The 118,011-nt window shown below is 36.9% G+C and overlaps 5 protein-coding genes and 1 long non-coding RNA gene across 10 annotated transcripts; 4 read left to right on the top strand and 2 right to left on the bottom strand.

Moving 5' to 3' along the window:
• Positions 1 to 5,404: 5,404 nt before the first annotated feature.
• Positions 5,405 to 65,164, top strand: LOC118266173 (gamma-soluble NSF attachment protein). 2 transcript variants are annotated; one of them, XM_035579600.2, is made up of 8 exons: positions 5,405 to 5,604; positions 11,416 to 11,483; positions 15,689 to 15,843; positions 32,191 to 32,346; positions 54,853 to 54,923; positions 55,521 to 55,668; positions 56,540 to 56,794; positions 60,001 to 65,164. In XM_035579600.2, exons 1-8 carry the CDS (start codon positions 5,552 to 5,554, stop codon positions 60,088 to 60,090), a joined length of 996 nt encoding a protein of 331 aa, XP_035435493.1. In that variant the 5' UTR covers positions 5,405 to 5,551; the 3' UTR covers positions 60,091 to 65,164. The 2 variants fall into 2 exon arrangements, with proteins under 2 accessions (XP_035435493.1, XP_050560218.1); XM_050704261.1 differs by lacking the exon at positions 11,416 to 11,483 and adding an exon at positions 13,738 to 13,805.
• Positions 41,312 to 49,943, top strand: LOC118265929 (uncharacterized). 4 transcript variants are annotated; one of them, XR_007707083.1, is made up of 5 exons: positions 41,312 to 42,165; positions 42,256 to 42,357; positions 42,587 to 42,934; positions 43,475 to 46,784; positions 49,915 to 49,943. XR_007707083.1 is itself a non-coding variant. In XM_050704245.1 (5 exons), exons 1-5 carry the CDS (start codon positions 42,118 to 42,120, stop codon positions 45,479 to 45,481), a joined length of 2,235 nt encoding a protein of 744 aa, XP_050560202.1. In that variant the 5' UTR covers positions 41,312 to 42,117; the 3' UTR covers positions 45,482 to 47,119. The 4 variants fall into 4 exon arrangements, 3 of the variants coding, with proteins under 3 accessions (XP_050560202.1, XP_050560203.1, XP_050560201.1); XM_050704245.1 differs by lacking the exon at positions 49,915 to 49,943 and having other exon boundaries at positions 43,475 to 44,014; positions 44,285 to 47,119; XM_050704246.1 differs by lacking the exon at positions 49,915 to 49,943 and having other exon boundaries at positions 43,475 to 43,744; positions 44,285 to 47,119.
• Positions 65,165 to 68,618: 3,454 nt separating the features above from the next.
• On the bottom strand, positions 68,619 to 78,752 carry LOC118262754 (uncharacterized). Its single transcript, XM_035574352.2, has 2 exons — positions 78,517 to 78,752; positions 68,619 to 73,307 (listed from the first exon to the last, which is right to left on the bottom strand). Exons 1-2 carry the CDS (start codon positions 78,647 to 78,649, stop codon positions 72,895 to 72,897), a joined length of 546 nt encoding a protein of 181 aa, XP_035430245.1. The 5' UTR covers positions 78,650 to 78,752; the 3' UTR covers positions 68,619 to 72,894.
• A 1,314-nt stretch (positions 78,753 to 80,066) lies between these two features.
• On the top strand, positions 80,067 to 83,562 carry LOC118264806 (potassium/sodium hyperpolarization-activated cyclic nucleotide-gated channel 1-like). Its single transcript, XM_035577459.2, has 4 exons — positions 80,067 to 80,484; positions 80,568 to 81,672; positions 81,897 to 82,070; positions 83,117 to 83,562. The coding sequence occupies exons 1-4, from the start codon at positions 80,225 to 80,227 to the stop codon at positions 83,237 to 83,239; spliced, it is 1,662 nt and encodes a 553-aa protein (XP_035433352.1). The 5' UTR covers positions 80,067 to 80,224; the 3' UTR covers positions 83,240 to 83,562.
• A 598-nt stretch (positions 83,563 to 84,160) lies between these two features.
• LOC118265373 (potassium/sodium hyperpolarization-activated cyclic nucleotide-gated channel 4-like) lies at positions 84,161 to 87,321 on the bottom strand. The gene is made up of 4 exons (XM_035578212.1): positions 87,019 to 87,321; positions 85,700 to 86,819; positions 85,261 to 85,434; positions 84,161 to 84,732 (listed from the first exon to the last, which is right to left on the bottom strand). Exons 1-4 carry the CDS (start codon positions 87,276 to 87,278, stop codon positions 84,535 to 84,537), a joined length of 1,752 nt encoding a protein of 583 aa, XP_035434105.1. The 5' UTR covers positions 87,279 to 87,321; the 3' UTR covers positions 84,161 to 84,534.
• A 9,814-nt stretch (positions 87,322 to 97,135) lies between these two features.
• LOC118266743 (uncharacterized) lies at positions 97,136 to 98,027 on the top strand. Its single transcript, XR_004782898.2, has 3 exons — positions 97,136 to 97,269; positions 97,494 to 97,710; positions 97,813 to 98,027. It is a non-coding gene; the product is annotated as an uncharacterized LOC118266743 (long non-coding RNA).
• The last annotated feature ends 19,984 nt before the right edge of the window (positions 98,028 to 118,011 follow it).

The raw sequence follows: 118,011 nt of genomic DNA on the forward strand, positions 1-118,011 counted from the left end.
ACTGACTATTGTAAAAATTAATCGCATAAAATCCGATAATAAATATCAAAGATTTTTAATGCCTTATTCACGGTGTAACAAAAAGAGGGTATACACTATACACATCAAGTGTACGGTTTCTACATAACATAACAAACGATACGGGAAGGGTTTTTTAAATTCATGTTTTCATAGAACGAAGTTTCTAATATTTTATTTTTTATTTTTCATGCGAATCAAAATTAGATAGATAGGTACTAGGCGATCAGATTTACAGATGAAATGTTTCGTAATTAGCGAGTGACCCCTGTAGTGTTGTGACACGTTTGTATGATTTATAAAATCAAGAACCATGCGACACCAAGTACCTATTTGGTACCAATATTTTTTACAACTTATTTTTAGCTGAAACTTTGTGTACAGATTCTACAGTGTATGGGTATTTTGTTACACGCTGTGTACCCGTACCTTCTAAATAAAAAATGCTAATCAAGCTCTGCCAGTGGGGTCAGTTAAAATTAATGTAATTATCAAATTATAAACAAACTCTTTGTGTTTTATACACGTGGGGAATTGTTAATGTAGAAAAAACTTAGAACCGAAAGTAAAGTAAAATGATTTACATAATTAATTAATTATAATGTCTAAAAGTATAAATAAATTGACAATAGAATTTAACTTACGTATCGATAATTATTATTATTTATTTCGCAATTCTTTAACTGTAAGGTCATCGCTTGTCCCGTGTTGTCGCGCGCGAGTTACACCTAAGGTCCATTAATCAATTGAGGTTTTATAGGGGTTTTTTATCCCCTCTACCCCTTGGTGATATGTGGTGAAGTTTTAGATTAACCCCCCCCCCCTCCCCCCCTCCACAAAACATCACGTATACATTTTTTTACTAAACAAAATACAAATATAAATTAATTCGGTTAATACTGAGGAAAACATAAATACACTTTTATGGAGTAAGTAACCCACCCAAAACATAAATGTGAAAGGATGCCAAGTTCGATAATATTGGAATGCTTCGCCTATAAAAGAAATGAGATCTAAATAAGTACCAAGTTCCATACACAGACCTCAGTTAAAAATGATATAACAAGTTGGCAAGTTTTCACACACTTTGTTATAAACCTACTAAACGCAATGAGTCAAGTATATAATTTTCTATTAAAACTTGCCAAGTTATATCATTTTTAACTGAGGTCTGTGTATGGAACTTGGTACTTATTTAGATCTCACTTCTTTTATAGGCGAAGCATTCCAATATTATCGAACTTGGCATCCTTTCACATTTATGTTTTGGGTGGGATTTCATTTATTTTTGTAAGGTTTATTCTCTTTTTTTCTTATTTTACTTTACTTTGACTAAATACAAACCTTCGTAACGAATTATAGGTCGGTACGACCATTGGAAGATATAGATAATTTTTTTGTTTTAGTTCCTTAGGGGTATGAATTTACACCTTCATTATTTTTAAAACCGACTCACACTTGGCCATTTTCAGATTTTTTCCTTTACCTTGACCTAAAGACCTACCTCCATGCCAAATTTCAAGTCAATACGACTATTGGAAGTGGTCTAGGTTTTTGATGAGTGAGTGAGTCAGTCAGTGAGTGTATAGTAAAAATAGCGATTTTCTGACGTCAATATCTCAAGATCTACAATAGGTACATTAATGAAATTTTGTATTTTAGATAAGTAAGTAGATCTCGATAGATACTAGAAATTTCATATGCGTAGATAAAATAGATTTTGAGTTATAGGTGGGTCGAACTTGGCCCGAAATGGTTCGTGTAATATAACCCACGGCCGGTGTGTCGGTTTTTTTGCTCGAACTTGGCGGACACACTGCCGTGTGTCTAGATCCATAAAAGTGTATAACGGGGTCTAGAGTTTTCTAGACCCCGTTTGAAAGTAAAAAAATCTAACGTGAGATTTGATTTCCCTCGTAATGTTTCGTGAATTTTTGTCGAACCCCTATCCTCCTATAACTAACTGATCTTCACGTGCGGACGTTCCCTAAGTATATTTTTGCCAGCCCTAGTCGACGGAGTAAAGTACTTTTTGCGCTTATTAACGCGTCTGCGGCGGATCTAAACATAAACGGCGCATGCCTGTCCGTCGGCTACTATAGTTATGATACTATTTGTAGTAATTTATCTAAATTTTTACAAAGAAAGTTTTAGATATTTTCTACTATATGGATAAGTACCTACGTATCTATACTATATATATATAATATTATAAAGTTGAAGAGTTTGTTTGTTTGTTTGTTTGAACGCGCTAATCTCCAGAACTATTGGTCCAATTTCAATAATTCTTTTTGTGTTGAATAGTGCATTTATCGAGGAAGGCTATAGGCTATAAAACATCACGCTATAACCAATAGGAGTCAAGCAGAGCGGGTGAAACCGCGCGGAAGTAGCTAGTTAGTAATACAAACAGTCTCGTGGTTGGGACGATTGAAGTATGTCGTAAGCATGACAGAAGTTTCTTAGTCGAATCAAAAAAAGTATAATTAAGATTTTTTGGATAATAAAAATCTCTGAAGTAGCACTAAGTTTGGAATGGCGTCTCGTGTGTGTTCTGTTACCTATAAGGGACACGTAAAATGAACTGGAAAAGTAAGTTTTACATTTAATTTTAAAGTTGGTATCTATTTATCTAAGTACCTACCCAGCTTCTGCTAAAACTGAGCAATAAAACGAGCTCGTTCTTCTCCATAGGAATCTACACTTCGAGCAAATAATTTTTACAAGCAAATAACTGCACTATAGGACTGACCGGCAGACAGACATTGTTAATATTACATATTACTTATATTTGCATTGACGGTCAAAAGTGCCTTCCTGGTCTATTTGAAATAAATAATTTTGACTTCGACTTTGCATAAAAAGTTTGAATAAGTAATTAAAGTTATACTTAATTACATTGTTTTTCAATACTGCAGAGTACGTAAATTGCTTGCCCGTACCAATAAATTTTGAGAGAACATTCAGTACTCTCCTAAACTTTTTTTTTCTTTTCAAACGTTGCCCCACACTAGGATTTTCTCCTGTGTCGTGGGTGCGTTTAAAAACATACAAGTTCACATACACATGACACCCAGACCCGAAACAACAATTTGTGGATCACATAAAGAGTTGCTCCGTGCGGGAATCGAACCCGCTACACGTTGCACGGCAGCCAGTTGCTCAGCCACCGCACCAACCGTGCAGTCTACTCTTTAGAGAACCGACACAAATGCCAATATTTGCTTCATTACATTAATATTATTTATTTTAAAAAGAAACATCAAATAATTTTGTTCTAAGTAACTTTAAATAATGAGATATGAGATGAGATAAGATAATTATGATAATGCATTATCACTAACAATAACGAGTATAGCAATAGGTAAGTACATTGATGTGCATATATTATATAGGTACATCGGTTTCGGTTTAAAGAAATTTATTTCTCATAAGAACATACAGTCCGCTTATAATGAGATACAAAGTAACAAAACATAAATACAGTAACAATACAAATTTCCTCCAGAGTATCAGCAGTTATAATGTACTTAAATGTTTCTTTAGCTTGTTTTTAAACATATTTACGTTATCACACTCTTTAATGTCGTCCGGCAATGCGTTGAACAGTTGTACTCCTTCAAATAATATAGTCTTTCTACCGTAATTAGTGCGTACGCTGATGACTTCAAGCTTGTTTTTATATCTATTTCTCAGGTTATGCGACATTGTTTTTTTCTTTAGTTGTATGTTAGTTTGTATTGAGTTAGAAGTTATGTTTTTAATAAGAATGCAGGTGTAATAAATGTATAGCTGTCTAATATTTAATAATTTAGTTTTTTCGTATACGGTCTTTGTTGGAGTAAGGTAATTATAATGGAACAAGGTTTTAATTATTTTGTTCTGTACTCTTTGTAGTGAATTTAGATTACTAACTGCTGCGGAACCCCATATCTCGACTAAATATTCTAAATGCGATTTGACTAACGAGTTATATATAGCAAACTGTATACCAAGTAAAGTGCGTACTTTACTTGGTATACAGTTTGCTACTTTCCGTAAGGCTCCCAATAATGATGTTAACTTACTCCTGAGATGGTCAATGTGTAGTTTCCAAGTTAGTTTCTCGTCTACCCTCAATCCAAGATATTTTTCATTAGTTGATCGTTTTATAATTTCATTGTTTATTTTAAGAGGCGAGAAGTCGGGTATACGTTTATTTTTAGTGGTAAAAATCATGAATGAGGTTTTTGATGTGTTAATTGTAAGAAGATTGTACTTTAACCACTCGTTTAACAAATCAAGGTCATATTGAGCGTTTATAATAATGTTATGAATTGATTTGTCAAAGTAAAACAAACAGGTGTCATCTGCGTATAGTGTTAGATGTCCTATTAACTACATACTTAATAATACAAAAAAAAAACTTAAAATGAACAATAAAATGCTACCAGAATTGTACCGCTGACGCAGTAGTTGGACAACTAGCGTGTTGCGGGTTCGAGACCTACATTAAATAATTTATGTGGTCCACAATTACAGGTTCCCGGACTCCAGGTCTAAATAAGGTGTACATGTAAAATTATTTTTATGTAAATTGTAATTTACATGTATAATTCCAATTTTCAATTTAAATACCTAATTAAAATAAATAACTTACAAGATATAGATTTACTTACAAACAAAATTACTCGCAAATAATAAAAAAAACGATAAATAAAATTAATTTAACCTATTGTATAATATGTTCAAGTCACTACTGCCACCCAGTGGTTGTAAAGCATAATATTTTATGACCTAATTTTATGATAGCGGCCAAACGTCGGCCCTTTTAACATTAAAAAAAAGTAACGTAACGCCATCTAGTGGTTGTAAAGCATTACTTGAACTTGGCTTGACACGCTGCTGTGTGATTAGGCATGTATCGCCATCTAGCGGTGTTCGGTGTAGTTCATAACTAGTTTTACGCACGGACCGCAAAAAGTTTTATGTATTTCATGTATTGTACACGCACGCGCACGTAACGTAATCTAGTTTAGGTTTACGAAATAATTTTATTTCATGTTACGTTAATGTAAACGGGTGAATAGAAATCGAGGTGTCTGCAGTTTACTTACTTATTCTTATTACTCTAAACTAACATGAATAATGTTTTAGGTGAATAAATCTTAGTAAAATTGTTCGATTGATGTTATTGTAAATCTTATCTATACCATTACTTACTGTAAAAATACATTATCCATGTTTTACAGATCATCCCGCCAAAACTAAAAAAAAAAATGGAAGTAAACGCGCGAAATCACAAATCTAGGTAGTAAAATTATGCTCGCAAACTGGCTACATTAGTTCTACTGTCATGAGTGTCATGTCTGCCATGTCAAACTAAACGTCATGTTGACGCAGAATTATTCATTCATTCATTGTCAAATAGTTAGCAAGATGGTAGCGTGAGTTTGCTGCATCTCTGCTCTTTATTGATTTTCCACTATCTGAGTGCATAATTCAACTTTTCAATTTAATTGCTTTGAAAAAAAATCCTTAAAGCTTCTCCACGATGTCTGTTAAAGTGTTCGAAGCCAGGGAGCACTGCAAGGCAGCCGAAAAATTGTAAGTATACAGTAATTAAGTTAATATTTTTAATGTTGTGGGTTCATCACTTTTAAATGTGCTCTTGTTTTGTAAATAATGTTAAAGATTTGTTATAGAATTTAGTGACTCGCACAGCTAAATCGTGAGCGATCCTCGTTATAAACTAATTGCTTGTTTAGCATTAGAAACTTACTTTGAAAACTGCATATAAGTCATTACTTTAAAATTGGTTTTTAATTATTTTGTTATCATGAAGACTAAATCAAATACACATGAATCCGTCTTCATTTTTATATTTTAGTTTTCCACATTCTCATTGGATCTTTCAGAAAGGTTTAATTGGAAGTTCTTTTTTCAAATAAATACTGTCCTACCATTTCTGAATAACAAAGCAGTAAAGTTGATTTTGAAAGAGAAAAAAAAATTTTCTCTCATAAATCTATAAAAATATGAAAATAAGTGCTTAGTTAGAGTGAAATTTATACTTTTCTAATTGGAATTTTATTATTATTAATCTATAAAAAAATTGTTCGACGAAAAAATAAGACATGGCGTTGTAATATGCTTTGACAAACAAAATATAAATTTTTAAAGTTAGTTGACTCGTTTTTGAAGTGTTTTTGTGAGTTCCAACAATTATGTCGTAAATACTACAGTTTTGTTTAATTTATCTTGCAAGTGTTATACATCAAAATAAACTAGAAGATTTGTGCTTTACGATGATGTACAAATATCACAGTTTTAGCTGATAAATCTAGTCTAATTTTAACTTCAAACGATTGTTGTTTCGAAAAAAATGAAGTGTTTATACATATTTTACATACTTTGCATTACAATAGTATATAAAATATCGAAATACATTTCGTAATAAGCAAAATAATACATTTTTCAAAGAGAAATATACTAAATTCATAATGTCAATGTGTTCCTCAGGTTTTTTGATGTGTAAAATTACGAGTAGTGTTTTCTTTCGATTTAATTACAATACTTAGAGTTAACCGAATATAATCATATATACATCAAAAGAAAGGGTAATGAGTCTAGTTTGTTGTAAAAATATTTTATTGATAAAATATGCAATAGTTGTGCCGTATATTCTAAAAAGGTAGAAATAATTCTGTTTTTTTTTTGTGTTTCATGTTTAACCCGTTTTATTGTATTTTAAAGATTAACTAAAGATTTTAAAATATCGTTAAGATTGATCAGTATTCTTCAATCTTTTTTTTGTATTCTTTTCTTTATTCTAGGCATTACGGTTCAGTAGCTATATAGGTTTTTTGTTACGACGAACTTGCGAGTCGCGCGCGGTTCGGATGCCGTGCGCGGCTGGACGTTAGAGTGGTTAGAATCTCTTTACATCAACCTTTATGTACATTTTTATTTTTTATCTGTTTTACATCACATAGGTAAGCAGTTCATGTGTGTCCGGCTTTTGTGTGTGTTTCCCATACATACTCACACACACATATAAGGAACATTTCACACTCATCTCATAGCCCGTTGGTACCCATAAGTATGTAAAGCAATCAAAAATATACAAAATCTACTAAAATTACAACTTGCAAGGTAGAATTGTACCATTTTATATCTATTTTCTCCCCTAATAGATAGTCTATTTTGATAATTTGTATGGATTAGTACGTAAAATAATAATTATTCATATTTTGGTACATTTCGTAGATAATAAAACACATTTAATGTGCTGAACTTATACACCGAATAAAGTAATTTGATCTTTAATTGATATGGTATAGAATACATTTTACATCATCATTCCTGTTCAGATGCATTACTCTGTGTTCTTTGTCATCATCATAGTCACGGTACATGTTTTATCATGTTTTACTGCATGTTTATTTGCTTTTAGTTCCAATTTTGTAGAATTAAGTAATTAGATTTAAAAGTATTATATGTATTACAGATTTTATTCATTGTATGGACTATGGAAGTAAATTCAAGTTGATAATTAATTTGCATTTTAACAGTTTAATAGAGAATTAGTACCTGAATCGAATATAATTTATTCTTCTATGTACATTGGATGCTTAATGTTCTGTAAAAGTGTAGGCAGTCAGTGTGGCTAAATAGGTTCTGGACCAAAGAGTAACTATTCAAGTACAATGCACTTTAGATAGTTATGTTACTGGTCAGATTGTAGCCAGTGTAAGAAAATAGATAATCTAATTACCTACTCTGTTTGATAGTAAATATTTGACAGATTTATTTTCTGTAGATCGTTACATCACATTACCCAATAAAATGTAGTAAATCGTGACATCCCACGATATTTGAAGTCAATGTATCGTCGAAAGTATGTAATTTTTAAGAAAATAAAAAAGATGTGTCTAATAACAATTTAGAATACTACCATATTATTAGATTGTAATGTAAACACCAGCAATTACTGTTTACCTTCACAGATGACTTATACAGTAGAAGGTTTCTTAAATAGCACTTATTTGTAATTAGCTTATGGTATGCAGTTTAAGGAGACTTTTACTACAAAGAATTGCAACCAAAATAATACTTTGCAATTAGTCATCCAGCCTTTAGGGTCTGGTAGACAGAAAAGAAAGGTCGTTTTTGAAAAGATAGATGAGGCGCTGGCTTCGCTCTTAGTTATACCCGTGGTAGACACTTAGCACATCAGCTGATGGTCTTGCGACCGATTGCCAAATTGATAAAAGAAAAAAAATTGTCATACATACATGCAAACTGATCACTGAAACCTCAAAATAGTTTGTCAGTCAGTTCATTAGTAAAGCTATGAATGCATTTACCAAAGAGCAATGAAATGAGTGACCAAGGAAGGAACTCCATTGTTACTCGTTTTGATCACATTTTTTTCCCGACTGCGCCAGAAGGAGGGTTATTTAATCTTTTATTTTAGGGGCTTTTGATCCCATAATCATGCCAAACTTAATGTAACTAAGTTAATAGTTACGTGATTATTTCTTCTTAGAATTTTATAAAGGTTACTGCCATATGAATCCCGTAGTCGTATGTATTTAGACTGCGATTCCAATAAATACCTACATAGGTATTTATACCTATAGAGGTATAATACGATTTTATGAATTTCGCTGAAATATCCTTAGGGGCCTATGGACCGCACAGCTCAGATCCTACACATTCCCCTCTGCGACTACTCAACCAATGAAGTAGAGAGATAAAAGGAATTATTTATCAAGACTTTTCCGCGTTTCGTCTAGTTATTAGTAAAAATATAGTTTACATAGTGCGAATATACCGTCAAATGGAAGGTAGTTACTTTTAGTTGTTATTTATTTTAAAATTCGGTGGTATTATATAGATGAGTTATAGTCTTTGAAACTGACGTTTCATTATTGCTCCGTATTATTAAAAATGCGATTTCCAGTCCGCGTATCTGTTTCTGTCTGTTATCGCTATGAATACAAAAACTGAACTTCATTTAACTACTGAACAGATTGTCATGCGATTTTCACTAGTAAGATTGACTTTTGTGAAAGGTGCGGGCGCCAAGCTAGTATAGATTATGTTTTTAGTATGATATAGCCAATTCAAAAATCACTTAATTAAGTTTTAAATTAACTGAAGATTTTAAAAAATAGCCTGGCATTTGTCTACCTTTTTTTTGATGACGTCATGTTTTTGCTAATGAAATGTATGCTAGCGTTAGATAGTGGATAGGTGGAATGTCATAAATATCAATGCACCCAATAATCAGCTATATTATTGCCTAAATGGCAGATGGGCATTTTACTCGAAAGATGTAGTTAACACTCGCTTATCGTCTGATTATAAATAATATGGCCTTAGCAGCAGCATATCAAATATTACTTTGTCCTACTGAGAAGAAGAGGTGTACATATCTAATGTAATGCTGACGTATACATATACATATATGTACCCTGCGTAATAGAGAATAAGCCCTTTCCAGATTTACGACTTTTATTGAGGGTTTCGCAAATTTAAAACTTCAAAATTACCCGACAATCGAACACGAAACCACCATAATGGCAGTTATATCATCAACTATTACACGATGATGCTATAGTTTATAGAATTTCACGAAGCTATTCTTCCCACTTTCCCAAATGGACAATACTAACAGTTTTTTTTTTTCATAAATAAAGTTAGCTTATACCCATGTTCGGTTCGCCCCGACAGGTGACGTCAATTGGAAAATTCTTTTATGAGTAAACCTATTATGTCTAATGGAAAATGTAACATAATCTTCAATAGGGTTGTTGACAACAAGTCAGATTCAATACTTTGTCTTTAATATCAGTGACTTCAAGGCTTTGTGACCTTTCCGTTTACAAAGGTATCTTTTATAAATCACATTAGTTGCTTCTCTCACTGAAGAGTTAAAGAGATCTTATAAACATGTTTTTGTTCATAGTCATCGTTCATCAGCCACAAGACGTCCACTGTTGAACATAGTTTTCCCCTAATGGCTTCCAGATCAGTCGGTTGGAAGGGACCTGATTCCAACTTCTTACTGCCCTGATTAGGTCGTCACTTGGTACCATGTCCTTTATTGTTAGTTACTTGAAAGAATTAGCAGGTTTGAAGGAGGCGTGTCTATTCTCTGCCAAACGGAGTCAATTCCCGCTGGCTAAAATTATTTTATCGCCAACGCTTAACTCGAGAAGCACGGGGAGGCAATAGCGGTCTCTCTCGATATATCGAAGGCCTTTGACAGGGTTTGGCACGACAGCCTTATCGGCAAGCTTCCTGCATATGGACTTCCCGCTGATCTGTGCAGATGGATTTATCCAGACTTCCTGAGGGATCGGTCAATTCGATAGTCATTGATGGCTGCTCGTCTACCAATTTGGCATCAACGCTCGGAGTCCCTCAGGCGTCAGTACTTTCAGCAAGGTTTGAAGTGCTAATAAAATTATTTTTTCTACAATTATGTTATCAGTTTTATCCAATTAGGGCAAGTCTATTGCCATAAAGGAAGCAAGTTCCAAGTTATAAATTAATCATATCTTCGCTCTTTTAAGCTGCGAACGGTAGACAGAAGTGCGCAAATAGGTACTATATTGAATAGTACTGACTTATACCAGTTATGTGAGTGAGTCCATCAGTGTTACAAGGGATGAGTTTATTGCCATGCACCAGTCGTTATTTCAGAATTTTATTGCGAAAAAAGGTCAATAGTATTTACCTGGGTTTATCCGAGATCCCATGTTCGGTAGTTAATTATACCTGCGATCACTCGACCAAAGAGACAGTAATTTCAATGAGAGTCGTAAAACTTTATCTGATTTAAAAATGCTTACCTACTATCTTAAACAGTACCTATTTGCCGTGGTCTATCATTTGTGACTTTGCTTTTAATGTATAGAAGCTCAAAGAATGCACAGCGAAGATTGGTTTTTCATCTATACCAATGGCGAATGTTTTATGTTGCTGCTATTTGTCTTGCGACGTTGAAATTATGCTATGTGTAGATAAAGTAGATATAATTGACCTGTATTTAGATTTTATTGTATTTTACTACATATTACTTCAACTCTTGTTTGTATGCGAAACGTGTAACAACAGAATAAGAGATAAAAATGAGAAACGTAATCTGTTGCCCATCTGTCCTCAAATCCTCAAATAACTCTGATGATGTGGGTGTCCACAGGCGGGATCGATTGGTTACCGTCAGACATGGGCATTAGATGATCTGTCTACACGTTTAAACAAAGTCAATCCATCTCCTGGCAAAGTTCTAATTACTTTTATTAATTCCTAAACGATGAATTAATTTGGCTTGCATACCATTAAGAGTTGAGATGTATCCTGTTTATAACTTCTTATAATAATTTGATGTTTATGTCCAAATAGCTTGAAGACCACCCTTCTCCGTTGGAAGCCGGATTACGATTCGGCAGCTGATGAATACAGCCAAGCAGGTATGTAAAATTATTATGGAGCGCTCTATAAATATCCAGTGTTTTGTGTTTCATCTGCTATTATAGAAGTCATTTTATCATCACCATTATCTCCCCTTACTTGATAGTCCTTTGATGTCACTTCTGATGACTGATGATCAGCCTACAGCAGTCTAAAGTCTCTATGCCTATTGGGCAAAGGCCTCTTCTGACACGGAAAATGAATGACCATTTATGACCAAGCTTGCTCAAAGCAGATAAGCGATTTCAAATGTATACTTTGGTACGAGTACTTGTCAGGTTTCGATTTGAACCTTCGGATGTATGTACTTAAGTAGGTAGGTAGATGTAATGCAATGATTGTAGTAATTGTTAATTAAAACAATACAGCCACTTCACGTAATAAAAATATGCTGTCGAATCTGGTTTAACCTCAGTGCCAATACTTATCTACCTCGTAGCAGTCCGTGATATAAATAACAACAAAATATACAAACATATTTGCGATATGAACGATGGATGGGATGAGTTCTATAACAAATTTGTTGTACTTCTTCGCTTGCAAGCAATACCTTTTTTAATATATTTCCGAGAAAAGGAATTTGCGAGGCGTGTCTTGCCCTGGTAAAGTTTTCGTTCCCTAAATTCCTCGTCCTTAGAGCAATTTTTGCAGGGAGACTACTACAGACTGTACATTTGAGCAGCCAATTTACCGGTGTGTAGGAATGCCAGTACTCTGTTGATTTAGTGTTTAGATAGTAACTTACTGATTGTACTCCCTACTCCGGGACGTAATGGTTATTTAAACTTTCCTTAGTAACGAGTTCCGAAAACAATTGCTAAGCACTGGCTTAAGTAATTATTCAATGATTTAGAGACGGCGGTTAGTCAACTTGGGTAAAAGTCATACTTTTCAGTCACATCACAGTCATACTTTATAAAAAGTTTATCCCCGCTGAAACTACTGACCGGATTTTAAAGAAATTTGGTATACAGGCAGGGTATGGCTGATTTGGGTGATACGATACTTTTCCCACGGGAAGGCCGTAGCCGCTGGCAGAAGCTAGTTTCCATAAAAACAACGTAGTGTTCTATACGCACCCATGCTACACGTCACGGCCATTAAATGTAACTCATCCTCTTCATATTAATATCATTTTCACATAACATTTAAGTTTTATCTCCTAAATCTGTTATGCAAAGTTCCAGATCAGTCGGTTGGAAGGGACCTGATTCCAACTTCTTACTGCCCTGATTAGGTCGTCACTTGGTACCATGTCCTTTATTGTTAGTTACTTGAAAGAATTAGCAGGTTTGAAGTGCTAATAAAATTATTTTTTCTACAATTATGTTATCAGTTTTATCCAATTAGGGCAAGTCTATTGCCATAAAGGAAGCAAGTTCCAAGTTATAAATTAATCATATCTTCGCTCTTTTAAGCTGCGAACGGTAGACAGAAGTGCGCAAATAGGTACTATATTGAATAGTACTGACTTATACCAGTTATGTGAGTGAGTCCATCAGTGTTACAAGGGATGAGTTTATTGCCATGCACCAGTCGTTATTTCAGAATTTTATTGCGAAAAAAGGTCAATAGTATTTACCTGGGTTTATCTGCGAGATACCCATGTTCGGTAGTTAATTATACCTGCGATCACTCGACCAAAGAGACAGTAATTTCAATGAGAGTCGTAAAACTTTATCTGATTTAAAAATGCTTACCTACTATCTTAAACAGTACCTATTTGCCGTGGTCTATCATTTGTGACTTTGCTTTTAATGTATAGAAGCTCAAAGAATGCACAGCGAAGATTGGCTTTTCATCTATACCAATGGCGAATGTTTTATGTTGCTGCTATTTGTCTTGCGACGTTGAAATTATGCTATGTGTAGATAAAGTAGATATAATTGACCTGTATTTAGATTTTATTGTATTTTACTACATATTACTTCAACTCTTGTTTGTATGCGAAACGTGTAACAACAGAATAAGAGATAAAAATGAGAAACGTAATCTGTTGCCCATCTGTCCTCAAATCCTCAAATAACTCTGATGATGTGGGTGTTCACAGGCGGGATCGATTGGTTACCGTCAGACATGGGCATTAGATGATCTGTCTACACGTTTAAACAAAGTCAATCCATCTCCTGGCAAAGTTCTAATTACTTTTATTAATTCCTAAATGATAAATTAATTTGGCTTGCATACCATTAAGAGTTGAGATGTATCCTGTTTATAACTTCTTATAATAATTTGATGTTTATGTCCAAATAGCTTGAAGACCACCCTTCTCCGTTGGAAGCCGGATTACGATTCGGCAGCTGATGAATACAGCCAAGCAGGTATGTAAAATTATTATGGAGCGCTCTATAAATATCCATTTTCCTTTTTTTTTCATTTTTCTTTCCATCCAAGTCATTTTATCATCACCATTATCTCCCCTTACTTGATAGTCCTCTGATGTCACTTCTGATGACTGATGATCAGCCTACAGCAGTCTAAAGTCTCTATGCCTATTGGGCAAAGGCCTCTTCTGACACGGAAAATGAATGACCATTTATGACCAAGCTTGCTCAAAGCAGATAAGCGATTTCAAATGTATACTTTGGTACTCGTACTTGTCAGGTTTCGATTTGAACCTTCGGATGTATGTACTTAAGTAGGTAGGTAGATGTAATGCAATGATTGTAGTAATTGTTAATTAAAACAATACAGCCACTTCACGTAATAAAAATATGCTGTCGAATCTGGTTTAACCTCAGTGCCAACACTTATCTACCTCGTAGCAGTCCGTGATATAAATAACAACAAAATATATATATTTGCGATATGAACGATAGATGGGATGAGTTCTATAACAAATTTGTTGTACTTCTTCGCTTGCAAGCAATACCTTTTTTAATATATTTCCGAGAAAAGGAATTTGCGAGGCGTGTCTTGCCCTGGTAAAGTTTTCGTTCCCTAAATTCCTCGTCCTTAGAGCAATTATTGGGGAAGCAGGAAGACTACTACAGACTGTACATTTGAGCAGCCAATTTACCGGTGTGTAGGAATGCCAGTACTCTGTTGATTTAGTGTTTAGATAGTAACTTACTGATTGTACTCCCTACTCCGAGACGTTTAATGGTTATTTAAACTGTTCCTTAGTAACGATTTTGTTCCGAAAACAATTGCTAAGCACTGGCTTAAGTAATTATTCAATGATTTAGAGTACGGCGGTTAGTCACACTTTACATATAAAAGTCATACTTTTCAGTCACATCACAGTCATACTTTATAAAAGTTTGGATGTTTATCCGTTAATCACGCTGAAACTACTGAACGGATTTAAATGAAATTTGGTATACAGGCAGGGTATGGCTGATTTGGGTGATAGGATACTTTTCCCACGGGAACGCGGCCGTAGCCGCTGGCAGAAGCTAGTTTCCTATAAAAACAACGTAGTGTTCTATACGCACCACATGCTACACGTCACTGCGGCCATCAAATCGAGAGCTAACTCATCCTCTTCATATTAATATCATTTTCACATAACATTTAACGTTTTATCTCATAAATCTGTTATGCAAAGTTCTACTTTATTCCCGTATACCCTTTTAAAAGGTTAGTCTATGAGAATAGATTTGTTTGAAATTTTTATTGCCTCGGCGAGAGCAGGTCAGGTCGGTCTAATGTAGATTCTGAATAAGTGGAAATGTTGTGACAAAAATAAAATAGATCAAAATATAAAGTTTTCTGAGGTTGCGCTTTTACTTGTATATCAAGAACGTTTGAAGGCCCCCAAATAAGTTTTATGTTCTATCTTTTACAGTACATTACTAAATATAGTATGTCAATAGGCTCACCGCCTATTACATGGGACTTATTACACAAATGGTGAAAAGTGGGTGTATATTGTACAGATGCATTACGTGTATTAATGTGCACCTCTGCATAAACAGTCGGGGATAAAAGGCGTGACGATATAAAAATAAAAAAGTAAGGTAGACCAAATGATTTTTTCTTAGGTTGTGCTTGTATTTAACACAAGCCCACGTTGTATTGAACTAAGATTTGAAGGCCTCCAAATAATTTTATGATCTAACTTCTATCCACATCTTCGTTAGTATTATACTAGTTTTAACCTATTACTTCAGGAAAATGAATATAAAATAATATCCACAAATAGAATAAATAAGTAAAAATTCAATAGATAGCAGTTTGCTGAAAGCCAGTTTTATTGCAGCCCAGTGCTACCGCATTGCTCGTGACGCAGCCAACTCCAAGGACTGCCATCTGAAAGCCTCAGAGTGTTACAAGAAGAACAACGCGTTCTTCCATGCTGCTAAGGCCCTGGAAAACGCTGTCCTCGTCTGCAAAGATACCGCAACTCCTCAGGAGGTAAGTCTTTTTATTGCATTCTTAATTTATACTATATGTCACCGGAAAATAGCGAGATTCGTAAGTTTATCAATTTACTAGGAATTTTATAAACTTTCGTAGGATTTTAAACGAGAGATAATATTTTACGTCCACATTTTCAAATATTTTGATGCATAGCCGGCCACACGGGCGCTGCGCCATCGCAGCGTTACTATGACGCAGTCTTCACGTCTTAAATACAAAAACGTAGACGTCGCACGAGTACAACCCCTCTCGCTTCTTCTTGGGGGCTGCTGTCCGTCATGTGTGCGTTGCGACGAGTGAACACCTTGGTTATTTGTATGTAAAACAACGCAAGGACAGCGCTGCGACGACGCGCCGTGTGGACTGGCTCTAAAATATTACAATTTATCTCCCGTTTAGAATCCTACGAAAGTTTATAAATATCTCAGTAAATTGATAAATAAACTATAATACTATACGATACACTTACGGATCTTGTTATTTTCCGGTGACATATACATCTAATAGTTTAAAGTCCAAAAGGAATATTTACTATGAGACATGTATGTATGTACTAGTTAGTAAAGGTAAATCGGTGTTTTACTAGCAGTACTACCTAACTATGTTCAATTCTAAAACTTATTTATTGAATTGACCATAGGTCGGTAACGTTCTTGTGACTCCTCTGTTGTTGCGGGTACCATCGGTATAGTTACCATCAGGTGATCCGTTTCCTCAAATCCAAAAAAAAAAAATCCCTATTTCATAAAAAAGTTAGATTGTATATTGTCTTGAAGTACTGTCATATACTTATGAAACTCAGATTGAAATCGGCGATAGATATAGGTATGGATTGTAATATTAATAAAAGGTGGGCCAGAAAGACGTATAATTTGAAAAGCTTTTGCTTTGATATGATATTCTTGCTCAAGTTTCGCGAATCGAATTAGTAGCTACGGAGTGTTTTGGTGGTGTGCAGCGGGAGTTTTATGTAAAAATAACTGATATTAGTTATATTCAGGAGTGAGAGAGTGAGAGTGTGAGAGTGAGAGAATGCGTTAACTGGACCATCGACAGAGACCATTTTATATGTTCGCACTCTTTGCAGCCTCCATTCATCCCCTCGTTTACATTCAAAAAGAGCGACTAGCCACCGACACAAAGGCAGTAGCACTCTCACTTCAATGACTTTTAGTCATTGGTGGCGATCCCCTAACTTGGTGATTTATTTATGCCAATCCTTAATCAAGAAAGAAGGTTTTTAAGTATTTTTTGCTTACGCACGTTGGGGGAACCATAGCCCAGGGGCCCCGTATAATTCACACGGCGGATACTAGCTACGCCCCTGAATTAACCTTAAAAAATGAAACCACGCCATACCTTGTGATAACGAGATCGAGAGTCGTACAGAAATCATACAAACAGCAACTCTACTCTCTTACTAGCTACACGTTTTGGTCTGGCTTTACCACTTCGCTTTTTTTTCTATAAACCTTATCTACTAACTAACTCTTTGTGTAATCCACAAATTGTTGTTTCGGCTATGAGTATTATGTGTATATGAAATTGTACGTTTGGTAACGCACTCACGATGCGGGGAGAAAATCTTGGTGTGGGACAGCGTTAAAACAAGAAAAACTAACAAACAATAATAAAATTTAACTCAAAATTCCTAGAGGGAACGCTTAGAGCGTTTAAATTTCTTTGCACGGTTATAAAATTTTACGAAAAAATTAAAATACGTCGATACTTGGCCCAATCTAGAAATCAAACCAGTCACTGGGCAAGCACCACAAATAAAAAAAAAAACATTAAAAAGTACAGTAAAATAACCGTCGGTTCTCAGTAGTACTACTGAGAACCGACGGTTATATGCTTTAGAAAATAAGTTGTGTCTTACGGCTCTGGGATCTTACTCTATTGCCAATCAGTCGCACTACTAAATGTAAAGTAAAATTCGTGAACATAATATGAGTCAATACAAAGTACTTTCAGTCGACAAGTATGCATAAAGAGATTCATCAATGTATAAATTAATTCAAAGAGGTATATCAGAATCGTATCAGTTTAGTGTCTATCGTCCTTGCGTACCTCATTAACATCAAGTTCTTAACAGCTCAATTCTTGACTGTAGAAAAGAATAAGCCATAATCTCTACGCTTGGACGGAGATCGCAGTTTAAAAGGTATAGCTTTAACAAAGAGCGCTTCTGCTCGGTTCCTGTTAAATATGCAGTCCCTTAGTACCGTCTTACTACATCCCCGGGACGAGCAAAGGTGATGATAAAATGTATTTTTTTTTATGGTATAAGCCAGTAAACGAGCAGACAGATTACCTGATGGTAAGTAATCGCCGCCATCCATGGACACCCGAAACACCAGAGGCGTTACAAGTGCGTTGCCGACATTTTAGGGGTAAGGTATTTAAGGGTTGTTGGGGAAATCGAAAGATTAGGAAGGAGGGTAATTGGGCATCCCGTAACCTCACTCACAAAAAGAAACAACGCAAGCGTTTTTTCATGTGGATTTTCTGTGAGACCGTGGTGTCACTCCGTTTGAGCCGGTCCATTCGTGCCGAAACATAACTCTCCCATACTTAAAACTAAACTTAATTAATATGTGTATTTTACTCTGTTCTACTCTGCTGTCACCACACGGCAATAAGGTACAATTTTATCAAACAGAGTAGTAAATACATACATCGATTTCGAACTCATTTTCCGAAGCGTAGGTCGACCATATTAGTTCTATTATTGACATTATGAAACGTAATAACGATACCTAGCAAATAAAGTAAAAAAGAATAATATAATTGATTCCCCGCCAACGAATTCATATGAAAAACTACCCTGGCGACATGAAGCAAGTAAGTCGCGTATAAATAGGACCATTAGCGGCGTTATTGACAATACACTCCTAACGAGAGAGCTTATTATCGAAGTTCAACGATTACTCAGATATCTTCAGTATGGTTCACTGAATTTCAATTTTATCTGCACTCTATACAAGCCCTTCGGAAATATTTTTAATGAGAGTATTATAAAATTCGTAGAAAATTTTCTTGAAAGGGTATTAAGCACTATAAGTACGGCCCACGCTGTCTGCGAGCTCCAATCCTTATCCTTACTAATATTATAAATGTGAGAGTAACTCTGTCTGTCTGTCTGTCTGTTTGTTACGCTTTCACGTCTAAACCAGTGAACCGATTTTGATGAAATTTGGTACAGAGAGAGAATAGACCCTGAGGAACAACATACTTTTTATTGTAAAAAATAGGGGAGATTGGGTAAAAAGGGGGGATAAATGTTGATATGGAAATTCGTCAATTTTTAATCTGTAACAGTGAAACTTTGTATTTAGATACTTTATGATAAACAAAAGAACATAGGCTAAAAAATACATTGTTAATTTCAATTAAGGTAGGTAGGAAGGAATATAACAACGAAACAATGTATTTTTTTATTGATAGGCAATATAATTTCCTATAAATTAAGGAATAATAATATAGATAACCTTGGCTACTTTTCATCATGATTATAAAATGATGAATCGGCGGTCGTGGTCTCTATGGAATACATATCTTTAAAAATGCTAACAGTAACATATTCTCAAGTAATTTAGATTTTACATGACATATTTATGGCAGCATTTTGAACACCAACCACTAACACAACCACGCGGACGAAGTCGCGGGCAAAAGCTAGTCATTTATAAAAGTTTGCATACCTATGCTATCGTTACCAAAACAACGAAATACTTATATAAAGGGAAATAATTTTCCCGTCCGTTTCCGCACGAGTACACAATATTTGTTTACTGATGCCGCGTCCTTACCGGGCGGTAATACAAGTACATAAAAACAAACGACGCGCGATTGTACAGTGTACATAAACAAAGACGAGATTGCATGTAGGGTTTTGAAGGTCAAATTGCACCCCTTCATTTAGGGTTTAATGAAAGGTGTCTGCGTTCGCCAGCGTCCAGCTGGCTCCCTCAGACCAAACCGGACCCTACCCCTTCACTGTATTTATTCGGCGGTCTGCTTTTGACGTAATTGAGTTGTTATTACAACACAGTACAGCGTTTCAATTAATTTCGCAGAGGATCAAAAGCGAGTGTTATTTTCATTTTATTTTCTCGTGTGGATGATTGAATTCTTTGACGGAAGGGTGAGTTTTGCAAATAAAATCCTGTGTTCAACGTCGAAACTATGTACAAAATACATGCGTGATATATGTAGTTTAATAACGTATGTATTGGACCCGTGCAGTTATCGATCGAGGCGCACGGCGCACCACCTAGGTAGGTGGTGCGCCGGCCGGGACCGTGTCTCCCAACAACAACCGTGATTTTACTAGACTACAATTTCAATATTTCGAGAGTTGTCTAAGTAATTGTTATTGATTTCGATCGCTTCACATCTACAGTACTCAACAATATATTGCTACACGTGTCTTCTAGCGTAAGTAATTATTTATAGAAGTTTTTCGTTTAGTGCCCACTTCGCCCATGTGCTCTTGAGACAGTCAAAAGTATTTCACCAAATTGTAGAAATATTTTGTTGCTCTTTACCTATTTTTCTGTGTATTTCTAGATAGTTGATTATTTTTGTTCGAGTGATGGCCCGCTTTCAATTGGATAGACTCCTGATAAGGGTGTTGATAGGCATTAGACATGTTACTTCTTCAATGCCAATAGTATAATTCCAGCGAGTGATAGACTTTTGTGTTGAAGCCGAGTAGAGAAGGAACGTATTAGAATAGAATACTAAAGAAAAATCATCAGAAGTAACGAGCGACAAAAATTCACACAGTTATTTAGGCAAAAGCAAACTTTATAATAGTTAACAAACAAAATTAATCTTGTTTGTAATTCTACTTTCATACCTTTTTTCAATACGAATGTTTAATGTTTATGCAAAATTGTTTTTACAAATGTTTTTCCTTTTACTAAAATAGCTTCGATTTTGATAAAACAAAGTATAAAATGGAATCCTGTTCGTCTGCCTCCCTTCCTCCCCGAGGGTGGTGTAGGCAGATAAGTACGGGGGTCGAGACCTGGGGACACTCAACTCTGAGTATTATTAATTAATTGGCTATGCATCAATGATACTCTATACTGCACAAGGCGACGTCGCGACGTCGGCGCGACACATGGCGTGTGTAGCGAACTATAATTATTTCCAATTTACTTGCTACTGAGCTAAAATGAACATGTATGACGTCAAGTTTTTAGGGTTACCAACTGTGCCCAACGGGTAAATACAGGAACCCTATTGTTAGGACTTCGCGGTTTATTTTGGGTCTACCTTTATTAGCAGAATTTTTTGGGTCATAATTTTTTTTTGCATGACAACGCACGGCAGAAACTTCATTTCGCAGAAAATCATTCGGTATACCATCATTTGCAATACATTAATAACGCATAATTTTGTAAGTCAGAATTATCTTTAGGCATAAATTGATACCCATAATAATTAAAAAGTAGAACCATCATATATCAGAAAGTTCACAAGTTAATCATCTTTTGGCATACTTTTTCATAACAATTGAAAGAGTCATCTGCAAGCATGCAAGCAAGCATGCATGCAGCATGCAAGCAAGCAAGCAAGCAGCATTCAAGCAAGCATTCAATATGCAGCATGCAAGCAAGCATGTTCTGTCACGGCTTCGGCGCTGCAGGGCTCCAGCGGTCCCACGCGCGCTAATCGTCGCAGACGGCTTTCGCTCACCACCGCAGCTTCAGCTTGATGGCCGGCTTCGCCGGCCAGCATCAGCGGCGGCGGTTCGGTCCTAGCCGGCTGCTCCTCAGCCCGTGGGCCGCCTCGCCCTTCCGCGCCTATGCAATTTTAAATTGCACTCTAGGGGTAGGGCAGACAAGACTACTTGCAGTCGGTTTTGCAGCGATTCGGTTCTGTCACGTCAACAATTTTAGTAGTACGACATATAGACTTTTAAGACAATATTTTAATTTAAGATTAAGAATATGTTTACACTTTATAAAAAACACAATAATTATGCCTAATAAAATTATTCTAAATGATATTCTACCATCTTCTTAATATGTCAAGTGAAATTATTCCAAATAATCGTCGTTCTGAATAAACGTTATGTGAAATGAAATTACACAAAATTAAGCTTTGCCAAAAGTAATTATACCAAATAAAATTCTGCCATCTTAAAAGTATGCCTTTGTAAATTCGTACATATAAACATTCGGCAAAACAATAATTATATTATATGACTTTTATGCCATATGTATATTCGTTTAAAGAAGATTCTGCCAAGTGTGTTATGCCAAACAAATTTCGGAGCATTAATATTCTAGCAGATAGAGGGAACCCGTTTATTTTCCTTAGGGCTTAGACAGGGGTGCTGGGTTTTATAAATTTTGCTCTCCAAAGTGGTACGAATGTCACCCCTCCTAACTATTCCGAAGCAAGTCTTTTCGATGCGTCGGTCACAATTCTAGACCTGAGATTACTTGAATTAGACGCAAATTATACTTTGTTCCAGACACAGTAATTTGCGGATTATAATTGTTACTTGAGTCAATTTAAACGCCCACATAATATAAAGTTACGCAATCCATCGGAATAATAACCCTTAGTAATATTTCATCTTTAATTTCGTGTTATAGGCTTAACGTTAAAAGCGAGGCCTCCCCACAAATCTGTGGTTTGGGCTTACGTCAGCAACGCGTCAATTTCAATAAACCCTACAGAACAAAGCTTGTTTCATTTGTTTACTCGAACTTTGTCCCGCGATAATCTACATTACATTTGTCCGTTTAAACAATCTCTTCTAAATTTTGAGGACATTTAACATTTTCAGTTTCACCAGCTTATAAGTGGCAGTACAAGTAAACGATTAGTTTAGGTACTACCTTACGGTATGTAGCTTTTAGTCAAGAGATGGTTTAGGGGTCGTTAATGATCATGGTCATGTGTGAATCAAATTGTGAGTTTTGAAAAACGAAAGTGTTCTTTCTTTACACATAGACATAGATAAGTTTTTAGCCAATTGTTAATGTTTTAGTATAAACGAAGAGGCGATCTGAATCGCCACTCAAAACTTGGCAGTCACACTTATGACCACTGGACAACTCTATAACGTAAACATAAAGTCTCGCGTTTTGATGTTGATAGGGGGATACATCTCATCTATCATAGCATGTTTATCTAGCTGTAAGCTATTGCCATTTACAATTGGTACAATTTCAAGGCCCTGCTGTGGTTACTGAGATTTTTATTTATAATTATTTAAGGACTTTGTCTTTACTAGGAAATTTTCGTTGAAAGTTTTTTTTGACGTGAGATCCGGCAGTTGCACTAGTGATCACTTGACCAATGAGGCAGTAAAACTTTTTTCTTCATAACATAATGATATTAGTTTGGGCAGACAAAGATGAAGATGAAGTGTGAGTGTAAGTAGACATGTGGATTAACACGAGCCGTAATGACTAAAGTTGCTAAAAGTATTGCCTGGCTCTTATACAACTACATAAGTTCAATTATTTACCGACATATGTATAGAAAGGGTGGTCGCGTTTTAGCAACATCATCAAAACGAGAAAGTTTCGTATGTCTGTTTTCTTTCCCCTCTGATATCTTGATATTGATATACGAATCTAAACATAAATGGAAGAGTAAAACACCCGTCCTCAGAGCGGAAAATAATCATACCGTAATAATTTGCGTCCAGACTATACCTCTTAGAGTAAGAGCCCAGCCCTGCCAGATATTACTTATTTTCTGAAAGACAAAACGCTACTCGGTATCACATACCGAGTAGCTTTTATATGTACCTTGAACGCCTGCGTACCAGCTAAGTTGGATAGATGGCCGATTCCCAGGTATCAGGTGAGGAAGGTTAGTAAAAATAAGACTAACTTAACTTATATTCTGACGTTTGATTTTTATATATGTTACTTATGCCCGAATACTCGAACGTCAGTTAAACATAGCCGTTAGTTAAGTCTAACTTTAAGATAAGCATTGCTCAAATATAAATGGGATACTGAAACGCTAGGTTAATTCAAATTAAGTTGTAGTTAGCTGAGCAGCCGTTAAATGTTTGCTTTATGGCCACATCGTGCACAAAAAGCATGTTCTCGGTTACAGAATAAATTACGTATTCGTTTCACGCAGCGTACTTTGATCATATAGCTAATTCAATAATAATAATATATGTAATAAGATTGAATTAATTTCACCGTAATGAATTTTATTACATTCATGTATATATTTTATTAATGTAAACTGTAAACTGTAGTTGACCCATCACATGACATTATAATAATTAGTGAGATATACCTAAACTTAGGTATTCATATTCCCATCAAATGTTTTACAACCATTATTTTACTTTTCTTTATTTTAGATGATGATACAGCCAACCACAGTGCAGTAAGCATTGTTTGTATACAATCACATGAGAAAACTGGTATCAAACTAAAAATGTTTAAAATTATAATTATTATAAAAATGATCAAAATTTTAAAATGTATAAAATCTTTACTAGATGGCAAAGAAGCTTCCGCTGCTGTTGGGTCTACAGACTAAACTAAAGGCCACAAAGATCAGCAAAATTTACTAGTAATAAACTGTTAGTAATTGTTACTGAATGGTTTATTTTTATTTTCTTTTATTAATGTTGTACAATATTATATTTCAGGGGAAAGACCTAAAGGAAATGGCAATGTGAAACAACAGTATTTCAAAATTGAGAAATGCAAAACTTGAAAATAAATACCTATTTGATAAACCTCAATAAAATGGCAATAAATAAATACAAACTAGAAGTGCAAATATTGAAATTATTGCCATTTTGTTGAGGTTTATCAAATATTTATTTTCAAGTTTTGCAATTCTCATATTTTAAACTATTTTTTATCTTCTTGTTATTGACTTCATTTTATTTCATTTAAGATATATAATAATATTTACATATAAAACACCCATAACCTGTCGCTAATATTAATATTAATAAAACTATTATAATTTGTTTTTAATTCTTTATTCATTTCTAACTACTTACCTTAAATTATTATGCCCTAAATTCTTTCAATGCCCTATACGCATTTCCAATCATAATTGAATTAATCTAATATGGGTGCAGTCCTAACTACTTGGCAAATTGATAAACAAAGATTTCATGCCGGCAATTTTGGCTGGTACTTTATGCACAATCCGGTGAACAGTTGGTTGTTCGACATGAAAGATATCTCCTATTACACGTTGGTAACTGCCTGTGGCGTAAAATCTTAACGTAATTAATATTTGGTCTATTGGCTGCAGAGCTCTGTTTCGCTTCGTAAAAGGCCTGATGCTGCTTCCAAGCTCCGAATCCAAATACAAAACTGTTTCTTTGGAAACACGGAAGCGTGCACGAAATTCCATATCATTATATTGTTCGAATGCATTTAATTTCACAACATTGTTTCGGGTTGGACGACTTTCATCATCGGAAAGTGAAGATAGCGACGATAAAGACATTTTAAGCACACAAATTCACTAGCAAAATTATAATTTTACAAAGCAAAATGACAGGATAACAAGCCTTCAAACTGTTTAGGAGCACGTCAGACCACCCTTACATTTGAGTGGACTTTGACATAAGTTTGACACATGCTCAACTTTAATTAACGTTTCAGTATTCCGTTTTTTCATTTAAGTGGGCTTTGAGCATTGCTTAATTTTAAGTAGGTCCTAAATAGATAACTAACCTTTGAGTATACCAAACTAGAATTTAACGGCGTGCTCAATGATTTAAGCAGCCGTTAAATATTTGAGAGACGATTGAGTATTCGGGCATTAGAGGACTATTTTTAAGCTATATTTGTTGAGCCAGACAAATCGTAAGGGCCAGACATAAAAATAATTCAGCCGATCATGAGCGCGAGGGTACCATACTAGCGTTTTGGAGCAAGTGAGACGTCTATGCCATTTCTATCTCTTAAATATATAGCCCGCCTTATTTTACTATGCGCTGTATCAGTGTTGCCACATCTACCAACTTTTAGGTAGATCTACCAAATTTGCCGTCAGTCTACTTATTTTGAAAAAATTGTAATGTGATTTTTATTTTCATAATGTTTTCTGTAAATATAATCTTAATACTTAGCACTTTTGGTACAATAGTTTTTCATTTTCATTCCAATAGGACAAAACATAAACTTGAAAAATATAATATTAATCTTATGATTAATATTAATCATATGATATATATATATATATATATATATATATATATATATATATATATATATATTATATATATCTTATGATTAATATTAATCTTATGATTAATACTAGCTTCCGCCCGCGAATCCGTCCGCGCGGATGTCGGTCTTCGCGTGGAAATTTTATTTCTACATTTTGAGTAACTCTGACAATGACATCTTATAAATATCTATTGGACCCAAATACGGCGAGGCCCATAATAATTAAGGAGATCCCTCTATTGAGCTACTGCTGTTGAGCAGAATAAAACTGAAAAATAAAGATTATTTTCTACGTATTTTTCTAGGATAAAAAGTAACCTATTTTATGCCCAGGATAATAAGGTATAATTATACCAAGTTTTATCGAAATCGAACCGTTAGTTTTCACGTGATGCCTGAACATATATAGACAGACAGACAAAAAAAAATTGATCACATATTTGGGTTTGGTTTCGATCCAGTAACACCCTCTGCTATTTATTTTTTCTATATTTTCAATGAACAGAATTGACCCTTCTACAGATTTATTATATGTATAGATGAATGAATGAATGAATGAATGAGAGTGTTATAAACGTAAGAGTAGACAAATATAATCAGAAAGCTCCGAACTGCTAAGCTATCGGGAGTTATACGTGTTATTGTAAGTCAACCATAAAAGATAGAAATTTGCTGTCGTGGAATATTTTTTAAACCAGTTTGAGGAGAACATTTCTGTCGTACATTATTTCTGTGTAGCTTTAACCATTAAGGCTGCACACAAAATGGAGTAAGTTCTCCTGTTTTCCCAACATTTCCCTTCACTGCTCTGCTCCTATTGATCGTAGCGTGATGAAAGTATCCTATTTTATGCCCAGGATAATAAGGTATAATTATACCAAGTTTCATCGAAATCAAACCGTTAGTTTTCACGTGATGCCTGAACATACAGACAGACAGACAGACAAAATTTTTTTTAATCACATATATGGGTTTGGTATCGATCCAGTAACACCCCCTGCTATTTATTTTTTCAATATTTTCAATAAATATTTGTATAACAATTATCAATAAATATTTGTTAGCAATTAATTTCATTAAATAAAAACTTGTTAACATTTTATTTTATAAAGGTCAGCAAAATATTTATTGATATTATTGTTTTTAATAATTAGACAATTATTAGTAATTTGTAATCAAAACATAATTTTATTATTTAATCGTCCTGGTCATCATCGAATCGTCATGCTCTATTATTCTTAAGTCATCATCCTCTTCGTTATCATTTTCGTGCCTGAATGCTTATTCTGTAAAAGCAGATAAATATATATTTTTTAAATAAGTTATAATGAAACAAATTCAATACTTTAAGTGAATGTAAAATACCTAAATCTTCCTGAAGTGATTCACTGACAAAACCTGGTAATTGGTCACCGTCAAACCACTGAAAATGGTATTGGTTTTCTACCAATTTCCAGCCATTGTTCTCAGGAGCGAAAATGCTTGGTTGTTTTTTATTAGCATTGTTCCATATACTTGAAATGTAATTAGCTCGGCGAAATTGTTGGAAAAGCTCACTTTTGAGGTGGTAGATTGCTAGCATCAAAGTTTTGCTTCATACGTGGTTTACGTGTCGATGTCATTGTCAACGTCAAACGTAAGAGTTTTTATTCGCTGGTGAGCTAAGTCAAAAGCCATACCACCTCATCCTCATCCAATAGCGTTGAAATATTTCTACTTGTAATTCATTTATTCATAAATACAATTATTTACATTTACGTATTCAAACATTATGAAAATAAAAATCACATTACATTTTTTTCAAATAAGTAGATTGACGGCAGATTTCGTAGATCTACCAAAAAATTGATAGATGTGCGCTAGTATCTGCTCGGCTGATTTTTTTTTTATGTCTGGGGGATGTCTGGCCCTTACGATTTGTCTGGCTCAAATATAGCTTAAAAATAGTCCTCTAAGTAACATATATAAAAATCAAACATCATTTTTTTAGGAGTTTTAAAGCGGCTGGTAGTAGTTATGGCCGACGGAAAGTGTCTGGCGGATATTATTTTCTAATGAATGTTTTATAAAGCTTATATAAAAATCAGCCATCAGAATTTAAGTTAAGTTAGTCTTATTTTTACTAACCTTTCTCACCTGATACCTGTAAATCGACCGTCTATCTAACTTAGCTGGTATGCAGGCGTTCAAGGTACACATAAAAGCTACTCGGTATCCCATGTTTCGTCTTTCAGAAAATAAGTAATGTCTGGCAGGGCTGGGCTCTTGGTCCTATACACAAATATGGAGTTATCAACATGCTCCCCGGCGTTGCCATAGCTACGGAGGACGCGCGCTAATTACGAGATATTTTCGTATATTTTGTTTTGTTGCTCATTATTGCAATCTGTTATGATATATTATACCGTTTGATCTTTCCGATTCTCAGTTTTGTCAATAGGTTCTCAATAGGTCTCAGGTTCTATTCCTGGATGGGTCAAAGTATTCTTGATTTTTTTGGTTATTCAAAAATTGTTAGCATCTAGTAAGTGTAGTTTACGGTCACAGGGCACATAGGGACTCATAACATGTCTGGTGAAAAATCCTCACTTTGTGTATTTTAACTTCTACTGTGTACTTCTTTAGGGGTTAAATAATTCTTCTTAATATTTTAGATACCTAGTATACTACCCTGAACTGTCTTTTCAAATTACAAATTTAACTTTAAAACAAAACCTTAATCTTATACGTTATGTAGGTTGCCTTGACGATGAACTTATTTTAATCACCTATTGATTTATGTCAACTCAATGTGGAGGAGTTATGCCCTTACAAAACTCATTAATAATGAATACATGTCTTTAACATTATACACAATTTGACGAGCTTTTCAGGACCGCCCACGTCCCTAGAAGGTGAAACAAAGGATTTGTGAAGGGGTGCCGTGGGCTCGTGGGGCCCCGATTAGGGGTTCACCTCGCAGACTGTTAGTGACCGAATTACACGTGCAATATTTATGTATGTTTGTACAAATGTGTCCTTTTTTATCCTTATTAAATAAATTGGAGGGTTTAATCACACAGTGATTATGTCACCCTCATAGGACCCTTAACAAAATATACACATTAACATAAAATAACTTAATATCTATTAACAAAAGTATTTTTAACTAATAAATACAATTTTCTAGCTTTATCTGATAATGGAAGAGACAAAACACTGTTATATTTACTTACATCATAATTTGATGTAGGAAATATTTGTTTTCTTTCAACTTCGCCCCGAACACATGATGTGTCCTGTTACGTGTGATTTCGCAATCATTATGGCGTATCAGTTACCATGCGTATTTTGCTACTAGACATCTAATTTTGAGGCTCTTCGCACAGAGTTTATGTATTTAGTAGCCAAATCTACCGATAAGTAGATTGGTTAAAAAAACACTGCTTTTTTAGGTTTATTTATGTTTTTCTCTTTTTAAATGATAGTACATATTACAAGGTTTCGCTTCTTGAGTGGGCCAAAACGTTTTTGGGATTTTGTTTTTGAAAAAAGGTTGGTATATGTGTGTGACACATTTAATATTGTTAGCTTCTACTAACCTACTCGTTCGTAGAATAAACGACATGATGTTTTATTACGTTACGTTGACGCTGTCTGTATAGGGAGGCCTTACTTTTATTACTAGAAACAATCTTATTTGAGACACGATTTTAGTGCGTTCAATCAACAGCCAGATAGTTCTCTGTTGTGTTATGGACTTTCTCTACAAAGGAAGGGTTTGCCAACATTTTAGAGATCGCAGTTGGAAGGTTTCAGTTCATCAGTATTGTGTAGTTGCTTAGTTAGCTCTTACTATACCGCGGGAAGACTGGTGTAGTAAAACAATGAATTCTACTCGCTTACCACAAGGCTGTGTGTCCAATACACCTGAGTAACTAGCCAATCCGTGTAACAACGACGATTCCCAAATTGTACATTATTATTTCAACAATGTTTTTATTTATTTGTGTCCAATTCTCACAAAATGTTGGTCGCTACTTAAATATTATTCTTATTGTTGCTGCTTGGAATTCGCTTGACTGATTTACAAACACAATAAAGCTAATGTAAGAGGGTTTCGAGTGTAACAATAATTTTATTTGTATGCTCGAGGGTGTAGGTCTTCCTATTTTGTTGTTGCGTTGACCTGCTGTTGCTACGGGCCAGTCCAATATGATGCTTTGTTTTTAAAGGTTTCTTTACAGGTGTATAATTTCGTTGTTACTTATATTTCAATGATTAATTCTGAAAAAATATTTAAGTCGTATATTTGTATTTTTACTAGTACCCAGTGTACCTAGTGTTTAATAGGGAAACAGAATCGGACGAGTGCTAAGCGTAGGGGTTCGCCCTACGCTTTAAATAAATACAAAATTGATTGAAATGGGGAGACAGTTAGTCTTCCCCCCGCTCGTCTACCCTTCACTCGCCGATACATTCGGCTGTAGGTATAGGGGTGTGGACCGCACGAATCCCCCGTTCTCCTCGCAAGCCCCGCGGACGCTCAGGACGCCGCGCGACGTCGGGCGTCGGTGTATGTATGTTTATACTTAGGAATCTAGATTGTGAATGACATGGTTTCCATTGTTCCATACTATCATGCGTTTTAAGTACTAAGTAAGGGTCGGTTAAACCGAAGTGGTTTTAAGCGTGTAACTTTATGAACTTTTAAAATTTTGTAGGTGCGGTGTTTTATGAGACTTATTTTAAAATAATAAACCGCTCTTGAGAAAAATCGTAATGCAGCTTAAGCTTTATACTAAATATCGGCAAATAAATTTAAATTAAATCTATGATACATTCACGGTTCACGGCACAAACGTTAACGTACTGATGTTGACATGAACAGTATGTTCACGCACGTCACGTCAATTTCGAGCGTTTGACGTGATACAATGTGAACAAAGGCAACTGCGTCCGTTCAACCGTGCTTGATATTACTCGGTTTGACTTGTTGATCACACAACCTTGTTCAAGAGTTTTAAGACTATTCCATGTATGGTTCCAACGTCTTACGACTTATGGATTTTGTATTTGAAGTCGTTCTAGAATAGTGAGTTATGGTCGACAAAAGTTTGTACACGTGCTTATCATATATTTTATCGTCAGATATACCTAGACCCTGCAAAGGCAGGCATATCTTACATCTAGACGCTAAGACATACCTCGTCTCAAAAAAATATGGCTTAAGGTAAACTAACAGACGCATCATAATATCACATCAAACACAGTGATAGTAAACAATTGCCACCCGCGAAACAGATTTTTGCCGGAGGAAGGGGGAAGGGGGATTGAACTTATGTACTTTCATTCGCCCTAGGTGGTAGTCTGATGCCCCTTGCACATGCGTAGATCGTAAATAAGGGTGAAAGGTGATATTGATTTACTGAATAATATAAAGAGATTGATTGTGAAGCGTCTCACGCGTGCGCGGTGTGCGGCGGCACAGTCTGGCTACGAGGGTAGACTGGGGATAGCGTTCGTCGCTGACGGACGCGTCGTTTGTGGCCTGCACTTAGTGCATTTATTTTAAAGTTTAAATTTTTTTATATCGATTTTTTACTTTTGTATTTCAGTTGCTATCCGTAAAAGTACTTATTATTTTATAAAGTTATTTCGTTCGTGAAGTGATTGTAAGTGTGGTCCGCCCTCGGTTACTGGTGGGATTAGTGTTCCTCTGCCTATTTTGGGAAAGAATGGGCGCTATGTGATGTGTTGTTTTATTTTGATACGCGTTACGATGTATTTAACTTAAATGTTTCGGTTTTCGTGTGAAAAGTGATTATAAAAACGACGTTATTTTACTAACTTATTCAAATATGCGTAGTTCCCCGATCTGCAAACAATGGCAGATGTCGCTACCGTCGCTTACATCCACAGCGACATCTACAGATTATATTTAAATAATGAAAACTTGTGTTCATTATAAATCAGCTTTCAAAGTATATAAATAAAGTTGTTTTTTTTATTAATGCTTTTGAACTATTCTTTTTTTTTTAAATTGGGGATCAATACTTTTTAACGTACGCGTATCCAATATAAAACTACAGTCCAATAGGTGTTTAAAGGTAGGGTCTAATTATAAAACTTTTTTTATTAATGTTCTTTTTCTTTTCAGCTGCATAAATTGGCGTTGGAGTCAGGGGAGTTGTACCAACAGCACGGTTCTGGCGACAGCGCTGCCTCCGTACTAGGGAAGACAGCTAAGATAATCGAGGAAGCGTCTCCTGAACTAGCTGTGGAGCTATTCCAAATGGCTGCCGACGCGTCTGCTGTAAGTACACTACTAAATTACTTAATACAGTTTTGTGTACCTACTGTTTGAAACGTGTGTGTGAGACCGAGTATTTGGAGTTTTACTTGCAGACTGCTCGTTCTAGAAACGTGTGTTCGATTTTTTTTACCCTTCGCGACTTTTTGCCGATTGCCTTTTGCCGCGACATATTTTTTTTTTAATAATTGCGTAATACATGTCTAGTTACCTATTAACATAACTATTGGCATCAAACATTTAGTCTAATCGGCCGAGCGACTGTCGATAATTCAAGTTAGAATATCACCTTCAGCGAATTTTTCCTGTCGGACGCCATTATAAGTTGGCTAAAACGGTAACATTTTGTCCGGGCCCTAAAATCTTTTTTGTTATTTGAAATAAGCGATCAGCCCCGAGACTATAAGCTGATAAGCTGAGTTATTATGGTTGGAAAAGAAGAACTTATTTCTTATTTTCTTATAATATCACACCAGTTCGTGCCCGCGATTTCGTCCGCGTGAAATAGAAACATGGATTTTTTTTATCGAAATGTGATGTTGCTTAGTAAAGATACAGTTTTCCAATGATAAAATGTTTTTTGAAGTCGGTCTCGTTGGTCGAGTGGTCGCAAGAGGTTTCTGCCTCGATTCCCGGGTTGGGCAAAGGATTACTGGGCTTTTTTCGGCTTTTCGAAAATTTCTCAGTGGTAGCACGGAGTCTGTAATTGTGGCTAGTATATGGCAATAGGCTCACCCCCTATTACCTACATGGGACTTATAACACAAATGGTGAAAAGTGGGTGTACATTGTATAGCGGCATTACGTGCCATAATGTGCACCTCTGCTTACCCCTTCGGGAATAAAAGGCGTGATGTTACGTTAAGTTAAATTAGTATAGAGATATTTGAGGGTTTTCATTCTGCCATGTTTTATTACTTATTTAAGGATTAACAATCAACTTGTGTTACCTTCGACGTTCGGCCGATTGTATACACACCAGTGCGTCAAATTATACCAATTTATCATTGTCTTTCAATACATTTTCTATCTTATTACAAAGCATTAGAGTTGAAAGTATAGTCGCACACTGTTACTAGAACGTGTAGTCTGTGCACAGGGCCGGATCTACGAATCGAGATAGACCCCGAGTGTATTCGGAAAGATTGCTAAATAATAATAATTATTGTAGTAGATTACGAAACTAAATATAGGGATAAATTTCTACGAATTTATTAATCGTAAAAAATTATGTTTCATATGTATACTTGTATGAATATACAAGTATACATATGAAACTTTCAGTACTTAAACTTACTTTCTGTCTAAAACAAAATACTGTTTCGGTACCGAACAACCTAATAAACTGCCTCGTAGGCCGAATGATTACTAGTGCGACTGTCGGGCAAAGAGTCTCGGGTTCGACCTCAGTAGTAGCACGGAGGCCTAATCACTACATAGTATAAAACAAAGTCGCTTTTTCTGTCATGTTGTATGTCCCTATGAACGCTTAAATCTTTAAAACTACGCAACGGATTTTGATGCGGTTTTTTTTAATAGATAGAGTAACTCATGAGGAAGGTTTTTATGTATAATACAGGTATAATATATCACCATTGCACCTATGCGAAGCTGGGGCGGGTCGCTATAAAGTATAATTTGACAATATATTGCAAACCAAGATGGAGTACCCTTTTATTCTGAAATGCAATTGATACATGTGTTGTATAGTGTGTGTGTCTGTCTATATGTAATATAGATCGAGCCAGGCATAGGTTTACTATCCTTCTTTATCGTTTAAAATGCATATTATAAGGGACGGGTCAGTCATTCCCTCCCCTAACTACGCTCCCTCTCCCTTCCCCCTCCCCCCTTAATTGGCTCGACGTTATTTGCTTTTGCTTTGAGGGCATGGCGATAGACAAAAATAAAATATACTCATTATAAATCGTGTTTTATTTTCCTAATTATAGAGTGACTGGTTATCATTTGATCCATAATGTGTAATCGTATGCAAAAGGGTACTTCCATCTTTTAGGTTTTTAGTCTCGTTGGTTTACGGTTGGCGGTGATTAATAATTAAGTTAGTTAAGACCTGCAAAGTTATTTTTTTCAGTGTTTAGTCGTAGCACAGAGTCTACATTGGGATAGGCTAAAGCTACCATACTATAACTGTCGTAAAGTGTGTGTTACATTGTCTCCGTGCCTTAATGCCTTTTGGGGATAATAAGGCGTGATGTTACTTTATATAGGGTGACTGGTAATTAGTGAACGATATTTAAACACGTGATTGTACTCATGATTACAAACAACTTTCCCAATGAAATTTTGTATACTCATTAGATTTAATTTTATCACAATAACAATTGTTAACAGTACATACTGGGTGTAAGGAAAACGCTCTCGAAGCCAAAAGACTTTTGCTTTATTATACGAACACAGTTTAATAACAATAACCATTCACCAAATGGTTAATGTATTAGTGATTTAGTATTTTTCAAAACCGCAATGTACAGCGTACAGAATTTAAGGTAAACGACATCGCACGCGCGCGCAATTTTCATACCTACCGTACCGCCCGCACGATCCAGCGGCGTGGCGGGCGGTACGGTGAAACACGCGCCTATTCATCCTATACGTAGGTATACGTTGAAGCGTATTGTTTACTGTAAAACACTTACCTAGCTAAATCCTTTGCGATCGAACAAGGTGGGGCTCGAATTGTGCCCCATTCATCTCGATGCAGAGGCGGGCTCGGCGATATGTTGCCGCATGAAGACGGGGCATCAGGCCTCGGCCTCGAATTTTGCGGGCAGCGGGGCGGCGGCGGCGCGGGAGCGGGAGCGGGGCGGCGGCGGCGGACCCGTTCTCGAAACTAGCGGGCAGATCGCGCGGCACTACAGCGGTGTAGTGTTGTGTTCGTGGTTGTGTTGTCGAGATATTTGTTTTTATTAGCGAACGAAATCTTTTTGATTCAAATTTATTCCTAACGCTCGATTTACTGTGGGCAAAAGAAGAAGACCTACTATAGGGCAAGGAAAATAAATGGCGAGTTTTATCGAAATTATGAAGAACAGAGACAAAATCCCGACAAATTCTACGACTACACTAGAATGAGTGTAGAAACTTTTGACTATATTCTTGAAACTATCAAGAGTGATTTCAGTTTTTGCTTTAGTCTTCAATATTCAGTTCGTTTTTTATTTCTTCCCATAATTGGTTAATTTTTCTTCTATTTTTATGCTTCACATCTTTGCTGTTCCGTATGGGTGTCCTCTCAAAGATTGCCGAAATCATTTGCTCTTGCACGTCCGAGGACATTTTGATACGTCACAAAAAAAAATGTAGGTACACAACACTATACTACAATGCAGACGCGCAACGCGGTCGGTCACCGCTTGACTGGAGTGCACCGCTCGTTGCCCGCTCCCGCGCCGCTCCCGCGCCGCTCCCGCGCCGCTGTTTTCGAAAACCGGTCCATTTGATTATACGCAAAAGATCCTGCCGCTGCCGCGCCGCCGCCGCCGCCGCCCCGCTGCCCGCAAAATTCGAGGCCGAGGCCTCAAAGTTGGGTCTTCATTAGAATGCTCACGTGACTGATTAAATACGTCTATTAGTCTTTGCCGCATTTCATCCGCACTAGAACACTCGCGGTCGAACACTCTTTCCTTAACGTACCTCCACAAAAAAAGTCTAAGAAGGGGGTTAGATCGGGCGAACGGGGTGGCCAAGCTTGTGGTCCTAGCCTGCCGATCCACCGGTCTTCCAACATCACCGAGAGACGCTCACGGACACTTCTCACTACGTGCGGCGGCGCACATCGTGCTGGAACCATGTATTTCGGTACTCTGCCAGCGACAACGAATCTAAAAAGGCGATTTTCTAAAACTCGTTGAAATGCTGCCGTTATTACACGAGAATCAGAAGGATGCCGCACGTTTGGATGTCTTTCTCGGTAAATCCTTAATGCAAGGGAAGCATTACCCCGAGCCTCGCCTAAACACATCAACATGTTGCCGTATTCACGAGCACTGTACACGTACGGTTGAGGCATTGTTAAACAACACGAACACAAACTTAACAATAACTAAAAAGAAACTTAACAATTAACTAACAATAACAACAAAACTGTAATTTTAATCTAAAAACGTAACCGGAACAAAATTACGCGCGTCTACGTAATTCGCAAGGAAATACTGACTTTAAAACTGTTGCACGGTTGCACAAGTACTAACAGTGTTGCCAGTTTATTTTTATGTAAATAATACTTACACGAAATAAAAAAACAAAAAATACCTTGTTGCGAGGTCTTGATTTTTACCTCATGACCTACTACTGATGAACTTGAGAAAAACTTTCTTAATAGTTAGTTGATTCATAAGAGTTTTTGCACACTAAAGAAATAAAGAAGAAACAAATGCAAATTTTAATACAAAAATTCAAATAAAAGTGGCAACATTGCTCGAACTTCCCCGAAAAGATCTACCCGGTGGCGGCGCGGTGTCGGCGCCATTCTTCTTGTTCAAAGATCAATAAATTGCTGTTTTATTCGTGGTTAATTACGTTTCTCAGTTATTTTATCTTTAATAAATTAATTAATAGAGAATCAAACTAAATGCATGAACGTGTGAAGGCCTCTTAGTAGTGAAGCAAAACGGACTAAATTGATACCTACTATCGCTACCTAACGGTACTTGACGTTAGGGATAAAACTATCTCAGTGTCACTTATACGGCATGTTGGTATGTTACTTAAAGTAAGCAAAATGTTTTGATTTGTAGTTCGTTTAGAAAGATGATTTAATGATTACATAATAATTAAATGATTGAATGATGATTAAATAATAAATCAGAATAGTGAAGTTAAAAAAGCTTAAAAACAAAAAACGAACTTACGTAAAATAATAAAACAAAATGTTAGCAGTGTAGGCATAATGCATGTTTAATCATTATTGTCACCTCTGTTTTATTTTAGGCGCGTCGGCTTGGCGCTTGACGTTTGCGTATGTAGTAGTGTAGGGCTTGCCCACGCACACATAGTCTGTTCCGCTGTGCCTACTACGTGCAACAAAGTATTGCGCGGTCGAGTTAGTTGACCCGTGGCTTCACAGCTGATTGAATTAATTTACATTGCGTTTTGAAAAATAATTACTGAATATGGTTTTTTTTATTGCGATTCTATTTCTTTGTATGTATCAAAGGCTAGTGACCTAAAAAAAACCGAAAAAAAGTTTAAAAAAATGGTTTTTTTTTTCGCGTTTTTTTTGGTGCCTTCGTATCAGTAATCACCAGTACTATCGCCTGTTTTTGTTTTCGGGAGCGTTTCCCTTACACCCAGTATACAGATTGGGTAGGACATAACATACATGGTGTATAAACACCATTCTACATTTTGATTGATAATTGTCTTATTATTACCTGAATTAGGCTTTACTTAACTGGTATTTTTATTTAGTAAACTGGCTCTTAGATCCGGTCCTGTTCGAACAAATCTCGGGAGGTGTTCCTTTATTAATGGTACACATTAAATTTGTGTTTTATTTTGTGACCGCTCCCTTAGTTTGAGGCTTGCTTTTTAAATATATATTATCTCTATATACGTATTTTTGAAATAATTTCTATAACTTTTTTAATTAATTAGTGTAATTTAATAAAAGTGAATAGCTCTGCTACCGAGGAGCTAGCATTCAAATAACACTACCGCCTCGTTGTGCAGCAGCCTAAAGTTTTTATATCGTAAATAAGTGAAATCTATGAAAAGTAAAGATTTCAAAATCATTTTAAAATCGGCTTATAAATTTCAAAACCTATTCTATACTGACAAACAAACAATCAAATCTTTTCTCTTTTATAATATGTATGTAGTAGCAGTATGGATATCAAAAACTTAATAGTAATTCACAAATACTTAAATAAAAATAGTTTATTTGGTCTCAGATGCATCGGGTTTTATTGTTTCCGTGTTTTTCAAACGATTTAATAATATAAAGTGTTTTTAAATTATACATGTATTGTAAGACGTAGTAAACTAATTAAACTACACAGTTTACTCACGCGAACTATTCGAAAATAGCTCTACCGATTTCGAATCATACCGGGACATATTCATGGGAGGCGTGTGAAAAGTGAAAATGAAATAATAATAAGTATTTTATGGATACATTTATATTGATGTGGTATTTTAGTGAAATAAATATACAGTTGAAGAAAAAACAGGAAGATTAATGCTATTTGGCAAACAATTTGATTTCTGGCAAGTGTATACATAGGTCTCAAAAAAAAAAAACAATATATTCTAGTAGTACAGTGTTCTCCGTAAATGACCTGCCCTACACGGATATTTTATTTAAATTTTACTATTTTTTACTTTGTTTGCATTTAAAATATTTATTTTTTGGAGTCTTTGTATATTACCTAACCACCAGGGGACCTCTACTACAATGTAAGTAAGTACAGGTTTATTTTTATTTAATTTAGAATTTATTTTTAATTTTGTAAGCTCATATAAAGTAGTGACTGCTGTAGACTTTGTACACAAAGTCGCGGGTTAGATTCGGGCAAAGTATTATTGGACTTTTTTCGGTAGTGGCACGGAGTCTGGTATTGTGCCCATTATATGGCAATAGGCTCACCCCCTATTACATGAGACTTATAACACAAATGGTGAAAAGTGGGTGTACATTGTATAGCGGCATTACGTGCCGTAATGTGCACCTCTGTCTCCCTCTACGGGGATAAAGATTGCGTCATATATTAAAAAAAAAACAACTTATGAAAGTGTGATTGTTTTTGGACATTTTATTGTATTGTAAAGTCGAATATTTTATTTTTGAGATAAGGCCGATTTTTTAATCAGCAGATAACTTTAATTCATCTAACTAGCGGACCCCGCGAACTTTGTTTCGCCTTGGATTTTGAACCTTGTTCCAACTATAACAAACCCAACAAAAGAAGAACTAACGAAATCGGCTCAGGTGTAAGAAATGTATCCGTTCCAATATCGGATCATCTTGAGCTTCTGGGCGTAACTCTATCGCCAACGCTAAACTTCGGCTCTTATATAGAGTCGAAGGCGCATCTGGCTGGTAGGAAGTTGGGTATCCTCTCGAGGGTGAGACGGTACTTCACACCGAAACAACTGCTGAGCCTGTACCAAGCGCAGGTTCGGTCATGTGTGGAGTACTGTTCTCACCTTTGGGACGGCTCGGCTAAATGCCAGCTGGGTGCGCTCGAACACATTGAAAGGCGTGCCAAGAAGCTCATCAATAATGATGCGCTTGTGGAGGCCCGGCTTCAAAGCCTTGAACACAGGCGCAAGGTCGCAAGCATTTCCGTTTTTTACCAGATGCATTTCGGAGAGTGTGCGGGGGAATTGCACAACTTGATTCCCTCTACTCCTTTTCATCATCAAACCACAAGACAATCGGCGAGGCGTCACCGTTTCATGGTGAATATCCCACCCACTCGCACGAAGCGCTTCGCTTCAAGCTTCCTTGTGCGAACTGCTAGGGAGTGGAACTCCTTGCCGGAGTCTGTGTTTCCTGATTGGTATAACCTGGGTGTCTTCAAAGCCCGAGTGAATAGGTTGCTTATGGGCAGACGTGCTCCACCGTAGGCAATTTATCTCACATTGTTGTTTCGTTATGACTATGAATTAAAAGTAGGATTACTAAAGGTGATATTGGTGATGACACTCCTTCCTTTCATAACTAAACACTCTATGATAGCATTGTAATAATATAAAGCACTTAATTTATTTATTTCTACCATTATAACTGCAATTAATCTAAACTGGTACCTAACCTAAATGTAATATTTTGTTCTTAGATTTATATAAAAACCGCAAGGTCTAAAGGCTTTTAATCATGTTTTTAGTTATCACTAATAGAGCAGCAATAGAATGCTACATTTGGCATGCCTGTACAATATATTTTTTGGTGGGGCAAAGCTCTATAGATATTGTGGCATTGTCATTTAAGTCTAACTGCCACATTCAGAGACATTTAATGGTTACTTAAACTATTACTTAGTAGTGATTTTGTTCCGAAAACATTTGCTAAGGACTGGGTCATGTAACCATTAAATGACTCTGAGTACGGCGCACACTGGGGTTTGCTATAAGGAAGCAATGCCCAAAATCACATTATCAAAATGTGGGTAATAGGAAAAAACTTGACGTATTATTATTGTTTGATAAATTTCACATCAGTTAAGGACGATATTATCAACACAAAGGTTATCTGTTTGCTTATATACTGCTGTAAAGTTCATTGTTTTTGCATTGTTGCTGCGTTTAAAAATGTTGAATACAGAATTTAAGTGATTGTTGCTACTGCCCTATTAAAGTTAACACAAAACTATAAAATGGCAAGTGGAGATCAAGGGCAGTACTAATAAAAATATGATTAAGATTGGACAAATTCGTTGTGTAACCTACCGTAATAATTGTTTACTTTTTACGAATAATTGTAGAAGCGAATTGGACGATATCTAAATTTCGCGCAATGTTCTTTTGAAACGAATCATTGTTTTAGGCACCCTAAACCTTCTTTATTAAGAAACTAAAAACAATACCAAAAGAACATTGCGCGAAATTTAGATATCGTCCAATTCGCTTCTACAATTATTCGTAAAAAGTAAACAATTATTACGGTAGGTTACACAACGAATTTGTCCAATCTTAATCATATTTTTATTAGTACTGCCCTTGATCTCCACTTGCCATTTTATAGTTTTGTGTTAACTTTAATAGGGCAGTAGCAACAATCACTTAAATTCTGTATTCAACATTTTTAAACGCAGCAACAATGCAAAAACAATGAACTTTACAGCAGTATATAAGCAAACAGATAACCTTTGTGTTGATAATATCGTCCTTAACTGATGTGAAATTTATCAAACAATAATAATACGTCAAGTTTTTTTCCTATTACCCACATTTTGAAAATGTGATTTTGGGCATTGCTTCCTTATAGCAAACCCCAGTGTGCGGCGGCGAGAGTTTTTGTATGGAAAAACTGTCAAAGATTCAAAATTATTCCCCCGTTTTTAAGTTATTAAAGTTATCTGACGGTGAAAAATCAGCCCACAAGTATAGCCAATTCTAATGAATTTGTAGAGCGGCGATGAATCAAACTAATACCGTAATCGGTACAAAGTGTCCATTGTAATTAGATTTTTTTTTAAATTGCTGTATTATTATTAACTAATCACTTCCACATGGTGTCAGCCGCTGCTCGGCTCCTATCTATGTATTACAGTGTTATGGTTTATAGTCTTCATCGATAAATGAACTATCCATCCAACAGAAAAATAATTATTAATTTGAAACCAGTAGTTCTCGGTTTACAGGGTGCAAACAAACCAGACACTTTATAATAATAGTACATATAGGTATTCATATTGACAGTGATATGCCTTACTGCATGGACTTCGAGTTTTGTGAACTTTATTGATGGTAAGTTCCTACACAGAGAGCGTGCAACAAATACCTGGTATTGTAAGTTGTTTTAGTAAGTAGCACCAACTTATCAATTGAATTTTATGAGATAACACATTGGGTAGCTTTCAACTGTTTGATGCATTGTCTATCAACATCAACACAGTACGGCATACAATATTTACGTCTTCGTTCCATTGCAGATCATGACCACTAATATACCTGCTCCTTTTTTAGGCGAGGCAGCATAGAAAACACCAACGCCATGTTATTGTTTTAAATGGATACTCGGATACTAACCCAGAACTGGTTTGGACATCCACCATAACTGCTAACTGGCAATGGTACGCAAACCATATGAACCGACTTAGGGGAACACACTGGCCACAAGTAACTTGGCGCGAGGTAAACAGTTTGTTAATAATCAATTATTTATAATGAACAACACATATAAATTAATATATATTACAATTTTATTATTTATTTTCTTTGTAGCACTGGACCCGAAATAATACAGAAGTTGTAAATAGAATCATTGCCGATATTCACAAGAACTGCTATGCTTGCAATAATCCAGCCTTCGGGATGACTATGAAGGTGCGCATTTTTTAAATTTTTTGTAATGTTGTTCTGCAGCTGTGAATAGCACACGTTTGAACATAGTAATTCCCGCTTTTGAACTTTGTTATTAACGTATGTAGGTAACTAGGTACATACTACATACCTACTTCTATGCTCATTAAGATATAGAGACGACTCGCATATTTGGAAACTTCATTTTGTCTACATACCAACAGTGGCTACCATCTTGTTACATTTGTCGTAGGTGGAGTTTCGAAACAGAAATAATGACAGGGCTCGGCCGGATCACTTACGGGCAGCGCCCGAAATAGTGAGAGCGCCCCGGCGACAACGAATACCAACAACGCCAACAGCGACGACGACGACGACCTCACAGCAAGCTGGTGAAATGATGAACCCTGTTCAGACTGTTAATAATGAACGTGCTTACGAGACAGGAGCCATAGATAGAAAAAATAAAAACGTAGGCAGAGATTTGGACCATAGGTTTAGGCTTGAAACACCACATAAATGTGGAAACATCCATCCAGAAAGGACTTACGCAAATGTACATTTGAATCCGTATACTCGACCAGGGTCCTCTCCCACCCAGGTAGAGGGGTCCCCAGACACCTCTTCCTGGGACGAAGAGGACCCCTCTACCTTGTATGAACCGGGCACGGGTGCTGCAACTTCGTATCCTCAGGCAGTACCCTCTTCGTACCGGGCAGTGGACCATGGACGAGGCCGAGGACAAGACCTTCTGAAGCGCCTCAAGTTGTGGCCTAATAATAATTCATCTACCACACATCCAGAAAAGACAATAGAGCTTACAGATGAAAATGTGACTCCATATACTCATTCGGGATCCTCTCCCACACAGGTAGAGGGGTCCACAGACACCTCTTCCTGGGACGAAGAGGACCCCTCTACCTTGTATGAACCGGGCACGGGTGCTGCAACTTCGTATCCTCAGGCAGTACCCTCTTCGTACCGGGGAGTGGACCATGGACGAGGCCGAGGACAAGACCTTCTGAAGCGCCTCAAGTTGTGGCCTAATAATAATTCATCTACCACACATCCAGAAAAGACAGTAGAGCTTACAGATGAAAATGTGACTCCATATACTCATTCGGGATCCTCTCCCACACAGGTAGAGGGGTCCCCAGACACCTCTTCCTGGGACGAAGAGGACCCCTCTACCTTGTATGAACCGGGCACGGGTGCTGCAACTTCGTATCCTCAGGCAGTACCCTCTTCGTACCGGGGAGTGGACCATGGACGAGGCCGAGGACAAGACCTTCTGAAGCGCCTCAAGTTGTGGCCTAATAATAATTCATCTACCACACATCCAGAAAAGACAATAGAGCTTACAGATGAAAATGTGACTCCATATACTCATTCGGGATCCTCTCCCACACAGGTAGAGGGGTCCACAGACACCTCTTCCTGGGACGAAGAGGACCCCTCTACCTTGTATGAACCGGGCACGGGTGCTGCAACTTCGTATCCTCAGGCAGTACCCTCTTCGTACCGGGGAGTGGACCATGGACGAGGCCGAGGACAAGACCTTCTGAAGCGCCTCAAGTTGTGGCCTAATAATTATTCATCTACCACACATCCAGAAAAGACAGTAGAGCTTACAGATGAAAATGTAACTCCATATACTCATTCGGGATCCTCTCCCACACAGGTAGAGGGGTCCACAGACACCTCTTCCTGGGACGAAGAGGACCCCTCTACCTTGTATGAACCGGGCACGGGTGCTGCAACTTCGTATCCTCAGGCAGTACCCTCTTCGTACCGGGGAGTGGACCATGGACGAGGCCGAGGACAAGACCTTCTGAAGCGCCTCAAGTTGTGGCCTAATAATTATTCATCTACCACACATCCAGAAAAGACAGTAGAGCTTACAGATGAAAATGTGACTCCATATACTCAATCGGGATCCTCTCCCACACAGGTAGAGGGGTCCACAGACACCTCTTCCTGGGACGAAGAGGACTCCTCTATTTGGGCCGCGCCGGGCACGAGCACTACGACTCCGCTTCCTCGTGTAGTACCCTCCTCGTACTGGGGAGTGGACAGGGGACGAGGCCGAGGACAAGACCTTCTAAATCGCGTTAGAAAATGGCGTTGTTCTTTTGGCACCTCTTCCTGGGACGAAGAAGACCCCTCTACCTGGGATGAGCCGGGCACGGGTGCTGCAACTCCGTATCCTCGAGCAGTACCCTCCTCGCGCTGGGAAGTGGAGCGGGGACGAGGCCGTGGACGAGACATTCTGAATCGTCTTAAAAGATTTGAAATGACAGAAGAGCTCACACCCGGAGATAACCATGTGACTCCGTCAGTATCCTCATCGTTCCAGACTAGGGATTTTAAGAACCTCCCTGCCCGGGACGAGCCGAATACGAGCGGTGTGATTTCAAGTCCGTGTCCAGTACCATCTTCGTCCCAGGCAGGGGGATCTGCGGTCACCCCTGCTCTGGAGAAGCCCAGTAACCGGCCAGGATCCTCTTCATCTCAGGCAGGGAATTTTGGGAACCTATCTGCCGAAGATCAACCCAGTACGGGCGGTGTAGCTCAGTATAATGGTCAAGCACCCTCCTCATCCCAGCTAAGGGTATTTTTGGACCCCTTAACTAGCGACGAGTCGAGCTCGAGCGACGAGACTCCGTGTACTAGTCCAGGACTCGCCTCGTCCAGGGAAGTGGTGCGAGACCGTGACCAAAGTACGATGAATGCGATTTCACTTAATCCTACAAGACCGGCGATTGACTACTGGGCCCCCTCTCGATGCGACGGAGTGGACGGCGCGATCGCTGAGACTCCATCTTCTATTCCGCCTTCTTTGGTCTGGAATGCGGAAAACGTTATGCGAACTATTGCTGCATTGAATACGGAATCACGTATTCTAGTTCGTGAAAGGGAGAACTTTGTTGAGAACCTCCAGAGTAGATTATCACAAAATTTGAACATTCAGTTTAATATGACGGAGATTTTGATAATTTTCGGAAACCCTGCAGATGAAAGGGTTTCAGAAATGTTGTATATGAGGCTACTAAAAGAGCAAATTCAGGACGCTTCGCCAGGTTCGGGAAGTCGAAGACGCAACTTCCGTGATGAATACAAGAAAAAAAAAAGGGGAGATAAATTCTGATTTAATCGTTGATCAGTTGAATCTGTCGAATTCCTCGCTAATCTCACACAAATATGATGTAAGATTTCTTTTAAAATATTCCAAAGATATATTCTTATACTTACAAGGAGTATCAAAATCTAATTCTGTTTAACACTGTGGCGTAGCGTGTCTTGGTAGGGTCTCGTATTAAATTTGTATGGGGGCCCCTATTTTTAGGGGTGTAAATTATACAATGACTTCTCCCGCTCCTTGGATGAGGCGAGAGGGAGTCAAACACTTACTAAATAAAAACAAGCCCGTTCCTACTCTTGCCTTGAACCGGAACCCCGGTAATAACCTGTTAGGTAGTTCGCAGCTCGGGATCGGGCATCAGCCCTACTGGGCCCCATCCGTGGTGATCTGATTCTTTGAGGCGTGTGGAACGCGACGAACCGTACGCGCGAGTTTGGTTCTGGTCGGGCGGCAAGCTACCCTTGCTCGCTGTCCGCAGACCCGCACTTACGGTGGCCGGAGATAGTCGCGCGATCCCCGACGTCTGGAGTGTACATAGTAGTAAAACCTATGTACATAGTGTACATAGGTTTGAGCATTAATCACCACGCTTGCTTAACTCCTTGTCTGTCGGTATATAAGACACAATAGAAAACACATTGTGTCTCGCGTAGATCTGCGTTCCGACAGACAACGGGTTAATGCGGGTTGCCGATTTTAAACTTATAATTATAAATTATAAGGCCAGGTTTTCTCACGACGTTTTCCTTCACCGTTAGTCGAGTCGTATTTCGACTCGACTAACGTAAACGTAATCTAACGTAATCTTAGAAAGTACATTATAACTAGAAAAACGTCACGTTGGTACTTTTGCCGTTGGTAAGTTTCGAACCCTTATACGTCTTAAACTCCCGCGCCGCCCGACATGTCATGCTGTGCCACGACTTAATTTTGTAATTAATAGGAAGGAATATTTTGCAAATACTATTGCATTTTAATATCTAATTAAATAAAAGTATGTAGTGACATTGAATTTGATGTCAAAACTAAATTTGAAGGAGCCAAAGGTCCAATCAAATTAATTTTGGAAAAGAAATTGTGATTTATTTTAAAAGATGTAATCTTGATGTATTTAAAAATTATACAGTATGGAGATCACTCATATGACTTAAATGAAACTACACAAGTAGTACTCGTCCACAGAAGCGTAATTCAACTAAATATTTCAACGCAAACTTTCAAACATAATAAATAATTCAATAAATCAAGTATTAAATTCTGTGTGAACAGCTCCATGTTCCTTGACCACAGAAGAGCTGTAATGTTGTAGGTTGTCTAGAAATGTTACGAGTACGAACACGCGGCGTGGCTTTTATAATGCCGTATTTGTAAAGAGTGTCCAAATTAGCCCAAAGAAAATAATGCTCTTTTGGCTTACCTACTGGACAGATGGTAGGCAAGATGATAACAATTAATATGTGGTTTAAATTAAGTCATAACAGGTTTCCCATACGATATATTATATAACCTATATAACGACCGTAGTGTTTAAGCTATTAATAAGATAATGTGATGATATTTAACCTGTGTGATTTTGACAACAAAAAAATATGAATGTATGTATTATTTAATAATTATTGTCATTATAATATTATAAGAAGTGTATTTTTGTTATTTTCTGTCACCCTTCATAAATGTACCTATAAACGCCCATGAGCTTAAAACTAAGGTATTTGCTATGCGATGGCTTTACTTCACACAATTTATAAGACCATACTTATATTTCACCCGACTCAAAATATGTGGCGTACAAGCATGGTAAACTGGCATTTGATAACAATATAACCACACCCCATTCCAATAAATATTAATAATCTTTAGATTATACTACAGATATAATTAGGATTAAATTAAAATGTATGTAGGTCACGCCTATTTTCATTATTTTTATTTTTATCTGTTGGTGATTCCGTTTTCAAACATAATTTCTTATACCTATCACACCCAGAACTAAAACAAAGAGTTGTTCCGAGTGGGAAATAAACCCGCGATACTTTGCACAGCAGTCGGTCACCCAATCACTGCCTCATACGCAATAGTTACCATTAAATAATTTTGCGATATACAATTTCCTATTTCTGTAAAACTTAGGATATTGCAATGTTCTAAAATTATTCTAGGTCTGTCTATTATGGTGAGATTTTTATTGTGTGCAAATAACGTGATAATAATTATAACAGTAGTTTAGTGAATTCACTCCACTGGGAATATGTACTTACGAAATGCTTAGTAAACCATAACTTAGTTTGGGGTCAACCTTCGCTTGTGGTGCATTACTAGCCATCAATAAACATCATCATATGATTATCAGTATCATCCTTATACCGTATACCATACTAGAAGTCTCGACGGTAGAAGATAACGACAATAAATCAGTCGGTAAGACGTTTCCATTTATAGATTTTCAACTAAAATAACAAAGGGATAAGATTTTTGTCAATCAAATTGACGACTTAGCGACAATTTGTTGTCGTTATCGATTTCGGGACTGTCCTGCAGCTAGACTCATGAACATACATATGTACTACATACACGTACATAGAAAGTCGAAAACAGTTTTTGGAGAATACAGGAGAGTTGGCGTCGGTGTTTCGTCGTACTCCAACGTGGCTGCAGTGTTAGAGATCTACAAAGGTAGGTTGATGGACTCTGGTACTTAACAGCTGACAATAGACTCTAAAATTGCAATTGGATCTCATAAGCATTGTCAGTGAACTACAGAGACATTGGTAGGAGAATCTAACATCATACAAATCATTTGTTTTTAAAGCTTATTTAACCTCTGAATCTTTTCGATTTCTGATTCTGACTGCTAACACAACTCTATTCCTCGTTGAAACATGTAGGACTGTATGTAGATACAATGCTACTGTGTTCAAGAGAGGCAGTGTTAAAAATACAAATAGTAAAGAATGAACAAATGTAAGTTGCAACTAAAAAGAAAACTTATACGGATAAGTTACTCAAGTTATCATTTTTCAAAATCACGTAGGTTTGAACCGACTACAGGATGGCTTACCAGGTAGAGGCGAGAGTGTAGTAGTGACCAAACGTCATCCTATTAAATACTGGCCCCTATTGATTGTAGCGTGATGTTTTATAATTTCCCTCGATAAATGGACTATTCAACACAAAAAATAATAGTTCAAATTCATGAAATGAGATTAGCGCGTTCAAACAAACAAACTCGCTTTAAAAACCGAGGGTTTTGAGAATTCGTAGCTTGGTACCTAGTACTGACACTGACAGACTGACTGATAGGTAAAATTAAAATGAAGAAACAAGTTGTCAAATTTCCTACCATACCTTCATATCTAATTTGTTAATATTAATTGAATGTTTTGAGTGACTCCCGGGGACAGAGTTATGGGTTTTACAGTCAGAGATTGAAAGATTTTTTAGGAAAGGGTAGATAATCATAACAGGCTTTACTGTAGATTGGCCAGTGCAGGTACCTTTAATAAAGGTAAAAAGTAAAAGAAAAAAAGAAATTTATAGTAGAATGAAACCTATTGGAAATGTAAGAGAATATGCTAAAAATGGAATAAAATAAAAATTCCACTCCATCCGAATTCGGGAAGTAGGGGGGAGGGAGGTTTTAAGAGTAAAAATCGGTTTATTGCAATTTTTGGCGAAACTACAAGTCCTACGACAAAAATATTAAATGGCAAAGTTGTAGGTAATAAAAAGATCTACAACTTTTGTATTTACACTTTTTTATATTACCTCAAATTTTTGTGAAAAATTAAAAAAACTATGATTTTTTATTGTTATCTTTGACAAAAATAGAAGTTTTGTTTACGAAATTTTACGCCTTTATATGTACCAAACACTGTAATTTTTTTGGAATAGAAAAAAAATATATTTTCTCCAGATATTGAATAAATATCGAAAAATTACCCCAATTTTCAATCGAAAATTCACGCGTCAAAATATCAGCTTTTTTTAAAAAATTCGGTGGGTTGTTTGTTCGTAGAAATCTCTACTTTTCGATAGTGTAAAAAAAATAAACTTCCCGAACTCGGATGGAGTGGAATTTTTATTTTTTTCCATTTTTAGCATATTCTCTTCCATTTCCAATAGGTTTCATTCTACTATAATTTTTTTTTTGTTTCATAACCTATCTGCACTGGCCTAAGAGAACGCTATTTATAGTGCTATTTGTAGGTAACAGTATCGAGATAAAGTATGGAGACCACTCATATGACTTAAATGAAACTACAAGTAGTACTCGTCCACAGAAGCATAATACAACTAAATATTTCAATGAAAACCGAAAATTAAAAAAAAAATTAGACTAAATAATAATTTCATTATTTAGTTTGAAATTTTTATTTTTAAATTCTATGTGGACAGCTAGCTCCATGTATGTTGACCACAGAAGAGCTGTAATGTTGTAGGTTGTCTAGGAATGTTACGGACATGACGCTGCTGTTGCACCTAATACCGTATTTATAACGAGTGTTCAAATTAGCTCAAAGAGAAAAAAAAACACTTTTTGCCCTATCTACTGGGCCTATTGTGCTCATTTTTCATGATAACAAATATGTGGTTTAAATTAAGTCATAAGAGGTTTCTCCATACGGTGTATACCATCATCATTATCGCAGAATCATGTCATCAACACTAATAAGGGTCATGATACTAACTCATTCATCGTAAGTAAATGAGTAACAGTTATTAAATTCACTAACAAACAGTCTCATCGCAACAGTCCTAACTACTAATACCATTATATGTGAAATATCTGAGACGATGTATGTTTTTTACTCTTTGATACAAAAACTACTGACCAGATCGGAATGAAAGGCACTGAGATTGATTATAGTCTGGATCACTTAGGCCTCTATTTATACAGCTAACAGACAGCTGAAGAAGAGGTTCGATTCCTTGGTCAAACAAAGTATTGGTTGTTTTTTGGTGTTTCCAATTTTTTTTCTTTAAGTATTATGTCGAGTGAATGGCAATAGAGACATCGCCTATTACACAGTACTCGTAGCATAAACACACGCTTATAGCGCTTCCCTTATCTGAACATAGGCTCACTGGTAAAAGGGTGGTGTGATGTGTGCATCATTCACCTCTGCTTACCCCTTCGAGAATTAACAGGCGTGGCAATGTAGTAATGAGATTTTTTATAAATATTTAGTGATCAATGAAAAGTGTTTTGAAAGATTGTAGTGAGTGAGGCTGTTTGCATTAATTAGTAAAGTGGACTAATTAGACAAAAGTTCTGAAGATATGAGAGAATGTGAGGATTGGGCATTATAATATGAGGATGAGGAATGAGGATATCGTGACTGAGTTGTCTTAAAGGTGGGCTGAGGAATTACACTTTTTAAAAAGTTAGCAGCCGCTTAACTTGATCTGGAGTCCTACTGTGGGCTTTTTACGTTAACGCGGTCAAAAGAAAACGTTACCGCATTTGCACTCTGATTGATTGGTTAATAGGAGCTAATCATTCAGAGAACGCCGGACGTCACAAACGTTTTGGTCGCGTTAACATAAAAAAACTCGCACTAGGGGCCTAGTGCGAGAACTAGGGGTCTAGAGCTTGCCGCGAATGAATGGAATATCTAGCAAAAATAATGGCGCCTTAGAATTCGTCTGATATTATGATTATGGAAAAATAGGGCAATCAGTGCGATAGTTATACTTCCAATTACCTACAAATCAGTATCGGTCACAAAACTACTGCAATCAATACACAAAAACATGGCAGTAATTGCTCGTCAGATGTAGTTATGGCTGTACAGACTAAAGCCGATCGATCACAGACCCTTCTCGAAGTTTCGAATCACAACATAGACTCGATAATGGAACCTAAATGTTGTTTCCATTAAGTTCAATTTACTTTGCAAAAAATTAATTCAAAGCATAGTGCACCCTATATCAAAAGCACTAACGCAGGTACAATATTGAATAAGAGCTTAAAACCTATCCCGTTATCGAACAAAGTGCAATCTGTAGTACATTAAATTTGAACCTTGCGCTGTTCATATAGAGCTTGAAATGTTCTGCATCGATGCATGTGATAAATGTCCTTCTGCTACCGGGAGTTGCGAATAACCAATAACGTTACGGTGCGGAGGGGAGTACTAAGATTACCAACCCCCTCTTCGTTTCCCCCTTAGTTTATTAATTTGTAGCTCGTATTTACAATGTACAGGGTGGGTTTTTCCTGGTATGAGTCATTTAAGCGCTCGGTGCGAAAACAGAACAAGATAAAAAATATTTTTTTAAATTTAACTCAGCTTTAACGAGAGATTTTTTGCTGTAATCCCGTGTTAAAAATACGTAGGTACCGATTAAAAGTATGCTAGGTAACAGTTTGGAATGTTCCCTCCAAATTCATCATGTCGAAATTTAATTAACTTTGTTAAATATTTGTCCTTATCAAGCTGGCTTTGTCGCTGTGATAGGTAGATTAGGCTGTTGAGATAGAAAAGGCGTTTAAAAACATCATGTTCGATGTATGCTACACAATCAAGGAAATTGCAGAAAGTATCTTGACATTTACGTATATCCTTTGAAATATATTTTAACTAACCTTTTCCAACGGGTTCGCCCGCGTTCCCGGTATACAACCTACCATAAGTGTTGTACCAGACTTTAATCTATCTTAGTACTAAATTCCATCCAAACTAGTATAGTAGTTTTTTCGTAAAAGAGTAAAAAACAAACACACATCCATCGATATATTCACACAAACTTTCGCATTTATAATATTACTTGAATTTTGAATTGGTCAGGTTTGGAAGAAGAGGCATGAAAGTGTGAAGAAGTATGTGAGTGGTGTTTCTTTGCCTGAAGAGGAGAGGCATGACATTTTTGGGGTGATTTTTACCCCCCTATCCTTTGTTTTACGTATTTAGGTAATTAAATATCAAGAGTGATATTGTTTGCCTTGCACATATCATATTCTATATAAATCTAGTAAAAACAGGTATCTAGTAATACAAATTTTGATAACAAAAGTACTAAATAATTCTATTTGCAAGTTATGAACAAACAATTACAATGCAAAATGTATTAAAAGGCAGGATACGCTTGTTTACCGGGCTGCATGGACGCATCGATGCAGGGGGTGTAGGGGGTAGGGGGTTTGGGAAGGTAAATAGGAATTGAGGAGCGCGGGGAGGGATGCACGGTAGCTGGCTTGGCCCCCGGGAATTCAGTAGCTGTTGAGCGTTGCACGGGCTGTACCGCGCGTTGTGCGTACGCGAATATAACAAAGAGGTGTAAAGTGCACATAGGTCTCGTCCGTATAGTGCATCAGCTAAGTGTAGGGACATGTGACTGGCAGTGCGAAGTGGCTTCGAAGCAGTGGAGATGAACACCGATGACGAGACGAGGAATCTAAAGCTGTGCCGCTGCCACATTAACAACATTAAAGATACGCGTTCATTATTTATTTCATTTCTCACCCTTGCATGTTTTAAAAGTGATACCTAAGTATTACTTTAGTGTACCTAGATTATTTTTCGTAGTAGTTTTACCGTAGTTCGTTTTTTACTTAATATATACCACGTTAGTAAAAATATGCGTTATCGTTTCAGTTGAATTTTGGGAGGTTTGTTTAGAACGTAACACATATTCGCCTCCATGGTTTCCAACGATAATATACCGAACGCCAATAAATCCTGATGAAGAATGAGATATCACAATTGGACTCCGTGAATAGGATCAGTGTACCAGGCAATCGGCAGACACATCATGGTTGTAATGATAGTGTATTAATAATGTTTTCCCGTAATCATACTATATTATCAAAAATGTAACTCGTAGCTGCAACTTCTATGTTAGGCTTTTATTCATTAGGTATAACACATATTTATCAATTTAGGTAGGAATAGATGAGCGTAGCTTGTTAAATTTAATGTTGTTCTTAATATGAGATAAAATTATTCAATCAATAACCAATTTATGTATCAGGACACATTTTGATGGATTTCTGTGTGTATTGGAGCCATTGTTCAATTACATTTTATTAGCTTATAATAGAAAATAAAAATGTTTACTCAAGAAATTAAAAAACGACAAAAAAGTTCGTTAAATATAAGTAATAATATAATAAAGGTTCAAGTTCTAATCAGTCAATCTGCTTTAGACTATATTATGTACTCGTAGTATCATAGCGACATATATTAGGCTAGTACTACACTCTTTCCTTTTGTTGCAGCTTTATATTTATGCCATGATATACATGAACATCCTATTCGTATATATACTTGCCCAACTTGTAAGAGCCCATGCAAGTATTGCTCAGATGTGTTGCTCCAATGTAAAGCCACAGATTGGGTGTTAAAGTCCTTGGATCGCTTGGATCTAAATCTAAACTAATATTTTAAAGAGGAGACAGATATATCTCTCTATTCATATGTAAAAGACAACGAAGTGTTGTTTCACATTGGTTTTTTGTCAGGTTGTGGTATTCTATGCCGTTCTCTAATATGATAGCGATTCCAATCAGCTAAGCTATTCTGTAACTGTCGATTCGAAGTTTCAAAGTCAGCTCGATCGTATTCTTGCCCGTCATTGGTTGAGATGATTCGCACAACCAATGACACGGCGGACCGCGATGGAGTTCTACTCGATCTTTTGAATTGAATCTTACAGAATAGCCTTGCTGATTCGGAATTCGGACACATTAGTTAATAAGATTCGTGTACTTAATAATAAAACCATTGATGTTTTAAACTTTTAACTTATATTGGTGTACTTGCAAATAAATTCATGTGTCGTTTAATCACTCCAAATTGACTTGATGATTGCCATCTCACAGTAGATTCTGTAACGAAATGTAGGTAATTGGAACAATGGAAAGGTATTAAAATGATCTTATGTGTCAGATGAAGGCAGGTGAAAGACGAAGACTAATCATCTATATTTATCCACCTGAAGACACTGAAGAGGATGGTAATAGTCCAGAGCTTATTCTTGGCCAATTACAAAGTTGTGTAATAAATCATTCCTAATCTTAATACACAAGGTAGTTGTAGTCACAATCCTTCATAGATCAGTAATAAATATTCGTATCCCTACTCCCCACTCCCGTGTGACTACACATGGTACGTGTTTGTGTGAAGGTATTTTAGACTTCAAACTTTAATAAAAATCAATTAATAAAGACCCTCTTTAGGTGTGAGTTTACATTTTTAACTTATAACGTCAATTTAGCACGCTCTGATTGTGGTTTGAAGAAGATTGTAAAAAAAAATCAATTTTTGAAATTAAAGATATTTTTTTGACTTGTATTTTATTTTCCGGTAAAGGTTTTGCAAAGGTAATGAGAAATAACATTAATTGGAAATATTAATTGTTATTTCTCTTTTTAGACGGAGAGCAGTCAGCATCAGGGTTCCGAGTACATCAGCAAGGCGTCCCGCATCCTCGTCAAACTGCAACGGTAACATTCATCATATTTTTTTAATTTTATTTACTTTCTTTGCCCCTCACTAGGGTTCTTTTCTTTGGATGCGTTTACCAATAAAATTTCATACACGCTCGGAGCAACAATTTGCCGATAACACCAAGAGAATTGCAGCCGACTGTCAAGCCAGTGCGACAACTGAGTAGTCAATCATTTTGCAACTCCTTTGAAGATAATTATGATGTTTCTTGCTTGTACTCTTTTTTACACTTTGGAGCGACTAGCTTTTGTCTTCAAACTTACCTTAGAATGCCTCACTATATCACAACAATAGCTTGTGTCAGTCAACTGCTGGACTATGGGTCTCTCTTCATAAGAGGAGTTTGCCATGATAGCCACGCTTGGCATTTGGTTTATCAGAGAGCTACTAGCTGGTCTCTGTTAACCGGAGTTCCTTAGTTGACGCTTGGGTCACCCGCGGGAAGAGTAAGTGTATTCTATTCTGACGTCACAACCCACAAGAAATAAATTCAGCAGATCACCTGATGGTAAGCAATGCACATGAACACTGACAACACTAGAGAAGTTGATGCTGGCTATTTAAGGATTTGAAGATTTTGGGATTGTTTTCAGCTATGACCAGGCGGTGGACAGTCTGCGGCGAGAGATCGGCTTCCACCAAGAGGCTGGAAATATGGGAGCTATTGGAAGACTCACCGTTGCTATTGTCCTCGTGCAGCTCGCCAGGGGAGATGCCGTCGCCGCAGAGAAGGCTTACAAGGTCAGTTACCAGCATAATTTAAAATCACTTGGTGAGTTTCAAGTGCATTGTCGGCCTATTGGGGATTCAAATTGAGGATTAGGAAGTTGGGGATAGAGGGGGTTAAGACTGGAATGGGGCAGTGAACGAGCAGACTGATCACCAGACTTCATGGTAAGCAATTACAATGCCGAGGGACTTACAAGTGCGTTGCCGACTTTTTGTAGATTAGACTTGATGATTGGATTAAGGATGGGGAGAAGGCAGGATTGGATTGGGGCGTCAAACAAGCAGACGGATCGATCCTGATAATAAGCAATCGACGTTGAGCGTGAACACAACACCACAGGAGCTACAAGTGTACTGTTGCTGGCTTTTTGGGGAATGGATATTTGAGGAAGGGGAGGATTGGGCCTCCAGTAATCTTATTCAGCATACACGGAAGCATTATTTCACGGCGGTCATAACAGTCGACTCTTAGAAGGGATATTATTGTTGTTAGTTGAGTGGTCGGACCTAAATTCTTTAGGTCTGGTTTTTATATGGAATAGAAAGGTGAACGAGCAGATGGATTACCTGATGGTAAGCAATCCTGGCCGCCTAAGGGCACCCACAACGTGGGGAGGTTGAACTGCGTTTCCTGCCTTCGTTAGGTTGGGGGGAGGAGTTGGGCCACCAGTATCTTTACTCACACGGCCCATTCCTGTCGAAGCATGACTCTCCCTTTTGTACAATACTACTGGTTTGGTTTAAGGATTCTTAATATTACCCTGGATTTCGGTTATGTTTGATTTATCCCTATAGATCTCCTCGTCATACTAATAACATTGAACAATGCCTACAATATTTTAAACCGGCTATTTCAAGATACTAATCTTCCATCATATCACAGGAATGGGGCAGCAACTGCGAGGTGGCTGAGATGCAGACCTTGGAACAGATACTCCAAGCCTATGATGAGGAGGACAGGGAGTCAGCGAAGCGTGCGCTGGCCAGCCCTTTCATCCGCAACATGGACGTGGAGTACGCCAGGCTGGCGGCCATGGTTCCACTGCCTGAAGCCATGGAGCCCGCCCCCAGGGCCACTGTCGTCGAGAACGCCGCCCCGTCTTATGTTAGCCCCAACGCGCACTCCACTACCACAGCGGTATGTTGATGAAAAAATGAAAGAAGAAAATAAAGAAAGGAGGAAAGAAGAAAGAGAGAAAGAAGAATGGAGAAAATATAATTCCTCTTTTTCGATCCGATTAAATGGTTCCGGATCCGGTTAGAAGGAAAATAGACAAATTTCATGAAAGAAAGGATAGAGGAATGGTTTAAATAAAGGAAAGATTCGACTTATCGAATGAAAGATGAAAAGAAAGAGGAAAGATTGAATGAATAAAAGAAAGAGTAAAGATTCAATGAATAGAACAGAATGAAACACGATTTTATAAATGACGAAGAATGCGTGATAAGATTAATGAATGTAAATGAAACTAGAGGTCCCGGGTTCGATTCTCGGGGCAAGTAAAGATTTTTTGCGTTCTTTTTGAATACTGTTCGATATAAGCTACTAAGGTCTGACAAAGGTCTGGAATTGTGACTGGAGTATGACAATAGGATCACTGGTTGTGAGCGCGTCTGGCTAATACGAAGTCTTACGTTCATTTGATTTTTTAAGGTGGCTATTTTAGATGATTTTTTTTTTGTTTTGGATGCATAATTTAGATACGAAACAATTCAACAATTTGTGAAATTATGTGTATTGTTTCGCGCGGAAATCGAACCCGTGACATGTTGCGCAGCAGTTGGCTGCCTAATAATGTTTCTTTGCAGTTTTGAGAATTAGTGAAGTTCATTGTCTCTTTTTGGGTAATCAACTCTTTTGGGTTTGATTACTAGAATTTAGAATTAGATACTGGATGTTTTTATGGTTAAGTTTGTTTTAAGGATATTTTGTGTGTATTGTGTGTGTGTGTGTGTGTGTGCAGTTAAAAATATTTTGAACTTTGTTTTGGTGATGTGTGACTTTTGTTAAGATTTTAAAGTGATGAATGGTAATTGTTAAAAAGACATAAGTTGTAGTCGTATTGAGTTACCTTTTTTTAAGTCATTTAACAGAAATAATAGTTAATGAATAAGGTGAATTATATATTACGATTTTTAATTTTGCATATAATTATATTTAAATACGGAACAATCAAAAAGTGTTTTGTGCGGGAAATCGAAGTTGTGCCACGGGAATTAAAGTCATGACACGGGAATCGAAGCCGCGACACATGGTGCTGGAGGTGTGGGCGCTGTGCAATAGCAGCGTGTTCTCTCCTCGCTTCGAGACGGTATCGAGGAGCGTGATGGGGCGATAGCTCCCCGGCAGCAGCGTGTTCTTCCCCTGTTTGGGCAGCATAATTACTCTGCCGAGCTTCCACTTGACCGGGAAGTGTCCGGTGCGGAGGATCCCGTTGTTAACCCCTGGTATACTGAAACAATGACCTAATCAAGATCGCAGGGAACTACTGGATACAAATTGTTTCCAACCAGTCTATCTGGAAGTCATTAAGGAAATCCTATGTTCAGCAATGGATGAATGTAAATCCATGCAAGACACGATATGTTTTTTATTATATCTCATATAATGGAATACAAGAAGTTAGTCGCACCAGCGTCGCGATTCCTCACGATAATTAATTCCGAAGGGCTTCATTGGGGATGCCGTCCGGACCGGGTGCCTTGCGTAGTGGGGCTCGGAGAGCCATACGCCGCACCAGGCCAGGGGAGAACACGATGGGGTCTTCCTCGGGGGGGATCGGCTGCTCCAGGTACCGTTCGACCTGTTCTTCGATGGCTGCTGTGTGTTGCACGTTGCGGGCTGGGTTGGGCTGGAATGTAGCCTCCAGGGAGTCGGCGAAGAGCTCTCCTCGGCACGGTAACTGATGGTTCCGTCGCCGGCCAAAAAGGGCCTGACTGAAGCCGGCTTCCCTGCGAGACTGCGGCAGTCAGTGCATAATAAAATACATACACTAAAATAAATAAACGTGACATATTAATAACTCTTTTTATTTTAAAAACACAAGTTCATATCATAATTTTATTATGCTTATATTTATAATATTGACTATAATAATGTTATAATGATTCTAAAAAATAATGTAGTTTACTATAAATACTTTATTAATGCTATTTTTAATCTGACATATTATTTATTATATTTAAATAAGTAAACTACAAATTAGTTACAGTAGAAATACTATTATTACAATAAAATTTATATAAAATATTTGTATTTTTAATTTTAACTGAACTAAATTCATGTATTTAATCTGAAATACTTTAAATAATAATATTTATCAAATTAAACAAATAAAATATTTAAAACTAAAATAAAATCATAATTCACTATAATCATAATAATTATATTATTTTTCAAAATAATTTAAATAATGAAATCAAAAACGAATTAAAAAATACGTAATTTTAATTATAATTTTACTTGAATAAACACAAAATCCTTAAATTTCTTCAAATCAAGAATACACAGAACCTCCCGCTCAGAAATGGTGCGCCACACCACCAAACTATTGCCACATTTAAGTTATATTGAAAATTATTTAATTAATACAATACTAACAATAATATTAAATTCGTTTTATATCAATTGCATCTAATTATCCAATTATATTCACACAAAATCTAATTAAGTATTATTTTTTCTAATCAGGGAATCGAACCTTACTAAGCAATCGAACAATAACTATGGGTAATGCAATTACATTTAAATATCTCATTTTTACTCATTAATACTTTTCCTAACCCAATAATCAAACCTGTAATGAGCACTGCAATCGCACTGTACGGAGCCATGGCTCAGTAGTTGCGCTTGCAATGAATTATTCGACCCGGGTTCGATTACCAAATCAGACAATAAAATATGGACATTTTACATGTATTTTATACCTCTGTCCTTAAGGAAATAATAGGCGCGATGTTATGATGTCATGTTGGCTGCATAACGTGTCGTGGGTTCGAATCACGCTCCGAACAAATTCTTGTTTGATTCAGACAACATTGTATCGTGTCTATAAAATTAAATGTTTGTAAAAAAACCTATGATACAGAAGAAAATCCAACATTTCTTTTTATTTCGTAAATAAGCTGTCATTTCACTAAATTAATTATTATGTTATCGGCTTACTCACGTATTGTTTTGACGAGGAACTCGACTAGTTTCAAGCCATGCTAGAGGCTCATATTCATGAGCAGCATTCCGCGACACACGACGCGGCGATTGTCGCGTTGCTACTGTCATTTCACTATTAATAAAATTTAAAAGTGAATTGATTTGTAAATAACATCATCCCTTCTATATTCCAGGAGGTGTGCCCAAAGGTTGAGGAGTCTCCCTACGCTCCGGTGACGTATGCTCCCAAGAAACCGGTTGAGGAGGAGGACGGTCTCTGCTAAGCTGCCATCGACCCTTCGTGTTCTGTTGCCTGCCTACCCAAGAAGATGGTGATAGCGTGATGATATTAAAATCTTAAGACAAAAAGCGGATTGTTACAACTTGGTTCATCGTTTTGTATCTCTGCCTACCCCGTGTGCGGGTATACGGCGTGATGATTATAATATAAAATGAATTGTTGAACGTATTGTTAAACGCAAATCCCGAGAACGGATGATTTTGTTAATTATTGTTTTTGTTGGGTTTTGTTAACCGGAGATGGTTCTTACGTTAGAATATAATTGTAAAGATGTGCAGAAATATTACCAAGGCGAAATAAAGTTCGCGGCGTCCGCTAGTGTAGAGTAAATTCGTCTGAATTGTTAGAACTAAAAATTAATAGTCTGTTTAGTCTAAATTCTGCCATTCTTTAGACTATAAAAATACGCAATTTTTACACAACATACATCAACAGCCTATTAGAGGTCACTGCTGATCAAAGGCCTCTTCTCAAACGAAGAAGGTTTGAACATTAATCACCACAATGCTCAATGCGGGTTAGAAATTAAAAGGCCAGGTTGATTCACGATGTTTTTCTTCACCGTTTGTCAGTGGTGTCTAAATAATCTTAGAAAGCACATATTATTCGGAAAATGTCACATTGGTACTTGCTGTTGGTAGGTTTCGAACCCCCATTTTCATGCATGAGGAGCAGATGTCTTTAACCTCCGGGCCATCACTTTCACACAATTTTATAAGATTGTATAATTATGGAAGCAACATAAAAAATATTTGATGCCGAAACATACTAATTAATAATCAAATAATATCATTGAACAAGATATATTTCACATTGGCCATCTCCTATACATAGCAAAAAATCGCGCTATCACCAGCATATATAGCTAACAACCGCTTTGTATGTTATTGTGAACTTGTAATTATTCGACGCTACTCACTATAGCACTTCACACAAGCACTGCAAATTCACACCATTGCACCACACACACATCTTCATGACAGGGCTGAACTTGGTCTATAAATAACTTCAATTACGCCCAAAAAGGCCACTTTTTTAAACCTATATCATCACTTTTAAACCCCAAAAAAGCTGTTGTTAGAAGCCTAATTATAGTTTCGATCGCCTTCGATCTTTAATCTTTTCCCTGTCCATAATATGTATTTATATAAAAAAAAAACTTGTGACTGAACCAATGCAATACGAACTGTACGTGGGTAAGTACAGTTTAATGAAATAAAAAGCAATGGAAAGCGGGAGCTTTAAACTAGGTTTAAAGTTTCGCTGTTTTGTTGAAAGGTTCGTAAAGTAATGAATCGAAGTATATATTGTTAAATATGTTAACTTTTGGAAATTTTAAACATGATGTTTTAATGTAAATGTGTTTGGGATCGCGTGGCCACAGTGTCAAAATGCACAACATCTTACTAGGAGACGTGGTTTCTTAAGGAACGCCTAAGTTCCAAATAACAACTGCGTAAGGCTTTGGCTCATAAGTAAAAGTCCATTTGGACAAAATAATACCTGGATTAAATCCACAATCCTCAGTAATATACTGTACTATACTGATATAAAGTACTGATAAAAACAGTTTTTACAGAGTATACCGATGTAAAGAAAAATAACTTAATACTGAACATCAAATTCAATTAATACATTGTTAATTCTCATTTTGATACTGTTTCCGCGTGATACAACCGAAATAATATAAATATAGAAATCGTTTGAATAAAATCAAATTGGCATTGAATCAAATAGTACACATTACAAGATAAGTAATTGCATTTTGAAAAGATCTTTAAAAAAGTATCGTTCGCGCTAATCAGGTGTATTTGATATTAACGACTAGATATTGGCGAGGTAAAAAAAAATACATACCGTAAGTTACAAAATACCTCTAAAATCCACGTAAATTGTACAAAAGCGCGAGCGTACAAGTAAATTGTAAAGAAACTGACAAAACTAACGTTAAATAAAAAAATTGTTATAAAAAATTAATAATAAATAAAATTAGTGATGAAAAGTTGTTACGAATTCTTCAAATTGCTTCGCTTCTTGCATTCTTATAGATATTTCGTCAATTGATACTTCGCAACGATGGTCTACACTTTTTTCTATTGAATAGGCAAATAGGCATTGTGTGACTCCAATATAAGTAAGTCATAATAATCTTAGTAGCTGGATCGTGTCTGTTATTTAATATCAACATATAATTAGTAAACATTCATAATTGTCGTGTATTAGTTTTACATACTAAACATTAAAAAAAACATTGCTGTTTTCTCGCGAAAGATAAGCTATTAAATATAAAAAAAATCTGTAATCTGTATGTCTAATACTTAACGTAATAATTATATCAAAACACTTACATATATAATAAATTATAATATATGAATAATCATTGTCTACAAAATAAGCAAAGCATTTAAAGTTGTTTGGGTAGAATTCGGATGTGTTTTCAAATACATAATAAGATTATTTAAATAAAGACATTGTTATGAAAAATCCTTGGGTGATATGATTATTTATTATATTTTCTAGCCAATTCATGAGAAGTTGCTTGTTGACGCAAAAAAATATGGTCACGACATTCAATTTCATTGTTTTGATAAAAGTATTTATTCTTTAGTAGGAGAAATCATAAAAGAAGTATAAATGCTGCTATATAAAGCTAATATATTAATAAATAAAATATCTCGTGTTATAAAGCTTTTCATTGTTACTTCAGTAATATAATTGAAACCGTAAATATTTTCAAGTATAATGTTACTGAAGTGAAATAAATATATAAAATATAATTAGACATAATAGCAGATAATTCCGTATTGTCGTATGTTTTCAGAATAAGTGAAATCAGTGTGAATAACGAATACTAATATTAGATACAAGACATAACAAATCGTACGTCATTTAAATATACTCGTGTTTTTTTTTTTAATGCGTTTGTGGAATATTTAATATAAATTCTTGATATATTATGATTTGACTGAAAATTCGTAATGAGTTAAAGCTTACATTAATTTATAATGAACGTTATTCTCAATTGCTATTAAGTCACATTTCGCTTGCACTTAGTTATTATTGATGTTTAATAATAAGCATTGCGTTGGTGTGCACTTGAAAGACAGTTTGTGAATGATTTTGATTGTGTTGCTTCTACATTTCAATGTCTATAAAGTCTTATGTGTAAGGTAATAAAACTGATTTTTGTGTGACAGCATATATGCGATGTAAAGTTATTACCTATACATATACAACGTACAGGTTGTTCATTGTTGTCTAGGCAAGTTAAAAGAAAGGTATCAAAAGCAGTCATAAATGATCAGTCATGAACATGAACAATCGAACAGCCTGTATTACTTCAAAAATACATAAATAATATATAATATTATAATAATGCATATATATTTTACTCGCGACAGTATATGTCCGTATTTCTTTTCGTTCTTACATAAGATAATATACTATTTCTTAAAATTTCCCTACATGTAGGCCTACCTATTCTATAAACCGACCGATTTTAAGGGATATATGTCTATAATAGATTAGCATTACTCTTGTATAAGAAATACATATTTTGTCAAAAATATTTGTATATCTGTCCACATGATTCTATATTCTCGTATGGTCAATGTTTTACTGTATTGTACAGTGGGTTCGGTACAGTTTATGAAGTAAAGTATCAGTCTAAGGTTTGGCCTTTTTTCTGGCAGAGGTAACTTTGTGCCCTTGCGTTGTATTACATGTATGTTTCACGTACACTGTACCCTACCACAACTTAGTGAGAAATCCCTTAAATTAGTCGTGTTAAGCAGTGCTCTTCTATCGCAAATTTTGTGTTATGTGTTCTATGTAACGCATAATAAAATATATTTTTGAATGCCCTATTGCTAAAGAAGCCGAGCGTTCAGATCGAGTAACCGTCAGTCAATTTCATCAACGCACACTAAATGTTTACGTAATTATATGGAAAAGTTATCTGTAATAGGAATGAATAGATTTGGGTCGGTATTTTGTAGTCTATGAACTTATTTGGACCCTTATTACCATTTATTGAGATGTCAAGAAATATAATGTTGAAATGTTGAAGTTTTTGATAGTTTACAAAAGTTGAACCTACAAAACGTTTTTTTTAAACTTCATTTTCGCATTTATTAGGTTAAGTCGCGTTACATAGGACACATACATACATGAATGCTTCTAATGATATATATATTTATATATAGTATAAGTATATAACTTATTGTTATATCAAATCAATGTAGTGAGATCTAGTGATGTAAGTGTTAGCGCGTCAACTAATAGTTATTTATGTAACTCTAGGTATTCCATTCAAGCTCAAGATCCGTAGTAACGTGCTTATATACTTATTAGATTTCCTATAAGTTTTATTTTAATGTTATTTTCACCATTGTATAGTTCCCTGAGTTTATTGTTATGTATAAAATGTATTTTGTTTCGTAATTTCAGTTAGTATTGTATTGATAGTAAAAATATTGTTGGAATGTATTGTTATTGAATGCACTGCCGATTAGAGACAACTGACTCAAAATTTTATGAAAAAAATTATAACCTATAAAATGTTGGTGTTTACAAAATTATATCGAAACAGTCTATGAATGTACTTAATTACCAGTCCTCGTCACTCCTAATCGGCAGTGTGTAGGATTAAGTCGTTTATTCACTTCGAAATTACGAGAGAAGCAATATTTAGGTACATTTTATACTCACTATGAGAATTTAGTACGTGGAGTAAAATTCAAACAGAAACGAATAATAAATTATGAATAATTAGTCAAGTGTTAATTAAGATTTGAAGACGGGGCTTCCACATATTGTCAGTGAGATGGGAAGTCTGGTAAATTAATGTTAAAATTATATATAATACGCACAATTTATATATATGGATGTTGCTTTTTAGACCTTATGGCTTTACCATACCGTCTATTTTACCGTGCCCATACGTTACAAATGAATGTTATTTCTCGTAATTTCGTAGGAAACGTCCAAAAGACAAGTTTTCTTATATTAAAGTAAGATTGTTTGGTATGAATTAAATAAATGTAAAATTTAATCGATTTTGATGCAGTTTTATTTACAAAATATACTATGGAAGTATTTTACAAAATCCTTATCATACAGGAATAGTATCTAATGCTCAAGGGGTACACAGAGCTCCATACAAACATGTGCCGTAACATTGTACCGTGGGGCTTCGGGGCGGCGTAAAATCATCCATTGATTTCTCCCGCCTTGGGTGAATAGAGGGTGTTAGACTCTTACTGACTAAAAACCACCCCGTTCCTACTACTGCTTTTGGAGCCCCGGTAACCCTAGATAGCTAGATGTTCCGCAGCTCCCGGGGCGTCAGAGTTAGTATATTGAAAGGTCCCGGGGCTTTTTCATATTTATTCCCTCTCTATAATGGTTCCTAGTCTTTATTCCCAAAAAGTACCTAGATCCCAATAGCCACCTACATTACTGGTGCCATTAATTAAAAATAAATTCATTATACTTATTAAAATAATCAACATCCAAATGAAAAATGTTTCTTAAGTAAAGATGCACCATGGCATAAGTATTTTGTTCAGCATTTTTTATTATACGTATTATAATGATACATACTCCTTACTACACGTAGGTAAAACTTGTAAATAAAACAAAACGGGCCTCTGTATTTATTTATTTTAGCGTAAAATTTCAGTTTCATATAGCCACCTAAACTAGGATTAAAGATTACATTCTTTTATTTTTACAATCACTAGACACTTAACTAAACTTCCTTACTACGAGATCCTGTACAACAAGACTTCAAATTGTTTCAACTTGGATTTACATGGAAGGAAGATAATGGCCTTCTCACTAGTCGAAGGAACATTCTGGAGTCGGTACTTATATCAGAAAAAGTCAGCGAGAAGTTCTCCCTGACCGACAATATTTATAGATTTTTATGAGATGAAGACGACAAGTTGTTTTACCGAATGGTAATATTCAACAAAAGATTAGTTAGATTCGTTGTTGGCTTTTCGGATTGAAGAGCAAAAAAGGACCTTTCGGACTGGCTTTAAAGTGTTTTCCCACCAGAGATGTGCTGTGTAGCTATGCTCCGAGGATACACGCATCCATAGTACACATAGCATCGTTGCACATAAAGCATATCTTAATTGAATCCGTTTCCACCAGTGCTAAGCTATGTGTACTAATGAAAACGATTGGTAGAAGCCAAACGCATCTACAGCACCGTAGCATAGAACATCTCCTGATGGAAAAGCATCCTTAAACTTGACTCATTCGGCGAAACACATCGCGTTTGTAAGTTCAATCTGCGCACTCATTATGGTCTTATAAAGTAGCTAACGAACTGTCCTTCAATGTAAATACTAAGTCAAAACAGTATTAAACCAATACAAAATATTAAGATGAGATTTTAGTAGCTTCTACAATAGAGAGATAAGGAATACCACAGCGCCGCTACTGTAAGTACAATAACTTTCTTTTTTTACTGAGTCTTAGGTATATGCTTCAAGAGTAAATTATAGTTTTTGATTTTGTGATCATGACTGGGCTAAGATCCTAATAGTCCAGTTAATTTAATAATGACTTGAAGTTAGGAAGAACTAAGTTTAATACACTCTACGTTACACTAGTGCCTCTAGTTATACAATGTAATAGGAAAAAGTTTTGACTAAATAGAAAAATACATACACCTTTTTAACATGTCACATATCCTACTGTGGCACCCCCTATTAATACATTACTCCTTTGCATCTAAGTTTATATTGCATAAACTACGTTCTGAATCTACGCATAATATACTAAACGTATATAACGTACGTATTATAACTATACACACTAAAAAGATTCGAGAATGAATACCATGATAAAAAAACTCTATAGATTGAAACCTTTAAATCTTTTATCATTTCTTTCCAACATACACAAAACATTGCAAAATAGAATTACAAATCGCAACTAAATGTAAAAAATATTATTAATTATTATTAACCAAATTAGTCAAAATAAGCCAATTTCAGTTTAAATCTAGATAATACACTAATTTCAGTATTATCACTATTCATTAATATCATTTATTATGCCATTGGAAAAATGTATTCTTTGTAAATCCCCATAATTATCAGCACACTACTGAGCTCCATCCTCAGTACCCTTAGTATGATTATACCTTACGTTTAAAGTAATCGAAACGAGAGCGCGTTCGGCGCTATGATTGGCCGGCTCGAATAAACCAACCAATCAGAGCGCCGAACACGCTCTCGTTTCGATTACTTTAAACTTAAAGCAAACTCGTACTAAGGGTACTGCTTTTTAGCCAACCATCTCCAGTCATACATATGAAGGTAATACTGGTAACTGGACGGTTTTATTTCGTTTGTGTTAGATTCATTGGTAAAGTGATTTTAATATACTAATAGCGGTTACACACCTTAAGATTTAATTGTGCATTAACCGTATAACGGTAAAACGGCGTGAATAGAATTCAAAGGGTGAATAAACAAAAGAATGGGGTGAATAGACGTTAGAACATTTTCATAACATTTATTCAATCCTCGAATTTTATTCATTACGATTTACGGTAGTGAATATGATTGTTAAAGTCGGACTGTACAGTTAAATCGTAAAATGTGTAGTCTATAAAGTAAGATTTTCGATTGAAGAATAACATTTTGCCTAATGATATAATAACATGAATAACGTATACAAAATTTCGTTTCATTAAATATTTACATAGTAGGAGCGTTGGTTGAAAAATAGTACGAATTCTATTTTATAATTAAAACAGTTTCAGTAAAGAAAAAATAAGTTTAACAATACGAAGCTCTTTCTAAGTGACAACTTTAAACGAGTCGTCTAGGTAGTTGTATAAAAAAAAGTAAACTGTACTAGGAAACATAGAATAAAAATAGAACTAATAATATAATAAGTTGATAAAAGTATCATTAACATCATCATCATCAGTTGATATTTGTATGAAACAGAATAATATTTAGGCCATGACTTTTAATTGATGAACATTTAACGAAGTAACGAAGTCAAATATAATTCATAGAAGAATCATCTGATATACCGTAAAACATGGCAACTTTACCATATTTTGGAACAAAAATCGAAATATATTTTTAACCATAAGACGCATAGAAACCAAAACTATATATTTAGAATTGTAGTCTATCTGGCTCACTTTACCGTAATCGTCATTATATACAAACGCTTACTTTAGCCGTAGTAAAGAAAAAACAACATGGGTAAAGATACCAAATTTTTGGCAACTTTACCTACGCGCCGTATTCATCGTGTATTGCATATTAAAGAGTTGTTGAGGTACAGAGGGCTTCATCTAGGACCTCTTCGTATTATAATGCAAACAATATGAGGAAATCTATAAAGATAACGGCTACACAGACAGTCGGGAAAGTTGCCACGGGTTTCATCGTAATTTACATACAAATAATTTGTTACGCTCGGGGTTGTCAAAAAATGAGAATTATTTTTATGACATGTATATTTAAAAAAAATATAAACCTTAAACCTAAAGTAAAAAAAAGCATAAATATCTGACATAAATATTGTTCCCTTTTAAACTAAATTAAGTTCTAAAATTTTAAGTATTTATGTTTAAAATTGTAAAAAAAGGCTACAAAATAATGTTTAATCTTTTGACTTTTTAATTTTTTGACTTCACTATCTTCATAGCTAATTTTAACATTACTTTCGTATACTTTTTATATTGTCTAACTCCGAGTTATCTGCGGTTTTGTTTCATGTGAGCCATTTTGGCTCTAAAACAAAAGGTATTATTAAATACATTATAACTTATCATCTAGGATATTCACTATTATGCTGGGAAATTTAGGTATTTGAAAATGGTTACATACACACAAACAAGAAAAAAACATTTATTGCCAACCCTAACTGTAGGTAAAGTTGCCACAAAGCAGGCCGTGGCAACTTTACCTAACCTGTGTCAACATTACCGAAGCGATTATTTATCAATAAATTAAAGAAAAAGCAATTGCTGACATTACAACAGTAATCCCAACTATATTATACATTCAAGATCAAAATTTCACTCACCTGTGACATATAATTAAGGCTCTGTGAGCACAATTTGGGAACTACTAACTTTTAGCACATTTTCACGCACTACACTGTGACGGCCATTACTGGCATAATAGCAGTCTTGCGTCTACGCAAAATATAGTAAATATTTCTTTTTAATGTCTAAAAAATACTACTATTACAAAACAGAATTCTAGTGGGTAGATTTTTAGATAAATGAGTTTATACTGAATACCTATAGTATGGTAAAGTTGCCAAGGGTCTGGTAAAGTTGCCATAGTTTACCGGTAATAAAATATAATTATCTTGATTAAAACTTAACTTAAGATGTTTAGCCATTTCTTCTTGAGGACATACTGCCACACTCAGAGTCATTTAATGATTACTTAAACTATTCTTTAGTAAGGATTTTGTATGGAAAACAATTGCTAAGGATTGGGTTAAGTAACCATTAAATGTCTCTGAGTGCGCGAGATAGTGTTGTAATGTTTATACCTTCTCCGTACGAGAAGTAGCCTTTATACCCATTTAACCTATTAGTTAGGTAACCTGACATACTGCCGTACTTAAAAGTCATTTAATGGTAACTTGACCCAGTTCTTAGCAATAGAACAAATTCGTTACCAATGAATAAGTTTAAGTAATAATTAAATGTCTAAGTACGGCAGTAAGGAATAGTTTTAATCATTAAATGTCTCTGAATACGGCAGAAAAACAGACAGATTGATTTATGTCTGATGGCACTATATTATGTCCCACTAAATGTACTAAATAATGTTGAAAGGTACATCAAAAACGATATACAGTAAAATCAACCCAAGAACTTGATATGTAAGTAAATTATTTAAAACAGATTGCTTCAGTACGGAGATAGTAACCATTGATAATTACTGCCAATTCTTATAAAAGATGTTGTTTTTTAATTTCTAGTTACTGTCTATGTAGTGAGGAAATACTATCTGGGCTGGATACCAAATTCTTGTGCATTTTTTCACCAGGATATAACAAGAACCGTAAGATTATAAATTTCCCAGAAAAAATATAAACTTAGGAAAATTTAAATTATATAAACTTCCTAGGATATGTAAAATAATTAAAAAATCTAGGAAACTTACATAGGATTCTAAATGTATCTCACAATTGGGTATTTACCACGAGACGTAACAAATCGATACATTTTAAAGAAATGTGCGTCGTAAAATAATAACATTCATCTCTCGTTTAGAATCCTACAGAAGTTTATATTTCCTAGCAATTTTATAAACTTATGGCTCTTGTTATTTTCACACATACATTAACTAACATGTCACAAACATCCATATATAATCCATAGCCAATTCAATCTATAATAATGTTAATTGTAAATAAGGAATTAATTAATAATTCTCGGAATATCAAACCAAATCTTAATTCTTGGCACTAGCAATAGACATTATAGTAATAATTTAGAAAATGAGCCTTATATGAACTTTTCATAAAATAGTGCAATGTCTAATAGTTAATAAGTAACTTAATATACAACACAAATCTTACAATTAAGGTATATAGTATACCTTCATTGTTTCAATGTATTATAAAATTTTAAATCATGAATCATCATAAACAAACTGTCTAGGAAAGGAGCTGATTTTTAAATTAAATGTAACACCTTTCTATATACTGTCAGCCACATAACATTACATAAACTTGAAACCAGAAGACATGTACCTATGTAGTATGTACATATTTTTATTTAGCCGTATATTAATTGTAGTCAAATATTAAAAATTACGCAGTCCGCTATAAAAGTGGTAGGTATGTACTTCATTAATAAATTCACAGGTTTTTAGTCAAAACACAATATTTAGAAATAGGAACTTTAAGATCTTGTGACAAAGTTCATTATTTATTGTTAGGGCCATACGAGTAATATTGAATATTAGTTAGTATGTACTGGTAAAAATTATGTGAGGCGTTTTGGGGTTTTAGGTTTAGCTGAATCTCACCGGAAGACTCGGTCTCGAGTAACTACGTATTATTTGAAAAATACTAATTAATTTCTAATAGTTAAGTACATAAACCGTCTATGGTATGTCCATGGAGACTTGGCGCCCAAGTCTAAGCGAGGTTGAGGTAGAAGATTGACATTCCATTTTATGGGCTGACAAAAATAGGATGGAAAAAAGCCTTTGATACTAAATGAGAATGAAAAGCGTTAAAGTAGCCTCACCTAATTGTTTGTCGTGCCTTTACTTTGAAATCAAGAAATACGCTTGAATGCTGAAACAGTACTCAATTTGAAGTTGTACTTAAATACTGCATAAAGTAGTTAGAAGATAGAAATATGTTAGAGAGCGTCCTATAATTGAGTGCCGTTTTAGTATTCACGTAAAATGTCATTCACTAGAATATTATTATATTTTTGTGATTATACAATAGGCGCATAGACGAGTCGGGGGCATCCGCCGTACTTGTGAGTGTCTTGCACATGAGAAGGGTAAAAATTGAACGCAATAGTGCGTGCGTAAAACATTGCTAGAGAAGCCCCCTCTCTAGCAATGTTTTTAAATAACCAATTTTTTTTTAGGAATAGTAAATTCTCCTTTCGCAATGGGCCTCAGTCAAGGCGACTATCTGTTATTGTTGAAATAATTTTAAATTTTGGCATTCCATATATTTTAGTTTTTTTGACAACATCAACTATGTAATAAAATAGAAGCAGTCTATGATTCTGTGGTACAAATGTGTAGTGTTTCTTATTTAAATTCCTTTAATTAATATTAAAGTCATCAGTTATAATGAATGCAATATTGACAATAATAATCCCGTTAAATAATTTTGTTTCTTAAATCCCTTCTTAAGCAGGCAGGCAATATCGGCCTCATCTAGCTTAGTTTTAAAATAAAACCTATGTAAAACTTTCCATCTGTAGCCTGTTTACAGAGATAAACATCGTTTTATTTAGTTTCATGTAGCATTAAAGAATGGATAGTAATTTTGACTAAATCTGAAGGAAGCATGGACAGGAACATAGAGTACACAATACCAATTGTCGTTTTCTAATACAATATACACACTACTACACCAAACATATATAATTTACTGGTACAAAGATGGGTTTCTGTCTTTAGATCTATATACTGCTATACCTACAGGTATGTACTGTGGTTGCTTCTCACATACTAACATTTAAATAGTTACTGGATTTTAGGGGCAAGCAGAGGTGCATATAACTAAAGTAACACATTTTATAACCAGTTAAACTATAAGTTCTATTAAATATGGAACAAATATATTATTAGACACTGGTTTGAATTCAAAATTCAACAATTTGATTATCGAATCTAAATACGAAAACTAAACGAACCAATATAAAAACTGGTTAAAACCAATTGAAAATCACCTGTGCTTAATGCATATAACATTTTTTTTTAAGGAATTACTAAAATAAAAGATGCATTCAACACAAAAACTGAATAATGCATAGAATACCTGTAGACACAAATGTGCTGTATACGTTATGCATTAAAAAGTTTTTTATATCCATTTCCAAGGAAATTTTATGCATGAGAACACGCTCCCCTCGGACAAGACACTCATAATTCAAACACTCGATGATAATTTTACCTTGAAACTTCACTCATATAAAACTGCGACAACTTCAATGGAATTTTCCCAAAGGAAATATTAGTTTGTGAGAAGTAATTTAAACCTAAATTAAGCTGCCTATACCTATACGTACATATAAAATCTATGATTGTAAAGTTTTGTGGCTGAACACCGAGTGAATGTACGGGGCCACCATCGGAGGAACGGCGGATGTGGACTCCGGAGGTTGTTCTTTCTCCTTGTTATTCTTAGTCTTCCTGAATTGGAAGCCGTTTTTCCTGAGGATCTTCCTCAACGTCTCTCGAGATCCTTTGAAGTTAATTTCTTCTTTTAATATCTGCAGAAGTTTGTTGATGGTTGGTACTTCTTTCTTGAATGCATAGAACTCATGGATTTTTCTGCGTATAACCTGGAGGTCGTATTCGTCTACTTCTATCTTGCCCTTGGTTCTGACGCGTTTCTTTGGAGTTTTCTTCAGCGTTTCAGGGTCCAGCAAGCCTTGCTCGACCAGCCTCGCCTCTTTCACGATGTTCAGGACTGTGCGTTCCGATACTCCTGAAATGATATAGCTTTTTGATTAGACAAGTTTATGTAACTAATTTGTTGTTTCTGCTATTTCCGCTACGACTAGTCAAAGGTGGCGTCTACAAGAGACTTTCTTAAGTACTGATGTCATTGATGCATTTTCGTGCAGTTTTCCTATGTCTTTTTAATGTTGTTTATCATCATCATCATCATCATCATCAGCCTATAGCAGTCCACTGCTGGACATAGGCCTCCCCAATTGTTCGCCACTTTGCTCTATCACTAGCGACTCGCATCCAGCTCCTGCCAGCCATCCTGCGCAGATCGTCACTCCACCTCGCCTGGGGGCGTCCTACACTACGTTTACCGAGACGCGGTCTCCACTCCAGGACTCGCTTACCCCAACGGTTGTCGGTCCTGCGGCTAATATGGCCGGCCCACTGCCACTTCAGCTTGCTGATCCGGTGGGCTATGTCGATCACCTTGGTTCTCTGCCGAATCACTTCGTTTCGAATGCGATTTCGGAGAGAGACACCGAGCATAGCCCTTTCCATAGCCCGCTGAGCGACTTTGAGTTTGTGGACCAGTCTAGCCGTAAGTGTCCACGTTTCGGCACCGTATGTCATTACGGGTAGGACGCACTGGTTAAAGACTTTCGTCTTTAGGCACTGTGGGATTGACGATGAGAAGACTCGACGGAGTTTTCCGAAAGCTGCCCAACCCAACTGAATTCTCCTATTCACCTCATCCTCAAAGTTGTTTCTACCTAACTGCAACGTTTGCCCGAGGTAGACATATTTCTGAACAACTTCGAGGACGGCTCCGTGAATCGCAATCGGTTCCGGTAGAACATGTTCATTGAACATGACCTTGGTTTTGTCCAAGTTCATCCGTAGGCCGATGCGTGCAGAGGAGTCAGCCAGGTCGTTCAGCATCCCTTGTAGGTCCTGCAGCGTTTCTGCCATTATGACGATATCATCTGCGAATCGCAAGTGAGAGATGTGTTCGCCATTGATATTGATGCCACGTCCTTTCCAGTGCAGCGTCTTGAACATATCCTCCATTGCATTAGTGAACAGTTTCGGGGATATGACGTCCCCTTGTCTCACTCCTCGATGCAATGGTATGAGACGTGTTTGCTGATTCTGTACTTGGACGGACATAGTGGCGACTTCGTAAAGACATGTCATCACTTGGATGTATCGCCAATCAACCTGGCATCGCTGCAAGGACTCCAGGACAGACCAGATTTCTATCGAGTCAAAGGCCTTCTCATAGTCCACAAATGCTAGGCACAGGGGCTGATTATACTCTTCGGTTTTCTGTATAATCTGCCGCACTGTGTGGATGTGGTCTATGGTGCCGTATCCGCTCCGAAATCCAGCCTGTTCCGGTGGTTGGAATTCGTCGAGTCTTCGCGCAAGACGGTTCGTGATCACTCTTGAGAACAGCTTATAGACGTGGCTTAGAAGCGAAATGGGTCGATAGTTCTTCAGAAGGCTTTTGTCCCCTTTCTTGAAGAACAAGACGACCACACTTCTGCTCCACGCCTCTGGAGTTCTCCTTCAAATAGGACAGCGTTAAAAAGCTTTGGAGCTCCCTCAGTACGGGTTTGCCTCCAGCCTTTAGCAACTCTGTGGTAACGCCGTCCTCTCCAGGGGCTTTTCCATTTTTAAGCTGCCCAAGAGCAATCTCGACTTCGCCAATGCTGACTTCTGGCAGGTCTTCAGTGAAATGGCGCGTTAATGTAGCTCTAGAGTCCTCATTTTCGGGATCAGGGCGAGATGCATGTGAAGCGTATAACCGGCTATAGAAGTCCTCTATTTCCGAAAGAACCGCCGGCTTAGAGGCAACAACTTCTCCAGTTGCTGTGGTCAGTTTCGTCAGGTGGCTTCTGCCGAGAGATTGTACGAACACCTTAGACCCCCGATTCTGCTCGATGGCTTTTTCAATAGAAGCGGTATTAGAGCACCGGAGGTCGTGCCGCACGCGTTTGTTGATCTCCCGGTTCAGTGCTCGTTTTCCTGACGAAGTGACGGGTGGGTTTTCACGTCGTTTCCTCATCAGCCCCAGGGTCTCCTCGGAAAGTTTAGACTTCCTGCCCTTACGTCGCATGTTACAGAATCTCGTACCTTCGTCCCTGAGGACTCGAACTACATTTTCTAGGTTCTGGTTAACGTCCGTTGTGGTTTCCAAGGTAGCAAATCGGTTTTCCAGATTAAGCTGGAACGTTTCAGATCCAGTGATGGTTTGGAGCATAGTAGGTCGGAGCCTGGACTTCATCAAACGGACACGTTCGGCTTTAAAGTCGATATTCAGAGTGCCTCGGACAAGTCTGTGATCACTGCCGGTGTTAAACCTGTTGATCACGGAGACATCTCTGAATATGTATCGCCTGTCCGCTATGATGAAGTCGATCTCATTTTTTGTCATAGTGTCGGGGCTCCGCCAGGTCCACTTCCTTTGGGGCTGCTTTTTGAAGAACGAGTTCATCAAGAACAGCCCCTCTCGTTCGAGGAAGTTGACCAGCATCCGCCCCCTATGGTTTCTGACTCCAAAACCATGGGATCCTACTACCGATTCACTGCAATTCTGTACTCCCACTTTAGCGTTAAAGTCTCCCATGACAACATTGTAGTGGGTCTTAGTAGTGAAGTGGAGGGCCCTCGATATGTCATCGAACATTTCCTCCACCTCATCATCTGAATGTGCCGAGGTCGGTGCGTACACTTGCACCACCTTAAGGCTGTACCTCTCGGTGAGCTTGATAATGAGGTACGCTACCCTGCTCGACACACTAGATATTTCCACAACGTTATCAGAGAGAGACTTATTGACCAGAAACCCAACGCCACCTTGGGATTGTTGGTCTCCCTCTCGGAAGTACATTAGGTGGCCGGACTCTAGGGTTACGGTGTCCTCCCCCTCTCTTCGGACTTCGCTTAACCCCAGAACGTGCCACCTAATCTTCCCAAGCTCCACCTCCAGTTGCGCCAGATGCGAGTCAAGCCGTAGTGTGCGTCCGTTGTACGTCGCCAGGGTCAATTTGTTTTGGTGGCCTCCCATAACCCGGGGATTCTTCGCACCCCCTGCCCCGCCGCTACCATGACCGCCACCGTGGCCAGGCCTAGCGGGGCCGCCGGGAACTAGGGGCCGCGGCCTTGTTCTTTTAAACATTGGAGGAGTTGCCCGTAATCAATGTTGTAACAAATGTTGTTTATGCATTTACATTATTGCACAGCATACCCTGTTACAGTTCAAATGAAACCGATAGAGTTGCGAGTACCGAACCCGCGACACAATGTGTTTAGTTATTAAGTTGTGTCAATTTGTCAATCATAGTTACAACAACTTTACATTTAGTTAATTTAATTTGTTAGACATATAAAAGGATCAACTTTTATATTTCGCTAGTAAAAATAATTGTAACTATAAAAAATACGTCATGAAACGGATTTCGCGAGGCTCTGTGATACACTTTAATTATAATATAGTAGCTTAGGTGTTTTTGTATGAGTAAAAATATAATTAGGCTGCAGCTTGATGAATCAATCGCAGTACTCAGGCAAGTAGTTATCGCATCAACTATAGGATACAGATAAACTAAGCTCGATAAAGGCGTTTTGATTTCAACAATGATCAGCAAAACCATAACATTATTATTTGTTTGCATTGCACTTTGTAATGATAACCATTTTTCAAATAATGATTGAAATTTTCGAAATTTTTCATAACTAGGTACTATTGAATCGCGATCTATATGATATGGCAATGATATGGCATGGTCACTCATAACATAAGTGATAAGATGTTACATTGTACACACTATACCTAGAGAATGCCTTAAGGCAGGGATGGAGAATGATTGTATCAGTGGTGGCCCACAGCACACTAATATTGCTCATACCATTGATAAAAATATGGTCCTGTGCCTGTTGCTATTCAGATATAAATAACATTAACTAAATGACTCCAGTTCAGTATGAATTTTGCTTAACAAACTACCAAAAAATGTAATATATTTTTTATGGCACACAAAGCATTTCAGAAGACATTTATTTTTAAATGGCCTGTTGTAATGTAAAGCTTTGCCATTTCTGCCTTACACTACTTCACACAGTAAATAGGGAACTTAATGGGCATTAATATATAATAATAATATGTAAATGAATAAATAAATATATAGTATGTATATACTATATGTATATACTTCAGCCTAATACTTTCAGAGCACATTAAAATGTTAAATTTAACTTAACATAAATTAAAAAAATCAGAATTGCAAACACAATCTAGAACAAAATGCCTTTGAAAAAGAGATAATATATCAAAAATAATGCATAATGTATACATCACATCGCAAAGTCAAAGTCAAAGTCAAAGCATTTATTTCAATTAATCCTAAATTAGGCACTTTTGAAATGTCAAATTGAATTGACAGTCAAGTGAAGCTAGGTGCTTGTTCCAAAGTATTGCTTTGAATGGAGAAGAATGAGCAAGAAACTCAATTCTCAACTCAAAACGCACAACTGAGAAATACAATGTAAATATATTCGCTGGCTCACATCGAGTCTCAAGATACTACTTTGAAATTTAAAACAATCTTTATCATGTAGCATATCAAATGCAGAGTCGGGTACAATAGCGGAGCAAGGGTATCTAATATAGTAACAAAAGGAGTGCTTCAAGTTCGCATTGAATCATTCCCTGCACAATGAAAACTGCAGTGAGCAAACAATAGCGGTGCAATCTGTACATCTTAGCTCATAATCAGACAGCAGCAGATTTAAATGAGACACAATGTATGTTCTATTGTGTCTCGTGTGGAATAGTCAAGAGGTTAAACAGCATTTGATTACATTATTAACTTTTTGTTATATTATAACTTATTAGTATTCTAAATATATAGTTCAGTATAAGCCATACTATTTTAATATGGATTGTGCTATGTATGACAGACCAGATATTTTAATAATGATTCGCAATGAAGAGACCGCATTTAAACTTGATTAAACAAACACAACAAATAATATATACATATGTACAATGTTATTGAGTAACTATTAGCTAACAAAGACAAAAAGTAAGATGCAATGTGTATCAGAAAATAGTCTAATAACTACATTCGCGCAGTTCAGTCCAACGCAAAAACAATAGCAGTACATCTAGTTAGAATACAAAATATGAAATAATTACAACGTTAACGAGCATTAATTTCATAGAATACAAGTTTACGAACCTGTAGCGGCGGAAACCCGCACATACACTTTACTGAGTGGTATTATCGGCACTTGCATACGTTTCTCCTCGTCCATAAACTCCTTTACTTTCAATATTATCTCCCGGACCTCAGTCGTAATATTTTTCGGCATTTTGCGGTACGACTGTTGTGGTTTCTCAAAACAAAAACACTACAAGAAGCCTCGCTTTTGGCCACTTTTTGACTTTTGTCAGCGTGACGTTTCATTTGACATGGCCGCCATTGGACAATATGGCCGACCGACTGTTATTTCGTTCGGATACGCTTCCGAATTCAGTTTTTTTAGAATAGCGCAGCAATGTATGAATAACGTAGGTATCTTCGGCTTTTTTACTGTACTTATATTGGTGAATTGGATGAGTAGTTTGATATAAATCATAAAGAACATCATATACAATGTGATAGGGGTGGGACTTCTAACCCGTTAAGGCTGAGTACTACATCTAATTTTAACGACAAAAAAAATAATATGGGGTGTTGAACCCCTAATTGAAAATATTGAAAAATTGTGATTTTTTCGGTAAAAATAATTCACAAATGATTTTTTTTCTCACCAAAACATTATCAAACATATGAAAAAAGTAATGAATTAGTTAGCCAAGGTTATAAGCTACCGTTTGTCGTTTTTTTTTTGTTTCTACGACGCATACAACCTTTGATATCAAAAAAAGTAAAAAAAATATTATAATACCCATAATTTTTAGAGGGATTCGACCCCTTCGACCCCCGACTTTTGTCGATAAAATTAGATGTAGAACTCAGCCTTAACGGGTTAGAAGTTTCACCCCTATCACATTGTATATTACGGACTACACAATACTTTTAACTGTTGCCAAGAGATGGCGCGGATGGTGTAGTCGAATAAATGGCGCGTGTGGATCATTTTAATTATTAAGAACTAACTTCTGCAAGTGTGACTCCCATCTTCCTATGGGGAAAAAGTTGCCTGAAATTTAGTATCCTAAAATTTACCCCTGTTCCTCATTAGGAACAGGGGTAAATGCCATTGGCACTAATAACATAGTACGTTGTTGGTAAAAAATCGACGCATTAATACCTCCCTCCCGTCGTCAAATAATTTGTTGTAAAGTGGAGTCTAAGTTACTTCTGTATGAACTAAACAATACCCACTTTGGCCCACTTTCATATAAAATTGGTTTTGTTAAATTTACCATTTATCCTAAGTAGATAAGTTTCATTTTAACTGTACCTGTTTGTGTCCACTTTATTTTTCCTGTATTTGCAAAATCAATCAACAGATGGCGCTCGCAGTTACTACGGTTTCGGTGAACGGTTTGTTTTAGAAGTTTTAATTTTGTCTTAGTTTTCAGAGAAACTGTAATACTAAACCACTGGCCTCCATTACCCTACTCTACCTCTGATAGCTATTGACTCCGAAAGCTACTGATAGAGACACTATTAGAACATAAATACTCTCTCTAATACTCTCGGATAAATACTCTTTAACGACTTCAATAATATATCCATAAATTCTGTCAATACTCTGCTCTTTGGACATCCCTTAATTCTTCCTATTTTTGAACGTCATTGCTTGTTAATAAATATCTCGTATCGAGATATTCAAAGGAATATTCAAAGTAGATAAAGGGGGAAGATATATTACGTGGTAGAATTTACTTGAATATATCTTTGTGATTTTTTGAATAATTAAGCCTACGTTAAAATCATGTTTCAACTTCATGAACGTTTGAATTCATATCATTACCATAAGTGCATAATTTTACCAGAGAAGGATGTCCTGGATGTTGATATCGCCGGGAAGGGGCGGATCTCGGACTTCAGACGATGGTGGAACGATCTCTTTCTACTTTCGTACGAGTGCGACAAATACAGGGGGTTCTACTCTAGTTCCAACGCACTGAGAATGGAAAGATACAGACAGTTTCGGAAGCACAAGAACTGCATACATCCTCTGAGTAAATTCAGGTAACGGAGACTCTGTAAGTTATTATAGGTTTACTTATTTCTCAATAACTACAGAAATTAATGCAAGTGACGAACTATTTCAGGTTCTTCTGGGATTTCTTAATACTATACGTCTTCGTAACCAACAAATTCATTAAACGATTAACCTCCAATTTCCTCTACGACCAGTTGCCAATGCAATTATTCTTACTTGGCGCATTTTTGGAATTGATTGTCTTCGCGGGCTTGTACGTGGACATAGTTACTGGGTACATTGACATGGATAGTAAAAGAGTCATCTTAAGCAGGAAAAAAGCGGTCCTAAACTTCTGTAAAAAGAAATTATTTCTCCACGTTGCGTCAGCATTTCCTTTGCACTGGTTTATGTTTCTTAGATATGGAGGTAACGTGAACTGTGGTTTGTGTAAGTGTAACAAGTTCATCTGTGCTCTCAAGATCGTCGACATCTTCAGCCTATTCCGAGTGATCGAGACCTCCACATGCTGGAGCCGCAGGAGGTACCCTAAAATCAAGGAAAGTCTCTGCAAATTTCTGAGGATCGGAACTGTTACATTCGTAACTCTGATACAGTTGACTGAACTGAGCGATGTCTTCTCTTTATTGATGTTTTTCAATAATGATTATGTGGATGACGAATCCATATTGAGCTTTAGAGCGGGATTAAAGTATGGGTGGTACAACGTAGGAAATTTTTTGTTCTTTATGTTTGATATCGGCAAAATGCTGAAGCCGTTAACTCGAATAACGCAGATCAACGCAACTGTGGAGCGCTTCGTTTTAGATAAATTATTCTCATTTTTTAGTTTCCTTTTGACGTATGTTTTCTACGCTTGGGCTATGGTGGAGTGCTTCTCTTTCCTTACCCTCGTGATATCTGCAGAAAGCCAAAGAATGGTTTCGAAGCGGAAGACTATGAATGCGTTACAAAGTCTTCAAGTGTCTGATACGTTGAGTATGAAAGTTTCTGATTACTTTAAATACAAATCGTCAGCGCTGAGATTGACTGAAGCTCGAAATGGACTTTATGTAGTTCTGCCACAAATGTTGAAGAACGAAATAAACTTGAATTGTTACTTTAATATTATACTGCGGATTCCATTGTTTGCTCAGTGGCCGATACCGGTACTGGAACAACTAACTATTATGCTGAAGAGGAAAGAGTATATGGTTAACGATATGGTGACTGTAGTAAGTATCCATTTTTACAGATGGGGATTATATTAAGTAAATAGAATGCCGCAACTTAAATATATTTCATACGAAAGGTTCATAAAAACTATCATGATTTCTATTTAGAGATTTGGGGATTAAATATTCAGTGAGGTGTTCAGACTTAGCTTACATTTAATCTTATAATTTCTTAAATGGGCCAAACTGATCCTGTATTTTTGTTCTTCTTACCCGGCTTGCAGGCTAAAGCGTCAGGAGAGGGTCTGATGATAGTCCACGACGGAGTGCTGGCTGTCTACTCAAACTACAATAGGGAGCTAGGGCATCTGATCGACGGAGACTACTTCGGAGCCTTGTCACTAGTCACCGACAAAGAAGTTTACATGACTTATGTGGTTGCTGTGACGAATTCTACTGTAAGACTTTAGTTTTTGCTAACATTTTGTTACATCATTAACCGGTCGTGAAATAGTTCTCTAGTCACTACGCTCGGTTTTAAAAGGGGCAGGTTTATCAGAGAGCGCTGTTGTCCATTTTCCATTATTCTAAATATGCAGTCCCCTGCCCCTGTGTGTCTCTTGGCTCTTAAGACTGTACGGGCACAGTAGGGGTGGTGGGTGACAAAATATATTCTCTACTCTGCTGTCATTATACGACGAAATTAGTACTATAACCAGTCATCGGGGAGACTTCCCACTCGATAGATCATATTCATATTCATTTATTTGCTTTCCACAATGTATGTACATAGATGTTCTTCAAAGGCAAAAGTAACAATTATGGGCCCAGTTTGGGCAAAGCAATTTTAAAGATCTAAAAATACAGGCTAATATTATATTATAACATTTTTTAAACATTTATGTTTATATTAGTTTGGAAATGCTTAAAAATTTATAATTATAGGTCTTAAAATATACTCTGTATATTTAGTTTAGGCGTTTTTGCCATACCTATTATTGGAAGCAAGTATAACAGCTCACGCATAGGACCCATTTAGTATTTAAGTTTTAAGTAAAATTTCCGTGGTGCTTGGTGACTGGGCTTCTCCCAGTTGTGCAGTCTCTTTTGTGCCTTAAGGCTTAAGTCATTCTATCTTCTGCATTTAATTCACCGAGGGAAGTGGAAACTATCATTTTCTTTTTCTTCTCCTCTAATAATATCTTCTGATTTATTTCGTTGCGGGATCCAAGACAGTCATTCATTTCCCTGGGACGCGCCGGACTTCAGTGTTCCGGTGTTTTCATGTTTGTATCTACTGTAGATCCTGGCTTACAGGAGTTGCAGCGGTATGGGAGGTTGTGGCGGGCTTGTCCCATTAAAAAAAATACTCTGTATATCGATCATCGACATAGCTAGAGTCGCGACTTGTCTATATATATGGAGGACTAAGGGAGGCCTTTGTTCAGTAGTGGGTGTCTTTTATGATGATGAGCAAGTCATTATGTCATTTTGTTGTTTGTAGATTCTATTTTTGGGTAAGATGGAATTCAGAATGTACATGAAGAATCATCCACAACTGTTTTATGGTTTCGAGCTGGATTTGAAGCAGAAGTATAGAGATCGCGCTCGTAATAAAGAAATATGAATGTAAATTGTAATATATTTAATGTTCACTTTAGAAGAACTACGGCCAGTTTTTACTTTCATGTAACACGGGAAACTGGTACTTATAATTTCACTTAATTACTTATACGATTTAGCAAACGAAATGCTTTTTTAAGCGTTTCAAAGAATGTGATGTTTAAAAAAAAAAACAGCTAGAATGCACATAATTATTTAATTATAGATAATATATGAGCGAACTACAAAGGTAGTCGTGGCAGCGCTGTTATCGTTTTTTGCAACAAAGATTAGAATTTTATTAGCAAAAAGCCAGAGCTTTTAATAATTTTTATGTCGCTTTTGTAACTATAAGATGTAAAAGATTCCTATTTTAATAAACAGATAATAGTAAAAGTAGTGTCTTTATATTTTTATCTGTGAAAGAACCTTACTTCGGCAAGAATGGGCCGGTCCAACGAAATGATACCACGGTTTCATTCTATATGAGTGAGGTTATTGTCTCCAAGGGCTATAAGAGCAAGGGTAGCGACCAGAACCAGACCAGTGCAAGCGGGGCCTCAAAGACCTATCAGACCACCACAGATGGGGCCCAGTAGGGCTGATGCCTAATCCGGAGCTGCGGACTACCTAGCGAGTTTACCGGGGCTCCGGCTCGAAAAGCAGGAGTAGGAACGGGGTGGTTTTTAGTCAGTAAGCCTGATACTCTCTGTCGCGTCTTCCTGGCGAGAGAAGTCATTGGATGATTTTCCCCCTTAAAAAAAGCGACATCTTGTGAACATAAATACGTTTGCCCCATTACGTTGCTGGTTTTTAAAAGCGCAAAACGCATTTATGACTCTTCTGGTGATTGATGATCTGTTTGCGTTGCCGCCCTTTGCCATAAAAACCTTTGTGGTACCTATTGCAAAAAGGGTGTTATAAAAGGAAAATAATGCTACGCTAATAATGTATGTATATTTTTATTTACGAAAAACAAACCAACACAGCTTTGCAAACTAATTGCAACTTAGTTTTCTTCAGTAGCTTTCTAACTACCGTACTCAAGAGACATGATGATTACTCAAACTATTCCTTAGTATCGATATTGTTTCGAAATCAATTTCTAAGGAATGGGTTAAGTAACCATTAAATGACTGTGTACGACAGTAAATATTAATGTTAGTAAACTTAAAACTAATCATAAAATACATTTTTAAATTAACTTAAACAACATGTTCTTTCTTACTTTCAAAACATAGAGAGGTACATTGACGAACGTACGAACCTTTGTACCAAACGTAGTCTTAAAAATAAATAGACCAGATACAACAGTGCAGCCTATCCTGATCCTGAGTAGGGAAGTTCATATTCGACTAGAGGCTGCTGCCCCAGGGCTGACCTCTCATATCGATCGCTTCTGTTGAAGTTTTCTGTTATTGTTACATACTGGTCCACAATCTGAGTTTTTATATGCTGAAAATACTTCACATGCTTCCTCATCAGCTGCCGAAAAGCTATTTTCTCAAGAATCAGTATCTAGAATATTGAAATGTTATGTATTACGTTTAAATGTAGCAGACGGCAACGATGTACGTTACTGCCTCATACGGGCATTATACATAACTGACCCATATTATTCATCAAGTATAAGGCATTACGTGGCTTAATTAATGTGCACTTCTGCCTACTGGGATTTTTATCCCCGAAAGGGGCGTGACGATGCTGAATGGAAAATAAACTTTTTCTTTATCGTCACGCCTTTTTATCCCCGGAGGGGTAGGCAGAGGTGCATTATGGCACGTAATGCCACTGTACAATGTACACCCACTTTTCACAATTTACGTTGTAAGCCCCATGTAATAGGTGGTGAGCCTATTGCCATGCCTATTGCCATATACCGGGCACATTTCCAGACTACCTGCTACTACTGAGAAATTTTCGAAAAACCGAATAAAGCCAGCCTAGCAATCGAAGCCGAGATCCCTTGCCCGGTAGTCGCGCTTGCAACCACTTGGCCGACGAGGCAGTGGAAAATAAACTATAGAAGGTATGCTTCAAACTTACTGAGCAGGCACTGATAGAGACCACGAAAGACATGCAGCGTTCGTTGATGGTGACCAGCGACAGTGCTGCGAAGTAGTCTCCATCGATGAGATGCCCCTCTTCTTTCTCCTCGAGGGAGTACACCGCCAGCTCCCCACTTTCCACAATCATCATCCCCTCGGCTGGGATCCACGCCTGAATATAAGAAGAAGCTCTAACTCATCATTTCATTTTCATTTTAGCATTTCCACGCTAACATCCACAATTTAACTTGCCAAGTTAAAATAATTAGACAACGCAAAGCAAAAATTACTCAACACAAGAAGCTGATTCGGAATGTACATTCTGTGGACAGTGTAAAGTATCAAGTGTTGTTTAACTTCTATAAGAAGAGAGAGGGTCAAACACCAAAAATTCAAACTTTTCGAAGATTATACTCAACTACAACAATAAAACTCACTTGTGTTACGATGGCGTTACTCATATATATTTCTTTCTTCAATAGCAATACTATCTCCTCTAACAGAGGCAGTGGCACTTGACTGAAATAAGGAATCTTCATCATATACTTCATGTAGGAGTTTAACTTAATCTCATTCTTCAGAATATTTGGCATTTTCAAATACAGCTTGTTTGTCTTTTCAATTATGTACGGTCTTGTCGGTCCATACTTAAAGTACTGACCTAATCTGGAACTTAGTTCATTAGATATTTGGCCATTTGACATCATCGTCAGGGCGCCAGACCGTATTTTCATGTGTAAGTCTTTCGGGTGAACTAGAGTATTAAACAAGGAGTAACATTCCTTGAAACTCCAATAATAAAATAACAATGCGAGAGCGTAAGCCAGCAATGCAATTATTTTATCCAAATAGTATACTTTCTCTCTGATGCCGACACTAAATAACTGCAACGACTTGAAAATCCTATTAATCTCATAGCAAACGTAGAAGTAGTTAGTAGACAGTTTATTCGTAACGATACCATACTTGAAGCTGGTTCTGATCCCCAAAAACGAGGTCTCCTCTACATTGCCCGTGTAGAAAGCTACGAGGAGAACGGCGACATCACTTATATCATAATACTGGCACATGGTCATCATACCAATCACTCCGATCCTCATGAACTTGAAGAGGTATTTATATTGAATTTTGCTCGCAGTATGAAGTTTTTCTGTCCAGAAAGCTGATGTTTCGTACACCCGGTAGAGACTGAATACACTAATGATCTTCAGAGCACACATGAACTTGTTAGCTTTACATAAGCCACATCTGATATTAGTTCCGTATTTGAGAAACATGAACCAATGCAGGGGTATGGCTGATGCGAAGTGCAAGAACATCTTGTGGGTGCAGAAGTGAAGGAATGAGTCGTATGTGTCTAAGACGACGCGCTTAGCTTCGTGGTTAATGTACCCAGTCCTCAGGCTTACGAATATGTCTATTATGATAATTCCATCTAGAAAAGCTCCCAGGTAATAGGAGTATATCGACATGCTGTCGAATATAAACGAGGACAGGAATCTGAACAGTAGCTTGTTCACGATAAACACTTGCAACATCAGAAAGTCCCAGAAGCTTCTGAAATTTAACAATGGCCGTTGGTTATTCTTTATTCTACTTCTTGTTTTTGGTATATAGGGCTGAAATAAGTGGGTTTCTGAATAAGTACATACATTCTAATATTCGCATATTATCTTTTATTCTAATTTCTCAGTTGGAACTTGGAATAAAGTTATTTTTTGTTTGAATTTTTAGTAAAAAACAAGAATCTAGGTACCTGAACTTGCTCATTGGATGGATACGATTCCTGTATTTGCGGTACTGTCTGAATCTTTCCACTCTGATAGCGTGGGAGCTGGCATAGAATCCTCTACATTTTCCTGAAGTGTAAGAAAGGAGGAACAGGTCGTGCCACCAGCGCTGGAGGCGGGCCACACAGCCGGTCCCTACAATGTCCACCTCCAGTACATCCTTCTCAGGGATGATGACGCAAGTGTGTTGAAAATACGAATTGTAATAATCACCGTGTTCGTGCATATTTACAAAGATGCTATGGTAAAATCCTGACTATTGTGTGTCATGAAATGTCAAGTCCCTTTGAATGTGGGTCATAGAGTATAGTCATTACACAGGCTATATTGGGTTGGTGGAGTATGCTCCATAGTTCTGAGTGTGAACTATATGCTGAGTCAAACATAAAAATTAAAAATAGTTTAATATTTGGCCCTGATGCAGAAAACATTACTTCTGGACACGGCGCATATTGTCCGGAAATTCCTCTCGCTTGAGCCCTGACCGCCGGTAGCTTGGATTTCTCACGTTACTGGTGGGCTAATGCATTTTATATTTTTTAATGTTTTTTTTTATAACAAAATATTTAGAAATATGTGTGTATAATATTATGTATCAAACAAGTATCACCATCATTATCAGCCGGAAGACGTCCACAGTTGACCAAATGCCTCCCCCTTAGTCCTCCACGTAGAACGACAAGCCGACACCTGCATCCACTGGCTGGTAAATAAAAAAAAATAAAGAAGGAACAGAATCGTACAACACTCCAACGCTAAACACTTGCACAATAAAAATAATTTGTATAAGTACTAGGATTTACGATCACCCACACACACACAGACATCCATACATAATACATTGTGACAGGCCGACGTTGGTACGAGTACGAACAGAATCGTATTTTCATCTAATTTCACTATAATGCGCATTTGCAATGTAGAAATAGTCACCTGGTATACGTGACTCCCTGTTTAATATGGCAATTGTACGTATTTACGTAATATAGTGTTACGGAACCATGTTCAAGGTACTGCGATTTTTGTGAGGAATAAAGATCGACGGGTATGTGTTCGGCTTTAATGTTATTGTTAAGCTGAAGCGGAATCATAAGCGGTCGCGGATTTATAGATACAATTTTCTTACCTGCTGCTACTACTGCCGAACCCGAGAAATTAAATATCATGAGGTGTTTGGAGGTGGAAACCTACATACATATATCTATGGGGAATAAATTAAAGAGCGTGACGTCATTTATGTTTTTATTGTACTCATCTTAAGGTCTCACTTATTTCGTTTGAGAAGAATTTCAGACAAATGGGTATCCATGGGCGGCGGTGATCGCTTATTATCAGGTGACCCGTCTGCTCGTTTGCCACCTAATATCCCATGGCCATGGTCTCGCTTTGTATTTATTTATCTTATAAAAGTTTGCCTTAGTGTAGCTATAAATCTGAACTCGCCAAACTGTTACGTTTGATTCCGAGAGGCGTTCATTACATAATTTTATTACATTAATTATAAAACAATTTGGCACAATGCAATCCAAATTATGCTTACCATACTTAAATCCAAGCAATACTTAAATCTAATTAGTGCTGATTAGTGCTTTTTGGTATGCGGTGTTTACCTTTAGATAAGTAATGTTTGCATTGTACCTTATAGATTAATTACTGTTATTGCATGCTTTGATGTACAACATTGTTGGTAGACCTAAGATATAAATAAAAAAACATAAAAAATTACAGATTATGCATAACCTGAGAGAGCCGTTTGTGGTTATTTACTTTACATGGCTCTACTCGTCGCTCTCGTGTCTCAGGCCGCACCCGAACATATCAGAAGAAATTACCTTCACCAGCCCACATCATAGCGTTGCGGCCCCTTGATCTCATTATATCACTCGTACCATCATATCTGCTTGACAGCTGTTTTACGGAAACGTAGCCATAACTACTTTTTGGGAAAAACAGGTTCATTTGCAATCACTTACATTGTAAATTAGACCTTATTGTCAGGAAGTAAGTGTTGTTTTGTTAGTGTTGGAAAGCTTGCTTCGTTTAGTATGCTGGGTTTGTCACCTATGGGTCGATTTTGCAAACCGAAATTTATGTATTTTCACTAAAATAACGTGCAACAGCTTTTGGGTTTACCTGAATAACTAAGTTTTTAGAAATCAGTGTGTCATGATTTTTAAGATATTTCTATAATTTTAATAAAAATAAGAATAGTAATTTGATCTATTCACACGTTTATTAAACTAAAATAATGTGTACTAGTATGTCTACTCGGCTATCGACACCATGGAGTCGCACGCCGACCTCTCTAGTCACGTGACGTGGTGGGGAGAGGACGGTGAGCCGGGCTTACCGGTGCGATGCCTACGGTGGTTGTTGTTGTTGAGACGTCGAGGAGTTAAGATGTTACTGTGTTAAACTTTATTGTCGAATTATAATTATATGAATTAATGTATGTCGAGTGATTTACCGAATATAGAGAACGTTAAATTGTGAGTTGCTGTTTCATTTTATTTCAGAAGTGGGATAGACCAGATTAAAAGGTATGTTTGAACAAATATTTCAACATTTAAGTATCGAGAAAATTTGTTTGTTACATAATATATCGTTAATTTATAACTATTCATATTTAATACTGCCAACGGACAAATAATCTCGATATAACCTACAACATTTTTGGTTATGAGAATCTATTCTCTGAACAAGTCGTTAGTTGAAAGTGTGTATGTTGGATGTTCGACCGTACATAATTTATGGTAATTTTCACTAGAAAATAGGTGTGATATGAGTAAAGTTGTCTGATATTTAGTAGGTTTGTTTTTTTTCCGTATAGTAGGTATCATAAAAAAATAAAAATTAATTTAAATTAGATTTAGTGGCTGATCCTCATAGCTCGATTAGATATTCAAGATTAGATTTTTGTCTACTAGAGAATTATAATTTTCCGGTATACAGCTTCGTTTTATTATTTCTCCGCCAATCGTGAAAATGCGAGAAGTCGGGTAGTGGTTTTTGCGGAAAAGATCATAAAATTGTTTTCGACTACCCTATGTTGACGTGTTATGCTTTCGACTACCCTAATTACAGTCATAACTAAAGAACAATACTACGTACGAAATAGTGCGAAATAGGTCATGGTCATTTTGAGCATCAGATGATATAATGCATTATCCAAATGACTTGTATGTTGTTACTATGCTGTTTAATAGTGGTGATATGCGCTCGAACTGTGTGGTACTTCGGTTTGAGTTCGGGAGTATTAGTACCTACATACATTTTATAATTTAATTGTATGGGAGCTACATCTGCCAACTGTCTTAACTGTTTGGCAGAGATATTTTTAGATTGGAAGGAGTTCTTGGGAGAGTAAACGTTAATTTTAAATGTCATTAGGGTGGACTATGTATGTTCATCGGATTATGTTAGGAGGTGGACTATGTATGTTCATCGGATCATGTTGGGAGGTGGACTATGTATGTTCATCGGATCATGTTAGGGGTGGACTATGTACGTTCATCGGATCATGTTAGGGGGTGGACTATGTACGTTCATCGGATCATGTTAGGGGTGGACTATGTACGTTCATCGGATCATGTTAGGAGGTGGACTATGCACGTTCATCGGATCATGTTAGGAGGTGGACTATGTATGTTCATCGGATTATGTTATGGGGTGAACTATGATCTATTCACCGGTGCACACATACGTACGATCTTGCTGGTGGCAGGTATGCTACCCACTAGTCACATGTAGGCGCATTCTTGCCTATTAGTAGTGAGTTATGTATGCTTACTGAATTCTCTCAATCTTTATTAAGCCTGGAAGTGTGAAAAGTGATAGACCAAGTAATTTATACCCTGGTAGAAAACTGATATACTATCGTTACGAGATATACCAAGCATGATTTTATTTTTATGAGTTCTACTTTTTATTTCGATTGAATGTTGTTTTGTTTCAGTAAATATAAGATACTTTTATTACGACTACCAGTTTATTTCTATGTATATGGTTACCTAAATGATGAACAGTTTATGTCTCAGATGAAGTTAAAACGTTTCAGAATTTATAGGCGATGTCGTCTGATCATGATGGACACACGCCGCCTGATACGCCTCCAAAGCGACGACGGCGGCCGAAGAAGGCAAAAAGGCAAAGGAGGCGAAGGAGTTCGTCTTCCAAGTCTTCATCCAGTGATGAGCCGACGCCGCGAAAAGTGCGTAAGAAATCAAGCAGACTAACCTCTAGGAACGTGCTGAAATTACTGACGAAATGGAAGGGAGAATCAAGTAAGAACTCTTTTGGTAGTAATAATAATTTTAATAATGTTATTCCGGAATTCGACCCGTCTAATAGGACTCAAACTATCGATTGCTGGCTGCGAAAGGTAAATGAGTGCGCTTCTATATACGGTTGGGAGGATAGACAAACAATGCACTACTCTTTACAAAAGTTAGTTGGACTGGCAAAGAAATGGTTTGAGTCCTTGCAGACAGTCAAATACACTTGGGACGAGTGGCAGCTGAAATTACGCAAGTCATTTCCCAATGAGGAAAATTTCGGACGTCTTTTAGAAGAAATGTTAAGTCGTACGGCACGTAATGACGAGCCCCTGCGTGAATATTTTTATGATAAGTTGGGTTTGTTAAATAGATGCGATATTACTGGTAAAAAGGCTGTCGACTGCATTGTGTACGGCATTAGCGATCGATCCGTTAGGAATGGGGCACAAGCTCTTAATTGTGTGGAACCCGAAGATTTACTAAATTATCTTTCCTCTCAAAAATCACAACCGGCTATGATTAACCATAATAAACCACGTGAACGCGTATTTCAAAAGCCTAATAACTTTGGAAATTCCAATACGGACACTAAAAATTCAAATGCGAGTTCTATAATTTGTTACAATTGCCGCACTAAAGGCCATCCCTATTTTAAATGTACTAAACCGATTATAAAATGCAAGTGTTGTAATCGGGTAGGGCACAACAATGACAAATGCAAATTAGTCCCTTTAACATCCACCAATCCTAATCCAAACAATACCGACGAAAATTCTGAAAAAAACACTCTCAAAATCAATACGACCAGTGACGCTAATAGTAAGTTCTTTAAAACCATCACAATCAATGGTCACTCTCTCGAGGCGTATATTGATTTTGGGAGCGAATGTACTCTATTGCGTAAAACAGACGCGAAACAGTTGAAACTATCGGAAAACTATGACAATATTCCAATTGTAAGAGGATTTGGTCAGTCTTCTGTAGTACCTTTGTATAAAGCATTCGCTTCCGTGAAGGTAGATGATATCGAATCGACCATCGAAGTATTAGTGGTTGATGACGTGCATATGCAAACGTCTACAATTATTGGACAAAATTTCACAGAACAGTCATTCGTTACAGTTTTAAAAGATAGTAACAGCCTGACATTCTACCTAAGTCCTAATAAAAATCCTTTTGATAGTCACGAGAATACACTAAAACTTTACGTTACCAATACCACTGATGTTTCGAAAACCGGTGCTGTCCCTGTACACGTTGATCATGATTTTACCGGGGATATTTTTATTGAGGGCTATAGTGCGGCAGAACCTCGGAAGGAATACCGTTTGTTTCAGGGCGCTTACCATATTTCTTGTGGCAAGGGTGAAGTTATTGTATGCAATTTGTCTGACAGTACTATAACTTTTGTAAGTAACACTTTGATAGCCAGAGCAATTCCCTTTGTTGAACAAGACACTTTCCGAATCAATAGGATCGTAGAGGATATCACTACGTTAGAACCCCTCGATAAAACTGATATTAAAGTTGGACCAGGGCTTGACATAAGTCAAACAGATGCACTTTATTCGTTGCTTCAGAAATACCGAGATTGCTTTGCTACCAATTTGGGAGAGATAGGATGTGCGGTTGACGTAGAGATGAAGATCGATCTCATTGATAACAAACCGATTGTCTACCGACCCTACCGCCTATCTCATTCCGAACGCGAAAAAGTCAGAGAAACAGTTGATGAACTATTACAAAACAAAATCATTCGAGAGTCAACATCTGATTATGCTAGTCCAATTTTAATGGTCAAAAAGAAAACCGGTGAGCAAAGACTATGCGTTGATTTTAGGGCTTTAAATAATAAAACAATCAAGGACCGGTTTCCTCTTCCCCTCATTGAAGATCAAATATCTAATCTTAGCGGTAATGCTTACTTTACAACCCTCGATCTTGCATCTGGGTATTATCAAATCCCGATGGCTCCTGGTAGCCGACATCTCACTGCATTTGTCACGCCTGATGGGCATTACGAGTTTTTGAGAATGCCCTTTGGACTCGCTAACGCTCCAGCCGTCTTCCAGAGAATGATCAACAAAATTCTCGGAAACAGGCGATTCGAATATGCCTTGGCCTATTTGGATGACGTGCTGATACCATCAAAGGATGTGAATGAGATGTTTCGGCGACTAGAAGAAGTGCTTAAACTTTGTAGAGAAAACGGATTAACTTTAAAGCTCTCCAAGTGCCGTTTCTTCGATACCACAGTCAGCTACCTGGGATATGAGATTACCCCACAAGGTATACAACCCGGTGAGGCTAAAGTATCAGCGGTTAAGGGATTTCCCACTCCTGGCAATATTCACGAAGTTCGACAATTTCTCGGCTTAACTGGTTATTTTCGAAAATTTATTAAGGATTATGGGGAAATCGACCGTTGACTTCCTTATTAAAGAAGGAGACAAAATGGCAGTGGTCTGAAATCGAGAACCAAGCATTTTCCCTTCTGAAGGAACGTCTCGTTAGCCGTCCCGTTCTGGCTCTTTACGATCCAAAATTAGAGACCGAATTGCATACGGACGCCAGCTCTCTGGGCGTAGGAGGCATATTGATGCAATGGCAGAAAGATTCGCGAGTTTTAAAACCAGTGGCGTATTTTAGTCGCCAAACAACACCAGAGGAAAGACATCTGCACTCCTACGAGCTAGAGACACTGGCCGTTGTGTGTTCTTTAAAAAAGTTTAGGGTTTATCTTTTGGGCATAACTTTTAAGATTTTTACCGATTGTGCTGCACTTAGGACGACTTTAACAAAGAGGGATTTAATTCCGCGAATAGCAAGGTGGTGGCTGCAAATAAGCGAATTTGATTTTAGTATAGAGTATCGGCCAGGGGTACAAATGCAGCATGTGGACGCCCTCAGCCGAAATACTACTCTACCCGCGAAATCAGATGATCATTTATCCGTCAATATCTATTCTATAGAGCAAGATAATTGGTTCCTAAGTTTACAAAAAGCAGACCCCGATATCTCGCGTATTTTGCAAATTCTAAAACCGGAAGATGACCTAGAATGCCAAGATATTCGCAAAAATTACGTTGTTAAAAACCACATTGTTTATAGGAAAATTGACGACCAATTACGGTTAGTTGTGCCACGAAGTGCTAGGTGGCAAGTATGTCGCGCTAATCATGACGATATAGGACATCACGGTTATTCTAAAACTTTAGAAAGAATAAAAAGTATTTACTGGTTCCCAAAACTAAGAAAATATGTAAACAAATATGTAGCCGCTTGCTTAGAGTGTGCATATAATAAAGATACTGCGGCCAAACAAAAGTCTGGACATTTATACCCAATTGAAAAAGTTAATATACCTTTTCATACGGTCCACATGGATCATCTCGGGCCGTTCGTTCGCAGCAAAGATGGCAACACTCACATTTTGACCGTAGTCGATGCCTTCACGAAATACGTGTTTGTGAGGTCAGTAAAGGACCTTAAAACAAAAACCACAACCAAAATTCTCGAAAAAATATTTTATGATTTCGGTATTCCAGCTAGGATAATTTCTGATCGCGGTACTTCTTTCACGTCGACAGCCTTTAAAACCTTTTGTGAGGGACATGGAATTAAACATGTATTGAATGCGGTCGCTTGTCCCAGAGCCAACGGTCAAGCCGAAAGGTTCAACCAGACTATTCTTAATGCACTAGCGGCACAAAATTCTTTTGGTCATGAGCGTGACTGGGACAAGTGTCTTGGGAAGATTCAATGGGGCATTAACAACACCGTGAATGCCTCAACACAAAAAACGGCGACAGAAGCTTTGTTTGGGCTCAAAATGCGGGACAAATTAGAAAATAAACTCAATATCGAAAATCAATGCATGACCCCTAATTTACAAGACCTTAGACAAGACATTAGTTCTAATATACAGAGAGAGCAAGAAAAGATGAAACTAAGATATGATAAAAATAGACTCCCTGCTGCTAAGTATGAAGTAGGTACCTTAGTAAAGATCTCGCGAAACAATTTTGCTAATGATGGAAAGAGCACAAAGCTTCTGTCAAAGTTCATAGGTCCATATAAAATTGTAGAGGTTATAGGGAACGATAGATATAGGATAGCCGATGTCCCAGGCTTCAAAAGAACGGGCAAGCCCTATAAGACTGTGATAGCGGCAGATAGGATAAGGCCCTGGATACATGTAAAAGCTGTCGAGGTTCATGATTCAGACAATAGCAGCTCCAGTGAGCATAGTTATGACTATAACAGCGGCTGAATGTATACAGGGTCTAAATCAATTTAAACTGTCTACCAACTACATATTATTTTTGGTACCAATACCTTGTATTTTATTATACCTATTTCCGTAATAACATAACAAATATGTATTATTTACTGTAGAGTATCTATAGATTAGGTTTTCACTGTGTGTGTCTCATATTATACTTAATTAACATTTACTATGCGATTTATTTTGCGAATGTCATGATTTTATGTTTGAATGTAAAAATAAAAGCAAGCTACGAATCGTAATTTTACAATTCGTTTGTTTATTACAATATTATTGTATTACAGTAAGTAGATTTAAGAGTTCATTAGATGTAATGCTAAGTGTAATATAGGTTTATTATAAAACAGTCTATTATCCTAAAATGACAGCAAAAGATGCACTTGTATAAGAACTGTAATAAAATTGTTAGTAAGACGTGCGCCAGGAGTCGGCACGATGTCTGATGGCCGAATGTCATGATTTTTAAGATATTTCTATAATTTTAATAAAAATAAGAATAGTAATTTGATCTATTCACACGTTTATTAAACTAAAATAATGTGTACTAGTATGTCTACTCGGCTATCGACACCATGGAGTCGCACGCCGACCTCTCTAGTCACGTGACGTGGTGGGGAGAGGACGGTGAGCCGGGCTTACCGGTGCGATGCCTACGGTGGTTGTTGTTGTTGAGACGTCGAGGAGTTAAGATGTTACTGTGTTAAACTTTATTGTCGAATTATAATTATATGAATTAATGTATGTCGAGTGATTTACCGAATATAGAGAACGTTAAATTGTGAGTTGCTGTTTCATTTTAAGTGGGTGTAACAGAGAATAAGATGGGTATTTTTTGTGAAATTAATTAATTTGATCTAATTAGTATTTTACTTCGGAAAACAAAGAGCTAACATGCTGCTAATATTATAAATTTAAAAGTTTGTGAGTACCTACCTATGGATGTTTTTTACTTTTTCACGCAAGAACTATTGAAGGGATCGGGATGAAATTTGGAATAACGATAGATTATGATCTGGAATACATATTATGCTACTTTAATCTAGTTACAAAATAATAAATTAGTCAACTAATTTATTGGTCTTTTAGGACAAACTTTGATATCAAACATTTCTATCATGACTTTTAAAAAGCTAAGTATTTTATTTAAATAATTTAGTATCTAATAAATCTTAAAGAAATATTTTACGCTTAAAGTGTTGACTCCAAATATTTTCCTGCGATAAAATAGAAATAAAATATTAGATAAAAAAATATTCCTCTGAAAAGTCTCGAAAGAAAAATTTCAAGATTTCAAAAATGTCTCGAACAAATATGATTAGTCTGCCACGCTTCAATAAATATTTGAAGACAGAATTTTTTTAGAAAAAACTTTATATATTTGTAGAGAAATTACTATAGTATTTTCTTTAATTTTGTGTGTAGCCGCCTTGGCGCTTGTGATAAAACTACACAAATGAAACCTATTTTATTTTATTTTATGAACCTGTTTTATTTGTGGTCAATGTGACAAGTGTCAAGATTTTTTTTCTATTAAAGAAAATGTGGAAGATATTTTAGTTAAATATTTAATTTTCTTTTATTAAAACGTAACTCACAATTGTGAAGAAAATGATGTCTAAGAATAAACTTTAATGTCGTTTCTTCATTTACAGGTTAATTTTGTTATGTACTTGTAAATGAATCAATGTACCTAAGTGGTTATTTTTGTTATAAAATGTGTTAAAATAAAATTCTTTATTTACGGAGCAACATAAGTTTATTCATTCAAAACCTATAATTAGAGAATAATCTTATATATTTTTTTACTATGATAAGAATTTTTAGCAATCTGTTGAAAAGGTGAAATATTTATTTTATTATTTTTGAAATCTTTCAGATTACACTCACTGTTTAGAAAAAAGGTTTAGGCAATGCGACGACGTTTGTGTGTATCTACAAGATTTGTGTGACAAGGGCCTCCTATGAGGCCACCGGTACCTAGTCATTTGAGAAAAGTCGTAAAATTTGTTGCTTGTTGTAAGATTGTCAGAATCAGACAATCTGATAATGTCGTCGGTTCACCTAGTGAGAGGTCTGCCTAGCTATATCCTCCGGTACGTAGTCTCCAATCTCATCAAAACCAGTTTATTCACCGTCAATAATGTGATCGATGTAGGCTGCTAATTGCTCAACTTTAGTATTTTGGCGAATTTCAGATTTTGTCGCGCAAAGAAATCCCGGAGCATCACTTGCTACTATTTAAAAATCAAAACAGAAAGTGCCAAAAACACGTGTTTTAGAGTATGTATTGGAATAAAGATCATTCTTGAATCGGACGTGTCATCGTGTATGGTGTCCACTAAGTAATGCTGAACATAGAATGTGAGATGCAAATTGACTTCTAAATGTAAGGAGAGGTGTCGGCCGCATATCTAAGTGTTAGAAATCCTTTTATTACTCGGATGGATAACTAAAAGTGTACGGTAGCCTAATGAAATGAACGATTTAAAATTTGTTTTATTGTAGATTTTGAGAAGGTTAGCTGTATGGTTCTTATTTGATTGTGTAGGTGTAAGTGTGCCACCGGAGACCAGAACGGTTTTTATTCCTAAAAGTGGGTGTAGGTATATTGTGTAGCGGCATTACGTACCGTAATGTGTACCTCTGCCTTCCTTTTCGGGGATAAAAGGCGTAAAGTTGGGGAGTCGAGGAACAAAATCCTTACTAAAGAATAGTTTAAGTAATGAATTCGGCGGTCAGCTTCCATTAGATTTTCATAAATGTCATAACTTTGGACGTTGACTTCTAAGAAAGCCTTTTGTATATAAATTTACTCGTATTTATACATATAGATTATTGAGACTAGCCGCAATACAAAGACAGGAAGCTGCGTGCGGCTATTACATAACCAACATACAACTTAAAAGGCAGCTAGACACCTGTACCGACTGTACCATAATTTATGTACCAAATCGAACATTATTGTAAAGGAGAGTAACATTTCATACTTCTAGCAATTCTCCCAATACACCTTCATTATTACCTTTCATGCCCCCCACTCGACGAGGGCGGCATGAAAGGTAATAATGAAACATGGTGAATAAAGGGAAAGATTTCTTATTAAAACTTTGCTCCTCACACTTAGATTTTATCCTATGTCCTGGGTGCTTTTACAAATATACATGTTCACATACAAATGACACCTAGACCCGAAACAACAATTTGTGCATCACAGTAAGAGTTGTTCCGTGTAAGAATCGAACCAGCTACACGCGCGTTGGTTGCCCTGCCACAGTACCAACTGTGCAGTCAATGATGACGTCGTGTCGTACAGTCGTATGATTTGGTGTTACACTGTCTCTGCCAAAACCCATGGAAGAAACGCGGGTGAAATAATGTATATAATGGAATGGATCTTATAAGTTTCTCGGGTTCGATTCCCGGGTCGGGCAATTACTGGGCTATATTCGGTTTTTCGAAAATTTAGTTTGGTATTGTGCCCCTATTACACGGGACTTATAACACAAATGGGGAAAAGTGGGTGTACAATGTACATTGTGTAGCGGCATTACGTGTCGTAATGTGCAACTCTGCCTACCCCTTTAACGATAAAAGGCGCGACGTGTAGCTTTTATTTGATTAGTTACATCGAGGGTACCTACTCCCTAGGCCAATTCATCACCCCTGACGAAGCTGCTCTCTACAGAGCAGCTTGCTCCCTACATGACACTTATTAAGTCCATGTTACATTATAATATGTGCACCTCTTTCATACTATGTTGTTACACTTGCTTAGCATATCTTTGGTTAATCAGTGTAACCTGCAAAATTGCGAGATTATTATACTTAATACGCAATCTGGTACTATTCTATTGCCCGAGGTCGTCCTCAGCCCGGCCAACGACTCAATAATTAAACGCAACGAAATCATTACACTGAGACATTTTGCAAGCACACATGGCCTACATTAGATTTTGGCATACAATTTTTATGATAATGAATCGTAACGTTAATCCCTTTCACACATCACACATTTTATTTTATTTTATTTTATTTTATTTTATTGATTAGGGACAAAAAACAGTTACATGCTAAGGTACTAATTACAAAAAGAGAATAAAGATAAATAGGTAAACATATAACCCACACTATTGTCCACAGATAAGTCAATTAAATGTATAACGGAATTTTAAGAATTATTGATTTATTAGAATTAAAGAATTTAAGATTAGAAATTATAATTTAGATTTTAATGTCAATTTATTAATAACGAGATTTTTGAATTTATTATTATAAAGGGAAAAGATGTCTATGTCCATGAAGTGCGTGTTATAGGTTTCCACAAGACGACGAAGAGGCACACGTGCCCCGGCATTAGTCTTACAGGAGTCCAAATGGAATAAACGAGGCATGCGAGCCCCCGCCGAGTTACGGTTCTGGGTACAGTAAGGCATATTTTATTTGTAATATCGATACAGTCGAATCTATTGTGGCACAAACCATGCAGCATCATTACATCTAGAAGCAAGCGTCTCGATTCAAGACTTAGAATTTTATACTTTTCCAGTAAATCTGTATAAGGAATCTTTGAATGGTAACACTTGAAGTTCATGCCACGTAGAAACTTTTTCTGAACCATTTCCAATTTGTTTTCATATTTAAGGTAGTATGGATTCCAGATAGGAGTGGCGTATTCTAGCTGAGATCGTACCAGACACTTGTATAACATCAGAAAGGTAGAGGGCCGCACAAAGTCCCTTGACGATCTCATGACGAAACCATACATCCGAAACGCTTTATTGACTATACTATCGATGTGCAGGTTGAAGTGCAAACTCGAGTCCATGATCACACCGAGGTCACGAACGGAATCAACTACTCTCAATTGCTGACCATCCAAAGAGTATACAAAATTAAGTTTATTTTTATTATTTTTAGTAAACGACACACTGTGACACTTAGGGAGACTAAGGAATAGTTTGTTGTCTTTACAATAGGCATGGAGTCTAATGAGATCATCTTGGAGGAGTAGGCAGTCTTGAGTACTTTTGCAGGATTTATATATTTTCATGTCATCCGCATACATCAAAAACTGAGCATTGAAAAAACATTTTCCGATATCGTTGACGTATACAATGAAAAGAAAGGGTCCCAATATTGATCCTTGTGGAACCCCAGACCTAACCGTAACAGTATCAGACTCATATCCATTGATAACCACTTTTTGAGTCCTGTTAAAAATATATGAGGCGAACCAGCGAAGCAAGTTTCCCCGAATTCCATTAAAGGCAAGCTTTTCCAGAAGAACTGAATGGTCCACCTTGTCAAAAGCCTTCCGAAAATCAGTGTAAACGGCGTCGACTTGGACTTGGCGATCCATGTTTTCAAACAGAAAGTTGGTAAATACCATAAGATTCGTCGTTGTCGATCGCCGCTTAACAAAACCATGCTGTTCAGGTATGATAAGCCGATGAAATAGAGGGTATAAAGCACCGTGCACAAGTTTCTCGAAGAGCTTCGACAAGGCGGAGAGGATAGAAATAGGACGGTAATTTTCTACGTTTTCTTTTTCACCACTTTTATGAATGGGTGTAATAAAAGCTCTTTTCCACGTAGTCGGAAAAACACCCTCGCGTAAACAAGTATTGAAAATCAAATACAGAGCAACGTGAATGCTATCGGCAGTTTTGATGAAAAAGGCGGGTGGCAGTCCGTCGGGACCAGCCCCTTCGATGGGTCGAGGGATTTAAGAGTTCTCAGTATAACGTCTCTAGAGAGATAGATGTCGCCTATGCTAGAAGAATTATCCCCGTACTTGTTCGAAGGTTGCCATGTCTCAGGGTCAAAAGTAGATGGTTCATAAACAGAGGCAAAGAAGGTCGAAAACAGGTTACATATATCTGTAGGGTTGTCAGTAGAGATATTATTTAGACGTACGCTAGCTGGGAAGCTGGCCTTGTTCTTTCTATTGGATATATAACTCCAAAAAAACTTAATGTTTCTAGGAATACTATCTTCGACCGAATTAATGTAAACACTAAAACAAGCATCAGACTCTTTATGAAACAGGGTACGATACCTAGAGAAGTGTTCATAGTCGTATAGGTTGTGATACTTTTTCCATTTAGCCCATGCACGTTCCTTATTTTTAAATATACGAATCAAAGATGGCGAAAACCATACAGGAAATCGTGAACTTCTAATTCGGGTTAAAGGAACGTGTAGTCTGATAATCCCGTATAGAATGTCATAGAAGGAGCTAACTGCCTGTTCAGCGGGCAAACCAGAGAGTTCCTTATCCCAGTCCATTGCACTAATTTGCCCATTAATCTCAGGATAGTCAACAGCCTATTAGTGGCCACTGCTGTCCAAAGGAATCTTCTCACACGAAGAAGGTTTGAGCATTGATCACCACACTTGCTCAACGCGGGTTGGCGATTTCAAACTTATAATTAAAAATTATAAGCCCAGGTTTCCTCACGATGTTTTCCTCAGTTTGTCAGTGGTGTCTAAATAATCTTAGAAAGTATATAAAACTCGGAAAATGTCACATTGATACTTGCCGTTGGTAGGTTACGAACCTACACCCTCATGCATGAGAAGCAGGCGTCTTAAACCTCCGGATCACCACGACATTGTCCCTTTAGTCCATAATAAAAAGCCCAGTGTGCGCCTATTGTATCATGAGTCTCTTTTAATGATAATATGATGGAATGACCCTATTAATGACGGAGTAAAACCTAGAACATAATTTCACTTTGGTTTTGGTGCCCGTTTATGGATTTTCCAGGCTCCTCAACTATTACCGAGTATTTCGAAAATCGTGCATAATTGATACGTACAGCTTTACTTAATAAAAGAATCATAATCTGAAATTTCTAGCTAGCCAATCACACCCGCGACCTGACGATCAAAGAGACGTTTCTCTGCCCAATTAAAATAGAATACCATACATAAAATTGTATGTACCAAGGTATATGCGTATAATCATGATCTGACAGCTATTACTTTAATTTCCATAACGAGATTTACTCACCAACTCGTTAGTGGCTTCCAGAAAGTTCCAATTATTAAATGATTTCTTTACAAAAACACGTTACACAAAGCTTATGTTTCATCATGGCGGGCAGTGGTCGGTGCGTAAGATCATACGCAGCGTACGAGAGTGCGACCTTGCTACAGTTACGTAACCCCGGACTACCTCTCACAGAACACATCGATACTAGCATACTTTATGTATAGCATGTGTCTTAACGCTCCTGTTCATTTCTGCGGTCCTGGTACTTTTTTTGGAACAGAAGGTAATGATTATACGATTTTTTGGTTTTTGGATTGATTTCATTTAAGCATTTTTAATCGAAGGATATTATAGAAAAGAGAGCAAGTAACAGTAAATAAAATTTTGCATTTTACAGCCAATTAAATGAGTCTTGCTACCATCATGTAACTCCGGAATAGGTACTTACCTTTCACAGAACATTGATGTTGATGTTTGTATACTTACTTTATGTATGGCATATAACTTCATTCTCCTGATCGCTTCTGTCTGCCTAGTACTTTTTGGAGAAGATGCTTGTATTTGTGTGATAAAAAGAAATAATTTGGTTTTTAAATCAAAGTAGGTACTTGCTTACCTATTTTAGGTTTTTCTTTAACATAATATGAAATCTAATACTATATTTTAGGAAATTTTGTGTGTTGCAATTTGCATTACGTTAAAACTCCTGCGCATCAGTATGATGTTCACTGATATTTTTGTCAGAATAGTGCGCGTGTTCTGTAAAACAAATGAATAATGTAAAACATATACCTAAGTGTATGTAAATGCATACACATACACACAAGGAGTGACGTAACACACATAATATTATTATAGTTACGTATATCGGTCAGTTGCTAAGATAGCTAGACTGTAATGCTATATCGAGTAACATGTGCTCAGTGGCGCAAGTGTGGTTGCAGATAGTTTAGTGTCATACTCAAATGATTGACATTCGATTACCAGTTACTTACTGCCCCAGTTCACTTGATGGATCAGAGAAACTGGTTGTGAAATTTTATTTTGTTTTTAATCATTATTATTGGCTTTTAAGTGTGGGAGAGACCTGCTTCGGCATGAATGGGTCCACGGCCTCACAGAAAACTGACGTTCAACAACGCTTACGTTGTGTGACTGAGGTCCAATTACCCCCCTCCCCAGTCTTCCCAAATCCATACCCTGATTCCTCAACAACCCTTAAATTACTAACCCGTAAAAGGCCGGCAACGCACTTGAAACGCCTCTGGTGTTTAGGGTGTCCATAGGCGGCGGCGATTGCTTACCATCAGGTGATCTGTCTGTTCGTTTACCGGTTAAGTCCATAAAAAATAATATTAACAATACAGAACAGTGCGCACTAAGACCCATTGCACACCGGTGGAGTCGTCGCGAGCTTGACCACGCACCGCGCGTCTCTCATCTTTGGCATGCCATTTTCATCCGTATGCCATAATAGTTAAGGTTTGCACTCCGGCGGTGTGTGCTGGGCCTAAACACGCAAGTCCAACGCAATCACTTTAAATCATATTCGAGCTGACCATTTCGTCATTTTTACTGCGAACCAAGTTTCAATAAAACAATTGTTTTCCCTAAACGTTCCTAGAATTATAATGTGTTAAGTAATAGAACTTTATATGGCGACATCGTTTGACGTGACTCCGAAAACAAAGCCATTCTTATACAATGTCAAAATAATGATTCTGGCTGACCAGATAAGTGCTCTAAATTGAGACAGTGAAGCTATAGTGGTTGAATTCAATTCGAATTGAGTAAAGTATTGTTACAATTTTCATATTTAATAAATATCAGTTTGGGTTTTGGAAACGTGACCTAATGTATATTTGGCCCTATCTTCTTATTACTACAAAGAAATTTGCAAAAACTGAAAAATACCTAGTTATACTTCTCCCTACCTGGGAAAGAAACCCAACAAAAGGCAGGTATATATGTACAAACAGAAGTCATAAAACAAACCCAAACGTAGTTAGTTACCCCAACTTAACTTTTTACTTCAGCCGTTGGTCGACAGAGGTCATCGACCTATATCTTGAATGGAATGTTACCGGCACATACAGTCGGTCAGTCAGTCAGGATGTTACAAGGCGAGCCAAATTAAATCGTACCCGTGACCTTTGAATGTTCGAGACGTGACGAAACCAATTTCAAAACATTGCATTCATAATTTTTTTATTGCACTTTGTGAGTAACTGAGTAGTGGTATTGAAGTAATGAAGGAAGTTAGAAGAATTTTATTATATGCACAGTCTGCATAGTCATTAAGTAGACAGGTAGATAAAAAATATTGATTGAGTACAGAAACAGCACACGACAGCTATTATTAGTGATTCAATAAAAAAATATTAATGTAATGTGTACGAATGTATTCAGTTAATTTTGTGTTCAAAAGTCAATCCTGCCTTGTAATTCCTCACCTACTGCCTGACGCAGGTGCTTACCGAACATGGGAATTTCGGTAAGTTCCTGTTCCTTATTGGGTGGGAGGAAACGCCCGGGTGTCATCACTGCGAGGACCGCCCGGAGGACACGGTAGAACATACGGTGGCGGTGTGCCCTGCGTGAGCTGAGCACCGCCAAGTCCTCAGGGATGTGGTCGGCGACGGCGACCTCTCGCACCCGGCACTGGTTCAAGCCATGGTGCTGAGCGAGAGGGACTGGGATGCCGTCTCCTCCTTCTGCGAAGCAGTTATGCTAGCTAAGGAGGAGGCAGGACGCGTGAGAGAACAAACCTCCTCACGCCTCAGCCGTCGAGAGAGACACTCCGGGCGTCGAGGATCGCGGGACGATCTCCGGCCACCGTAAGTGCGGGCCTGCGGACGGCTAGCAAGGGTAGCTCATCGCTCGAACAGAACCAGACCCGTGCGTGCGGCGCGTCGCGTTCCGCGCGTGGCTCAAAGAGCCATCAGACCACCACAGATGGGGCCAAGTAGGGCTGATGCCTGATCCGGAGCTGCGGATTACCTAGCGGGTTTACCGGGGCTCTGGCTCGAAAAGCAGGAGAAGGAACGGGATGGTTTTTAGTCAGTAAGAGTCTGACACTCCCTCTTGCCTCGCCCAAGGCGGGAGAAGTCATTGGATTGGATTAAGCGCCATGTCAAAATTTGTTAGATGTTTTGCACACATTAGTTACGTAATAAAGAAATATGCGTCTAAGTTACAATTACAGAATACACTAACAGGATTTTAAAATGCATAAACGAATTATATGCACAAAAGTTGGAAATAATCCGTTTCAATTTATTTATAAATAAAAAAAGGTAATTTAAAAAACTAATAACCCGACTGCGTTTCTTCATAAAGTGAAAATGAAAAAACCCTAAAACAAGAAATGTTTGCCTGCATCGTAAAATTGAAGCAGTCGGGACCCATTCTAATAATTATGAAGACTTAGTGAGGGCACATTACGACTTGCTTTCTAGAATGAATAACGGTTTGGTTTCAAAAGCCTAACTCAAGGGGGAATCTTGAGCAATGTCAAAACATTCCTTGATTTCATTGATTTCAATTAATCCTTAATTAGGTACAAATTGCAACGGTAACTAGTATACACCAACACATCGACACAACTATCGCTACACAATATCCCTGTGTGGGTATTCCGTAGTAATGTGCATAAAAACGTTTGTCCATACGCACACATTGGTTTATACTATAAAATTTTGTGTCGGTATATGTAAGAATTTCTAAAAGATTTTATGAATAAAAACAAGGGTAGAGATAAAAATAATACTTAACAAACATTTAATAAATCGAATAACGAACGATCGAGCTACACAATTATACCCCTATAAATATATCTAAAGGAATCTTCTCGTCGTATATATGTTATTGAATCTATTACAATATTTCGTAACTCTTAGTGATTGCACGTTTGGCGCAATGGTTAACGCTTTGAGATAACAAGTAAAGTGTCGCAGGTTCGAACCCAGCACTCACAACAAGTTCTTTTTGTAGTGTTTATCAAATATTTTTAAACAACATCTAATTCTAAATTTCTATTGATTCGATACTTGAGTATTAAATTTGTAATGTTTGTAGCGACCACGGAACTCTCGGGTCATTTTTTAGCCCGTTTATAAAGTAACTACCGTCAATTCTTTAAATGTTTTCCAAATCACCCAACTTACAAAATAATTGCATTCTTAGTTGTCAATTTATAAGCATTTCATTTTCAAAGTTTATTGCTACATAATTCGTGTGCAAAGCTCAACATGTCTCAACACTTCACTAATTTAAAAAAGGCAGAAGTAATTATTTTGCACGAACAAAATATCTCATTTAGTGAAATAGCAAGGCGCTTGATGATATCGGTGAGTAAATAAGATAATTATTACGTTGATATTCTGGGTAATTGATTGGATTAATTATTTTCACTTATTTACTTAAAGTTCTCTAAAATTATATTTTTAAATATTTATTATATAAAATAAAAAATAATAATGAATGAATATTAATATATATATAATTAATATTATTATTAATTAAAATATATATTTATGTTGTCGCACTTATTTTGATGCTTCCGGTTATGACGCACTTAAAAAGAAACGTCATCAGATGTTAGGTGGGGAGCGCCATGGCGGCCATTTTGACACACCACTGAGGACGTTCACTTGACCACGCGCCGTCGCCCAAGCAACACTGGTAAACAGGTAGTCAGAAATAATGTTGTAAAACATTATTTCTGACTTTTGGATTATTCTTTTAAATATTTTACTGTATTTTATTTTACTGTATTTTATTGTATTCAAAAATTAAAATTAACGGAACTGAATTGTTGATATTTTGGTATTGTAAAATGAAAATGTAACGGTTGATTCTTACTTACTATATGTGTTTGTATGCTACCTTCATGCAATAAAGGCTTATTATGACTCACTGACCTTGTTTATTTTCTAATATCAGAAGTGGGATACCGTACATATTACGCTCGCAAACATGCCGCGCGATCGCAAACGAAGATCAAGAAGGACGACCTCAACGAGTTCAAGTTCGTCTACCTCCAGCTCGAGCAGCAGTAGCAGTGCCAGTGACCAGAGGCGCAAGAAGCGACGCCGCCGCAAGGATTCGCAAACCGTGAGTCAAAGTGCTGTATTATCGTCAGTGATTCCCGAATTCGACCCACTTGTAGATAGCGTAGATATGTGGATTAATGTGGTTGAGGCAAATTCACGTGCGTTTGGATGGTCCGATAATATGATTAAGTATCAGGCGCTTCAAAAATTACGTAATACCGCAAAAACTTGGCTTGACGCTTTACAAAAAAATGAAACTAGGTGGACCACGTGGAAGTGGAAGCAATGGCGCAATACGTTGTCAGATACGTTTCAAGTGAGAAGTGATATGTTTAGATCTCTTAAAGAATTAATTGATACGAAACCTTCAACTAATCAGTCGTTATACGATTTCTATTTTAAACAAAAATCGAAAATAGATCGCTTGCAGTTAGGTTTTCGGGAACGCGATGTAATATCCATAGTGCACCAAATCATACTTGCTACCGATGTGGGGAGGTAGGACATAGAAGGAATAATTGTACCATCAAAGATGATGTAAGATGTACCTTCTGCAAGAAGTTAGGCCATTTAGAGGCAGCCTGCCACGCAAAGTCGAAGACTAAAGTCGAGAAAAATGCTGAAGTGAAAATGATTTCCGATCCAAAAATGAAACAAAAATTTTACAAAATCGTTTTAATAAATAATGAGGAATGTACTGCATTTTTTGATATGGGTAGTGATTGCTCTTTAATTACATCAGCGTTAGCAAACCAATTTAAGTTACAACCTTTTCCTTTGAATAATCCTATTACTTTAGTCGGATTTACTAATGATTTTTCTGCCACGGTAACTAATGCGGTCTCAGCTAATCTTAAAGTCGATTCCGTGGAATTAATTATCACGTTATACATTATTGACGTTCTGTCCGGCTGTGACATTCTGATAGGCAGAAATTTTACTGAAGATAAAAATATAATGTATGTTCGTATAGGAGAAACCTTAACTTTTCAATCTGTCCAATCATTGAGTGTGTGCAATATTGAGTTTGCTAATAATGTACCCCGTGAGTACCAATCAACGTTAAATAATATACTTTCAAAATACCCTCAATCTTTTTCTCAGGATTTATCAAGTTTAGGAAAAACTTCCTGTGTAGAATTAGATATACAATTAACGTCTAATAAACCTATTTATCAACGGCCGTATAGGATGTCTGAGTCGGAAAGGGCTATTACACGTGAATTGATAGATGATCTTATGAAAAATGGGATTATTCAAAATAGTAATTCTGCTTATGCTAGCCCAGCTCTATTGGTCGACAAAGCATCTGGGGCTAAAAGATTATGCATAGATTATAGGCAGCTAAATAAAATCACGGTTAAAGAAAAATACCCTATGCCTATGATTGAGGACCTCATTGATAGATTGCAGGGGTGTAAATTCTATACTTCTTTGGACCTCAAAAGTGGCTATCATCAAATCAGTATTAAGTCTGAAGACGTGCACAAAACTGCGTTCATTACGAGTGATGGCCATTTCGAATTTTTGAGAATGCCTTTTGGCTTATGTAATGGACCAGCTGTCTTCCAGAGACTAATGAATACAGTTTTGGGCAATCTACGTTTTGGAAGGGTAATATGTTACATGGATGACATTCTTATTGCTACGAAAACTATAGAAGAAAATATAATTTGTTTAGAAAATGTTTTAGATGTTTTTGTCGAAAACGGTTTAACTATAAATTTAGATAAATGCTCCTTTTTCAAAGACCAAATTACCTTTTTAGGTTATGATATATCCGAAAAAGGTATTAGTCCTAGCTGCCGAAAATTAGAAGCCATTTCAAAATATCCATGTCCAAAGTCGGTTCATCAATTAAGGCAATTTTTAGGGTTGATCAATTATTTTAGAAAATTCATTAAAAACTGTGCACTTCTCTGCAAACCATTGACTAGTTTACTGAAAAAGGGAGCAGTCTGGCAATGGGGTCCACAACAAGATCAGGCTGTAGCACAAGTGAAAGTTGCATTGATTGAGAATGCAGTGCTCAGCGTCTTTGACCCCAAATTACCCATAAATTTATATACTGATGCCAGTCGCGATGGTATAGGGTGTATTTTGACACAGCTAACTGCTACTGGTGAAAGACCTGTGTATTTTTATAGTCGTCAGACTAGTGATGACGAAAAGAAATACCATTCTTTCGAACTAGAGCTATTAGCAATTGTTTCTGCTTTACAAAAATTTAGGCACTATTTGTTAGGGGTAAATTTTAAAATCACAACGGATTGCAATGCAGTACGACATGCATTAAATAAAAAGGAAATAGTTCCACGAATAAGTCGATGGGTATTATTTACACAGGATTTCACCTTTGAAATAGTTCACAGGGCCGGGTCACAGATGCAACACGTTGACGCATTGAGTAGAAACCCTATTGTTAGGAATACTAGTAATGAATTTAAGGAGGTGGAAAGCATTAATACAATTACTGAAGGTGATTGGTTGCTAGCAGTACAGTTACAAGACTCTAAAATAAATAACATTAGAGAAATATTGCAGTCAGGTGAGGCCGAGTCTAATAAAGATATATTTAATACGTATGAACTATTAGGAAACAAAGTTTATCGTAGAACGGAATTTGGTAGGCGTTGGTTAGTACCAACAAAATGTATATGGTACGTAATTCGTGCTAACCATGATGATGTAGGGCATTTTGCAGTAGACAAAACTATCGAAAGAATTAAATCAAAATATTGGTTCCCTCGGTTAAAGAAAACCGTTTCAAAATATATTAAAAACTGCTTGAATTGTATTTATTTTAATAACATTCACGGTAAGAAGCCAGGGAAGTTGTACCCAATCCCGAAATACGCTAGGCCGTTCCACACACTTCACATCGACCACCTTGGTCCCTTTGTTAAAACTGCACAGCAAAATAGTTATCTGTTAGTGATAGTTGACTCTTTTACTAAATTCGTTTTTATTTCGGCTGTAAAGAACACAAAAAGCAAACTCGTCACGAATGAATTAAATAAGATATTTAAAGTATTTGGAAATCCAAAGCGCTTAATCTGTGATGCAGGTAGTGCGTTCACATCCAAGTTGTTCACTAGTTATTGCGATAATAAAAACATTAGACTTCATATCATTGCCACTGCTGTTCCACGTTCAAATGGCCAAGTCGAGCGCTATAATCAAACAATTTTAGAAGCATTACGTAGCATGAGTGCTGATACTGATAACAATAAGTGGGATCAGCACATAACTAGTATACAACAAGGTATTAATAGCACAATTAACAAAACCACATCTGCCGTACCAAGTGAGGTGTTTTTCGGGTTCAGAATTCGGATGGATAATGACGCGATCACTGATGATAATAATGAGCACTCTATCGACGTGACTGCGTTAAGAAATGAAGTCGACGCACACATAAAGGCTAATGCAGAACGCCAAAAAGCGTCCTTCGATTCTAAAAGAAAAGAGGCCCACATCTACAAGGTTGGAGACTTAGTGGTTCTCAAAATTCCAAGTCACTCAAATGATGGACAAAGCACTAAGCTGTTACCTCTGTACAAAGGACCCTTTCAAGTTACAAATGTCTTGGGGCACGATAGATACCAAGTGGCGGACATGAGAGGAGCTGAAAGATCTTCCAAAAAGTACGATGGTATTGCCTGTGTCGAGAATATGAAACCCTGGATCCGCGTTACTGAAACACCGGATGTTGTCGAAGAGATATAGGTAAAAATTCCACCTCACAGGTAAAGTTATTGAACTATTTATATATTTAGCTTTTGTTTGTATTCCTATGTAGTAACAATTATTCAGACTTTTATTTGATTCAAAGTTATTGTTATCTTGTGCCGTTATTAATTGTGGTCCAATGCATTCGCTTGAAACATTGAGGATGTTTATAGGGTGTTCGATCTTGTGAACCAACAGGCATCCATTGTGAACGCTGTTGCAGATTCAGTGGTGATACACGACTAGATCGATACTGAGTGAACATTGATCTAGTTTAAACCACGTATAGCAGGAGCATGTTAACCGTCGATGGCATAGCATGCTCTGACGTTCGAACACCTTATGTGCAGTCCAAAGTTTAGACTGTTTCACACATGTCCACAGTTAATTATACAGTTAAACTAATTATTGTTATTTAATGTTTCCAGCTTCCACATTGGACCAAAACGCTGTTCGAGGACGAACGCGTGAGCAGGATAGCCGGATGTTGTCGCACTTATTTTGATGCTTCCGGTTATGACGCACTTAAAAAGAAACGTCATCAGATGTTAGGTGGGGAGCGCCATGGCGGCCATTTTGACACACCACTGAGGACGTTCACTTGACCACGCGCCGTCGCCCAAGCAACACTGGTATACAGGTAGTCAGAAATAATGTTGTAAAACATTATTTCAGACTTTTGGATTATTCTTTTAAATATTTTTACTGTATTTTATTTTACTGTATTTTATTGTATTCAAAAATTAAAATTAACGGAACTGAATTGTTGATATTTTGGTATTGTAAAATAATAATGTAACGGTTGATTCTTACTTACTATATGTGTTTATATGTTACTTTCATGCAATAAAGGCTTATTATGACTTACTGACCTTGTTTATTTTCTAATATATATATATATATATATATATTTGAGTAATAAATATTTAATGAATATTTTTTAATATTATTGTTGAATTTATTATTAAGAATAAATAACTATTGCTAAAGTTTAATTTATATTAATAAGATACTAATAATAGTTGTAGCTTATGGGTTTTTAGTATTTTTACCGACTTCACAAAAAGGAGGAGGTACTATGTTCGGCTGTTTGTATGTTTTTTTTTTTTGTATGTTTGTTCATCGAATACTCCGTCAATTGCCGACGGATTTTCAAAATTCTTTTTTTGTTCGAAAGTAGATAGTTCTGAGGTGGTCCCATTGTCACCAAGTTAGGATCTGATGATGGGATCTTGGAGAAATCGAGGGAACTCCTCAAATATTATAGGGAACTATATAGTGATTTTGGTATATTCATCTAGAATTGAAGCATTTACAGTCAAAAAGTAACCTTTGAAGAGGTGGAACTGATGAAGAAGACCAGATATGGCCAATGGAACTTCATACTCACATAGAAATCACAATAAAGTTAATTAATACTCCGTCAATTGCCGACGGATTTTCAAAATTCTTTTTTTGTTCGAAAGTAGATAGTTCTGAGGTGGTCCCATTGTCACCAAGTTAGGATCTGATGATGGGATCTTGGAGAAATCGAGGGAACTCCTCAAATATTATAGGGAACTATATAGTGATTTTGGTATATTCATCTAGGATTGAAGCATTTACAGTCAAAAAGTAACCTTTGAAGAGGTGGAACTGATGAAAAAGACCAGAAATGGCCAATGGAACTTCATACTCACATAGAAATCACAATAAAGTTAATTAAGTGACTGTGACAATACAAATAAATAAAGTAGTTATTGAGATAGAGAATTTTAACCGACTTTTTTAGTTGCGATACTGAGTATCGCAACTAAAAAGCGTGAAATAAAATACTTTTTACAAAAAAGTAAACCGACTTCACTAAAAAAGTTAAAAATAACTTTAATTTCGGAAGTCGGTGTAGCAAACAAATAATACCGAGAAACACCGACTTCGGAAATTAAAGTTATTTTTAACTTTTTTAGTGAAGTCGGTTTACTTTTTTTTAATACGGTGTAAACCTATATATAATAATTTTGCATTATGTATTCTTATACCTTACCCCACTATGTTGATTATAAATTATTGTAACATTGTGTTTACAACTAAAGCTACTTATAGATATATTTTATTCCTATTGATTAGTAACTAGTGTTTCTTGGTATTTTAAATATATTTTTTTTTTTCAATAGAGGAAGTCCGTGCAGTTGTGGGTGCGCAGATATGCGGAGACGGGTGGGATTGAAAATTGCCGAGCTGGGCCGAAACCGAAGGCAAATTCGTCTGCTCGGCACTACGACATCGTAGCCAGGCACAAGGCTGACCCGTTTCTTTCAACGCGCACCACAGCAACGGCGTTCGATGTCTCTACGCAAACGATAAGGAGGCACCTGCATTTTGCTGGTTTAAGGTGCAGGAAGCCAGCCAAAAAGATACTTTTATCTAGAATACACCAGGAACAGCGAATAAATTTTGCCAGAAATTTTATAAATTTTGATTGGGAAAATAATGTAGTCATATTTACCGACGAAAAGACTTTCAAGTCGGATAAGGATGGGCGTAAAATATTGTGGAGAAGAGATGGTGAGAGATACAAAAATTGCAACCTTCTGCCTTGCAGGACCAGTGGTCGTATTACTGTCGGCTATTGGGGTTGGATGTCTTCGATGGGTCCCGGTGAGCTCGTGGAAATAGCGGGTCGCAATAACAGTCATGATTACTTGGACATTTTAGAAAACGTCATGTTGCCGACTGTGCGGGTTGCTTATCCGCACGAACATATTTATTTCGTGCAGGATAACAGTGCAGTCCACCGCGCACGGATCGTGCAAAACTGGTTCCAAAACCAAGTAAACATGACTGTTATTGATTGGCCAGCAAAAAGCCCCGATTTAAACCCCATAGAAAATCTGTGGGGTCATATGGTGCTAAACTGGGACTCATCGAATATAAAATCTAAAGCCAATTTAGATAACGTAGTAATGTCGACCTGGGAGTCATTACGCGGTACCAACATTTGCGCGAACATGGTGCAAAGCATGAGCAGAAGGTTGCAAGAGGTAATAGACCGAGAGGGTTTACCCACTCACTACTAAACTTAATTCAGATTTAGACAGGCTCAGTAACTGATTTAGAAATCGAAACAAGTCAGCGCTGACCCAAAACATTAGTGTAGGAATTTAATGCTAGTAGCATTGAAGTTCAAATTTATTTGTAATGTTTTTTTTTGGCTCAGCGCTGACTTATATCGATTTCTGAATCAGTTACTGAGCCAAATTATATACAGTCCAAATTAACTACAATGTTAATATTTTTAAAATAATATTAAAATGCAGTCTAGAGAAGACGGTGAAGTGATGTTATTGTTATGCGGTTAGAAATTGTCATAATTTCTTTCTATTTAACATGTTGATTCACTTCACTACTGATTTTTTAATAACTTATGTTATTTACGCTCATCCTTAACCAACTTACAGTATGATTCGAAATGTCATATTGTTAAAAACTTGTTTGTATTAATCGTCACATTTTTTGCTAACATATTGCCCACTCAATATTGAATCTTATAGCAACCATCTTAAAACACATAATGGAAATTCTAATAATAAAAATTTGCTAATTTCAAAAAATTACAATATTAGCCGTGAAGCGGAAATTTGGAAAAAAATGTTTTAATTTGATTGTATAAACATTATTATTTTTAAAATAATAAGTAACAAACAAAATGTAAATCTAAAAATGTAATTTATTATTATTTAATTAATAATTTGAAACACTTTTATTTAATAATAAACATTTTTTTTTGTAATAATCATTAATAAGTTTTAACAAAAAATTGTTTATGAAAACAATTAATAACATTTTTTATTTGATTTATTTCCAATATTTATACTTTATTTCTATAAAAATAAATTATATGTAATAAAAATACATATCGTTTTATTTACCGACTTAAATGCTTCTTTTATAGTCGGATTTCATTATACAGAAAACAAAAATAAACTTAACAAAGACAAACAACGAAATAAAATACATCTAAAAAAATATGTTTTTGCTGGTTTCGAACCCACATCGGCGTAGAGGGAGACGATTAGAGCAAGCTCGTTAAACCACTCGTCCACGAGCACTACGTTTAGTTAAGTGAAAATGTTGAACCATATCATCAATTGTAAATATTTTTAACCTTACCCATGTATTAAATTATAAAAATACGTATACCAACACAAATTTTATAGTATATACCAATGTGTGCGTATTGAACAAACGTTTTTATGCACATTACTACGGAATACCCACACAGGGATATTGTGTAGCGATAGTTGTGTCGATGTGTTGGTGTATACTAGTTACCGTTGCAATTTGTACTATTGAACCGTCAAATTGAATTGTCCGTCTGTGAAGTGGGGTGCTTGTTCCTAAGTGTAGTTTCGAATGGAGAAAAACCAGGAAAGAAACTCCACCACAATCAGACGAGACCATATAGCTCGCACTGTCAAAAAGTAATCAGGTCTATTGTGGAGCCAAGTTTGTAGGCGTGCAAACCGTGGACGTAACTGGCGAGTCGGCCGCACGGACTTTTTAACCGACTTCAAAAAGGAGGAGGTTCTCAATTCGACCGTATTTTTTTTGTGTATGTTAATCCATATCTCCGGCAGTTATAGACCGATTTGAGAAATTATTTTTGTGTTTGAAAGAGTACAATGTTGTTTTCAAAGTCTGACCATAAACGTGAAAGATAATCCAGGGAACTCCTTAAAAATGAGCAGAATGAGCTCTGCGTTTACGTTTAAGTGATGCATACTAACTTATTTTTCTCAGTAACCATTAAATTCAGGACAGATAGTAGCATATCTGGTATAGAATGATGGGTAGCTTGATGTGCTGTCAGAATTACATGACTGTATATGAATGTATAGGTGGCGGCTTGTCGTTCTACGTGGTGGACCAAGGGGGAGGCCTTTGTTCAGCAGTGGACGTCTCTCGGCTGATGATGATGATGATGATGATGATATGAATGTATCTAATCTGTTTGTGTGTTTGACAACTGACTATGTATGTAGCTTATGAACAGGTTACTGTCAGCTGTCGGCTCAGCAGATCATAAGTAAGGGTATCAGGTTAATATACCTACATTTGAAAATAATGTACTTATGCGTCAATATGGATAGATATTAATATTATTCATTTAAACAGCGCGTTTAATAGGTCTTTTTTTTTTTTTTTTTTTTGAGGGGGAAAATCATCCAATGACTTCTCCCGCCTTGGGCGAGGCGAGAGGGAGTGTCAGACTCTTACTGACTAAAAACCACCCCGTTCCTTCTCCTGCTTTTCGAGCCGGAGCCCCGGTAAACCCGCTAGGTAGTCCGCAGCTCCGGATCAGGCATCAGCCCTACTGGGCCCCATCTGTGGTGGTCTGATGGCTCTTTGAGGCGCGCGCGGAACGCGACGCGCCGCACGCACGGGTCTGGTTCTGTTCAGGCGGTGAGCTACCCTTGCTCAACGTCCGCAGACCCGCACTTACGGTGGCCGGAGATCGTCACGCGATCCCCGACGCCCAGAGTGTCTCTCGCGACGGCTGGGGCGTGAGGAGGTTTGTTCCCTCACGCGCCCCGCCTCCTCCTTAGCTAGCATGACTGCTTCGCAGAAGGAGGAGACGGCATCCCAGTCCCTCTCGCTCCGCACCATGGCTTGAACCAGTGCCGGGCGCGAGAGGTCGCCGTCGCCGACCACATCCCTGAGGACTTGGCGGTGCTCAGCCCACGCAGGGCACACCGCCACTGTATGTTCTACAGTGTCCTCCGGGCGGTCCTCGCAGTGATGACACCCGGGCGTTTCCTCCCGCCCAATAAGGAACAGGAACCTACCGAAACTCCCATGTCCGGTAAGCACCTGCGTCAGGCGGTAGGTGAGGACGCCGTGGCGCCTCTCTAGCCACTCCTCAAAGAGGGGACTTACCGCTGCAATGACAGCGAGCCCAGCCCTCGGTTGCGACAGTCGTTGCTGCCATTCCGCCATGAGATCGCGCCGGAGCTCGTCCCGCCACGCACTGATCTGGCGCGGTAGTGGAGATTCGCCCCGGCGACACGCGTCGGCGCGCAAACTGAACACGCGCGCGAGCACCTTCGCCTCCAAATCCCACGGCGGTAATCCGGCAAGGAGGTTCGCCGCCTCCCCGGAGATCGTGCGATATCCACGGAGCGTTTAATAGGTCTACGAGCGAGTCGGCCGCACGGAAAGAGTTTAAAAGATTGAATAGACTTTTAAGCTCAAGCCCATATGAGGAATAGCAAAAAGTCCGTGCGGCCGACTCGCCAGTTACGTCCACGGTTTGCACGCCTACAAACTTGGCTCCACACTAGACCTGATTACTTTTTGACAGTGCGAGCTATATGGTCTCGTCTTGGCAACATTTAACATGAAATGTTTTTGTGGGATAATTATACCTTATTATCCTGGGCATAAAATAGGATACTTTTTATCCTGGAAAAATCCGTAGAAAAAAAAAACTTTATTTTTCAGTTTTATTCTACAGAACGCAAGCTCAACAGCAGTAGCTCAATTGAGGGATCTCCTTAACTATTATGGGCCTCTCCGTATTTGGGTTCAATAGATATTTATAAGATGTCATTGTCAGAGTTACTCAAAATGGA

The sequence above is a fragment of the Spodoptera frugiperda genome, chromosome 25, assembly GCF_023101765.2.
Source record: "Spodoptera frugiperda isolate SF20-4 chromosome 25, AGI-APGP_CSIRO_Sfru_2.0, whole genome shotgun sequence".
In the NCBI taxonomy this organism is placed as follows: domain Eukaryota; kingdom Metazoa; phylum Arthropoda; class Insecta; order Lepidoptera; family Noctuidae; genus Spodoptera; species Spodoptera frugiperda.

Excerpts from the sequence above, each read along its gene's own strand:
- LOC118266173 (XM_035579600.2), top strand. The coding sequence starts at position 5,552 with ATGTCTGTTAAAGTGTTCGAAGCCAGGGAGCACTGCAAGGCAGCCGAA. Across the intron at positions 32,347-54,852 it reads TGGCTGCCGACGCGTCTGCT|ACGGAGAGCAGTCAGCATCA; the intron begins GTAAGTACACTA and ends TTCTCTTTTTAG. Across the intron at positions 54,924-55,520 it reads ATCCTCGTCAAACTGCAACG|CTATGACCAGGCGGTGGACA; the intron begins GTAACATTCATC and ends GATTGTTTTCAG.
- LOC118265929 (XM_050704244.1), top strand. The coding sequence starts at position 42,118 with ATGAACCGACTTAGGGGAACACACTGGCCACAAGTAACTTGGCGCGAG. Across the intron at positions 42,358-42,586 it reads CCTTCGGGATGACTATGAAG|GTGGAGTTTCGAAACAGAAA; the intron begins GTGCGCATTTTT and ends CATTTGTCGTAG. Across the intron at positions 42,935-43,474 it reads CAGGGTCCTCTCCCACCCAG|GTAGAGGGGTCCCCAGACAC; the intron begins GTAGAGGGGTCC and ends TCTCCCACACAG.
- LOC118262754 (XM_035574352.2), bottom strand. The coding sequence starts at position 78,649 with ATGCCGAAAAATATTACGACTGAGGTCCGGGAGATAATATTGAAAGTA. Across the intron at positions 73,308-78,516 it reads GCGGGTTTCCGCCGCTACAG|GAGTATCGGAACGCACAGTC; the intron begins GTTCGTAAACTT and ends ATATCATTTCAG.
- LOC118264806 (XM_035577459.2), top strand. The coding sequence starts at position 80,225 with ATGTTTCAACTTCATGAACGTTTGAATTCATATCATTACCATAAGTGC. Across the intron at positions 81,673-81,896 it reads TTAACGATATGGTGACTGTA|GCTAAAGCGTCAGGAGAGGG; the intron begins GTAAGTATCCAT and ends CCCGGCTTGCAG. Across the intron at positions 82,071-83,116 it reads TTGCTGTGACGAATTCTACT|ATTCTATTTTTGGGTAAGAT; the intron begins GTAAGACTTTAG and ends TGTTGTTTGTAG.
- LOC118265373 (XM_035578212.1), bottom strand. The coding sequence starts at position 87,278 with ATGCACGAACACGGTGATTATTACAATTCGTATTTTCAACACACTTGC. Across the intron at positions 85,435-85,699 it reads GTAACGCCATCGTAACACAA|GCGTGGATCCCAGCCGAGGG; the intron begins GTGAGTTTTATT and ends TCTTATATTCAG. Across the intron at positions 84,733-85,260 it reads TCTCTATCAGTGCCTGCTCA|ATACTGATTCTTGAGAAAAT; the intron begins GTAAGTTTGAAG and ends TCAATATTCTAG.